The sequence below is a fragment of the Triticum urartu genome, chromosome 4A (genome assembly GCF_056163025.1).
Source record: "Triticum urartu cultivar PI428250 chromosome 4A, HENAU_Tu73, whole genome shotgun sequence".
NCBI classification, from domain to species: domain Eukaryota; kingdom Viridiplantae; phylum Streptophyta; class Magnoliopsida; order Poales; family Poaceae; genus Triticum; species Triticum urartu.
In genome coordinates this window covers 341,294,941-341,439,119 of record NC_141876.1, presented here as the reverse complement: position 1 = coordinate 341,439,119, position 144,179 = coordinate 341,294,941, and the positions used below count along the sequence as shown (strand labels likewise).

Genomic DNA, 144,179 nt, shown 5'->3' with positions numbered 1-144,179 from the left:
AATGCACATTCAGCTAGGCAAACAACCATATGAAAACATCATACACTGCACCAAACCACCTTTCTTATCTACGCAGGCATTTCTTTTCACAAATTGGGTACAATCACAACCTAATATCATGTTCATAATAAAGCAAAGGAAGTTATTTTATAGTGAAGTGAACAAAAAAATAACTTCTGGTGTGGAGACACCATGCAAAGCACATCATTTTTATATTATTTTTTATCAGACTGGTCAATGTGTACGTGCAATGCACGTTAATTTGGAAGTATATTAAATGCATGCGGATATTAAGTAGGATATTATCTGCGTGTTATTATGTGATGAGCACTATATTTGGCATGAAATTAACTACATGCTAAACGTGTTTAGCACTCGACATTGAAGCAGTCTAGGTCGTTGGATTGACATGATTTGATGGCCGGGATTAAATGGATCTGCCCCTTTGGGTCTTTTTATATTGGTATAGATGATGAACTTTAAATATAGTGAGTCGGGTGCGTGTTTTTCCAGTGCGGTCATGTTGGGTAATGCAGTAATTTCAAAAAAAAAATCCTACGCACACACAAGATCTATCATGGTGATGCATAGCAACGAGAGGGGAAGAGTGTTGTCCACGTACCCTCGTAGACCATAAGCAGAAGCGTTATGACAACGTGGTTGATGTAGTCGAACGTCTTCATGATCTGACTGATCCTAGCACCGAAGGTACGGCACCTCCGCGATCTGCACACGTTCAGCTCAGGGACGTCCCACGAACTCTAGATCCAGCTGAGTGTCGAGGGAGAGCTTCGTCAGCACGACGGCGTGATGACGGTGATGATAATGCTACCGGAACAGGGCTTCGCCTAAGCACCGCTACGATATGACCGAGGTGGATTATGGTGGAGGGGGGCACCGCACACGGCTAAGGGATCAATGATCAACTTGTGTGTCTATGGGGTGCCCCCCTCCCCCCGTATATAAAGGAGTGGAGGAGGGGGAGAGGGCCGGCCTCATAGGCGCGCCCAAGGGGGGAGTCCTACTCCCAGTGGGAGTAGGATTCCTCTTCCGTTGTTGGAGTAGGAGAGGGAAGGAAGGGGGGAAGGAGAGAAGAAAAGGGGGCCCCCTCCCAATTCAGATTGGGCTTGGGGGGCGCGCCCCCACCTTGGCCGCCTCCTCCTCCTTTCCACTATGGCCCATTAAGGCCCATTCACTCCCCGGGGGGGTTCCGGTAACCTCCCGGTACTCCGGAAAATGCCTGAACTCATCCGGAACCATCCTGATGTCCAAACATAAGCTTCCAATATATCGATATTTATGTCTCAGCCATTTAGAGACTCCTCGTCATGTCTGTGATCATATCCGGGACTCCGAACTACCTTCGGTACATCAAAACACATAAACTCATAATACCGATCATCACCGAACGTTAAGCGTGCGAACCCTACGGGTTCGAGAACTATGTAGACATGACCGAGACTCATCTCCGGTCAATAAACAATAGCGGAACCTAGATGCTCATATTGGTTCCTACATATTCTACGAAGATCTTCATCGGTCAAACCGCACAACAACACACGTTGTTCCCTTTGTCATCGGTATGTTACTTGCCCGATATTCAATCGTCGGTATCATCATATCTAGTTCAATCTTGTTACCGGCAAGTCTCTTTACTCATTCCATAATACTACATCCCGTAACTAACTCATTAGTTACATTGCTTGCAAGGCTTATAGTGATGTCGATTACCGAGAGGGCCCAGAGATACCTCTCCGATTCTCGGAGTGACAAATCCTAATCTTGATCTATGCCAACTCAACAAACACCATCGGAGACACCTGTAGAGCATCTTTATAGTCACCCAATTACGTTGTGATGTTTGATAGCACACTAAGTGTTCCTCCAGTATTCAGGAGTTGCATGATCTCATAGTCATAGGAACATGTATAAGTTATGGAGAAAGCAATAGCAGTAAACTAAATGATCATCGTGCTAAGCTAACGGATGGGTCAAGTCAATCACATCATTCTCTAATGATGTGATCCCGTTTATCAAATGACAACTCTTTGTCTATGGCTAGGAAACTTAACCATCTTTGATCAACAAGCTAGTCAAGTAGAGACATACTAGTGACACTTTGTTTGTCCATGTATTCACACATGCACTAAGTTTCCGGTTAATACAATTCTAGCATGAATAATAAACATTTATCATGATATAAGGAAATATAAATAACAACTTTATTATTGCCTCTAGGGCATATTTCCTTCAGGTAAGCTACTCTCCATGGCTGAGCTGGTGACGGCACGTCGGGCCTAGATGCTCGGAGCGAGCAGCCTGTATAAGCAAAGGGATAAGCGCACGACGTACCAGCGATCCAGCCAATTACATGTGGGCCCACTGCGTCCTCCAAAGCCCCAATGCCCCAGAAAGCATCCTTTCTACGAAGCTTGGAGTTTTAGCGGATACTGGTAATGTACACGTGCATTGCACACATGAGATTTGGCAACCAAATTATGAATAAATACCACAGTATAGCATGTAAGCTTTGAGTCATACCTGCATGATGTAGGTGTTCATTTAATTTTTATAGTTCATCTCATTCAAAATCAATTATTTTTAATAAAAAGTTAATCTATTTTAAGATTCATGGAATTGTGCGTTGTAAAGCATAAAGTAAAAAAACAAATAATGGAAATTCATGTAGAATGTTTTTGGGCAATTATGATACGGAAGATTCTAGAACAAAGGAGAAATGCTTGCGTTTTGAGGTTTGTGCATTGGACTGCTTAAGTTCAACCATGGAGTCTTCTAGATTGTACATGTGGCGGAAACTGGTGGAATGCAGATGATATCCAATCTCTACTTCTAAAGTCTCAGTACGTGCATCGTTTCGTTCGTTCGTAACCATCAACCAACAAGGACGTCTCCCCATCGATCCCCAATCCCACCGATTTTGTTCAGCCTAACCCCATCTCCCTACTGGTTTTTAATTGGTTTGGTTTTCCCTAGCATGCCCACATAAACCGATCTTCCATCTCCAATCCCTGTAAATCATAACTTTCTATGCCATACAGATTAAGAAATCACAAATCAAACTTTCCTAAAATACACAACTACACATCGGCCTTCTTCTTCCCATCCACCCATCCCACCCATGGAAGCCCTAGATGCTCACCGTCGTCATAGTTCTTGCTTCTTCCCTAAGCCCTCGTCATTGCCTGGTGCCGCCAAGTCATTTTCTCTCTCTGCACTCAACCCCTTGTTCGTCTAAGACCACGCCACAAGCCCTCTCCCTTTGAAGGTCAATACCGCCGATCTCTCCCATCCCACACCCACTTCGCCTCATTGAGCAGTGCCATCACTGCTCCAATATGTGGTACATTGTCTGCCTCATCACCGCCATCCGATGTCGCCATCCATGGTCACCATCGCCCGACTGCTGCGCCTACTACCTCTAGGAAGGTGTAGCCGCGGCGGTGGCTTCTCAGCAAGTAGCCGCCGTGATGGTTTGTATCTGAGACAATATTTATGTATATGCCTCTACTTTTGTGTCCACCAGATCATGGTTTGCTTCCAATATTTGATCATTTGTTCGTTTGTTGATTCTCTTGTGATTGTAGTTGTGATTTCTGACGATCGATGTCACCTTGGTAGAGGAAGATCGATGCCACGACGTTTGCACCGGCGGCCCAAGATTTTAATTGTGTATGTGATGAAAAAGAATAGTTGGAACCCCTGCGGCCACTACTGCTCGTGTTTTAGTTGGATCTTTATCCAGCAAAGGGAGCAGGCCTGCAGAATTTCGCGTGCATGCACCGGTGGTCTGGCCAACCAACATGGACCTGACACATCTATTAGTGTCTCCTACGGAGCTGGAGGGTCAAAAACGGCAAACAATTCCAACCTCCGCTGGCACGGTGGCGACGGCCATGTCAAAACAGGGTGACTCCCATGACTCACCTCACGCAGCACCAACATGTAGAAACCTGGTGTGGTGTGTGCGTGCATGCATACCCATCTACATACCTCTCAAAAAGGCAACACGGAGAGGGAGGACATGAGCTAAAGTAGAGCAGGAGAGATCGAGGGAAGCAGGGGCCTTGAAACCAAGAGTGTGCCCAGCTTCTGTCGGTCGGAGGGAGGTAAGGGATAATCTCTCTGTCTCCGAACTTCATCACCCCTTTATGTGCTCGATTATTTGCTTGCCTCTTGGTGTCTTAAGAATGGCCGGAGCTGCCACAGTGGCCTTTAATTCAGTAACTGCATCATAGGTAGATGGTCTTGTTGTACGCTAATACATAGTAGAATGGAATTCTTCCCTATTCGTCTCACTTTCCCTTTTATACAATCCATCTCATATCAAAGTTTCCCAAACTTTGGTTTCAGTTTCATCCACTTACTGAAACTAATTCCTTCACGGTAGTTTATTTGCCGGCGCAACACATCGCAATAATTAAGCACATGCGAGGTTGTATACCCATTGGCAAGGAATGAAGGAACTAGAAGTGCCCTTTTACAAAATTCAACGTGAGTTCTTGATTGGTATTGGAGATGTGTCAATACAATCCATTGATAGGTATCTCAGTACATAGCATTGTCTTTGACCAACAACTTTTATATTATGTACCTAATATACTGATGAACTCTCAAGACGGTTGATTTTGTATTAAGCTCATGTACCATGCCTAACCCTTGAGCTTATCAACAAAGAAGAATCTAGGTTGTTAGCTCAAATTGCTCACTGTTTCACATTTTATAGGAGATTCAGTCCATTAAATACAATGAAGAGGATTTTGAAGGGCTTCCATTTGACTTCCATGGTGGATTTACTGGATACACTTCAAAAAATATCACTTCTGTGATGATATGTGTTTGTCACAGTAGTTCACGTTTTCTGTCATGCATGTACATCCATGACGATTTTATGACGGAATCAAGATAGTCATACATGTGCTGTCGTAGAAGTGTTCCATGACATTACCAGAATTATCATCACAGAAGTGTCCACTTCCATGATGATAAATGGCGCGTCACAAAAGTGCTTTCGTCAAGGGTAACCAACACGTGGCATCCACCGTAACGGGTCACCATTAAGCTATCGGGTCTGGTTTTGGATCCGATAACCCGTTAACAGCCTGGACCAATGGGGATTTTCCACGTGTAAAATTCTCATTGGCCGGAGGAAACACGTGTTGGCTCACTGTAGGGACATATGTCATCCACTCATTGGACAGGAGGCGCCTATGATAGTTCGACATGTGGCACGGCCCAACAGTGGCCCATTTCGGTGAAAAAGGCCGGCCTAGTAAAAATTAGCAGGCTGGCACATATAAGGCCTACTTGTGTCAGGTACATTTAAGCCCACGGCCCATACGACATATGCCAATTCGGCCCGTCAACGGCCTGTTAATGATTTGACACCATTGCAGCCCATCGTTAGTTTGAACCCGTTAACAGCCCGCTATATATTTGGGCTCAATATGGGCCCGGTGTGGTTTTGGCTTGTTAACGGCCCATTCAAGGGATGGGCCAATTTTCAGGATGTACATCTTTCGGCCTTTTAGCAACCCATTTAAGTGGGGTCTTTTACATCTATATCCCTAACTCGAACCCACTACTCACATTTGCCCCTAATTTTGAAGTGTGCTCAAATTTGCCCCTATGCCGTTAGGTGCACATATAGAAATGCCCTTCCGTGCCATTTCCGTCCGGTCAAAGGGATTTGACCACTATCTGAACGTTTGTTGGACAATTTTCCCCTGACTCTATGTGTCACTTACAGGTGGGACCAACTCCTCTAAAAATAAATGGAAAACTCTTTCTCTCACTCACCCCTCTCTATCACTTACAAGTGGACCCAACCGACATAATAAAAATAGAAAAACTTTCTCCCTCACAACCCCCCTCTCTCTCTCCTTGAAATGTGGTCCATGGGACCCACTGCCAGGGTCAACACCGGCCCTTGCATGGTCATGGCAAGGCTTGGCGGCTCCGATGGCCGTCGCCGGCGAGGGCCGGGCGCGCCTGCGTGTGAGGCCTACAGGGCAGGCTCCAGGTGGTCTGGCGGGGCAGGGGGTGGAGGTCAAGGCGGACGACGGCGTATGGCGGCGCCATGGACGGAGACGGTTCCGACACAACTCTGCCGCCCGTAGCTATCATCGGAGCCGATGCTCCCGTGCCACTCCAACGAGCGTTTAGTGGTCTACGTGATCTGCAAATCCATTCGGCCCACTCCCCAAGCCTGCTCATCCCCTGTAACGAGTGCTCGAAGTACGCCTGAGAGCGTCCAGAGCTTCTGTCAAGGACGTCGTTGCTATCCACCATGGCCGGAGGCCAGATAGAGAGGTACGAGCATGTCTACGAGCTCCGTCTGGTGCCTCTCCCCCGGCCTGCACGTTCAATCGGGCCTGGGGCCGCCTGTACATGATGCACGGGACCTTGAGATCCACCACGGCCGTCACTCTTCCCCTCCTAAATTCGGCTACCCCGATCCACCCTTGACCTACCCGACCACCGTGCCGTCGTTGTGGAAAGCTTGCGCCCCTACATCCATCTTCCCGCACTCGATTCCGTGCCCGGAGCACCCTGCCCAAAGCAGACCGCCATGACCGACCTCGGCTAGCTCGGCCGTGCGGCCTCCTCCCGCGAACAGCGTGCCTGCCGCGCCCAGCATGCCAACCATGCATCACGCGGCTACACGGCATGCCTCGCACTCTCCTCTCGCGGCCATCCGCCCCCTACGCCGAGCCGCCGACGAGCTCAGCCTCTCACGCACGAGCACGCAAGGACCGGCGTTGACCCTGACAGTGGGTCCTGTGGCCCACATGTCAGGGAGAGTGAGAGTGATGGGAGAGGGAGAGAAAATTATTTTTATATGTAAGGAATGAGGGGCAAAAATGTCAAAGAAACGGCACGTTAGCGGTCAAACAGCTTTGACTGGACGGAAACGGCTTGGAGGGGCATTTCTATAAGGGCACATGACGGCGGAGGGGCATTTTTGAGCAGGCTTTTGAATTAGGGGTATATCTGATTAGGTGGTTCGAGTTAGGGACAGAAATGCAAATGGCCCATTTAAGTGTTGGGCCAATTTCCGTCCCGGTGTGTCTTTCCGCCTGTTGACGGCCCATAAATTAGTTGGGCCACTTGCAGTCGGGCGTGAGTTTTGGCCTTTTAACGGCCCATGCTCTTCATGGTCCAATACCAGCCTGGTTTCTCTTTCGGCTTGCTAAAGGCCCACAACACAGTTGGGCCATATACTGTACGAGCTGACTTTCGGCCTCTTAGCGGCCCATGCTCTTCATGGTCCAGTACAAGCCCGCTGTCTCTTTCGGCCTGCTAAAGGCCCACAGTATAGTTCGGCCATATGTAGCCCGACCTTAGTATCAGCCTGTTAACGGCCCGTGAAATCAAATGGGCCCACCTATTGCCCGCTTCGATTTCTGTCGGTTAACGACCCGGGAGGTAACAGGGCCGACCATTAACTTTCAGCCTGGTAATGGCCCATTAACTTAATGGGCCCACTAAAGTTCGAACATGTCTGTAGGCCCAATTAGATAATTTGATCCCATTATGACGAGCAATTATGCACAGGACCAAAACCGATCAATCAAAGGCCTATGAGAATTTTGGCCCCTGCGAGCCCATTAGGGAAGCTCATTAAGGCCAGTTCCTTCATATAGGGCCCACGACTGTTCCTGCTAACTAATAATTTCACTACTTTTTTAGCTTCCTAGCGACCATTTAGCTGGAATGTGAGGCGCTCTAAGCAAAGGTACGGCATACAGGGAAAAGCATTGCACATCCAGCATATATTACAGGAAATTACATCCACTAGGCAATCAGAGATTGATGCCAGTGCAAATAAATGAACAGAACGTAACGATCTACAACGTCACAATCTGCAACCTCAGCACGGATGACACCCATAAGCATGTGGGCAAGTGCTTGCTGCTTTGCTACATTGTCTCTGAAAACATTGATCAGTTGTTGTTGCGCACGAATGTGCACCTCTGATTCCTCCACCATTCCCATTATTGCTTCAGCCATTAATTGGTTCTCAAACATACATTTTTCTGTTGCATTCGAGATAGAGGAAACTGAACAGATTCAGATGGCGATTTTGGCAGGCTTATATTATTGATAGGGGAGAGTGTCTCGACCACTGCATCATAACATAAATTAGGAGGGGAACCGAACAGATTAATCAAGAGTTATTGCCATATTACCTGGCCTAGATTTATTGAAAAAAAACAATGGGGTTGCCTTGCTGTTTTCAGAGTTTGTCTTCTTATCTTCAGCAGCCTGCACCAAATTAACACACTAGCATTGCTATCATTGGCCAAGTCTGATAATAGAAAAGCAACATTGACACAACGAACGTTTGGGCAACCAGACCACACCAACCTACACCAAATTAACACAATATGGCAACCAGAGCAGCACTACAATGAATGAATGAATGGGCAACCAGAGCAGCACTACAATTCAGTAATGTGCATGATATGAGATAGTACGCTCATGCAGCTCAGTATGCAAAACTACCAGGCAGTTTTCCTTACAAAAATCACAATTTTGCTACAACTAAATTTAGATCAAATGATGGTTGGATTCACACCGATTAACAAAATACATGTTGATGTAAAAATATAGTGATATAAAACATGTACTTACATCAGCATTGGAGCATAGAGAATTCCCGCAAGATACTTTCCTTGAATACGATCCCAGTGCAGAAAGTCTTCTATCATTTAACCTTATTTTCTAAAAGAGAGATGGGTAAGAAACATGTAGAAAACATGATTAGAATGCTATAAAATTTCATGATGCGAGCATATGCACACGCTTCTTAGAATGGAGTTGACATATTTTTGCTGGACTGGAGCGGACTAGTTCTTTGGCCACTGGAATCTGCTTATTATCAGTAGGAGTTGGGTTTCTGTGTGCTGGAGCAATATCTATGAAAACTGGAGTTGGTTTACTATCTCCTGGCGTTTGGATCTTTTGCAAAGACCTGGTTTGTAACCCTTCAGATTCTAACATAGCTGTTTTCCCCTTGCATGCCTTATATAGAAGAATGGTGCTTCAATTATAAAACATGCTACAGCAAAGATGGAATAGGTACTGAAGAATAGAAAGGCATAACATATTGACATGTATTCCCTCCATCTGGAAATAAATGGATGGGTCTAGGTGTATTTCAGTTCTAGATACATCCATTTTTATCCATTTTTGTGGCATGTAATCCGGATAGAGGGAGTATGATGTAAGAGCTAGGGATATGACAGGACAACAGTGTAAAAAACACACTACTTGCATGTAAAACTGTATGCTAGCGGAATACATACAAAAAACACTAAGGCAACATATGCGTGTATGATTGGGAAACTAAGATGGCATTGCAACAGACCACTAGAACAACACTTCAATGGAAAAAAATAACATGGTATGGTAGATAGACGAAGTACATACTAATGAATAACAATGCATAAGATATTCAGAAGCATGATGTCCAAACTAAGCAGACGGCATTGCGATAGAGTAGAATGACAGTACTTGAATTCGAAACATGTTATCATGAATGTAATAGGTACTGAAAAACAGGAAGGCATGACATATTTACATGCATGATCAGCAGGCTAAGCACAAGGCATTGCAACAGAGTAGATGCACTCCAGGACATTATATGCATGTTGTACCCATATCACGGGCCAAGTTAGAGAAAGGACCTTGTGGGGTGAATAGGATTCATCATCTTTCTGCAAGTCTTTTGAAGAACTGCCTTTACATGTTCCATCATATTGGTTATCATTGACGTTAAGTTTGATTGACGTTAAGTTTGTTGGCCGTTACATTGCTCTGTGAGGTTCTTGTGGATAAATCAGTGTTTGCAATTATATCAGACATGCATGGAAGACAACTAGTAGTTATATTTATGTAATGAGTGCCTGTAGGAGACGACATAAATAGTAGGACTAGGTTAACTAGCAGTAACAAGTCTAAAAAACTAAAGGGAGAACACAGATGAAAGCTACATAATATGTATCGTTTATACTCGAGATTAACTAGATGGCACACAAAAGTATTAAAGAACAACATAGGTAATACTAGAAGTGGTATAATACTATAATCACCAGCCTGTGGGATAGCATTGGCTGATGGATGATAACTATGGAACAACCTTACCTAAAGAACAAGTATCTTAGCTAAACTATGGAACAACGTTAACTCCTGAACAAGACCAGTAAGAGATCAACATTAATATACAGTGAAATGTGATAATCTATTTTCCATGCTTAGATAAATAACAAAGCCATAAATGTTGCACACAAGATGAGGGTACAACCTATCTGGCCTCCATCCATAGGAGTGAGCATCATGTGCTGACTTGTCGATGGCCCTACAGTTATTGTGGGTGTCCATATCGGGCACGCGCATTCGATGCAGGGAACTGTTGAGTGGGGACTATAGCTTCCTTCTCATGTATGCTTCCCGTGTTGGAGCAGCTGCGGTGAGTCGGAAGACGGTGTGGCTGAAGATGCAGAAAATGCATAATGTTAAGAACGACACATCTATGATCTGAAGAAATAACCTAAGAGATCAACAGCAAGGTACAAGAGGGGTCACATGTCTTTTGACTAAAGACTAAATTGGGGTCACACGATTTTATTGTATTTTGGTACTGTCCGATCTACGCCGGATGGCTTGATGGCCGTCTTGTGCCTCCCGGCTGACACTGTTCGGAATCTTCCCCGAAGAGCCAACAACCACCGGCAGAGCAGCCTGCCTCCGCTGTCCGTGGCCGTGAGAGCTCTGACCAAAACCCCGCTCCCCGCCCCACCGCACTGTCGTGGTTGCATCGCCCCGGCCAATCTACAAAGACTCGCCGTCATTCAGATCCAGTGGTGGCAGTACCTTTAATCGATGCAACTCTAAGATAGCCATCTAAGCGCTGCTTCCGCGGTGAACTTGCGCGCCCGCACCCTTACGTTAGACACCGGACAACCGACAGCCTAGGATCTCTGCCACCTCGAGGGATGCTGCTTCCCATTGGGAATCGATTGGCCCAGAATAAAAATTCAGACAGCTGATGCCTAAATAAAGTGATTTGAGATGAGGGTACGACCTATCTTGCGGCCCGATGACGTAGGCAGCTCCAGCTGCCGAGTCGGTAAGGCCGACGTGGTTTTGTGGTGACTACCAGTGGCACAGAAGCAGAGATGTCACGACAGTCGACGGCTACGGGGAAGCAGCGCTGGGGCCCTAGACAGATCCGAAGTTGGAGCCGCTCCGGCGCCATGCACAACGGCGGGGGTGAATTGGCTCCGGTACGGTTCACGCGGCCGTTGTCAAGGCAGCTCCGGCAGCACGGAGTAAGAGGCGCACGACCCAGTGCACGATGGCAAACGGATAGCGTCTCCAGCATTGGGAGGAGGGCGGCTGTAAATTTGGTGCGGTGGGGGTGCCATGGAGGAGGGGCTGAGGTTTCGCGGTTGGGGAGAAGGGAGCTTCCGGGGAGAAGGTGCTTTGGCGCCCACGAGGTATGAATGGGCAATTGGGAGGAGGAACCATGTCTTACGGATGCATTTGTTTGTAGTGTGCGGGGGATTTATAGTTCTACCCCCGCATTTAGGCTTCTCGGCTTGGGTCTGTGTACTGAGGGTCGGGGATAGTAGAGTAACTTTGCTTCTCCCAAATAGTGGGCGCGAGCGATTTTGGGCGAGGAGGGCGTGTTTTGAAACAGTGGGCGCGAGCGATTTCGGGCGAGGAGGGCGTGTTTTGAAATAGTGGGCGCGAGCTATTTCGGGCGAGGGCGTGTTTTGAAATAGTCGGCGCGAGTGATTTCGGGCGAGGAGAGGGTGTTTTGCCGCCCATGGTTTATGAATTATTTGACACATGTCATTTCGGCTGAGGAGAAGGCACACTTGGATGAAGTTACAAACCTACCCTTGATGTACAACGGGCCAATTGATGCATGTCCCACATAGGCCGGTAATTTCACGTCTCCCGTTTATTTGCTCGGGCGAATTCCACCGAGCAGAGGGTGTTTAACGGTTTGTTCAAATTTTGGGAGAACGGGCATCCACGTATACCTTACAAAGTCAATTCGAATCAAATTTTGAAATATTAGCTTGCCACTTCTTTTCTAGATGGAGAGATGATGCTCGGGACTAATGTGTTTTTACATGCTCGTTGCTAACAATTTACTATATGACAAATAGTTGACCCACTAAAAAACAAGAATGAAACCCAAAATGAAATATCTTGATTCAATGAAATAGCTCGTTCACCAGGTCAAAATAGTGAACTAAATCCAAAATTTAATAGCTCAGCCGAGTAGCATGTTGTACAGTATTATAGTACTCCATGAACATGTTGAAAGTCAAATTAATGAACTTGTTTGATACGCATATCTCCGTTCATGTGTGGATTGCGGACAACATGTTCTCCAATTTAAATATTTGAATGCAAGTTTATATCGAAACATGGTTTATATCAATCTTTGATGCATAAAACGCGACATACCCCTCTCCCGAACTCCTGCTCTCCCTCTTTCTCGCCGACAATCTTCAATTCTATCGCACACATCCAACACACAAACCTTGTTGGTCCCTCTCTCTCTATGTAACGTCCAAGAAGCGATTCTATCCCAATCACGTGATGAACTCATGATCGGGGCACAATCGCATTTCGAGTTCATAGCAAGGTGGATATCATTACAACATACCATGTACTAAATAGATGAGAATACAAGATAAAGGCTTACACTCGCCACAAGTTACAACATTCATACAAGAATACATCAATACATAGCAACCATCATACAGAAGAGCAGGATCCGACTACGGATGAAATCAAGCGAAAAAGAAGAACGACATCCACCCTGCTAATCCCAGGCTCCCCGACCCGGAACCTATCCCTTGATTGAAGAAGCAGAAGAACTCCAAAACAAGCAAGCATTGCACTCGCGTCAGATCATCCCATTACCTGTACCCGCAACTGTTCTTGTGGTAATCTGTGAGCCACGAGGACTCAGCAATCCCATTACCATGGGTATCAAGACTAGAAAAGCTTAATGGGTATGGAATGGATAAGTGGTGAGGTTGTAGCAACACTAAGCATTATATGGTGGCTAACTTACGAGTACAAGAGTAAGATGAGAAACTACGCAACGGTCGCGAACTAGTAATGATCAAGAAGTGATCCTGAACTACTTACGTTCAAACATAACCCAACCGTGTTCTCTTCTCGAACTTCCCCGAAAAGAGACAGTCACTGTTACGCACGCGGTTGGTGTATTTTAAAAGAGTTTACTTCAAGTCCTCTACTGCCGGATATTAATAAATTCCCATCTGCCACATAACCGCGGGCACAGCTCTCGAAAGTTTAAACCCTGCAGGGGTGTCCCAACATAGCCCATGACAAGCTCATGATCCACGGAGACAATCCTCCATCGCGGGACCCTCCGATCAGTCTCGGAATCCGAGTGCACAAGACATTTCGACAGTGGTAAAACAAATCCAGCGAGACCTCCCGATACACTGACCTAGCCTGATAGGAGTCACACATATCTCGTTCTCAGGGTACACCGGATGGGCAATACGTCGGGTTGGCTGAGATCCTGGTTGCCCAGGGGGCGCCGGACATTGCCCAGTTTGGACCAACACTCATGCGGAGCATTGGCTCGGGGTTGATTAAGAGTCCTCGGGTGCTAGTCGGTCCCTATGCAAGATTTTAGTTGTTATCGGGCAAATGGTAAAACGAAAGTCGGGTCTTGCTGGAAGAGTTTTATTCAAAGCGAACTATCAAGAGGGCCCCATTACCCCTCACCATGTTAGGGACGCAAATTCAAGGAACATAACACCGGTATGACGGAAACTAGGGCGGCAAGAGTGGAACAAAACACCAGGCATAAGGCCAAGCCTTCCACCCTTTACCAAGTATATATGTGCATTAATTAGTAAGAGATATTGTGATATCCCATAATATCCATGATATCCATGTCCCAACATGGAACAACTTGCATCTGCAACTAGCAACGCTATAAGAGGGGCTGAGCAAAGTGGTAACATGGCCAAACAACGGTTTGCTAGGATGGTGAAAAGGTTAGAGGCTATCATGGCAATTTGGGAGGCTTAATTAAACAAGTGGTAGGTAGCGCGAGATAGCGATAGCATCGAGACAACTAGAATAGCAAAGATAGTAGTCAGATCCAAGGTGATCGTCATCTTTCCTGAAATCCCGCTAGGAAGAAGATCGAGTCTATGAAGAAGACAATCCCACGTAGTTGAACAAATCCTCACAATCGCAACGTGACCGGAACTATCAAGAAGAAGAACATCCGGAAAGAAGCAAACAACATAGTAAAGAACCATCGCATAAACATGACATGATGCACAACCAAGTATGATGCATGTTCGGTTTAATGAGGCATGGCATGCAAAGTGCAACAAACAATACTACAAATTAACTGGAGCTCAATATATAACGAGTTGCATATTGACGAAACACCATATTCAATTATTTAGTTCGCTCTCGTTTATGTACCCACAATATTAAATGTTGTTAAACATGGCAAGAGGTGAAGCATAAGTAAACTAACTATTTAGGCAAGCTTAAATGAGGCCGGAAATAACAAACAACAATTCCGAAAAATCCCCATATGCATATTTCGAACTTGGTACTGATCTGCCCTAAAACATATTTTAGAGTTGTTAAACATGCAAAGTAAGTGCATCAAGTTAATCTATGCATTTTTCTACCCCATTTTCATATAAAGTTTATTTAAAATGAAGCTACGGTTATTTAGTTATTACTAGCAAATGTGCCTGTGCTCCGAGTTCAAATCCGAGTTAGGAAATTAGACTCTGCGGGTAAATGTGGTACCTGGTCCAGTCAACTTGGAAGTAGAAACTGGCCACTAGTGGGTGTCAATTAAAAAGTCACTCTGTGGCTAACGCTTCTACTGCTAGTTGCAACAGGAAACAAAAGCATCATATGCCACAAACCAATATGCATGGATCAAGACCTCCTCTCCTGGGTAATATGCATGGATCAAGACCTCCTCTCTTGGGTCCATGTCCTATATTTCGACAGGGCGTCCTATAAAATCCTTCCTATGCATGTTGTTACTTATATATCTTTCTTTCCAGCCTTGTAAACGGTGGTTGCGATGGTAACCGAACATGATGATTTTCAAGGCGACGAGCACGTCTATCGCTGGACACACTTGTGAATGAATTTTGATAGCACAAGATAATGTTTAAACGTCAAATGATCTCGTCAAGTTGTACGAGCCATAGTGAGTAATGCTCAATTATTTTCTCATAATTCTGAAATCTACTTCATCCTTTCTGGTTTGTTGGGTCAAACTCATAAATCTCAACAATTAAGGTAGGATTGAATTTAGAGGCTAATATCAAGGTGATCAACACGTCCAAGGCACAACACACTTGTGACTGAATTGTGCTAGCACAAGAGAATGTTTAAAACATCAAATAATCTTGTCAGAGTTGTATGGACCATGATAGGGATGAAAATCCTATCTATACGATAGATGATTTTTGGACAAACAGCAACACCCATGGTAAGTAATACTTAATTATTATTCATAATTCGGAAATCTACTTCATTCCTTCTGGTTTGTTGGGTCAATCCCATAAATGTCAGACTCCCAACAATCAAGGTAGGAGTGAATTTAGGGAGCTCAGCGATAAAAAAAAATAGGGACTGAATTTCACAAGCCCAATGTACATGGTTGTTTCCAAAGGAAAACACGCATAATTTTTCTCTTGAAAATTAGTCACTGATGATCGAAATCCCATAATTTTTCACATGCCCACTTATTTAGCTTACTTTCTTAAAATTTGCTCTCTTCTAGTCTCCTTGCTGATCGAACTCTTTCCCAATCACTCAGTAATTCATTTCCTATTTTCGGAAGGTCCCTCTCTCGTCGCCCGTTAATTTTCCAGAATGTTTATTAAGGGGCCATATTAATTCTATTCTCTTGTTAGAGATTCCTTTCCTTCTTTAATTACTTGATTTACTTCCTCCCAGAGGCGTGGCTGTGTGCAGTGCATGAGCCAAAATCTTTCGTTAATTCCTTTTTACTTTGTTTTGAGGGTCCCTCTCGTTCACCCATTCATCAATGGATCCTTAGATTACGCACGATGCGTGCCTAGCCGTCCATTGAAACTAATCTAGAATTTATTCCTTCCACATTTTCTCTGTCACCTCCTCTATTTCATTCATTATTTCTTTATTAATAGGAGTATATGTACGGTTAGTGTAAAGGAAATGACAACAAAGTGGTCTCACGTGCCCGCATCTTGATGCGCACAATGGATGGCGGATTTCATGTTTGCAGGTAGCATTAACACTCAACTAACTTTGTGATCCAACTCCATCTGCCGTAAAGCTTTATCCTTTTATATATCTCATTTCTCTCGATCTCTGCTGATGCGAAGCACTCAATGCCGCCAGAACACCGACGCAACCTCGCCCCATGACGCCTTCAGCCGGCCCGCCATCTTCGGTCGACGACCCACCAGATCTCGCCGGACTGGCTGCACCCTGCTCGCCCCGCCTCAGATGCTCCCAGCCTGGCAGCCGTAACTCTGGGCGTGCTTTCTAGCCGCTGGCTGTCGCAGGCGTGCGAACAAGCAAGTCGTTGTTCACTGCGTGCTAGCTAGCTAGCTATCGCATGTGTGCGTGCGTGCTAGCTAGCGGGTTGCCACCGTGTGCGCACGCGCAACCGTGTGTTAGCCGACGTGCCATGCGTTGTGTTGGCCGTGGCGTGAATAGCCGCCCGCTGCCGCGCGTGCTGGCCACTGCTGTTGTGGGTGACTTCCATGAGCTGACCTCTGCTGTCGCTCGGCCCCGCGGGACAGTAGCTCCTGTGACCACGTATGCTGTCACTACATGCATGCATGCATTATTTGCTTGTGTGTGCTGCGTTTGTTGCTGACAGGTTCGGACGAGAGCCACGCGGTGAGCTGCGCTGACGGGCCGTGCGTGCAGCGCGTTGTCGGCGGCTGGGCTGCTTTGGCGTTAGCGCGTCATCCGTGCAGCCATCTCGGCGTCCTGCTTATCTAGGGACGCACTCCGCAGGGAGGGCGCCTGCTCCGGCTTTGGCGAGATGGGTCCGTGCGTGGTTGTTGTAGCCATGCAACTGCCAGTCTACGACTCCACCTTCGCCTTGGTGTGCTAGTCACGGCTAGCCGTCGTCTCCCACGTGTATGAAGTAATTTGTCTTTTACGCATAACAGCTCTTACTCTTAGGTATGTTTGCTAGCATGCCTTAATTTAATGTTGTCTATGTTTCAGACCACAATTGCATTATTTATTTTTAAATATTTTGGCTTGGTTGGTTGTTTGCCCGAGTCCCAGCAATGTACGTCTATTATGTGCGAGGAGTTCGTCATGTCCTTTTTCTAGTCCGAACTTTGTATATCTATTTTTAAATCTTAGCCATCAATTATAAGTAACATAAAATCAATGGATATGAAGGCATGACTTATGGAGAATCATGAAAGCTTCCGTCCTTTAATATTAGGTAAAGAAATAAATTATTTTAGCATGGCATTTGAGGAAATTTAAACAAACAACATTTTAAACATTTTAAACATGGACGAAAGTGGCATATTATGAAAGTACATGAAAAACTAAGCATTTCATATATATAAAACATTTTAATCTGATGCACGGTTTGCGAGTAATTATATGCATGAACAATGAGGGTTTTTCAGTAAAACTGCAGTTCCTGGAATAATTAGGCAAATTTGCAGACAAGAAAAAAATAGCTACGGGTCGAAACTGGAGGCTAGGGAGCTGCTCACATTGGGCCAAGCTCAGCTGGTGCAGATGTTGGGCCTTGGAGGGAAGCTGGGTCGGCCGTGGCTTGTGGCCCGCGAGGAAGCAAGTCGCGAGGCTGGGCTCGGTCAACTGGAGCGGGGCTAGAGCGGTTCGACGCGAAGCAGGGGAGGCAGCAGGCGCGGTCAATGCTCGTCGTCTTCCTCGCGTGTGGAGGCCAACCGAAGCAGGAGCAAGGCGGCCGAAGGCTTGAAGATGGCGCGGTGGGAGACTTGGCAGCAGGGTCTTGAGGCTCTGGTAGCGAGGTTCAGTGGGGGAAGAAGGTCAACGAGGCGGGCCGGGGCAGTCCACGCGAGCCAGGGGTGCGTTATCCTCCCCGTAGAATGAAGCAGAAGAGGAGCTGGGAACCTCCATCAGTGCATGCGGGGAACCCCCGACGAGGAGCGGGCAGCAGACAGCGGGAACGGGGCCAAGGGCTCCAGACCTGATCCAGGCGGGCACGGCGGCAAGGGCTCCAGACGGCGGCCGGAGATCCATGGCAGGGTTCCATGGCGGCGACCTGGTCAAACGGGAGAAAAGAGAGATGAGTCATGGGAGAGAAGGGAGGAAGAACGGGAGGAAGAGGGAGAACGGTGGTGCTCATCTGCTGTGGTCTGGGGACGAGCTCGCCTCGATCTGGATCGGGGGGTTACTGGCGATGGGTGGAACCGCGGGGCTGCGGGAGGCTCTCTGGGCCGTCGGATCTGAGATCTGGCAGTTCAGATCGGGTGGGGTTTGGCTACTGTATCTGGCCAAGTGGAGGCAGGGGACTGGGTGCGTGCGGATTGCGAGGAGAGTGGCGGCGGCTGCGGGATTGGAGGGAATTGACCTGACTAGGGTTTAGGTTAACTAGAAATGGAACTAGATCGGCGGCGCGCCTTGGCGTAAGGGTGCTGGTTCCGACGACTTGGCCAAGCGGTAGTAGAAAGGCAAGTTTAGCACATGTTGCAATCATATATGCAAAATATCAATAATATAATGCATTGCCCTATAAAATACAAGAGCCTTGATCCAACCCACCAAATCCAAAAGAAATAAACTCAGTACACATTTCGCCAAGAGCACAAAGTTGATTCAGAATTCAAGTTTACATCGCCTCAATCTCATAATAAGGATGCTAATTTTCAAGAGGCATCCTTGAGGTCACCGTGCTGAGCAAGGACCACTTGCAATAACATAATCAATAGCAGTTCAAACTACCAAAACTAAAACCACTATCTGCATCTCCATACATAACACAACAAAAGAAAAAGAATATAAATAAGTGGTTAAAATCACTATTTAACCACTATCTTCCAAACAGGATCAACAAATTATTCTCAGATCCTAGAGTGAATGCCTACATCATGGTCACACGCAATGGGCCTCCAATCACTACAATAATTGACACAAGGATCCGATTTGTTCTAGGTGAACTGAAGTTCCATGTTTGCACCTAAAGCCAATAAAGAGCTCAAACTCGAGCCCCCGTACCAGGCCGAGGTTGTCCATGATCCACAAGCGTGTCCTTTAACTTCTGGACCCGCAATCTGATGAGATGCAGCAAGCATGTCAGCATTTATCAATTTCATATGTGGAGAACATACTCTTGAAATTTTGTTTTATTTGGATTTGAAGGTTTAGGGGGACTTACTTAGTAGAAGCTGCTAAACATGTCTTGAGCTCATTTCTCCTTTGGTTGTTCTCACTAAACTCTCATGGTTGAATACCAGGATCACTACTGATTTCTGAAATGAGAAGTGCCAACTACAAACAACACCAAAATCACTTATAATCACAGAGATAGGTTGTACTTAGAAATCAAAGAGATCAACTAAGGACCACTAAAACAGAGTAGAAACCTGCATATATTTGTGAAACATAAGTCGTAATCAGAAACTAAAGAGATAAACAAATAAAAATGAGTGCAAGTCTCATTATTTTGGAAGTCCTATTTGATTAGGGAAAGGGAGCAAATGACACTCTTAATCCATCCTAGTGAGGCTGCAATATCCAAGAAAAAGAAAGCCAGGGGCAGAAATGAAGTAGTAATTCCTTGAACAACTATGTGAGGATGCCGGTCCCAACTATGTGGTCAAACAGGTAATGATCAGTTAGTAGTAAACATGGTTTAGGTTAGTAGGAAATTCTATTGATGCATTTCATATCATCTGTCTACTTAGCCGCCAACTCCTCCTAGACTCCCACCGCCCCCTCTCCTCTTCCTCCTACCTCGCCTCTTTCTCTCTCCCTCCAAAAACTAACCCACGCCCGCCTCCGTGCCCCGCCGCCGTCGTACACACAGATAGGTTTTGGTAGGTAAAAACTGTTCTAGCTTACGACACATACACACAGAATTTGGTCGTACACACAAATATGTTCTAGCTTACAACATATATACAGACTCTGGTCGTACATGAGAAATACAAAACAGAGCACAAGCCTGGATTCATGTGTGTTCTTTATCTATCTGGTTTGACCAAGATCTCTATGACCACCTCTAATTATCCCGTTGTCTAAATAACGTAGCTTACAAATATTGTGTGTATCTATATTTCATTTAAATTGGGGTTGTCGGTGCTGAGTTAAAAGAAATCTAATACTGGACCTGGTAGACATGACTATCTCATCACAGAACATCTACACAAAAAATTAAATCAAGCCATGTAAAAAAAATAAGTTACTTCTATATTCTTCATATTTTTCGAATTTCTTTGCTATTAGCAATCAACGATGATCACACCCAAAAGGAAGTGGAAATTAAGGGGCTCCTAACATCATGGTATCCCAAAGACATGTACAGATGAAAGACTAACTAAATGTAATTAAAATCGAACAGTCCAAAAAGTTTTGATTTGCTAGCTACAAGACCAAGGTAAAACCAGGGGCAGACCTCATGTATACTTGTTTGTGCATCGGACACCAACGATATGCATCCAACTCTTCAGAAACCAATTGGGTCCTTGGCGAGCACACACTTCTCTAAATGCTCGTATTTTAACATGGTGATCTGCTCAACATTGCGAGTCGATCTGCAATAACAAAAGCAAAGCGTCGGCATTAGAATAGGAGGAGGAAGTAAATGTTTGATCTTTCATAGAGGGCGAGCACACATTCTATATGGTCCGTAGGACGGGGGAAGATCACGTAGTGGAAGATATGCATGTAACTAAATCAGAGGAGACCCAACCTTTAAATCCTAATCCAGTCACACACACACACACACGTCCACACACATACACATCTTTGTCATTAACAGGATATGGAAAATTAAATCAGATATATTACTAAAGAGTGGCAAAGGATAACCATCTACATTTAACCGTTGCTTGTTAATTAGGCAATTTAAGAATCAGCATCCAGTAGGGCAATAAGTACCACTGAGCTATGAAAAGAACAATATTTTCCTTTTTATAAACCAGTGTAATAGTGGACCAGTTAGCTGGAGATGAAAAGGAGCACGCCAAACTTCTATGTTACAAAACTCAGCGCAGAATGCCGGCATTTATTTAATAAATAAAGAATCAAGGATACATTGGATTTGAGGCCACAAAGCAAACCTGAAATAAACATGAAACAAAGACATAATAAACCATAGCAAATCTCGACATGGGTATAACTCGCAAGACTTGGGGCATGAAATGAATGCCCAAAACTGGCCTGTCACATAAGAGGAAATTAAGCCTGCACTTGATCCTTTTTTCCTAGTAATTAGTGAGTCCTATTATTATCAAAATACGGAGTACCACAATTATCTTTGTTCTTGCAAATTGTGTTTAATATCACTGAACAACAGTACTATAGGATATCATGCAGTACAGCAACCATGTACAAGTGTATTTTCTTTTCATAGATAAACAAACTTAACTATCTCAGTACCAAAACATAAATGATCTCACTATCTTTATCTAGTCATAACAAATAAAAATCAATACCAAAACTAAATCACAATCAATAGATGTGGAGTATTCTCTCTGAAAAGGGCGTTCTACTGGACCATGAGACTTTCACAACAATAGAACAATAGCAACTACTGTCAACTGAGCAGTATTTTTATATACAGCCCAAAGAACAGTAAGATTCACTCACATAAACCCTAGATCAACACTACAGAAATATGGAATCTATAAGCTGCCGATAGCTCGTGTTTACCTTGCTCATTGGTGGCACCATGGAATGGATTTTCCTTGTTCCTGTCGCCGGCACGGTGGAGAAGAGCTCCCTCCATGTGCTCTTGGTCCAGTGCTCCAAATAGAAAAAATATTCCCAATAAGGAGCAAATAAGGGAGATTTGTTGCAAGCAGATCATGGTCTCACATTTTTGGAAGTTTTCTTTCCTCTTGACCGGAAAATCATTAGAACCCCTTCCATCACTAGAGAACACTGAGAAAGAAAATAATTCGGTAATTATTAGATGAGCATTGGAGAAGCACTGAGAAAGAGGGAGGCACAACACGCCATCAACGCATCCCGAGTGCAAGGAAGAAGGGACCAGCAAGGGGAACCCCTACCATCACTTTTATAGAATAAGAACTATAAGGAATAAGAAACCAACAATAAATATTATATAATTAGTTGGTAGTTGGAACCATGCAAAGCACCACAACAAAATCTTGACCAGTCTATTACTAAACGCCATCAACATGGATCATGCCAAACGCTAAAGCTAAAACGAAGCAATCAACACCTTCCAAATATAAAACATGGTATCTATTTTACCAAAAAGAAGAAGCACAGCTGGTTTTGGGGATTTATATCCTGATGGAACAAAAAATCCTAATAATATTATAAAAAACAGGGTGCAGTCTAGAACAAAAACAATTACAGAGCATATATTGTATTCCATTTTATCCTGAACACAACATAAGAAACAACATTCAAGTTTGAAATTTCTATATGCAGGAAGTGGATTAAGCTAATCATCAAGGAGTAGATATATCATCCTACCATTTGTTCTTTAGGACCAGCCAATTGAAGTTGACTATCCTGATCAGTAATTGACACTTGAATTGGCAAACAAATGAAAAACGAATTTAGTTAATGGTAGAAGTAATAGGAACTGGTGCCTTCATTTCATTTATGCATCCTATCACCACAGGAACAACTATTACCTGCAGGAAGCCATATAGGCTGTTGCTGACGCCCGCTTCGTTATGGCGGGTATCACATGAATCAGAGCTATAATATCAGAAATCCTTCTCTGAACTCCTCATGAAGAACCAATAGCATTGTCGAACCATCGCTTATCCCAGAATAACAAAGTGCAACTTACTCTTAACCAGATTAGATCAAGGACCAACAACAAACAATAAAAGATCAAGAACAACTTATATGCAATAAAGGTATGAGAGAGAAGAAATCTTTACATAAGATGGCTATAAACACTGGAGCATAAATAAACAACACCTTTAAACACAAATAAAAAGGGTTCAAGGTTCAATGCATAGTGGGCTCAGATTTGCCTTTTCTCGATCATATAATCTACCCCCATCATCTCTTATCACCAGATCAACCTGTTTATACAGTGGAGCTGCCCTGGTTATCACTCAATAAGAATGACCATCCAAGGACATAACAATAAGTATCACAGGATCAAAAAGGATTCTAGAGACAAGAGGGAGGATCCAACTTGATACCCACAGGTGCATTGGTTGCTCAAAGGCACACTTGTTTCAACCACAGCTAATCATCATCGCCCAAGCAAGAATGGCTTCCGACCGATGGGGCACGTGATTCAAACACGGTGGCATGAGATATCTCACCGTGGGAGTAACTATTCATTACTACAGGAGTTCGGGCTCGATCCAACGGCCAAGATCAATTCGGAGCGAGATCCGACGGCCAGGATCGCATCAGGAAATCAACCCGATGGCCGAAGGTGCCTGACCTCTGAGGAGGCTTGTAGGAACATCCTTCTCTTATTTCTGGATCAATATGTTCTTAGGAGGATGAAACTGCCCTGGTTATCACTCATCAGAAATGACCATCCAAGGACAGAGCCACTAAAATAAGAACGTGATCAAAATAGCTCAAAGAAATGAGGGAGGATCCAAATTAGTACCCACAAGTGCCTTGATTTCTCGAGAGCATGCCTATATCAGCCATAACTGATCATCATAGCCCTGGCCATGCCCCATATAGTAGCCGAAGCAGAGCAGGGGAAGATGGAGCTCACAGAGGGAGCTTGTAGCCGAGGCAGTAGTCAGTGGGCGCCGGGGTTACACCTGAACGCCGTACAACCGGCAAGGAACCACGTCAGAGTTGCGCCTTGCACCATCCCGTCGACGAGCACGAACGCCACCGGCACCGAAGCGGCCAAGGAGGCGAGGAGGCGATGTGTAGCACGTCTAGGAGCACCATCAGGGGTGGAGATGACTGGGGCCTAGTCAGTTCTCTTTTAGCTGCAATCAATTATAAGATTTGTTAGAACATTCTTGTGGTCAAAACTTATCATCATGCAAGAAAGCCACCGATTTAGTATCTTGTTGTGAAAACGTTGCTGATTAAATGGTTGCCTCTTTTGTTTGGCATGATTTAGTATCTTGTTTTTGCCTAATTAGCAAACCACCAATTAAAAAAACTAAAAGGAATCTCTAAGAAGACTTATATTTAGGAACGAAGGGAGTGCATGATAACAATGTCATCGTGATATTTCACCTGTGATGTACTTCTTTCACCCAGATTTAATATGTCTATCTCTAAAAACTTCATCTTACATCAGTATGTTTATGACTTCAAGAGCAACGCATCACAAAGAAAATAGCATAAAATATTTCTTTCTTTAGAACTGATTAATTTAAATGCATGCAGGTATTTACTTGTCTAGGATGTATGCAAGAATTTCTAGTAAGTTTCCGAGAGAGATCTCCATAAAATGGAACACACCAAACTGCTAGAAAGTTAACCTTGCAAATCAGTGTTCCTACAAAAGTTAACCTTACAAAGTAATGAACAATATGGGCTAGTATATTCAAAGTATTCAAAGGTGAAAGAAATAGATAATAGATAAATCACAAAATTGGCATAACTATTTGCCAACTAAAATATAAATATCCTAGGTATGCTTAAAGTTCACAACCCTACTGCTGCAATCAGCTTATGATCAACGGTGTTTTCCAAAGCAAAAAGGCAAGGAGATGCTATAACAGAATTATGACTCCAGAAAAAATATTGGCCAATTAATAGAAATCAGAGGATAACTGTAAGTGATGCATCTAAAGAAAATATGACATCAAATATTGGCCAATTAATAGAAATCAAAGCATGTCTCAACACAATAATAAAAATCCACTCGTAGAGTTTGATGCCAACCTAAAAGGATTAAGATGTCATACGGTCGAAAGAAAAGCGTACAGTTTTGCAATGCAGTTTTTTTGGTGACTCGCGACATAATGATACATGAAGCTCTAATGTAAGTTCAGAACATATTTGGATTAGGACTCCCCCCTTTCCCTAGTTGGATTAGGACTTGGGGAAGAAGGAAGAGAGGGAAGAAAGGAAAGGGCGGGTGGGGCGCGCGGCAGCCCCTAGGCCTCCTCTCCTCTTCCTCCACTAGGCCCACTAAGGCCCATTAAGTTACCAGGGGGTTCCGGTAACCTCCCGGTACTCCAGTAAAATGCCGATTTCACCCGGAACACTTCCGATGTCCAAACATAGGCTTCCAATATATCAATCTTTATGTCACGACCATTTCGAGACTCCTCGTCATGTCCGTGATCACATCTGGGACTCCGAACTAACTTTGGTACATCAAAATATATAAACTCATAATGAAGCTGTCATCGTAACGTTAAGCGTGCGGACCCTACGGGTTCGAGAACAATGTAGACATGACCGAGACATGTCTCCGGTCAATAACCAATAGCGGAACCTGGATGCTCATATTGGCTCCCACATATTCTATGAAGATCTTTTATCGGTCAGACCGCATAACAACATACTTTGTTCCCTTTGTCATCGGTATGTTACTTGCCCGAGATTCGATCATCGGTATCTCAATACCTAGTTCAATCTCGTTACCGGCAAGTCTCTTTACTCGTTTCGTAATACATCATCTCACAACTAACTCATTAGTTGCAATGCTTGCAAGGCTTATGTGATGTGCATTACCGAGAGGGCCCAGAGATACCTCTCTGACAATCGGATTGACAAATCCTAATCTTGAAATACACCAAACCAACATGTACCTTTGGAGACACCTGTAGAGCTCCTTTATAATCACCCAGTTATGTTGTGACATTTGGTAGCACACAAAGTGTTCCTCCGGCAAACGGGAGTTGCATAATCTCATAGTCATAGGAACATGTATAAGTCAGGAAGAAAGCAATAGCAACATACTAAATGATCGGGTGCCAAGCTAATGGAACGGGTCATGTCAATCACATCATTCTCCTAATAATGTGACCCCGTTAATCAAATGACAACACATGTCTATGGTTAGGAAACATAACCATCTTTGATTAACGAGCTAGTCAAGTAGAGGCTTACTAGTGACGTTTAGTTTGTCTATGTATTCACACAAGTATTATGTTTCCGGATAATACAATTCTAGCATGAACAATAAACATTTATCATGATATAAGGAAATAAAATAATAACTTCATTATTGCCTCTAGGGCATATTTCCTTCAGTCTCCCACTTGCACTAGAGTCAATAATCTAGATTACACAGTAATGATTCTAACACCCATGGCGCATTGGTGCTGATCATGTTTTGCTCGTGGAAGAGGCTTAGTCAATGGGTCTGCTACATTTAGATCCGTATGTATCTTGCAAATCTCTATGTCTCCCACTTGGACTAGATCCCGGATGGAATTGAAGCGTCTCTTGATGTGCTTGGTTCTCTTGTGAAATCTGGATTCCTTTGCCAACGCAATTGCACCAGTATTGTCACAAAAGATTTTCATTGAACCCGATGCACTAGGTATGACACCTAGATCGGATATGAACTCCTTCATCTAGACTCCTTCGTTTGCTGCTTTCGAAGCAGCTATGTACTCCGCTTCACATGTAGATCCCGCCACAACGCTTTGTTTAGAACTGCACCAACTGACAGCTCCACCGTCTAATGTAAACACGTATCCGGTTTGCGATTTAGAATCATCCGGATTAGTGTCAAAGCTTTCATCAACGTAACCATTTACGATGAGCTCTTTGTCACCTCCATATATGAGAAACATATCCTTAGTCCTTTTCAGGTATTTCAGGATGTTCTTGACCGCTGTCCAGTGATCCACTCCTGGATTACTTTGGTACCTCCCTGCTAGACTTATAGCAAGACACACATCAGGTCTGGTACACAGCATTGCATACATGATAGAGCCTATGGCTGAAGCATAGGGAACATCTTTCATTTTCTCTCTATCTTCTGCATTGGTCGGGCATTGAGTCTTACTCAATTTCACACCTTGTAACACAGGCAAGAATCCTTTCTTTGCTTGATCCATTTTGAACTTCTTCAAAACTTTGTCAAGGTATGTGCTTTGTGAAAGTCCAATTAAGCGTCTTGATCTATCTCTATAGATCTTAATGCCCAATATGTAAGCAGCTTCACCGATGTCTTTCATTGAAAAACTCTTATTCAAGTATCCCTTTATGCTATCCAGAAATTCTATATCATTTCCGATTAGTAATATGTCATCTACATATAATATCAGAAATGCTACAGAGCTCCCACTCACTTTCTTGTAAATACAGGCTTCTCCAAAAGTCTGTACAAAACCAAATGCTTTGATCACACTATCAAAGCATTTATTCCAGCTCCGAGAGGCTTGCACCAGTCCATAAATGGATCGCTGGAGCTTGCACACTTTGTTAGCTCCCTTTGGATCGACAAAACCTTCCGGCTGCATCATATACAACTCTTCTTCCAGAAATCCATTCAGGAATGCAGTTTTGACATCCATCTTCCAAATTTCATAATCATAAAATGCGGCAATTGCTAACATGATTCGGACAGACTTAAGCATCACTACGGGTGAGAAGGTCTCATCGTAGTCAATCCCTTGAACTTGTCGAAAACCTTTTGCGACAAGTCGAGCTTTGTAGACAGTAACATTACCATCAGCGTCAGTCTTCTTCTTGAAGGTCCATTTATTCTCAATTGCTTGCCGATCTTTTGGAAAGTCAACCAAAGTCCACACTTTGTTCTCATACATGGATCCCATCTCAGATTTCATGGCTTCAAGCCATTTTGCGGAATTTGGGCTCACCATTGCTTCTCCATAGTTCGTAGGTTCATCATGATCTAGTAGCATGACTTCCAGAACAGGATTAGCGTACCACTCTGGTGCGGATCTTACTCTGGTTGATCTACGAGGTTCAGTAGTATCTTGTTCTGAAGTTTCATGATCATCATCATTAGCTTCCTCACTAATTGGTGTAGGTGTCACAGAAACCGGTTTCTGTGATGTACTACTTTCCAATAAGGGAGCAGGTACAGTTACCTCATCAAGTTCTACTTTCCTCCCACTCACTTCTTTTGAGAGAAACTCCTTCTCTAGAAAGTTTCCGAATTTAGCAACAAAAGTCTTGCCTTCGGATCTGTGATAGAAGGTGTATCCAATAGTTTCCTTTGGATATCCTATGAAGACACATTTCTCCGATTCGGGTTCGAGCTTATCAAGTTGAAGTTTTTTCACATAAGCATCGCAGCCCCAAACTTTCAGAGATGACAACTTTGGTTTCTTGCCAAACCACAGTTCATAAGGCGTCGTCTCAAAGGATTTTGATGGTGCCCTATTTAACGTGAATGCGGCCGTCTCTAAAGCATAACCCCAAAACGATAGCGGTAAATCAGTAAGAGACATCATAGATCGCACCATATCAAGTAAAGTACGATTACGACGTTCGGACACACCATTACGCTATGGTGTTCCGGGTGGCGTGAGTTGCGAAACTATTCCGCATTGTTTCAAATGTACACCAAACTCGTAACTCAAATATTCTCCTCCACGATCAGATCATAGGAATTTTATTTTCTTGTTACGATGATTTTCAACTTCACTCTGAAATTCTTTGAACTTTTCAAATGTTTCAGACTTATGTTTCATTAAGTAGATATACCCATATCTGCTTAAGTCATCTGTGAAGGTGAGAAAATAACGATATCCGCCACGAGCCTCAACATTCATCGGACCACATACATCTGTATGTATGATTTCCAACAAATCTGTTGCTCTCTCCATAGTACCGGAGAACGGTGTTTTTTTTCATCTTACCCATAAGGCACGGTTCGCAAGTACCAAGTGATTCATAATCAAGTGGTTCCAAAAGTCCATCATTATGGAGTTTCTTCATGCGCTTTACACCGATATGACCTAAACGATAGTGCCACAAATAAGTTGCACTATCATTATCAACTCTGCATCTTTTGGCTTCAACATTATGAATGTGTGTGTCACTACTATCGAGATTTAATAAGAATAGACCATTCTTCATGGGTGCATGACCATAAAAGATTTTACTCATATAAATAGAACAACCATTATTCTCTGATTTAAATGAATAACCGTCTCGCATCAAACAAGATCCAGATATAATGTTCATGCTCAACGCTGGCACCAAATAACAATTATTTAGGTCTAATACTAATCCCGAAGGTAGATGTAGAGGTAGCGTGCCGACCGTGATCACATCGACTTTGGAACCATTTCCCATGCGCATCGTCACCTCGTTCTTAGCCAATCTTCGCTTAATCTGTAGTCCCTGTTTCGAGTTGCAAATGTTAGCAACAAAACCAGTATCAAATACCCAAGTGCTACTGCGAGCATTAGTAAGGTACACATCAATAACATGTATATCGCATATACCTTTGTTCACCTTGCCATCCTTCTTATCCGCCAAATACTTGGGGCAGTTCCGCTTCTAGTGACCAGTCTGCTTGCAGTAGAAGCACTCAGTTTCAGGCTTAGGTCCAGATTTGGGTTTCTTCTCTTGAGCAGCAACTTGCTTGCTGTTCTTTTTGAAGTTTCCCTTCTTCTTCCCTTTGCCCTTTTTCTTGAAACTAGTGGTCTTGTTGACCATCAACACTTGATGCTCCTTCTTGATTTCTACCTCCGCGGCTTTCAGCATTGCGAAGAGCTCGGGAATAGTCTTATTCATCCCTTGCATATTATAGTTCATCACGAAGCTCTTGTAGCTAGGTGGCAGTGATTGGAGAATTCTGTCAATGACGCAATCATCTGGAAGATTAACTCCCAATTGAATCAAGTGATTATTATACCCAGACATTTTGAGTATATGCTCACTGACAGAACTGTTCTCCTCCATCTTGCAACTATAGAACTTATTGGAGACTTCATATCTCTCAATCCGGGCATTTGCTTGAAATATTAACTTCAACTCCTGGAACATTTTATATGCTCCATGACGTTCAAAACGTCGTTGAAGTCCCGATTCTAAGCCGTAAAGCATGGCACACTGAACTATCGAGTAGTCATCAGCTTTGCTCTGCCAGACGTTCATGACATCTTGTGTTGCTCTAGCAGCAGGCCTGGCACCCAGCGGTGCTTCCAGGACGTAATTCTTCTGTGCAGCAATGAGGATAATCCTCAAGTTACGGACCCAGTCCGTGTAATTGCTACCATCATCTTTCAACTTTGCTTTCTCAAGGAACGCATTAAAATTCAACGGAACAACAGCACGAGCCATCTATCTACAATCAAACATAAACAAGCAAGATACTATCAGGTACTAAGTTCATGGTAAATTTAAGTTCAATTAATCATATTACTAAAGAACTCCCACTTAGATAGACATCCCTCTAATCCTCTAAGTGATCACGTGATCCAAATCAACTAAACCATATCCGATCATCACGTGAGATGGAGTAGTTTCATTGGTGAACATCACTATGTTGATCATATCTACCATATGATTCACGCTCGACCTTTCGGTCTCTGTGTTCCGAGGCCATATCTGTATATGCTTGGCTCATCAAGTATAACCTGAGTATTCCGTGTGTGCAACTGTTTTGCACCTGTTGTATTTGAACGTAGAGCCTATCACACCCGGTCATCACGTGGTGTCTCAGCACGAAGAACTTTCGCAACGGTGCATACTCAGGGAGAACACTTCTTGATAATTAGTGAGAGATCATCTTAAAATGCTACCATCAATCAAAGCAAGATAAGATGTATAAAAGATAAACATCACATGAAATCAATATAAGTGATATGATATGGCCATCATCATCTTGTGCTTGTGATCTCCATCTTCGAAGCATCGTCATGATCACCATCTCACCGGCACGACACCATGATCATCATCGTAGCATCGTTGTCGTCTTGCCAATCTTATGCTTCCACGACTATCACTACCGCTTAGTGATAAAGTAAAGCATTACAGCGCAATTGCATTGCATACAATAAAGCGACAACCATATGGCTCCTGCCAGTTGCCGATAACTCAGTTACAAAACATGATCATCTCATACAATAAAATTTAGCATCATGTCTTGACCATATCACATCACAACATACCCTGCAAAAACAAGTTAGACGTCCTCTACTTTGTTGTTGCAAGTTTTACGTGGCTGCTACGGGCTTAGCCACACTACGGGCTTAGCCACCGTTCTTACCTATGCATCAAAACCACAACGATAGTTTGTCAAGTTGGTGCTGTTTTAACCTTCGCAAGGACTGGGCGTAGCCACACTTGGTTCAACTAAAGTTGGAGAAACTGACACCCGCTAGCCACCTTTGTGCAAAGCACGTCAGGAGAACCGGTCTCGCGTAAGCGTACGCGTAATGTCGGTCCGGGCCGCTTCGTCCAACAATACCGCCGAACCAAAGTATGACATGCTGGTAAGCAGTATGACTTATATCGCCCACAACTCACTTGTGTTCTACTCGTGCATATAACATCAACGCATAAAACCTAGGCTCTGATACCATTGTTGGGTAACGTAGCAATTTCAAAATTTTCCTACGCACATGCAAGATCATGGTGATGCATAGCAACGAGAGGGGAGAGTGTGATCTACGTACCCTCGTAGACCGACAGCGGAAGCTTTATGACAACGCGGTTGATGTAGTCATACGTCTTCAAGGCCCGACCGATCAAGCACCGAAACTACAGCACCTCCGAGTTCTAGCACACGTTCAGCTCGATGACGATCCCCGGACTCCGATCCAGCAAAGTGTCGGGGAATAGTTCCGTCAGCACGACGGCGTGGTCACGATCTTGATGTTCTACTGTCGCAGGGCTTCGCCTAAGCACCACTACAATATTATCGATGACTATGGTGGAAGGGGGCACCGCACACGGCTAAGAGAACGATCTTAGAGATCAACTTGTGTGTCTAGGGGCGCCCCCTGCCCCCGTATATAAAGGAGCCAAGGGGGGTGCGGTCGGCCCTAGGAGGAGGCGCGCAGGAGGAGTCCTACTCCTACCGGGAGTAGGACTCCCCCTTTCCCTAGTTGGATTAGGACTTGGGGAAGAAGGAAGAGAGGGAAGAAAGGAAAGGGGGGCGCCGCCCCCCCTCCTTGTACAATTCGGACTTGGGGGGGAGGGGTGCGCGGTAGCCCCTAGGCCTCCTCTCCTCTTCCTCCACTAGGCCCATTAAGGCCCATTAGGTTACCGGGGGGTTCCGGTAACCTCCCGGTACTCCAGTAAAATGCCGATTTCACCCGGAACACTTCTGATGTCCAAACATAGGCTTCCAATATATCAATCTTTATGTCTCGACCATTTCGAGACTCCTCGTCATGTCCGTGATCACATCCGGGACTCCAAACTAACTTCGGTACATCAAAATATATAAACTCATAATGAAACTGTCATCGTAACGTTAAGCGTGTGGACCCTACGGGTTCGAGAACAATGTAGACATGACCGAGACATGTCTCCGGTCAATAACCAATAGCGGAACCTGGATGCTCATATTGGCTCCCACATATTCTACGAAGATCTTTTATCAGTCAGACCACATAACAACATACTTTTTCCCTTTGTGATCGGTATGTTACTTGCCCGAGATTCGATCATCGGTATCTCAATACCTAGTTCAATCTCGTTACTGGCAAGTCTCATTACTCGTTTCGTAATACATCATCTCACAACTAACTCATTAGTTGCAATGCTTGCAAGTCTTATGTGATGTGCATTACCGAGAGGGCCCAGAGATACCTCTCCGACAATCGGAGTGACAAATACTAATCTCGAAATACGCCAACCCAACATGTACCTTTGGAGACACCTGTAGAGCTCCTTTATAATCACCCAGTTACGTTGTGACGTTTGGTAGCACACAAAGTGTTCCTCCGGCAAACGGGAGTTGCATAATCTCATAGTCATAGGAACATGTATAAGTCATGAAGAAAGCAATAGCAACATACTAAACGATCGGTTGCTAAGCTAATGGAATGGCTCATGTTAATCACATCATTCTCCTAATAATGTGATCCCGTTAATCAAATGACAACACATGTCTATGGTTAGGAACCATAACCATCTTTGATTAACGAGCTAGTCAAGTAGAGGCATACTAGTGACGTTTAGTTTGTCTATGTATTCACACAAGTATTATGTTTCCAGATAATACAATTCTAGCATGAACAATAAAAATTTATCATGATATAAGGAAATAAAATAATAACTTTATTATTGCCTCTAGGGCATATTTCCTTCACTTGCTTCACAGGCACCGGGCCTTGGTTCATGCGTAGAACCTTCGGAGGTGCTGGATCTTCCATGCGTTCTGGATGGGGATCTCGTCCTGCGTCTCCAGGCGCGCGGTGCCAGGCCTGGAGACGTGGGCGACCCGAAACGGGCCCTCCCACATGGGTGAGATCTTGTGCAGCCCTTCCCTGGCGAGCACCCGCCTCAGGACAAGATCACCCACCTCGAGCATCCTGGAGCGGACGCTGCGACAGTGGTACCGCCGCAGCGCCTGTTGGTACCTTGTAGCTCGGAGCGAGGCTTCACGGTGGCGTTCCTTCCCCAGCACGAGGTCCATCCCCCTCATGGCATCCTGCTGTGTTTCATCAAACGCTAGGACCCATGTAGAGCGATGCCTGACCTCGTGTGGGAGAATCCCTTCTGCTCCGTAGACGAGGAAGAATGGGGTCTCGCCTGTCGGCCTGGTGGCCGTGGTGCGGATGGACCACAACACGGACTTGAGCTCGTCATGCCAGCCCCTACCACAGGCCTCGAGCTTCTTCTTGGTCCTTGTCTTGAGACCCCTCAGGACCTCCACGTTGGCGTGTTCGGCCTGGCCGTTGCTCCTGGGGTGCGCCACGGAGGCGTAGCAGATCTGCGTTCCAAGGTTAGCACAATATGTTTTGAAGAGATTGCTAGTGAACTATGAGCCATTGTTGGTGATGATGCAATTAGGGACCCCAAACCAGCTTACGAGGCCCTTGATGAACTTGACTGCTAACCCAGCTGGGATGGTGCGGACTGCTTCCACTTCCGCCCACTTGGTGAATTTGTCGATGGCGACGTAGAGGTAGCGGTAACCTCCAGGCGCTCGAGGGAATGGGCCCAGGGTATCCAGCCCCCAGACCGCGAATGGCCATGAAAGCGGGATAGTCTGGAGGCCCTGAGTCGGCTGGTGGATCTGCTTGGCGTGGAATTGGCAGGCCTCGCAGGATTTCACCAGCTCGGTCGCGTCGTTGAGTGTTGTGGGCCAGTAGAACCCATTGCAGAAATCCATGCCAACCAGGGTGCGTGACGACGAGTGGTGCCCGCAATCCCCGCCATGTATGTCGGCCAGCAACTCTTTCCCCTGTTCCCTGGAAATGCATCACAGAGAAACATCGTTTGGCCGCTTCCTTTATAGCTCATCGTCCTGGATGCAGTACGCAGTAGCCTGCCGGGCCACACGTTCCGTGTCTTCCTCCTTCTCCGGCAATATGCCTTGCATCAGGTATGCCCTGAACTCTTCAATCCAGCACCCCACCTGAGGCTCGAGTGCTAAGAGGAGGCGCGCTCCTGAGGTCGGGCCGCAGGCGGGGGCTCCCAAGGCTGGTGGCTGGGGAAGCTCCTCCTGAGGTGGCGCCGGCTCCGCAGGCGGAGATGCTGCTAAAGGCTTGAAGAGCCGCTCCTCGAAGACGCCAGGCTCTTGGGGTAGCCGCTTGGATGCTCTTTTGGCGATGTCGTCTGCCTCTTTGTTGGTGCCACGGGGCACATGTTGTAGCTCAAGGCCCAGGAACCGCTTCTCCATCTTGCGTACCTCCACGAGGTATGCCTCCATGTGCTCATCCTTTGGCTCGTACACCTTGTTGGAGAAGTTGACGAGGAGCTGCGAGTCTCCCTTGATGGTGATGCGTTTCACCCCCAGGGCCACCACAGCCTTGAGGCCAGCGATGAGACCCTCGTACTCTACGATGTTGTTGGAGACCTTCTCGCACCGCTCGAAGCAGAGATGTACGACGTAGTAAAGTTTGTCCTGAGTGGGCGAGATGAGCACGGCTCCAGCCCCTACGCCCTGGCGTGAAAACGTGCCATCGAAGTACATGACCCAGCCATCTGGCGCTTCACTCCCTGGCGAGAGGGATCGGTTCTCGCCTGCTTCGAGCTCCGGGGTGTCGGTCCATTCTGCCACAAAGTCGGCGAGTGTGGCCCCCTTGATGAATCTGGTTTTGCTAAACTCCAGGTCAAACGCTTGCAGTTTGATGTTCCATTCAGCGACACTTCCCGCAGCATTGGGGCTCCTGAGCACACTCTCCAATGGGTAAGCTGAGATGACCTTGATGGGGTGTCCTTGGAAGTAGTGGCGCAGCTTACGCGAGGCCACCAGGAGCGCGAGCAAGAGCTTCTGAGGCATGGGGTATCGTGCTCTCTCATCGTGTAGCACTGTGCTGACGAAGTACACTGGGTGCTCGATGAGGGCGGGAGAGCTGATGGAGTTTTTGGCTCCTGAGGGCTGAGGTGTTCCTTGCGGGTCCCCAGCTTCTGGGGCTTGATGACTAGCCGGGGCAGCCGCTGTCTCGGGAGCATCGCCTCGGTGCTGAGATGCCTCATCCGGCTTGGCGACTCCACTTGACGTGTCCTTGACCTGGGGCTCCTCCCTGAGGGCCACCAGCACTGCGTTGGCGGAGAGGGGTGTGGCAGACAGGTAGAGTACCAAGGGATCGCGAGGACGTGGCACCACCATCACCAGCGGGCTGGTCAAGTATCTATTGAGGTCTTGAAATGCCAGGTCGGCCTCGGGGGTCCACTCGAATGGGCCCTTCCTCTTCATCAGCTTGAAGAATGGCAAGGCGCGCACCCCCAACTTGGAGATGAAGCGCCCCAGTGAAGTCACGTAGCCCGCAAGCTTCTGCATCTCCTTGAGTTTTTGTGGTGGGCTCATGTCTTCCATTGCTTTGACCTTCTCCGGATTGGCCTCGATCCCCCTGTGGGACACGAGGAAGCCCAGCAGCTTGCTGGAAGGAACACCAAACACACACTTCTCTGGGTTGAGCCGCAGGTCCACCTCGCACAGGCTCGTGAAAGTTTCCTCCAGGTCCTGAATCAAAGTTCTTGCCCCCCGAGACTTCACCACAATGTCGTCGACGTAGGCCTCAGCATTTCTTCCGAGTTGTCGCCCCAAGGCGATGTGCATTAGCCGCTGGAAGGTCGCTCCTGTGTTGCGCAGTCCGAATGGCATGCAAGTGTAGCAGTATACCCCGCATGGGGTCAGGAAAGTTGTTTTCTCCTCATCTTCCACCGCCATCTTGATCTGGTGGTAGCCTGAGAACGCATCCAGGAAACATAGCAGATCACACTCGGCGGTGGAGTCGACAATCTGGTCGATGCGCGGTGATACGTCTCCAACGTATCAATAATTTTTGATTGTTCCATGCTATATTATATTCTGTTTTGGACTGATAGAGGCAAAGGTGTCCTGATGTTTCGATGAGATGGTGGCTATCGTTTTCTGTGGGAGTCGACCTTGACGATCCGACTACGAACGTGCGAGACGTCGCGCCTTAGCAATCGCTAAACCAACTTCCGAGGGGTTATTGACCACGCCGGAGCACGATCAACCTGACCACGAGGGCCTGTTTCCTACGAGCAAACGAAGAACAAGCAAGAAACTGAGATTGCAATCTGGATATTGCGAATATAAGATGAAAGCTTTATTGATCAAGGTGGGGTTCTGTGACGTCTTGGTCTGGTCGTTGGACACAAACGAAGTACGAGAAGTTGCAGCTATGGCGAACTTTTAATCTAAACAAAACCCAAAGTCTAAACGACGCCCTAAGGGCTGTATATATGGAGGAAGAGAGGGGAATTTCGTGGCCCTTGAGGGTGGGGTCCGAAACCAACCCTAACTCTTGTTTCCCCACACATACGGACTCTAAAAATAGCCTATACTTAAGTATTTCGAAATTACATGGGCCTGGCCCATTAATAAGGTGACGCAGCACCTAGAATAGCCTATGGACGAATATTATGAAGTGGCATCTTGTATATTTCGTCCATGGCTTCATGCACTCCTTATGGCGGCTTCAAAGTCCTGAAATCATCACTTGTAACTCCGTTCTTGATCCCCTTGCGCATGCCATCAACTTCATGCGTGTTCTTGCTCCAATGTTCATCCTTCTCCAAGCTAGGCCCTTCATTTGAAAGCAAAACAAATGTATCCAATTTAGGCAGCATCATAATCTCATGAACATTAGAATCATTACCAAGAAACGAAAGTACCTGGTAATTTAATTGGCGTGTGCGAGCTCTAGTAATTGGTCCAGTATATGTAACCATAGGGGCTGTGGGTGTAACAATGGTATTGATGTCCTCATCATCCTCCCCTTCTTGAAATGAAGTCGTCCTCGACGGAAGCTCATCTTCCTCACCCAAATAAGGCTTCAAATCTGCAATATTAAAAGTGGGACTAACCCCAAAATCTGCAGGTAGCTCAAGTTTATATGCATTATCATTTATTTTCTCTAAAACCTTAAAAGGACCATCAGCACGTGGCATTAGCTTTGATTTGCGCAGATTAGGAAATCTATCTTTACGCAAATGTAACCAAACAAGATCTCCAGGTGCAAACACAACATGTTTTCTACCCTTATCTCCAGCAAGTTTATATTTAGCATTCATACGCTCAATGTTTTCCTTAGTTAACTCATGCATTTTTAAAATCAATTCAGAACGTTCTTTAGCATCAAAATTAACCTTCTCCGAAGATGGAAGAGGCAACAAATCAATAGGTGCACGAGGTAGGAAACCATACACAATTTCAAAAGGGCACATCTTAGTAGTAGAATGCAATGAACGATTATAAGCAAATTCAATATGAGGCAAGCATTCTTCCCACATTTTCTTGTTATTCTTCAAAACAGCCCTAAGCATAGTAGACAATGTTCTATTGACTACTTCAGTTTGTCCATCAGTTTGGGGGTGACAAGTAGTACTAAAAAGCAGCTTAGTCCCCAACTTAGCCCATAAACATCTCCAAAAGTGGCTAAGAAATTTAGTATCACGATCTGAAACAATAGTATTTGGCACACCATGTAAGCGAATAATTTCACGAAAGAACAAATCAGCAACATTAACAGCATCATCGCTTTTATGACATGGTATAAAGTGTGCCATTTTCGAGAACCTATCCACGACAACAAATATGCTATCCCTCCCCTTCTTTGTTCGAGGTAAACCTAAAACAAAGTCCATAGATATATCCTCCCAAGGAACACTAGGTACTGGCAAAGGCATATATAAACCATGAGGATTGAGTCGTGACTTAGCTCTTTGACATGTAGTGCAGCGAGCAACAAAACGCTCAACATCCCGTCTCATCTTTGGCCAAAAGAAATGTGTAGCAAGTATATTCTCCGTCTTCTTGACGCCAAAGTGTCCCATTAATCCTCCTCCATGTGCCTCCTGCAACAACAAAAGACGAACGGAGCTAGCTGGAATGCATAGCTTGTTAGCACGAAACACAAATCCATTGTTAAGAACGAACTTGTTCCAAGTTCTCCCTTCCTTACAATTCTGCAATACATCTTTAAATTCAGCATCATTAACATATTGATCCTTGATGGTCTCCAAACCAAATATTTTAAAGTCAAGTTGTGAAAGCATAGTATAACGACGAGACAAGGCATCAGCAATAACATTTTCTTTACCCTTCTTGTGTTTAATCACATAAGGGAAAGTCTCAATGAATTCAACCCATTTAGCATGTCGACGGTTCAGTTTTGCTTGACTTTTAATGTGTTTCAAAGATTCATGATCAGAATGTATAACAAATTCCTTGGGCCATAAATAATGTTGCCATGTTTCTAAGGTCCGAACAAGAGCATATAATTCTTTATCATAAGTAGAATAGTTCAGACTAGGCCCACTCAATTTTTCAGAAAAGTATGCAACAGGTTTTCCATCTTGTAGTAACACACCTCCTAATCCAATTCCACTAGCATCACATTCAAGCTCAAAAGTCTTATTGAAATTAGGAAGTTGGAGTAAAGGAGCATGTGTCAACTTATCTTTCAATACCGTGAAGGCTTCTTCCTGTGCGGTACCCCAAACAAAAGGTACATCCTTCTTTGTAAGCTCGTTGAGAGGTGCAGCAATGGTGCTGAAATCTCTCACAAAACGCCTATAGAAACCAGCGAGGCCAAGGAAACTCCTCACTTGTGTGACCGTTTTGGGCTGAGGCCAACTCTCAATAGCTTCAATCTTGGCTTTATCAACTTCAATTCCCTGTGGAGTAACAACATAGCCAAGAAAAGATACTCGGTCGGTGCAAAAGGTGCACTTTCCAAGGTTACCAAACAAACGTGCATCACGTAGAGCAATAAAAACGGCACGTAAATGTTCCAAATGTTCCTCCAAAGATTTGCTATAAATCAAAATGTCATCAAAGTAAACTACCACAAATCGTCCAATGAAAGCACGTAAAACTTCGTTCATTAACCTCATGAAAGTACTAGGTGCATTAGTTAACCCAAAAGGCATGACTAACCACTCATATAATCCAAACTTAGTTTTAAATGCTGTTTTCCATTCATCTCCCAATTTCATACGAATTTGATGGTAACCACTACGCAAATCAACTTTGGAGAATATTGTAGAGCCACTCAATTCATCAAGCATATCATCTAGCCTAGGAATAGGATGACGATAACGAATAGTAATATTATTAATGCCTCTACAATCAACGCACATACGCGACGTACCATCCTTTTTCGGCACTAAAATGATAGGAACAGCACAAGGACTAAGGGATTCGCGTATATAACCTTTGTCGAGCAGTTCTTGTACTTGACGCATAATCTCCTTCGTCTCATCTGGATTGGTACGGTATGGTGCCCGGTTGGGTAATGATGCACCGGGAATTAAGTCAATTTGATGCTCAATCCCGCGAATAGGTGGTAATCCCGGTGGCACGTCTTGTGGAAAGACGTCGGCGAACTCCTGCAAAATGTTAGTGACAGCAGGAGGCAAAGAGGAAGGCACGTCCTCGAATGAAAATAATGCCTCTTTGCACACAAAAGCATAGCAAACAGATTTGCTAAAATCTAGATCATCAATATCAGATTTGGTGGCAAGTAAACATGCACTTTTCAATTTAATTTCAGAAACAACACTAGATTGTTTATTATTATTAGGCTGCATTTGTTGCTCAAATTCTTTTGCCACAATCTGATTTTCACTCTTAGTTTTCTCCTGTTTTGCTTTATTAGCTCTATTAATATCATCTTTCAAAATGGAATCAGGAGTCATAGGAAGCAAAGTAATATTTTTATCCTTATGAACAAGAGTATACTGATTGTTTCTACCATGGTGAATAGAATTTTTATCAAATTGCCATGGTCTACCAAGTAATAAGGAACATGCTTGCATCGGTACCACATCACAATCAACATAATCAGCATATGTAGAGATACTAAAATGCACACGAACAGTACGTGTTACCTTAACCTTGCCGCTGTTGTTGAACCATTGGATGTAGTAAGGATGTGGATGTGGTCTTGTGGTGAGAGATAGCTTCTCCACCATCTCGATGCTAGCCAAGTTGTTGCAACTCCCTCCATCTATGATCACGCGAACAGAACGTTCCTTCACAACTCCCTTTGTATGGAACAAATTATGCCTCTGATTTTGATCAGCTTGTGTAACCTGCACACTCAAAACACATTGAGCAACTAAACATTCATACCTGTCAGCATCTTCAGGAGCCATGTATTGCGTCTCATGATCAGAATCGTCTCCACCGTGTTCGTCACGTGTAATAAGAGCCAAAGTCTCCTCATCATAGTCACTAGCGGACTCATACCCACCATCCTCAGTAACAATCATCACACGCTTAGATGGGCATTCTCTCGCATAATGACCTCCACCCTTGCAACGTCGACAAATAATATCATGTGTTTGCCCTGTTGATGCCATGGATGAAGAAGAGCTCTTTGCAGGCCCAGAAGGTGTGCTCTTGGCAGATAGTGGTGATTGTGCCTGCTTTATTGTATCACGGTTGGAGGTGGCAGCCGATGGAGGCACCGGTGAAGCAGAACGTGTGGAAGTAGATGATGCACGTGGTGTCCATGAAGAAGGTCGACCTGCAGAAAAGTTAGTCCGCGCCAATGCCTGTCGATCCTGCACTTCACGTTCAGCTTTACAAGCAAGATGGAATAAACGAGTGATATTAGTATACTCCTTATACTCTAGAATCGTCTGAATCTCTCTATTTAATCCACCCATAAAACGTGCAAGCATAGCTTCATTCTCCTCAACAATACCACATCTAATCATGCCAATTTGTAATTCCTGATAATATTCTTCTATAGAATTTTTTCCCTGTCTTAAGCGCTGCAATTTTTGAAGTAATTCACGTTGATAATATGGTGGAACCCAACGAGTACGCATAGCAGTTTTCAAAGCAGCCCAAGTAGCAGGAATGGGATATAATCTACAATGCTCAGACCACCAAACACATGCAAAACTAGTGAATGCACAAACAGCAGCAGGAACACGTCTCTCCTCGGGATATTGTAAACATGTAAATCGTTGTTCAGTTTCTAACTCCCAAGTAAGATATATATCAGGAACATATCTACCCTCAAATGGTGGAATATTCAATTTTAGTTTAGGGAGATGGTCATGATCTCGTACCTGGGGGTGAGCCCTACCATTGCCATTATTTGCATGTGGACAACCTGATGGTTGCTGTGCTGGTGGTGGCACGTAGTTCTGATTTTGGTCAACCTCATCCTCGTAATCGCCAGCAAAATCATCCTCCTCCGCATCAGCAGCAGGAGCCACAGAAGTAGCAACAGCAGCACCAACAGTTTGGCCAGGTGCAAGAGGGAGACGGCTCGCTCGGCGGAGGGCTGTTTCACGATGTGTAGGTAGTCGTCGTTGTTGTTGTTGTAGAGGTGCATTAGGTGCAGCCGGTGGTGGTGGTGGAAGACGCGCGAGCAATTCATTAAACCTATTATCGAGCTTTGTTTCGAACGTCTTCTCCATGTCATCTATCTTCTCCATGGCCTCTTCAAATCTGTTTAGCACATCATGCACCTGTCCATTCATCATTTGCTGAAATTTATCATGCAACTCCTGATTCGTCATGTTCTCCCAGTCAGTCTCATCGACTTGTGATCCTGCCATGGTTAGCAACAATAGAAAACACACAAGAATATGATCCTACAGAATACTAACAAGAGGTGGTGGTGGCGGGTGTCACAAATCCGTCAAGCAAATCTCAAATTCTTACCAGTTCTTACCCAGCAGCAGGCGGTGATCGGCAACCGTTGTAGTCAAAACTCTCAAAAGCTTGGATAGAGCGATTGCCAGGGAGAGTCAAACGCACGACGTAGAGGTATGTGGAGCTGGGAAGGCTTATAGTATGGTAGCAAAAAGGGTCAGCAATAATCAATTCAGAGATGCAAAGTTGAATAAACGCTCAACGACGGTACTGTGCTGGTCCTAGGCTAGACCGTGCTAGAGACGCGAGCCTAGAACACTAACAAAATCACGGCGCTGCACGTAAATAAGGGAAAAGCACACTCTGGAACTTTTTTTTTTCGCTTTTTTTGCGCTCTTTTTTTTTGCGAAAAATTACTATAATGGCGAGTGTCTCAAAACTCTTCCCTCGTCAAACTGATAGGATGGGCACGAAATTTTTTTTTCACTTTTTTTTCGGAAATCAGGGCAGTGACGACGAAAAAGTGCGACAAAAAATCACTATGATGGCACGTGGCTCAAAAGACTCAGAAAAGCCTAAAAATAGGATAGGGAAAAAATATTTTTGCCCGTGAAAATTTTGGCCTAAAAACTGCCCGGGGGTCTCCAGACTTTTTTTTTTCCGAGACCTACGCAGGCAAGGAAACACGAATCGGAATTGAGATTGATCTCAAGAACAAACCTAATATGAGAAGAACTCGGATTGGTGGTGGATATATGGTTGTGGTATATGGCAGCGGTGGTGGTATATGGTAGCGGTGGTGGTATATGGATAGAGATTGATGGTGGTATATGGATACGGATTGGTAGTGGTATATGGATAAGGATTCAGAGCGGTGGCGGATAAGCAAAAGTGGTAGATGGGCGATGATGATGGTGCGGCGGCGGCGTGACAACTTATGACCAGAACTCGAAACTCTAAAAGACTAGACTCTAAGACCAGCAACTTGACACGACGATGCAACCGCAAATTCAACAAAGCAAAAACCCTAAAAAGATTATGCAAAGGCTCAGATTGGTTCGGATATGATGAACTAACCCTAATTTTTTTTGTGTGGCTTTTTCGTGGACTGTAGGTATGAAGAACAGACTCGATCTAATCTACGAAAAACTGTAAAATCTCACCGAGCAACCTGGAAATCTGATACCACTTGATAGAGGCAAAGGTGTCCCGATGTTTCGATGAGATGGTGGCTATCGTTTTCTGTGGGAGTCGACCTTGACGATCCGACTACGAACGTGCGAGACGTCGCGCCTTAGCAATCGCTAAACCAACTTCCGAGGGGTTATTGACCACGCCGAAGCACGATCAACCTGACCACGAGGGCCTGTTTCCTGCGAGCAAACGAAGAACAAGCAAGAAACTGAGATTGCAATCTGGATATTGCGAATATAAGATGAAAGCTTTATTGATCAAGGTGGGGTTCTGTGACGTCTTGGTCTGGTCGTTGGACACAAACGAAGTACGAGAAGTTGCAGCTATGGCGAACTTTTAATCTAAACAAAACCCAAAGTCTAAACGACGCCCTAAGGGCTGTATATATGGAGGAAGAGAGGGGAATTTCGTGGCCCTTGAGGGTGGGGTCCGAAACCAACCCTAACTCTTGTTTCCCCACACATACGGACTCTAAAAATAGCCTATACTTAAGTATTTCGAAATTACATGGGCCTGGCCCATTAATAAGGTGACGCAGCACCTAGAATAGCCTATGGACGAATATTATGAAGTGGCATCTTGTATATTTCGTCCATGGCTTCATGCACTCCTTATGGCGGCTTCAAAGTCCTGAAATCATCACTTGTAACTCCGTTCTTGATCCCCTTGAGCATGCCATCAACTTCATGCGTGTTCTTGCTCCAATGTTCATCCTTCTCCAAGCTAGGCCCTTCATTTGAAAGCAAAACAAATGTATCCAATTTAGGCAGCATCATAATCTCATGAACATTAGAATCATTACCAAGAAACGAAAGTACCTGGTAATTTAATTGGCGTGCGCGAGCTCTAGTAATTGGTCCAGTATATGTAACCGTAGGGGCTGTGGGTGTAACAATGGTATTGATGTCCTCATCATGGACATTATTGGGCTTTATTATACACTTTTATATTATTTCTGGGACTAACCTATTAACCGGAGGCCCAACCCAGAATTGTTGTTTTTTTTGCCTATTTTAGGGTTTCACAGAAAAAGAATATCAAATGGAGTCCAAACGGAATGAAACCTTCGGGAACGTGATTTCCGGAACGAACATGATCCAGAGGACTTGGACCCTAAGTCAAGACATCAACCAGGAGGCCACGAGGTAGGGGACGCGCCTACCCCCCCCCCCCCCCAGGCGCGCCCTCCACCCTCGTGGCCCCCCTATTGCTCCACCGGCGTACTCCTTCCTCCTATATATAGCTACGTACCCCCAAACTACCAGATACGGAGCCAAAACCCTAATTCCACCGCCGTAACTTTCTGTAGCCACGAGATCCCATCTTGGGGCCTATTCCGGAGCTTCGCCGGAGGGGGCATCGATCACGGAGGGCTGCTACATCAACACCATAGCCTCTCCGATGAAGTGTGAGTAGTTTATCTCAGATCTATGGGTCCATAGTTATTAGCTAGATGGCTTCTTCTCTCTTTTTGGATCTCAATACAAAGTTCTCCCCTCTCTTGTAGAGATCTATTCGATGTAAACTTCTTTTGCGGTGTGTTTGTTGAGATCGATGAATTGTGGGTTTATGATCAAGTTTATCTATGAACAATATTTGAATCTTCTCTGAATTGTTTTATGTATGATTGGTTATCTTTGCAAGTCTCTTCGAATTATTAGTTTGGTTTGGCCTACTAGATTGATCTTTCTTGCAATGGGAGAAGTGCTTAGCTTTGGGTTCAATCTTGCGGTGTCCTTTCCCAGTGACAGTAGGGGCAGCAAGGCACGTATTGTATTGTTGCCATCGAGGATAACAAGATGGGGTTTTCATCATATTGCATGAGTTTATCACTCTACATCATGTCATCTTGCTTAAAGTGTTACTCTGTTCTTATGAACTTAATACTCTAGATGCATGCTGGATAGCGGTCGATGTGTGGAGTAATAGTAGTAGATGCAGGCAGGAGTCGGTCTACTTGTCTCGGACGTGATGCCTATATACATGATCATACCTAGATATTCTCATAAATATGCTCAATTCTGTCAATTGCTCAACAGTAATTTGTTTACCCACCATGAATACTTATGCTCTTGAGAGAAGCCACTAGTGAAACCTATGGCCCCAGGGTCTATCTTCCATCATATTAATCTTCCAACACTTAGTTATTTTTATTGCTTTTTTATTTTACTTTGCATCTTTATCATAAAAATACCAAAAATATTATCTTATCATATCTGCTAGATCTCACTCTCGTAAGTGACCGTGTAGGGATTGACAACCCCTTATCGCATTGGTTGCAAGGATTTATTTGTTTGTGTAGGTGCGACGGACTCGTGCGTGGCCTCCTACTAGATTGATACCTTGATTCTCAAAAACAGAGAGAAATACTTATGCTACTCTGCTGCATCACCCTTTCCTCTTCAAGGGAAAACCAACGCAAGTGCTCAAGAGGTAGCAAGAAGGATTTCTGGCACCGTTGCCGGGGAGTCTACGCAAAAGTCAACATACCAAATACCCATCACAAAACCTTATCTCCCGCATTACATTATTTGCCATTTTCCTCTCGTTTTCCTCTCCCCCACTTCACCCTTGCCGTTTTATTCGCCCTCTCTCTCCATCCCCCCCTCTTTCTCCGTTTGCCTCTTTCTGCACGTCTCCCGTTTGCCTGTGTGTCGGATTGCTTGCTTGTCATTATGGCTAGTCCCCTATCTTCTCTGTTGTCTCCCGAAAATGAAGTTCTTAGTTTTAAGCAAAGGGAAGGAGAAAACCTAAAAGACGCTTGGTATAGAATTTGCAATGCTCAAAATACGTCTACCAGGAAGCAATCTACTTATATTCTTCTTCGCATTTTTTATGTAGGTGCTATTCCTTGGCACAGATATGTCCTTGATACCATTACCGAAGGGAACTTCTTGGGTAGCCACACTTTTGATTCCTATAATGCTATGATAGATTTATTTGGCTCACCTCCTCTTTTGGTTAATGGGACTACGTTAACTTTGGAGCATGTAATGCAAAAACTTGAAATTATTGAAAATAAAGTTGCTACCATTGAGTTAATTGAAAATTTCGATAAAAAGATCCACAACCAAATTACCCAATATGGATTTAAATTAGGAGTAACTTTGAAAAATATCAAAGAGAAGGAACCTACAGTTAATGAAAGAATAAATCATGATTCCACTAGAATCGATAAACTTGAGGGTATCATTACCAACTTGGGAACCGCTTTTTCTTCCGTAAATAATACTCCAAGTCCTCCAACTAAAATTACCAAGCTTATGTATGTTCCTAAAAATAAGGGTGAATCCTCTAGCAAAGAAACTGCGGATCTCAAGTCTATAAGTATTCATCCTAATCTTTTTGCTATCATTAAGGAACCATTTGCTACTAATGATTTTTTCGATCTTGTGCCTAGAAGTTTGATTATTGATAAAGGGAAAGAAACTCCTAAAGGTGATAGATGTCTCATTAAAGAACTACTAACTAAAGATGGAAATACTTAGATCTATCCTTGCTTTTATTCCTAGCTAAGGGCGTTAAACGATAGCGCTTGTTGGGAGGCAACCCAATTTTATTTTTATTCCTTGCTTTTTGCTCCTGTTTAGTAATAAATAAATTATCTAGACTATGTTTTGGTTGTGTTTTTTGTGTTTAATTAGTGTTTGTGCCAAGTAGAACCGTTGGGAAGACTTGGGGAAAGTCTTTTTAATCTTTCTGTAAAAAACAAAAACTTTAGCGCTCACGAGAATTGCTGCCATTATTATTTGGAAAGTGCTATTTAGTTAATTCTTTTTGAAGATGATTAATAGATAAATTAATCATGTCCATCAATTTATTTTAGAATTTTTGGGGTTCCAGATCTTGCGTTAGCTACAGATTACTACAGACTGTTCTGTTTTTGACAGATTCTGTTTTTCGTGTGGTGTTTGCTTATTTTAATGAATCTATGGCTAGTAAAATAGTTTATAAACCATAGAGAAGTTGGAATACAGTAGGTTTAACACCAATATAAAGAAAGAATGAGTTCATTACAGTACCTTGAAGTGGTGTTTTGTTTTCTTTCGCTAACAGAGCTCACGAGATTTTCTACTTTAAGTTTTGTGTTGTGAAGTTTTCAAGTTTTGGGTAAAGATTTGATGGATTATGGAACAAGGAGTGGCAAGAGCCTAAGCTTGGGGATGGCCATGGCACCCCCAAGATAATTTTTTTTTCGAGAGCACGCAAAGCGCGTGCCTTACTTTTATAGAAGAGAGCATGCAAAGCGCATGTCCAAGATAATCTAAGGACACCTAAAAGCCAAAGCTTGGGGATGCCCCGGAAGGCATCCCTCTTTCATCTACTTCTATCGGTAACTTTACTTGGAGCTATATTTTTATTTACCACATGATATGTGTTTTGCTTGGAGCGTCTTGTATGATTTGAGTCTTTGCTTTTTAGTTTACCACAATCATCCTTGCTGCACACACCTTTTTGAAAGAGGCACACATGATTCGGAAATTATTAGAATACTCTATGTGCTTCACTTATATCTTTTCAGTTATATAGTTTTTGCTCTAGTGCTTCACTTATATATTTTAGAGCACGGTGGGAGATTTGTTTTATAGAAACCATTGTTCTCTCATGCTTCACTTAGATTATTTTGAGAGTCCTACAAAACAGCATGGTAATTTGCTTTCATTGTTTTAGGCATTTAAGATTAATAATAAAATTTTCTTATGAGTGTGTTGAATACTATGAGAAGTTTGAAACTTGATAATTGTTTTGAGATATGGAGATGGTGATATTAGAGTTGTGCTAGTTGAGTAGTTGTGAATTTGAGAAATGCTTGTGTTGAAGTTTGTGATTCTCGTAGCATGCATGTATGGTGAACCGTTATGTTAAGAAGTCGGATCATGATGTATTTATTGATTGTCTTCCTTATGAGTGGTGGTCGGGGACGAGTGATGGTCTTTTCCTACCAATCTATCCCCCTAGGAGCATGCGTGTAGTACTTTTCTTCGATGACTAATAGATTTTTGCAATAAGTATGTGAGTTCTTTATGACTAATGTTGATTCCATGGATTATACGCACTCTCACCCTTCCACCATTGCTAGCCTCTCTAAAACCGCGTACCTTTTGCCGGTATCATACACCCACCATATACCATCCTCAAAACAGCCACCATACCTACCTATCATGGCATTTCCATAGCCATTCCGAGATATATTGCCATGCAACTTTCCACCGTTCGGTTTACTATGACACGCTCCATCATTGCATATTGCTTTGCATGATCATGTAGTTGAAATTTTAGTTGTGGCAAAGCCACCGTTCATAATTCTTTCATATAAGTCACTCATGCATCATTGCTATCCCGATACACCACCGGAGGCATTCATATAGAGTCATACTTTGTTCTAGTATCGAGTTGTAATCATTGAGTTGTAAATAAATAGAAGTGTGATGATCATCATTCATAGAGTATTGTCCCAAATAAAAAAAGAAGAGAAAGGCCAAATAAAAAAAGGAAGGCCCCAAAAAAAGGGGGCAATACTACTATCCTTTTCCACACTTGTGCTTCAAAGTAGCACCATGATCTTCATAATAGAGAGTCTCCTATGTTATCACTTTCATATACTAGTGGGAATTTTTCATTATAGAACTTGGCTTGTATATTCCAACGATGGGCTTCCTCAAAATGCCCTAGGTCTTCGTGAGCAAGCAAGTTGGATGAACACCCACTTAGTTTCTTTTTGTTGAGCTTTCATATACTTATAGCTCTAAGTGCATCTGTTGCATGGCAATCCCTACTCACTGACATTGATATCTATTGAAGGGCATCTCCATATCCCGTTGATACGCCTAGTTGATGTGAGACTATCTTCTCCTTTTTTGTCTTCTCCACAACCACCATTCTATTCCACCTATAGTGCTATGTCCATGCACTAGTAGAAAATGGAGCTTTAAAACCGGTTTGTAAGGGCCTTTCGTGCCGGTTATGGAACCGGCACTAAAGTTTCGGCACTAAAGGCCCCCCCTTTAGTACCGGTTCGGCACGAACCGGCGCTAAAGTGCCACCACGTGGCGTGAGCTCGCGCCCTGGTACGTTTTTTTTTATTTTTTTTTGAAAATTTGGAAATTTTTTTTGATTTTTTTTATTTTTTATTTTTCTGAATTATTTGATGATTTAGTCTCTAATCACCTCTCTTAACTGCTCAAGTGTGGATCACTCATTCCAAATCATCTAACTTCCCGACCGGTCACCCATCCCTCTCACTACTCCAGCACGAGCACGCTGAACTTTCAGGTTCTATTCTCCTTCGTTTCCGAGTCTGCACTTGTTGTTTTCCTGACAATAGTAAGATGTCAATCCTATTAACCCTCAGGAGTTTAGCTTGAGCATGAAGTCACACATTTCACCGTTTGAGTTTGAAACTATTATTCTAAAAAAACAGAAATTATTTAGTAACGCTAATATTTCTTGAATAAGTTTGACCATAGTTTGACCACAGTTTGACCATAGTTTGACCAGATTTGACCAAAATTCAAAAAATCGAAATAATTATTTAGTAACACTAATATTCTTGAATAATTATGTAGTAACACTAATATTTCTTGAATAAGTAGTTTGACCATAGTTTGACCACAGTTTGACCACAGTTTGACCAGATTTGAACAAAATTCAAAAAAACTGAGATACTTATTTAGTAACACTAATATTATTGCGTAATTATTTAGTAACACTCTATATTTCTTGAATCAGTTGTTTGACCGGTTTGACAAGATTTAACCAAAATTCAAAAAAACATAAGTTAGAGCATATCTTTTTTTCCTTTTACAATTTGTCATTTCAAAAATTGTCCTAAACCCTAAACCCGGGACTTAAAACGTCGGAAACTCTATGCTAAACAGTAAAAACTAAGGGTTTAGACCATAAAACCTAACCCTAAACGCTGAAATCTAAACCCTAGCACTAAACGCTAAAAACGTCCAAAAAACGTCTAAAACGCCCAAAAACTCTATTTTCCCTTTGGAATTTTGTAATTTTAAAAAATTGTCGAAACGGAAAACTGGTTTTTGTTCTGCAAATTTTGATATATTATATGTATTTTTCTGAATTAGGATGATTTAGTTATGATTTTTTCAAGTTTGAAAATTGCCCTATAGTCCCGGTTTGTGTCTCCAACCGGTACTATAGGTCAGACCCCTTTAGTACCGGTTCATGGCACGAACCGGTACTAAAGGTTAGACCTTTAGTACCGGTTCGTGCCATGAACCGGTACTAAAGGTGATCGTGGGGCCCCGGCCTGACGCCAGCCTGCCACCACCCCTTTAGTACCGGTTCGTGCCACGAACCGGTACTAAAGGTTCAACACGAACCGGCATTAATGCAAATCCGTGCGAACCGGCACTAATGGTACCATTAGTACCGGGCCAAAATCAAACCGACACTAATGTGCTTCACGTTTGACCCTTTTTCTACTAGTGATGGCTCACGCTCATGTATTGCGTGAAGATTGAAAAGGTTTGAGAACATTAAAACTTTGAAACAATTGCTTGGCTTGTCATCGGGGTTGTGCATGATTTGAATACTTTGTGTGGTGAAGATGGAGCATAGCCAGACTATATGATTTTGTAGGGATAACCTTCTTTGGCCATGTTATTTTGAAGAGACATAATTGCTTAGTTAGTATGCTTGAAGTATTATTATTACTATGTCAATATTAAACTTTTGTCTTGAATCTTTCGGATCTGAATATTCATACCACAATTAAGAGAATTACATTGAAATTATGCCAAGTAGCATTCCACATCAAAAATTCTGTTTTTATCATTTACGTACTCGAGGACGAGCAGGAATTAAGCTTGGGGATGCTTGATACGTCTCCAACGTATCTATAATTTTTGATTGTTCCATGCTATATTATATTCTGTTTTGGACATTATTGGGCTTTATTATACACTTTTATATTATTTTTGGGACTAACCTATTAACCGGAGGCCCATCCCAGAATTGTTGTTTTTGCCTATTTTAGGGTTTCGCAGAAAAAGAATATCAAACAGAGTCCAAATGGAATGAAACCTTCGGGAATGTGATTTTCGGAACGAACATGATCCACAGGACTTGGACCCTACGTCAAGACATCAACCAGGAGGCCACGAGGTAGGGGGCACGCCTACCCCCCCAGGCGTGCCCTCCACCCTCGCGGGCCCCCTGTTGCTCCACCGACATACTCCTTCCTCCTATATATACCTACGTACCCCCAAACTACCAGATACGGAGCCAAAACCCTAATTCCACCGCCGTAACTTTCTGTATCCATGAGATCCCATCTTGGGGCCTGTTTCAGAGCTTCGCCGGAGGGGGCATCGATCACGGAGGGCTTCTACATCAACACCATAGCCTCTCCGATGAAGTGTGAGTAGTTTACCTCAGACCTACGGGTCCATAGTTATTATCTGGATGGCTTCTTCTCTCTTTTTGGATCTCAATACAAAGTTCTCCCCCTCTCTTGTGGAGATCTATTCGATGTAAACTTCTTTTGCGGTGTGTTTGTTGAGATCAATGAATTGTGGGTTTATGATCAAGTTTATCTATGAACAATATTTGAATCTTCTCTGAATTATTTTATGTATGATTGGTTATCTTTTCAAGTCTCTTAGAATTATCAGTTTGGTTTGGCCTACTAGATTGATCTTTCTTGCAATGGGAGAAGTGCTTAGCTTTGGGTTCAATCTTGCGGTGTCCTTTCCCAATGACAGTAGGGGCAACAAGGCACGTATTGTATTGCTGCCATCGAGGATAACAAGATGGGGTTTTCATCATATTGCATGAGTTTATCCCTCTACATCATGTCATCTTGCTTAAAGCGTTGCTCTGTTCTTATGAACTTAATATTCTAGATGCATGCTGGATAGCAGTCGATGTGTGGAGTAATAGTATCCATGTTCCAACATGGAACAAACTTCAACTTCACCTGCGACTAGCAACGCTATAAGAGGGGCTGAGCAAAAGCGGTAACATAGCCAAACAACGGTTTGCTAGGAAGGTGGGTTAGAGGCTTGACATGGCAATATGGGAGGCATGATATAGCAAGTGGTAGGTAGTGCGACATAGCGATTGTACGAACAACTAGCAAAACAAAGATAAAAGTGATTTCGAGGGTATGGTCATCTTGCTTGCAAAGTTCTTAGAGTTGTCGAAAGCTTGATCCTCGTTAGCGTACTCAACAGGTTCCTTGGTCACGTACTTGTCTCCCGGCTTTACCCAAGGCAAGAACACAAGCAATGGAACAACAATCAATCACGGTGCAATGCACAAGCAACATGATGCAATACATGGCATGATATGCAAGACATGATATGCAATGCATATGCGTGCTTAGGAAGGGAAAGAAAGATCAAGGCATCAACTTGGCAAACCAAGTATTCCGCTGGAAAGATGAGATGATTTCGGTTGAAACCGATATAAAGATCACCAGAAACGGATGCACGATTTGCAAATGGCAAGCATCACAAGAATGACGCATATCTGCGATTAACAGCATGATGCCACTTAGAATGCAACAAGAACTAAGCTACTGCACTCCAACATAACAACAAAGCATATGGTAGTGATGTAAAAGAGATTCTTGACAAAACATAAACACTGAGCTACGGCAAAATCACACAAGAGCAGGTTCAAACAAGCATGGCAAAAGTGCAAAAGATATCAGCTTCACAGACTTGGTGAAAATACTAACATGTCAAAAATAACATCAGGAAGCAAAGTTTAGAGCAAGCAGACAACATGCTACAGCAAAAGTAGAGCAAGAAAATGACATGCTAGAGCACTCCATAATTGCAAACAGGGGCATGAATGGATAGAGCATAACCAAATGTTCAATACATCCTTACTGAAGTATCCCAAAATAAGCATGGATCTCAATGTAGCATCAAGTTTACATGGCATCAAAATAACGGCAGGGAAAAGACTTAGCAAAATCCTAAGTCCTTGATAACAGCAACATCACGAAGCCTAGTTTGCATGCTTGTTTTAGTCACCACATAGATCACAAAAATACAAGGCTTGCCCACTATAAAGATGGCATGTTGTAGTTCAAAAAACATGTAGACCTCATGCTCATATGATGCACACATCAAATGCAACAAAAATGACAAATCATCATGATTTGATAAGTACCAGCAGCTAACATTTTATAGCACTCCTGCATCAATGAAAATGACATCACAATAGACAGTAACATGCATGGAAATGCTTCTAACATGAAAAGCTCAATGAGACGAACAATTTGACATATCATATGCATGATTTGGAGCCACGGTCACCGAGATATAGCATGTTGAACAGAGCATCATAATGTTAGAGTTCAAGGACATAGAAAATATTTTGACCTCGAGGGAAAGTGGACGGGACGGTGCGGGATGGAGCGGATCCGAATGTTGTTTGGATGGCTTCTTGGTGGATCTCTTCCCGATCCGGGGGCGGCGGATCCGGCGATGTTCCGGTGACGGGCGAGGCGGCGGCGCCGGCGGGGTGCGTCCGGTGATGGAGGGGTGTGGCGCCGGTGAAGGGGAGGGCTAATGGCGTGGTCGGGCGGCGGAGATGCCTGGCAGTGGCCGGCTAGGCGTTCTTGCGGTGGCGGCGCCCGGACGGAGGCGAGGCGACGGCAGGCGAGGTGCGCGGGGGCGCGGGCGGCGAAGCGGTGGCGGCGGCGCGCGGGCTGGGAGGGCCGGATCTGGGCCTGCGGGCTGGCGGCGGAGGTGGGCGGCGCGCGAGACACGTGGCGGCTCGTGGTTCGCTGGGGGCGGAGGCGGATGCATCCGGTCGGAGCAGACACGTCCGGCGGCGCGGTGGAGGGTGGAGCTAGGGTTTGGACTGCGGATTTGGACGGGGGAGGCATATTTATAGGTAGATGGAGATAGGAGTGTCCAAATGAGGTGCGGTTTTCACCCACACGATCGTGATCCGACGACGGAGGACATGGAGGTGGTTTAGATGGGTTATTGGGCTGTTGTGAAGGGTTGTTGGGCTGCAACACACAAGGGGCTTTTGCGATCACCCGGTTAACCGTCGGAGCATCAAACGGCCTCCAAATGGAACGAAATTTGACGGGAAGTATACCGGTGGTGTACCAAGGCTACGTGACAAATCTCGGCCCACTCTGAGAACATTTTACTCTCGCTCACGAAAAGAGACAAGAGGGGTGCGCCGGGTGCATGTGGGAGTGTCGGATTGCGAAACGGACAACGGGGAAAGTGCTCGCATGCATGAGACGAACATGAATGCAAATGCGATGCACATGATGAAATGATATGAAATGCATGACATGAACAAAAAGCCAAACAAAAGACAAAACCCAACCACGAAGGGAAATATCATAACTTAAAGCCGAAAATGGCAAGAGTTGGAGTTACAAATATGGCAAGTTACATCCAGGGTGTTACAACACTCCACCACTACAAAAGGATCTCGCCCCGAGATCTAGGACTGAAAGAACTCCAGATATTCGGAACGGTGGTGATCCTCACGCTCCCAGGTGGCTTCTCGGTCGGAATGGTGTGACCACTTCACTTTTAGGAATGTGATTGACTTGTTGCGAGTCTTGCGCTCGGTTTCTTCAAGAATAGCAACGGGATGCTCATGATAAGACAGATCTTCTTGGAGATCAATCTCTTCGAAGTTGATAGTGTGCTCAAGAGTCTTGAAGCACTTGCGAAGCTGTGACACATGAAACACATCATGCACATTTGCGAAGTTGGACGGAAGCTCAGGTTGATAGGCGAGGTCGCCTCTTTTCCCAATGATCTTGAAAGGACCCACGTATCTAGGAGCAAGCTTCCCTTTGGTACCGAAGTGACGAGTACCTTTCATTGGAGAGATGCGGAGGTAGACATGGTCTCCGATCTCAAAAGCCAAGTCACGGTGCTTGCTATCATAGTAACTCTTCTGGCGCGATTGTGCGGCTTTGAGATTTTCACAGATAACTTTACAAATTTCTTCAGCTTCTATGATTAAGTCATTACCGAGAAGTTGGCGTTCACGAGTCTCTGGCCAATTGAGAGGAGTACGACACTTTCTGCCACAGAGAGTTTCGAATGGGGCCTTTCCCGAACTCGCTTGGAAGCTGTTGTTGTAGGAGAATTCGGCATAAGGAAGACAATCCTCCCACTTCATACCGAAGGAAATGATACAAGACATGAGCATATCTTCAAGTATTTGATTGACTCGCTCGACTTGGCCACTAGTTTGAGGATGGCATGCTGTGCTGAAGCGAATGTTGGTGCCCATAGCCTTCTGGAAGGAGTCCAGAACTTGGAGGTGAAAATGCTTCCACGATCTGAAGATATAAATTGTGGAATACCGTGCAAGGAGACAATCATAGAGGTGTATAGCTCTGCCAACTGAGCTGCTGTGATAGATTCTTTGATTGGAAGGAAATGAGCCACTTTTGTAAGCTTGTCAATGACAACGAAGATAGCATCATTTCCACACTTGGACTTGGGAAATCCAGTAACGAAGTCCATATCGATATGGCCAAACTTCCATTCTAGAATAGCAAGAGGTTGGAGGAGACTAGCTGGTCGTTGGTGTTCTGCTTTCACCCTTCTGCAGACATCACATTCATTCACGAATTGAGCAATTTCTTGCTTCATTCGAGTCCACCAATACGACTGCTTGAGGTCATGGTACATCTTCGTACTTCTAGGATGAATGGATAAAAGGGAATTGTGCGCCTCGTTCATAATGACTTTCCTTAGATCACCTTTAGGAACCACAGTCCGGTCCTTGAAGAATAGAGTGTCTTTGTCATCAATGTGATAGCACTTGTATTTGGGTTGGCTCTTGGCAATCCCATGTTTCACCTTCTTCACCATGGTATCCAGGAGTTGTGCCTCACGAATTTGATCTTCGAAAGCCTGGAGGAACAACTTGGAGGTTCAGTTTGCGGAAAGCTTCACAAAGGTCCGATTGGAAGGGCTTGAGAATTAAGCTGTTGCAATAAGCCTGCCTGCTCAAGGCATCTACAATCACATTGGCCTTGCCCGGAGTATATTCAATACTCATATTGTATTCTTGAATCATTTCGACCCATCGAGTCTGTCTGAGGTTGAGGTTGGGTTGAGTGAAGATGTACTTGAGGCTCTTATGATCTGTGAAAATTTCCACTTTCCTTCCCAACAAGAGATGTCTCCACGTTAATAATGCATGGACAACTGCCGCCAACTCAAGATCGTGAGTGGGGTAGTTCCTTTCATTGGGCTTCAACTGGCGAGAGGTATAAGCCACAACTTTCTTCTCTTGCATTAACATAGCGCCGAGACCTTGCAAGGAAGCATCACAGAAAACTTTGAATGGCTTGGATTCGTCAGGAGGAGTCAAGACAGGAGCTGTAACCAGCTTCTCTTTGAGGGTGTTGAAAGAAACGTCACATTCAGGCATCCAAACATAGTTGACATGCTTCTAGAGGATGTTCGAAAGAGGCTTTGCAATGTTAGAGAAATTCTCAACGAATCTTCGACAATAGCTTGCAAGCCCAAGAAAACTGCGGAGCTGCTTGACATTTTGAGGAGGTACTTGATACATCTCCAACGTATCTATAATTTTTGATTGCTCCATGCTATTATATTTTCTGTTTTGGATGTTTATGGGCTTTATTATACACTTTTATATTATTTTTGGGACTAACCTATTAACCCAAAGCCAAGTGCCAGTTTCTGTTTTTCCTTGTTTTAGAGTATCGCAGAAAAGGAAAATCAAACGGAGTCCAATTGACCTGAAACTTCACGGAACTTATTTTTGGAAGGAAAGCAACCCGGGAGACTTGGAGTACACGTCAAGGAAGCCTCGAGGAAGCCATGAGGTAGGGGGCGCGCCCACCCCCCGGGCGCGCCCTCCACCCTCGTGGGCCGCTCGTGGCTCCCCTGACGTACTTCTTCTGCCTATATATCTCCATATACCCTAAAACGATCGGGGAACACAATAGATCGGGAGTTCCGCCGCCAGAAGCCTCCGTAGCCACCGAAAACCAATCTAGACCCGTTCCAGCACCCTGCCGGAGGGGGGGAATCCCTCTCCGGTGGCCATCTTCATCATCCCGGCGCTCTCCATGATGAGGAGGGAGTAGTTCTCCCTCGGGGCTGAGGGTATGTACCAGTAGGTATGTGTTTGATCTCTCTCTCTCTCTCTCGTGTTCTTGATTTGGCACGATCTTGATGTATCGCAAGCTTTGCTATTATAGTTGGATCTTATGTTTCTTCTCCCCCTCTACTCTCTTGTAATGGATTGAGTTTTCCCTTTGAAGTTATCCTATCGGATTGAGTCTTTAAAGATTTGATAACACTTGATGTATGTCTTGCCGTGCGTATCTGTGGTGACAATGAGATATCACGTGATTCACTTGATGTATGTTTCGGTGATCAACTTGCGGGTTCCGCCCATGAACCTATGCATAGGGGTTGGCACTCGTTTTCGTCGTGATTCTCCAGTAGAAACTTTGGGGCACTCTTTGAGGTTCTATGTGTTGGTTGAATAAATGAATCTGAGATTGTGTGATGCATATCGTATAATCATACCCACGGATACTTGAGGTGACATTGGAGTATCTAGGTGACATTAGGGTTTTGGTTGATTTGTGTCTTAAGGTGTTATTCTAGTACGAACTCTAGGGCTGTTTGTGACACTTATAGGAATAGCCCAACGGATTGATTGGAAAGAATAACTTTGAGGTGGTTTCGTACCCTACCATAATCTCTTCATTTGTACTCCGCTATTAGTGACTTTGGAGTGACTCTTTGTTGCATGTTGAGGGATAGTTATATGATCCAATTATGTTGTTATTGTTGAGGGAACTTGCACTAGTGAAAGTATGAACCCTAGGCCTTGTTTCAACGCATTGCAATACCGTTTGAGCTCATTTTTATCATTAGTTACCTTGCTGTTTTTATATTTTCAGATTACAAAAACCTTTATCTACCATCCATATACCACTTGTATCACCATCTCTTCGCCGAACTAGTGCACCTATACAATTTACCATTGTATTGGGTGTGTTGGGGACACAAGAGACTCTCCGTTATTTGGTTGCAGGGTTGCTTGAGAGAGACCATCTTCATCCTACGCCTCCTACAGATTGATAAACCTTAGGTCATCCACTTGAGGGAAATTTTCTACTGTCCTACAAACCTCTGCACTTGGAGGCCCAACAACGTCTACAAGAAGAAGGTTGTGTAGTAGACATCAAGTTATTTTCTGGCGCCATTGCCGGGGAGGTTAGTGCTTGAAGGTATATCTTTAGATCTTGCAATCGAGTCTTTTAGTTTCTTGTTTTATCACTATTTTAGTTTATAGAAAGAAAATTACAAAAAAAATGAATTAAGTTTGCCTCATACGCTTCATCTTTTTAATATCTTTCGTGAGTATGATGGAAAAGAAAATTGTGCCAAAGTGTTAGAAAAACAATGCATTAAAATGTTTGGCACTAAATCTTTGAATGATGAGCAAGATTGCAATGATGTTAGTATGAACTCCTTGAATATCCATGGTACTAATGATGATTGCACTAGTTATGATGAAAATGTCTCCTATAAACATGTCAATTTTTGTGGAGTGCATTGGGTTTGTAAGTACACACCAAATAGGGAAGATAGATATTGCAAGAGGCATAAGTACTTAGAAACTAAATTGTTGCAAGAAAGGCTAGATGATTGTGCTGAAAATTTAAATTTTCTTGGCCATACTTGTGAGCTTTTGTAACACCCCGGATGTAATTTACCTTATCTGTACTCCAACTCTTGCCGTTTCTAGCACTAAGTTATTTTCTTCCTCGTTGTCGGGTTTTTGTCTCCGTGTGTTGTTGTATTTTTCATGTATTTCATATCATGTCATCATGTGCATTGCATTTGCATACGTGTTCATCTCATGCATCCGAGCATTTTCCCCGTTGTCCGTTTTGCATTCCAGCGCTCCTATGTCCTCCGGTGGTCCTTTCTACCTCTTTTCGTGTGCGGGTGTTAAACATTTCCAGTTTGGACCGAGTATTGTCATGGGGCCTTGGTTTACTACCAGTAGACCGCCTGTCAAGTTTCGTGCCATTTGGACTTCGTTTGATACTCCAACGGTTAACCGACGGACCGAAAAGGCCTCGTGTGTGTTGCAGCCAAACACCTTTCCAAACTAGACCAAAACCCACCAAAACCCCTTCTATCATCTAGAGCGTTCGATCACGATCGCATGGCCGCAAACCGCACCTCATTTGGAGCTTCCTAGCTCCTCCTACCTATAAATGTAGACACTCCCCCGAAATTTTGGGTCATTTCCAACCCTAACCTAGCTCTATCTCCCTCTGCGCGGCCGGACATTGTCCGATCCTGCCGGACACCGCCGCCACCCACTCCCGTGACGCCATGTGGCGCCCGCGCGCCCACATCGCCGCCACTCCACCGCGCGGCCCGGCGAGCCCGCGGGAGGCCCGCCCGAGCCGCCCACCGGGCCAGAGGCACCGCGACCCCGCCGCCTTTCTCCTCCCAAGGTGCGCCGCCTTCTCCTCCATCGCCGGCCACCTACGCCGCCCGCGCCCGTCAGATCCCTCCGCCACCTTGCGCCTGCACGTCGCCGCCGGCGAGTGCCTCGCCGCCCCGCGGGAGCCCCGTCGTCGTCGCTGTGCCTCCGGCGACGCGCCGCGGGTCGCCTCCGCCGCCGCCCATCACGGATCCGGCGACCCCGAGCCCGGCCGCCGCCTTCCCCGCTGCTCCGGCCGGTTCCCCGGCGAGCTCGCGCCGGCACCTCGATCCGCGTGCCCCAAAACCCTAGATCCAGTTTCGGAGGTGATTTTCGTCTAAGTCTTTTTTCCTGATAAATTTTATGCCATCTTCATCATGTTGTAACTCTGCATCCGTAGCTCTGATTCATGCATGTAGCATATCAAAATGTTCGTCTCGACGAGTAGATCATTTCATCTCATTGCATAATTTTCATTTGAGCTCATCTTGATGCCCGAAATGCTGTTGGAAGAGGGCTATGTGAGGAAAGTTGCAGATCTGTTTCAGCAAATGGCCTTTTGTCATTTTTGCCATGATTAATGTGTGCATTCTATGATCCTGAGCTCTACATGTGTTTTGTTAAATGTCATGCCATATTTACAGGGGTGTATTCCATGTATTTTTTTTGATATTTGTGGTGACTAGCACAAACATGCAATGTAGTGTAATCATTGATGCTGATTTCAGGGACTTAGTATTTCACTAAGTCCTTGTCCTGTTTTTGCTTTTATGTCATATGTTCATGTTGTTTACTAGTGATCCGTGCCTCTTTTGAGGATGATTAGTAAGGATGTTTTGTTAACATTGTGGTGCTATATCCATAAATGTCTTTGTTTACAATTATGGAGCACCCTAGCTTGAGTCAATCGAGCTCTACTTTTGCTATAAAATGATCCTGGCAGATTGTTGACATGTTTAGCAATTTTGCCGAGGATGTTGCTATTGATCCGTGCATGCTATATTGTTGTTCTTGCCATGTCTAGCTTCTATGCTATGTCTTCTTGACGGGTGTATGCTTAGTTTGTCATGCCATGCTCTGTAGTGAGTGCATCGAGCTCATAAACATGTCTACTCGTTAACTGTTTTGCATGCTCCCGTTTTTCACTAAGTCTGAATCTGTTTATGTTTTTTTGCCATGTTCACATGCTTGCAAATGTATTTTCCGATCCTTTTTGGCTCAAGGTCACTAAGGGATTTTTATTAAGTGCTTAGAGTAGTTTCACTCCATGCCTTGCTTTGCCATGTTAAGTTCCTGTAGCATGTAGTTTTCATGTTCTAAAGATTGCATCCTGATTATAAATTCCAGACTTGTGTTAATTTCACTAAGTCTGAAACCTGTTATCATTTGCATTTTTGCCATGCTTGTTTGAACCTGTTAATGGATGAATTAGCCGTAGCTCAGTGTTCATCTTTTGTCAAGCATCATGAGTGGATCCCTGCCATGTATTTTGTTGTCATATGTGAGTGCTCTAGTATATTTATCTTGATGCATTTAGTTGGCTACTTGCTGATTATCGCAGACCGGTGCCATATTTGTTTTGCTTGCCATTTCCAAACCATGCATCCGATTCCGGTGATCTTTATATCGATTTCAACCGAAATCACCTCACCTTTCCAGTGGAACTCTTGGATTTCCAAGTTGAGGCCAGGTTCAATCATTCCTTTCCAAACCATGCCTATGCATCACATATCGCATCCCGCATATCATACCATGTTTGCATCATGTTGCTTGAGCATTGCACGTGGTTGATTGTGCTCCTTTTGCTTGTTGTTCTTGTTTGGGTAGAGCCGGGAGACGAGTTCGTGAACGAGGAGCCCGTTGAGTTCGCTTACGAGGATCAAGGCAACTCTGAGTACCTTGCAGGCAAGATGACCATACCCTCGAAATCACTTCCATCTTTGCTTGCTAGATGCTCGCTCTTTTGCTATGCCTATGCTACGATGCCTACCACATGCTTATCATGCCTCCCATATTGCCATGTCAAACCTCTAACCCACCTTGTCCTAGCAAATCATTGTTTGGCTATGTTACCGCTTTGCTCAGCCCCTCTTATAGCGTTGCTAGTTGCAGGTGAAGATTGGAGATCGTTCCTTGTTGGAACATTGTTTATTGTTAGGACATCACCATATTATCTTGTTTATCTTAATGCACCTATATACTTGGTAAAGGGTGGAAGGCTCGCCCTTATGCCTAGTGTTTTGTTGCACTCTTGCCGCCCTAGTTTCCGTCATATCGGTGTTATGTTCCCGGATTTTGCGTTCCTTACACGGTTGGGTTATAATGGGAACCCCTTGACAGTTCGCCTTGAATAAAACTCCTCCAGCAAGGCCCGACCTTGGTTTTACCATTCGCCACCTAGCCTTTTCCCTTGGGTTTTGCAGACTCAAGGGTCATCTTTATTTTAAACCCCCGGGCCAGTGCTTCTCTAAGTGTTGGTCCAACCCAGAGCACCGTGCGGGGCCGTCCCTTGGCAACTTGGGTTATGTTGGCTCCCGTACGCTTAGCTTATCCGGTGTGCCCTGAGAACGAGATATGTGCAGCTCCTATCGGGATTTGTCGGCACAACGGGTGGTCTTGCTGGACTTGTTTTACCATTGTCGAGGATGTCTTGTAACCGGGATGCCGAGTTTGATCGGATTGTCTTGGGAGAAGGAATATCCTTCGTTGACCGTGAGAGCTTGTGATGGGCTAAGTTGGGACTCCTCTGCAGGGTTTTGAACTTTCGAAAGCCGTGCCCACGGTTATGGGCAGATGGGAAATTGTTAATGTCCGGTTGTAGAAACCTGAAACTTAACTTAATTAAAGTGCACCAACCGTGTGTGTAGCCGTGATGGTCTCTTCTCAGCGGAGTCCGGGAAGTGAACACGGTGTTGGACTAATGTTTGACGTAGGTTGTTCTAGGATCACTTCTTGATCATAGTTGTTCGACCGTGCTTTTTCCTTCTCTTCTCGCTCTCTTTTGCTTATGTTAGCCACCAAATATGCTAGTCGCTTGCTGCAGCTCCACCTCATACCTTTGCCTTACCTATAAGCTTAAATAGTCTTGATCGCGAGGGTGCGAGATTGCTGAGTCCCCGTGACTCACAGATTTCCTTCCAAACCAGATGCAGGGATCGATGATACCGCTCCAGACGATGCGCTTGAGCTCAAGTGGGAGTTCGATGAAGACTCTCGCCGTTACTATGTGTCTTTCCCAGATGATCAGTAGTGGTGCCCAGTTGGGGCGATCGGGGACCGTGTCGCATTTGGGGGTTGATCTTTATTTTGGTACCGTAGTCGGACCATGAGTGTATTGGATGAATGTAATGACTTATTTATGTATTTGTGTGACGTGGCGATTATAAGCCAACTATGTATCTTTTCCCTTTAATTATGTACATGGGTTGTTTGCGAAGATTCTCACTTGCGACATTGATTTCAATGCGGTTATGCCTCAAAGTTGTGCTTCAACACGTAGGAGATATAGCCGCATCGAGGGCGTTACAAGTTGGTTATCAGAGCCTTCCCCGACCTTAGGAGCCCCCTGCTTGATCGAATCGTTGGCGTTGTTGAGTCTAGAAAAATGTTTTGAGTCATTTAGGAATTAAATATCAGAGAGTTAGGAATTCTTTTTACTCCCCAGTCCCTTCATCGCTCTGGTGAGGCATCCTGACGTAGAGTTTTGACTCTTCTCTTCTCAAATTTCACTAAAAAAATTTCTAGGATCACGCGGGTATCTTGGAATCGTTCCGATGGTTTTGTGACGAGAACATTGTTCTCGGTGCCTCCTATCATTTAGGGGTTGTGGCAGTGTCCTGGGGAGTTGAGCTCCGAGGTGTTGTCATCACAATTTTATCGTTGAGATTCTGGAGTACCTGAGTTTCGCCGACATCGAAAATCTCTTTTATGCAGTTGTTGGTGAGATAACCTCGACGCCACCCAGTACTGGGGCGGGAGTTCGGGAGTATTGCCATAACTTGTATAATGGATGCTTTTCAAAGGTTGAGGTAAATGATTTCCGAGGTTTTTCTCGGTTATGTGTTGAAGGATGGATACAGCTGGATGTACGATTTGCTAGCTTTGGTTGAGATATTATGCTTCCCCTGTATCCCCAACACCTGATTGCATAACCGGAAAGGTTCAGGAGTTTCATAGGTGGGAATTCTTGTATCTCTAGTTCTTCTTCTGCGGATATTTGGTTTGGGATTGGGTAATCCTCACCAAGTATTTGCTCTTGTCCGTACCTTGTTGTTTTATTCTTCTACCTCTTTCTAGTGGCTTCTCAATTTATGGAAATGTGACCATTTCAATTGGAATGCATTCGTTCATTTTCTTCGGATGTGAAGACTATATGTTGCAATTTCAACCCGTTTGATTCAGCTTCAATATTTGTCTGTGAATATGCTAACGGATGTCACCCTCTTCAGGATGGCTCCTGCTAAGGGCAACATTCAGAATCAGAATCAGGATCCACCACTACCACCTCCACCTCCGGGGCATGGCAAGCTATGATGGCCGCTACCAATGCAAACACGCAGCTGATCATGCAAATTCTGCAAGAGCGCAACCAGGGCCATGGCAACAATCAGAATTAGTTTGCTACACTCAACCAGTTCCTCGCTAATCAGGCAAAGACCTTCAGCAATTGTGTTGAGGCAACAAACGCTGATGATTGGCTCGTGGACATATGCAAGCATTTCGAGTGCAGTAGCGTCAGGCCTGAGGACTTTGTCAAGTTTGCCTCCTTCCAACTCAAAGACCAAGCTGCAGAATGGTTTCAGCAGTACAAAGATTCCAGAGGAGGCCGTGTGATTACCTGGGATGAATTCCGTCAAGACTTCAAAGCTCATCACATTCCTTAGAGTGTGGTTGAGAGCAAGCGTGAGGAATTCCGCAACTTGAAGCAAGGCACTATGTCTATTTACCAGTACAACATCATGTTTCAGAAGCTCGCCCGTTTTGCTAAGCAAGACGTCCCTGACGAGAAGAGCATGATATATCAGTTCAGGGGTGGTCTCAGAGAAGAACTCCAGCTAGCTCTTGTCCTCTTTGAGCCCAAGAAGTACGATGAGTTCTACAATATGGCAATGAAGCAAGAGGCTGCCCAACTGAAGTGCGATGCTTCCAAGAAGCGAGTCAGAGATGCAACTCCTTCTTCCTCAACTCAAGTGGCTAAGCAGCAAAAGTATTCGCTACCTCCTCCTCTGTTCCGTCAGCCTTATCAGCAGAAGAGCAAAGGTGGCAGTGGATCTTCCCACCCACCCAACCCTGGCTTTCAGAACAAGACTTCGTCTCAAGATCCAAGATCAAGTGCTCCGTATCACCGTCCTCTTTCAGAGGTCACGTGCAACAAGTGCCAACAGAAGGGTCACTATGCCAACAAATGCTTCAATCAAAGGCGTCTTCCTCCTCCTCCTCCCCCTGTGAGATATGCAAGTACCGCAGTGGTCAAGCATAACCCCAAGAACGCCAAGGTCAACTTGTTGAACGCAGCTCAGGCAGAGGACTCGTCAGATGTGATTATGGGTAACTTTCCAGTTAACTCTACTCCTGCAAAAGTTCTTGTTGACACTGGTGCATCGCATTGTTTCATGTCAAGATCATTTGTTTCCAAGCATGACTTCGTTTCGCAAATGTTGGTTAAACCAATGGGAGTTGTTTCTCCGGCTATGTCTATGAGGGCTACTTCAATAGTCTCGGATGTTTCTATCATGATGGGCGATTTCAAGTTTTTGGCTTCTCCAATGGTCCTTGGTAACTCGGATATTGATCTTATTCTTGGAATGGACTGGCTTTCTAAGCACAAGGCTCAGCTTGATTGTGTTGCCAGGCAGATTCAATTGACTCATTCGTTTGAGGATGTAATTGTCTTTGCCGCTAATGACGATACCATCCGTCTATTTTCTCTCAATGAGAAGGGTGAACTGGATGCCATCTCTCAAATTCCGGTCGTTTGCGAATATCAAGATGTCTTTCCAGAAGAGCTTCCAGGAATGCCTCCGCACCGGCCAGTTGAATTTGTCATCGAGCTTGAGCCTGGCACGGAACCTGTTTGCAAACGTCCTTACAAGCTTGGACCTGAAGAGTTGAAGGAGCTGAAGAAACAACTCGATATTCAAGAGCGAATGGGTCTCATCCGACCTAGTTCTTCTCCGTGGGGTTGTGGAGTTCTTTTTGTGAAGAAGAAGGATGGAACGGACTGACTTTGTGTCGTCTACCGTCCATTGGACAAGAAGACTAATAAGACCAAGTACCCACTTGCCAACATCAACGAGCTGTTTGAACAACTCAAAGGTGCTCAAGTATTCTCCAAGCTTGATCTCCGTATGGGCTATCACCAGATTTGAATTCGTGAGCAAGATATCCCCAAGACATCATTCAGAACAAGCTATGGTTCATATGAATACACTGTCATGTCTTTTGGCCTCGTCAACGCTCCTCGGACTTTCTCTCGCATGATGAACTTCATCTTCAACCCCTACACAGATGACTTCGTCTTAGTCTACCTCGATGACATTTTGGTCTTTTCCAAGAACAAGGAGGATCATGCCAAGCACTTGCGTTTGGTGCTGGATAAGCTCAGAGAACATCAGTTCTATGCCAAGTTTTCAAAGTGCGAGTTTTGGCTCGATGAGGTTCTCTACCTTGGGCATATCATTTCTGCCAAGGGCATTGCTGTGAATCCTGAGAAGGTGTCTGCAATTGTGAATTGGGAACCACCTCAGAACGTGAAGCAACTTCACAGCTTCCTTGGTCTCCGCAAGCTATTGTCGAAGGTTCGTTGAGAACTTTTCAAAGATCGCGAAGCCTCTTTCCAACCTTCTCCAGAAGCACGTCAAGTATGTTTGGTCTCCTGAATGTGACATCGCTTTCAACACCCTAAAAGAGAAATTAGTCACTGCTTCAGTTCTGTCTCCTCCTGATGAATCCAAACCGTTCGAGGTCTTCTGTGATGCCTCTCTTCAAGGTCTTGGTGCAGTGTTGATGCAAGAGAAGAAAGTTGTGGCCTATACCTCTCGCCAGTTGAAGCCCAATGAAAAGAACTACCCCACTCATGACCTCGAATTGGAGACAGTTGTGCATGCTCTTTTGACTTGGAGACATCTCTTATTGGGAAGAAAAGCGGACATCTTCACTGACCACAAGACTCTCAAGTACATCTTCACTCAGCCTAATCTCAACTTCAGGCAGACTCGTTGGGTCGAAATGATTCAAGAGTATAATCCGAGCATCGAATATACTCCAGGCAAGGCCAATGTAATTGTTGACGCATTGAGCAGGAAGGCTTACTGCAATAGTTTGATTCTCAAGCCTTACCAACCTGAGCTTTGTGAAGCTTTCCGCAAACTCAGTCTGCAAGTTGTTCCTCAAGGTTTTCTCACCAACCTCCAAGTCTCTCCTACTTTGGAAGATCAGATTCACGAGGCTCAACTTCTTGATGCTATGGTGAAGAAGGTGAAGATTGGGATTGCCAAGAGTCAACCCAAGTACAAGTGCTATCGTCTTGATGATAAGGATTGTCGGTGTCAAAACCGGCGGATCTCGGGTAGGGGGTCCCGAACTGTGTGTCTAGGCCGGATGGTAACAGGAGGCAGGGGACACGATGTTTTACCCAGGTTCGGGCCCTCTCGATGGAGGTAAAACCCTATGTCCTGCATGATTAATATTGATGGTATGGGTATTACAAGAGTAGATCTACCACGAGATCAGAGAGGCTAAACCCTAGAAGCTAGCCTATAGTATGATTGTTGACGTGTATGTTGTCCTACGGGCTAAAACCCTCCGGTTTATATAGACACCGGATAGGGTTAGGGTTACATAGAGTCGGTTACAATGGTAGGAGATCTGAATATCCGTATCACCAAGCTTGCCTTCCACGCCAAGGAAAGTCCCTTCTGGACACGGGACGAAGTCTTCAATCTTGTATCTTCATAGTCCTGGAGTCCAGCTGAAGGTATAGTCCGGCCATCCGGACACCCCCTAATCCAGGACTCCCTCAGTAGCCCCTGAACCAGGCTTCAATGACGACGAGTTTGGCGCGCAAATTGTCTTCGGCATTGCAAGGCGGGTTCCTCCTCCAAGTACTTCATAGAAGATTTTGAACACAAAGGTAGTGTCCGGCTCTGCAAAATAAGTTTCCACATATCGCCATAGAGAGAATAATATTTACACAAATCTAATCTGCTGACGCACTCCGTAGTGTGACATCACACCACGGCCAAGCTTTTATTTGAACCGTTTTACTGTCCCATCTCAGCGCGTTATGCGAGGCGGTTTCCTTGGCATGTCTTGTTAAAGCAGAGATCGTGTCCCCTTATTCTGGGATTCTCATCAATACGGGCGTGGGTAACCCAACCGCTCCTTTGATTACGGCGCTTGGGAGATAAGCGAGTTTTACCAGGCTGGTGGGGACATGTAGTTGCGTCCACCCATATAAGGGGATAAGGATCCACCTTTTCACCTACGCCCTCTTCCTCCTTCGCCTATCCATTCTTGAGCACTCGAGATCCAGCGCCCAAGTCTACACTCCTCACCTCAACCTTCTCCAGCCATGTCCGGAGCGGGAGGCAAGTGGATGGTCTCCTCCGTCACGGAGGGACATATCAAAAAGCTGAGGAAGGCCGGATACCTGTCTAACGACATCGCGTACCGGTTCCCCGAAAAGGGGCAGCTCATCCCCACCCCTAGGCCCCATGAGCGGGTGGTGTTCCTCCCCCATTTCCTCCGTGGACTGGGCTTCCCTCTCCACCCATTTGTCCGGGGGCTCATGTTCTACTACGGCCTGGATTTCCACGATCTGGCCCCGAATTTTGTCCTCAACATCTCGGCGTTTATCGTCGTGTGCGAGGCTTTCCTCTGCATCCGCCCCCATTTCGGCCTATGGCTCAAGACCTTCAACGTCAAGCCAAAGGTGGTGCGCGGCAACCAGGCGGAGTGTGGAGGTGCCATGGTTGGCAAGATGGCCAACGTCCTATGGCTCGAGGGCTCCTTTGTGGAGACCCTGAAGGGGTGGCAATCGGGGTGGTTCTACATCACCGAGCCGCGCGACACCGAATGGGTCGCGCCCCCTAAGTTTCGGTCCAGACCCCCAACGCGGCTCACGTCCTGGAAAGAGACGGGCCTGTCGTGGGGTAGCAAAAAGGAGGTGACCGGACTACAAACATGCATCCAATCCCTGGGGAACAAGCAGCTCAGGCTTGTTAATGTAATCCAGGTTATGCTCATCCGCTTGATCCTCCCGTGCCAACAACGGGCTTTTAACCTGTTGGAGTTTGATCCGGCGCGGCACCAAACTTTGAGCAGGCTCTTCGACACGACATATGAAGATGCCTGGAAGGTGCTCTTCAAAGGCGCCGAGGCTCTCGCATCTGCCGCCGAGGATCGCGGATATGGCGCGTAGTGTCACGCTAGCGCGGTAAGTTTTTTTGTACCTTTTACAGGGCACTAGTTTTTCATAGTTCAATTCTGTGCGGGATCTAAGCTCCCTTACCTTTGACAGGATTGGCATGCAAAGTCCGGGCAGATCAACTGTCCGGCTCCTCTGCCCGAAGGCCCAGCGGACGCTCAATTGGCGAAGCTGCTGGTTCCGGCACCATATGTGGTGCCGGAGAAGAAGGCCGCGAAAAAGGCTGCGGGGACTCGAAAGAGTGCCCGGTGTCAGGAGGCGTCGGATCCATCATCCGACGGTTCCGAGGCGCACTCCTCCCACGAAGATGAGGAGGAGGAAGAAGAGACCCCTCCCCCTCCAGCGGGGGAAGGGAAGAAAAGGAAGGCCGCCCCAACTGGGGAGGCCGAAGGGTCCAAGAAGGGGAGAATCCCTCCTCCGGACTACTCCACAAATGCTGACGACGGTGAAGAGGAGTGGCCACCCAGGGCCAAGCCCCTGGCGAAATTTTAAGTGTCCGGATACCGGAGTGATTTCATAGTATCCGTTTATTGCACAGCTTTCCCTTATGTCGAATATGTTTATGCAGCCCACCCAAAGACCGACTCGGCGCATCGTCGAGCGGCTCACTAGACTCATCGGACGTGAACTCGCTGCCGACGGCTTCCTCCCCCCACCCTACGGACGACACCGAAGTGTTGTCCCAACAGGGTCCAATCCGGGAGGAGGTGGTCCTGGAGGCGACGCAAGGTGACCACCCGGACCCCAGGAGTAAAGGGGACGAAATCCCCTAGGGCTCCAAGTCTGGTCCTAGGCCGGACACCGCTCCGGAACCTTCAAAGGTTCCAGAGTCCGGCGGGGAACCTCCTTCCAAGAGGAGCAAGCCCACTGCGGCGGCGACCTCCGTCCAACCGGAGGTGCCGGACAATATGTTGGAGGCGCTCCAAAGCGCCTCCATCGACGAGGGGCACCGCACTATTATGAGTGCGATGATCCAGAAGGTTCAGTCCGCCAAGAGCGGACTGACTGAAGCTTTTACAAGCCTTTTAACAGGCTTTGAGGTAAGTAAAGAATGTGTAAATAACATTACCACATAGACAGTAGCCCCTGATGCTTTGTTTGGCGTTCGGAAAGAAAAGCCGAATAGAGGATCAAATAAAAAATCACAGGAGTCTAAAAAGAGTTAATATGCGTGTGCAGGCTTCCCTGCTGGCGTCCGCCGCACTGACTGCGGAAGTGGACGTGCTAAAGCAGAACCTCGAGCGGTGCGAGCAAGAGCTCGGACGTGCCAAGAAGCAGCTCGAGGACAATGAAGGTAAGAAATACCTTATTTAAATAAAATATATGTATATATAGAAAGGTGCAATTGCAAAAAATGACAGGATTATCATGGCTATTGTAGGGGCCACATCTGAGGTGGCGACCCTGAAGCAAGCGCTGCTCGAGGCCGAGAAGAGATCGGCCGTGGAGCGCACTGAGCGAGAAAAGTATGAGGCCGAGGTTGGCAAGGTGCGGCAAGAGCTCCAAGCTCTCATGGAAAACATGAGAGTTTGGAGCGTGACTCAAGGGCGCGAGCGTCCGAGCTCGCGGCGGCTACTGAAAGTGCCAAGTCTGCCAAGGCCGAATCCCAGAAGACCCTCCAGGAGTTGGATGAGGTGAAGAAGATAGCGGCGGGTAAGGCATTATTTATGCAAAGTAAACACATAAGCGTGAGTTACTTGTTACTTACCCAAATCCGGAGTTCTCCAGGCGCGTTCGCAGATCTTCCCCGGAGTGTATCTGATGCCGCCGCATTCTATCGAGCCGAGGAGGGCAGCTCGACGGAGAAGGTGTTCTGGTCTCAGTACGCTGAGGCCGGACATCCCGTGCCCCTGAGCGACCAGTTGAAGCAACTGTTCGAGCTCCACAAGGCGGCCGAACAGGCCATGAAGGGCCTCATAGTTCGGCTGTGGCCTGGAGAGGCTCAGCCTGGGAGCTATTTCGGGCTGGTGCGGTGGCTGGTGGAGGCCTGTCCGAGGCTCGAAGTCATCAAGCGCTCCGTCTGCATTGAAGGTGCCCGTAGGGCCCTTGCCCGTGCGAAGGTTCACTGGGGCAAGCTGGATGCTAAGAAGCTTGTGAAGGATGGGCCACCGCCGAGGAAAGAGCATCGCAAGCCCGAAAATTATTACAAGGATGTTCTGAAGGGTGCCCGCCTTGTGGCGGAGGAATGTTCTATGGATGTAATTTTTGAGTAAAACTCGCTCATTTTATCCTGTGCGCTAAAAACTTGTTCATATGCGCTTAAGCAATGCTGTTAGAATTTAAAATATTACCTTCTGTGCGGCTGTTTATCAATTCTGAGAGATGACGAGTCGTCGGCTTCTGCCCCCGTGCCGCTAGTGCTGGGGTGTTCGGGGATAAACCTGAGGGCTCTTTTCCCATGTTTGGGTCCTTCGAGGGAGGCGCTCAGCCCAACGAACAAGGCAATCGGACTATAATGCATGAACACTCTCACTTAGCCATAGAATTCTATAATTTTAAATTTCGGCGAAGCCCCTGGTATTCGGAAGACCGAGTTCGGGGCGCTATCCACGCCTTGGCCGGACAGAGTCGGCTCCTCGCCCTAAACGGCATAAGTCTTTAAGGACTCAAAAAGACCTCTCGAACAGCGACCAGCTCTCGCCTCATCATGACGGTCAGTTTTAGCTTTCTCCACTGAGGTGCTCGACCCAGCTTAACCGGGGCACAATCGCAGTGGTTCTCCTAGTGCTATATAGCGGAACGTAAGGCACCAAAACATAGGAGCCGGGCAAACCCAACTATTGACCCAAGACATGATTCGGAGCCGATGCATATAATGCTATAAGTTCGGGGTGCCGCACTTGTTGAAGTGTTCGGACTTCTCACACCATGTTGAGGGGTACTGAATCCCCTGGCGTATTTTGGCCGTACCAAAGTGTACGGGTGCGACATGTCGTTAAGGAACATATATAAATATAAAAAAAGGTAATGCAAAAATAGACAAAAGCTATGAATTGTTTATTAAAAAGAGATGCGATCAAAGCAGAACGATACAAATAATGCGATAAGCAAAAGGTTGGACTATGTAGCGTGTCCGCTCCAGGGGCAAGCTGTGGAATAATATGTGAAACAGGTATACTGCTCGTGATAGAGACCACCTGGGAGTTCCGTAATGCGGCGCAGCTTGTCTGCTTCCCTGGTTCTTGCATCGTTTGTGCGACAATTGAACTGCCGAACAGGCCTTCCAAAGAGTGGAGTCCTGAAAGTAAGAGAAAATTAAAAAATCGGCAGCCCCTGGTACGGTTGAAGCCGTGTTTTGGGCGTGCCGTGATGGTGCCCCTCCCCCTGTGCCCATGGTATCTCTAGAGCGTAGTTATGTACGCGAAGTATTGGCGTCTCCTTTTTCCGAGGGTTGGGGTTGGGGCCGCATTGCTACGCCTGCTCGGATCGTGCCAGGCGGTCTTGTTGTAGGTTACTCCGGGCGCGCTTGATGGTGTCCGGTCGTTTAGTGGCCGGACTGGGGAACTGCCTAAAGAGGCTGCTTTGAACTTCGGCCGCAAGGGCCGCCGTGTGCTCCTCCGTTCGGAGGGAGCGTTCGGTGTTTCCATTGACCGTAATTACTCCTCGAGGGCCTGGCATCTTGAGCTTAAGGTATGTGTAATGCGGTATCGCATTGAACTTAGCGAATGCGGTTCGCCCAAGCAGTGCGTGGTAACCACTGCGAAACGGGACTATGTCGAAGATTAACTCCTCGCTTCAGAAATTATCCGGAGATCCGAAGACCACTTCAAGTGTGACTGAGCCTGTACAGTTGGCCTCTACACCTGGTATTACGCCTTTAAAGGTCGTTTTGGTGGGCTTAATCCTCGAGGGATTTATGCCCATTTTCCGCACTGTATCCTGGTAAAGCAGGTTCAGGCTGCTGCCGCCGTCCATAAGGACTCTAGTGAGATGAAATCCGTCAATAATTGGGTCTAGAACCAATGCGGCGAAGCCGTCGTGACGGGTGCTAGTGGGGTGGTCCCTTCGATCAAAGGTGATCGGGCAGGAGGACCATGGGTTGAACTTTGGGGCGACTGGCTCTATCGCGTATATGTCCCTTAACGCACACTTCTACTCCCGCTTGGGGATGTGGGTTGCATATATCATGTTCACCGTCCGCACTTGTGGGGGAAAACCCTTCTGTCCCCTGTTGTTCGACGGCCGGGGCTCCTCGTCGTCATCGCTATGCAGCCCCTTGTCTTCGTTTTCGGAGTTTAGCTTGCCTGCCTGCTTGAACACCCAACAATCCCTGTTGGTGTGATTGGCCGGATTTTCAGGGGTGCCATGTATCTGGCATAAGCGGTCGAGTATTCGGTCCAAACTAGACGGGCCCCTAGGATTCCTTTTGAATGGCTTCTTCCGCTGACCGGATTTAGAACCTCTGAATCCGGCATTAACTGCCGTATCCTCAGCATTGTCGCCGTTAATGCGGCGCTTCTGCTTGGTTTGACGCGACCTGCCACCACTGTCCCTGGTGTCCGAATTACCAGGGTTTTTGGTTATATTGTTGCTACGAGCAAGCCAGCTGTCTTCTCCCGCGCAAAAGTGGGTCATGAGTGTCGTGAGTGCTGCCATAGATTTCGGCTTTTCCTGTCCAAGGTGCCGGGCTAGCCACTCGTCACGGATATTGTGCTTGAAGGCTGCTAGGGCCTCAGCGTCCGGACAGTCGACTATTTGATTTTTCTTTGTTAAGAACCGTGTCCAGAATTGCCTGGCCGATTCATCTGGCTGCTGAATTACGTGGCTTAGGTCATCGGCGTCTGGGGGTCGCACATAAGTGCCCTGGAAATTGTCGAGGAATGCGGCTTCCAGGTCCTCCCAACAACTGATTGATCCTATTGGCAAGCTATTAAGCCAATGCCGAGCTGGTCCTTTAAGCTTGAGTGGGAGGTATTTGATGGCGTGGAAATCGTCGATGCGGGCCATATGGATATGAAGGAGATAATCCTCAATCCATACCGCAGGATCTGTTGTGCCATCATATGATTCGATGTTTACGGGTTTGAAACCCTCGGGGATTTGATGATCCATTATTTCGTCTGTGAAGCAGAGTGGGTGTGCGGCGCCTCTGTACTGGGCTATATCATGACGTAGCTCCAGTTAGCCTTGTCTACTGTGTTCGGCCCTGCCGAATTTGTGGCCGGCGTGACGGATGCCGTCTCGAGCCGTGGGGCGCCCACGCGATCCGTAGATCGATCTTGTTTGTTTAGCCTTGTCCTCCAACATATCTCGTAAGTCCGGCGCATAGTCCCGTGCCTTGGTACATGGTGCGGCTTGAGTGGAGGGCCGAGAGGCCTCTCTGTCGCGGCCACGAGGTGGCCGGTCGGCCGCATCGAGTGCTTCCTCCTCTAATTGGGGTAGCAACCTGCGCTTTGGGTAGCTCTTGGAGGGGCGTTCGATTTTATGCTCTTCGGCCGCAAGGACTTCAGTCCATCTGTCAACTAGCAAATCTTGATCAGCTCTGAGCTGTTGCTGTTTTTTCTTGAGGCTTCTTGCCATGGCCATAAGCCCGCGTTGAAAACGCTCTTGCTCGACGGGATCCTCTGGCATGACGAATTCGTCGTCGTCGAGGCTTGCCTCGTCTTCGGAGGGAGGCATATAATTATCGTCCTCGACCTCTCTGTCTGCCGCTCTCTCATGAGGGCTGGTTTCTCCATCCTCCTGTGCTAAATTTTGCTGGAGGGGGTTTTCTTTGGCACTTTCCGGAGTATTATTATATCCCGTGCTGGAATCACCGTGTTTATTTTGGCGGGATTTTGAGCGGCGCCGCTGACGTTGGCGCTTAGGCTGTTTCTTGGAGGGGTCATCCTCCGCTGTTCCATCGCCATCTCCCTCTTTTGGGGTGTCCACCATGTATATGTCATACGACGAGGTGGCTTTCCAGGGCCTAGTAGGAGCTGGTTCTTCATTATCTCCTTCATCGGCATCCATACCGTCGATGTCTTCGTAGTCGAAGTCGAGCATGTCGGTTAAGTCGTCGACGGTGGCTACAAAGTGGGTGGTGGGTGGGCTTTGAATTTCTTCATCGTCCGAATCCCGACCTCGCTGGCCGCAGTCCGGCCAGGGCTCTCCTGATAAAGAGAGAGACTTCAGTGACTTTAGAATATCGCCAAAAGGCGAGTGCTGAAAGATGTCCGCGGCAGTGAACTCCATGATCTGTGCCCAATCAGATTCGATAGGCTGGGGCGCGGAGGGTTCAGAGTCCGGAAAGGAGTCCGGCTCCTTGGAGTCATGAGTCTCGCGTAGTGCGGGGCTGGTGTTCGGCTCAATCGCCGTTGGGATCGCAGCCCCCGAGGTGGCGTCCAACCGCCCATCCTCGATCGGCGCAGTTGGCTCCGAATTAGGGACCGGAGCCGATGTGGGTGCGGCCTCCAGGGCACTGTTCGGCGGTAGAGCTAGATCATGCTCGTCGGGAGAGTGCGGCGCGCTCGGCACTGGCTCGAATCCGTCGAAGATCAAGTCCCCGCGGATGTCAGCCGTGTAGTTAAAACTTCCGAATCTGACCTGACGGCCAGGGGCGTAGCTTTCGATCTGCTCCAGATGGCCAAGTGAATTGGCCCGCAGTGCGAAGCCGCCAAAGACGAAGATCTGTCCAGGGAGGAAGGTCTCACCCTGGACTGCATCGCTGTTGAAGATCGTAGGAGCCATCGGGCCTGATGGCGACGGCACAGAGGAACTCTCAATGAAAGCACCAATGTCGGTGTCAAAACCGGCGGATCTCGGGTAGGGGGTCCCAAACTGTGCGTCTAGGCCGGATGGTAACAGGAGGCAGGGGACACGATGTTTTACCCAGGTTCGGGCCCTCTCGATGGAGGTAAAACCCTATGTCCTGCTTGATTAATATTGATGGTATGGGTATTACAAGAGTTGATCTACCACGAGATCAGAGAGGCTAAACCCTAGAAGCTAGCCTATAGTATGATTGTTGACGTGTATGTTGTCCTACGGACTAAAACCCTCCGATTTATATAGACACCGGATAGGGTTAGGGTTACATAGAGTCGGTTACAATGGTAGGAGATCTGAATATCCGTATCGCCAAGCTTGCCTTCCACGCCAAGGAAAGTCCCTTCCGGACACGGGACGAAGTCTTCAATCTTGTATCTTCATAGTCCTGGAGTCCGGATGAAGGTATAGTCCGGCCATCCGGACACCCCCTAATCTAGGACTCCCTCAAGGATACTCTATTCTTCGAGGATCACATTGTTGTGCCTAAAGGTGACCTTCGTAAAGTCATTATGAACGAGGCTCACAATTCACTCCTCTCCATCCACCCTGGAAGTACAAAGATGTACCAGGACCTCAAGCAGTCGTATTGGTGGACTCGAATGAAGCGTGAGATTGCTCAGTTCGTGAATGAATGTGATGTCTGCAGAAGAGTGAAGGCAGAACACCAACGAACAGCTGGTCTCCTCCAACCACTTGCCATTCCAGAATGGAAGTTTGACCACATTGAGATGGACTTCGTGACTGGGTTTCCAAAGTCCAAGCGTGGCAATGATGCTATATTCGTTGTCATCGACAAACTCATTAAAGTGGCTCATTTCCTTCCTATCAAAGAATCCATCACAGCAGCTCAATTGGCAGAGCTATATACCTCTCGAATTGTCTCTCTGCACGGCATTCCACAGTTGATTTCTTCAGATCGTGGCAGCATCTTCACCTCCAAGTTTTGGGATTCTTTTTAGAAGGCCATGGGCACCAACATCCGTTTCAGCACGGCTTTTCATCCCCAAACTAGTGGCCAAGTCGAACATGTCAATCAGATCCTTGAAGATATGCTCAGGTCTTGCGTTATCTCTTTCGGTATGAAGTGGGAAGATTGTCTTCCATATGCCGAGTTCTCCTACAACAACAACTTTCAAGTGAGTTCGGGCAAGGCCCCATTTGAAATTCTCTATGGCAGGAAGTGCCGTACTCCTCTTAACTGGTCAGAGACTGGTGAACGTCAACTTCTTGGCAATGACTTGATCACAGAGGCAGAAGAGATGTGCAAAGTCATTCGTGATAACCTCAAAGCAGCGCAATCGCGCCAGAAGAGCTACTATGATAGTAAGCATCGTGATTTGGCTTTCGAGATCGGAGACCATGTTTACCTCCGCGTCTCTCCAATGAAAGGTACTCGTCGCTTCGGTATCAAAGGGAAGCTTGCCCGTAGATATGTGGGTCCTTTCAAGATTGTCAGCAAGAGAGGCGATCTCGCCTATCAACTTGAGCTTCCCTCCAACTTTGCAAACATGCACGACGTGTTTCACGTGTCTCAACTCCGCAAGTGCTTCAAGGCTCCTCATCGCACCGTCAACTTCGAAGACATTGATCTCCAAGAAGACCTTTCTTATCGTGAGCACCCCATTGCTATCCTTGAAGAGACTGAGCGCAAGACTCGCAACAAGTCAATCAAATTCCTCAAAGTCAAGTGGTCACATCATTCCGACCGTGAAGCCACCTAGGAACGCGAGGATCACCTCCGTTCTGAGTACACAGAGTTTTTCCAGTCCTAGATCTCAGGACGAGATCCTTTTGTAGTGGTGGAGTGTTGTAACACCCCGGATGTAATTTACCTTATTTGTACTCCAACTCTTGCCGTTTCCGGCACTAAGTTATTTTATTTCTCGTTGTCGGGTTTTTGTCTCCGTGTGTTGTTATCTTTGTCATGCATCTCATATCATGTCATCATGTGCATTGCATTTGCATACGTGTTCGTCTCATGCATCCGAGCATTTTCCCCGTTGTCCGTTTTGCATTCCGGCGCTCCTATGTCCTCCGGTGATACTCGATAAAAGATCCAAGTCCACCTCCTTTAAACCGGCGGACGAAATAGTCAAATTCCTAGTCCATCCAACGGACCCTACAAAAACAGCTTCCATCGGGGCACAATTAAACCATGACGTTGACGCCGCACTGCGAGAGTTCCTACACGAGAACTGGGACATTTTTGCCTGGCACCCTTCAAACATGCCAGGAATCCCACGCAGGCTGGCTGAACATAGCCTAAATATCCTAAAAGGATTCAAGCCAGTTAAGCAGGCTCTTCGACGTTTCTCCGAGCCTAAAAGACAAGCCATGGGAGAGGAACTAGCCAATCTATTAGAGGCCGGATTCATCAGAGACATAAAACATCCGGACTGGCTAGCAAACCTGGTGATGGTGCCAAAGAAGGACAAATCCCGGCGCTTGTGCGTCGATTTTAAGGACCTTAATAAGGCCTGCCCAAAGGATCCCTTCCCCCTCCCCCGCATCGATCAAATCATCGATGCTACCGCAGGACACGATTCATTGTGTTTCCTTGACGCATACTCCGGCTACCATCAAATCAAAATGGCAGAGCTAGACCAAGCCGCAACGGCATTCATCACACCATACGGCCCATTCTGCTTCAACACAATGCCCTTCGGGCTAAAAAACGCCGGTGCAACATATCAGCACATGATTCAGACATGCTTGGCAAACCAGATCGGCAAAAGAGTGGAGGCATACATGGATGACGTGGTCGTTAAAACCAAGCATGTCGAAACCCTAGTAGACGACTTGAGGGTCACATTCAACAACCTCTGAACATATGAAATCAAGCTCAATCCGGAAAAACGCGTTTTCGGCGTACCAGCAGGAAAGCTCCTGGGATTCATCGTTTCCAGTAGAGGTATTGAAGCTAATCCGGCCAAAATCCAAGCATTGTCATAGTTGGCTACCCCAACTGACCTCAAACAAATACAAAAATTAACTGGATGCATGGAGGCTCCAAGCCGCTTTATCTCCCGCTTGGGAGAAATGGCATTACCCCTTTATCGCCTCCTACGGCGCACCGAACACTTCGAGTGGACGGACGCCGCCACGGCCGGACTGAACGAAATAAAAGCCATATTGGCAACAAACCCAGTCCTGGCCGTGCCAAACACCGGCGAACCAATGCTATTATACATTGCGGCAACTCATCAAGTAGTAAGCGCAGTGTTTGTCGTCGAGCGAGAAGCGAACGGACACAAATTTCCCCTTCAAAAGCCGGTTTACTACATGTCCATAGTCCTTACCCCATGCAAATCACAGTACCCACATTATCAAAAGATAGCGTACGTGGTATTTATGGCATCCCAGAAGCTGCGGCACTACTTTCAAGAGTGTTCGATAACGGTAGCCTCGGAAGTACCACTCAACGATATTATAAACAACCGCGACGCGACGGGCCGGATTGCCAAATGGGCCATTGAGCTCCTCCCGTTCGACATAACTCACAAACCACGGCGAGCTATTAAATCGCAAGTTTTGGCTGACTTCGTCGCTGAATGGACGGAAGCCGAACTCCCTAAAGAGTACGACACATATTCAAACTGGATCATGCACTTTGACGGCTCCAAAATGTTGGCTAGTCTGGGGGCTGGCGTCGTTTTGACGTCCCCAATAGGAGACACCATTCAATACGTACTGCAGATAATGTATGCAGACTCCAACAACGCAGCTGAATATGAGGCCCTTCTCCATGGTCTCCGGATGGCAGTATCCATGGGCATTCAACGCCTAGAGATGCGCGGGTATTCAAACCTCGCGATATCCCAAATAAATGGAGACTTTGATGCCAAGGATCCAAAAATGGCCGCTTATCGCAATGCCGTCCTAAAAATGTCAGCTCGGTTCAAAGGGTTCGAATTTCACCATGTGGCTCGGGAAAACAATCAGGCGGCAGATATCCTCGCCCGCATTGGCGCCAAACGTGATGCGGTCCCTCCCAACATTTTTCTGGAAAGGATTTTCAAGCCATCCGTAGCATGGGAAGGGGACACCGGTAACAACAGCCCGGACCCGGCCAAAATACCCGATACCGAACTCCCTGACACAATCGGAGGCTCCGCCACCGAAATAACACAATCAGCCCACGAAATAATGGCCATTATTTCCCTGTGGACAGAACCATTCCTGGCCTACTTAACTAGAAAGGAACTCCTGGAGGACCAAAATGAGGCACGCTGCATAGTGCGGCGATCAAAGGCCTACAGGTCCATGAGGGATAATTGTACAAAAAAAGCACTACCGGAGTCCTTCAACGGTGCATCTCCGAAGAGGAAGGACGGAACCTTTTGGCAGAAATTCATGCCGGACTCGGCGGTCATCACGCCACAGCCCGGGCTCTTGTGAGCAAGGCCTTCCGTACATGATTCTATTGGCCAACGGCCCGGGCAAACGCACAGGACTTAGTCCAGCGTTGCGCCGGTTGCCAGCTCTTTGCAAATCAAAGCCATATGCCACCCACCGCCCTCTGAACAATCCCCATTACATGGCCCTTTGCGGTCTGGGGGCTTGACATGGTTGGACCCCTTAAAGGTGGAACCCACAAGAAAAAATACTTATTGGTCATGGTGGATAAATTCACCAAATGGATAGAGGCCAAACCGGTTAAAGCAGCCGAATCCGGACAGGTGATAGATTTCATATCCGGGGTTGTACATCGCTACGGCGTCCCCCGCAACATCATCACTGATAACGGCACGAACTTCACGGACGACGAGGTAAAACTCTGGTGCAGCAAAATGGGCATCAAGCTCGATTATGCTTCAGTCTACCACCCACAAACCAACGGTCAAGTCGAACGAGCAAATAGTCTTATAATGAGCGGCATTAAACCCAGACTAGTGCGCTCCTTAACAGAGTCTGACACGCACTGGGTAGAGGAGCTCGACTCCGTACTATGGGGGCTGCGGACCACGCCGAATCGTAGTACCGGATACACACCATTTTTATGGTGTACGGCACAGAGGCAGTCCTGCCCTGTGACATAATTCATGACTCACCTCGAGTGCGCATGTACGAAGAAAGAGAAGCCGAGCTCGATCAGCAGGACAGTCTGGACACCTTGGAGGAAGAATGCGACGTAGCCAAAGCTTGTTCCGCATTTTACCAGCAACAGGCTCGCAGATACCAAAGCAGAGAAGTACGAGCCAAAACTTATAACGTTGGCGAACTAGTTCTCCGGCTGCCGGATAAGAAAAAGAACAAGCTAGAGCCCAAATGGGAAGGTCCCTTCATCATCGACCATGTTCTGACCGGCGAAGCGTACCGACTGCGGGATGTATCGACTAGTCGACTCGAGCCGAACCCATGGAACGCAGCCAGGCTCCGAAGATTCTACGCCTAGCACAGGACTTTATGTTAGTCCCCTCCCTTTGTCCATTTTCTGCATATGCGTCGTCTGTCTTGTTTCCCTTTCTTTATTTTATTCCTCTAGGCCTTCAAGGGTCACCTTGTGCCTCACTTGTACATTACAGAGGTGCTATCCGCACTATCTACACCTGGGGGCTCCTTTCACAGAAGCTTAAATTATTTACCTGGGCATCACGCCCAACACATGCGTTATACTTCCGCATGTACCTTTTTTCACCATTATATGCATCGATATGACTTAAGTTTTGGCCAAGCTGGGTTGCCTGGCTCTTGTATTTATGCCCTATGTTCCCGTTAATTCGGCTAGGGCATAAGGGGAGCACCTCTGCGATTGTTACCGCGGGGTCAGCCGGACGTGTACCTCAGACTGGGTGAAGCTGAAAGCTAGCGTTCTTAAGAGAATATTCGATCGGTGAACAAAAGATGACTTTTATTTATTAACCATATCTGCCCCCAAACGTTTTTAATGCGCTTCTTGTCGCAGTCCGGACATGCACTTTAGGGCATGCCTACCCAGGGAAAGGAACCCTTAATGGAACTATTCTCTCTGGAAGATGTTTCTTACTACCCATGTAATATAACATAACTTGTTGGGCACTTGTCTGATAAAGCACTAATGACCCCTACGCCTGGTCTCCACGCATGCCCCGGTTCTTATATAACCGAGAGGGTATTCGGATACACTCCGGACTATTGGGTCCCGAGGTTGAAGCGAAAAGGTCCGCCACGACAAATGATCTACAATCCGGCTAGAAGACATCATATATGTCACTTTACAATTACATAGTCAATTTGACTGGTTGAATTCCTCTTCAATGCCCTCCAATAGGCTGTCTAGTCTACAGTCCTATTGGGAATACTTTGCGGCCAATTCTACTTGCCCGTACACTAAATTCACAGGGATCTCCTTGCCGCCAGGCCCCACAGGTCCGACTTCGGTCATGTGGTTCGGGTCAGCCTTCATGTACCGTGTCTTCAACATTGCCCAAGCCTCCCTGGCGCCCTGACGGCAGGCCGGTATCTTCCATAATCGGAAACGCCGCCATGATCCCTTCAGCTTTTCTGCAAGCTCTCCAAGGCCTTCGGGTATGGAGATGGACGGCCACAAGGCCTAGGCAACGCCTTGCATCACCTGCCGAACTCGTTCGTGCAACTATGCGAGCTAGGGAAGAAGATCACCCATTGAACTCGGCATCTCCTCGGCAGGACGTCCTATTAGCATACCTACAGACATAACTCTGTCAGCCAGCTTCCTCGCCGAACTCTTTTTCAAATTTCGTTCAAGCACTTACTAAATATGCCGCGTCGAAGCCGCCGATTCTCCTTAACAAAATCCGACAGTTGGGCACGAACATATTTTAGTTCCACGCCCAGCTTGGTGTTGGCGTCTTGGAGATCATTCTTCTCCTGTCTCACCCGCGTTAGCACACTCTCACCAGCCTTTAGCTGGCGCATGAGTTGCTGCTTATCCGGATTCACTCCAGCGTCATCTGCAATTTTATCGTCAGATTTGCATAAAAAGCCGCACTCTAATATGATACTTATCATTTGACAGATATGTTACCAACGGGGGTCTCTTTGGGCTCCCCTGCGGCGGACAGTGCGGCCTGAAGTTGGGCTTTGCACTCTTCCAGCTCCTGGGAGAGTTGAGTATTCTTTTCTGTAAGAACCTACATAAAAAATGATCCTTAAATCAGTTATCCTAACTGTTTCAAGTCTCAGGGGCTACTGATATATATAATCATCAAATTATCTCACCCTATCTCTTTTACATACTGCTCCGTGGCTCTGGCTAGACCATTTTGAGCGGCACGGAGGTGCGCATCTCCCGAGTTGAAGGCATCCAAAGCCTCTTGGGAGAAACAAGCGTCACGAAGAACAGTCCGGCGATGCCTATGGTTCATGGCACTTTCCACCTCGGAATGGGTGGCGGACAGTCTATCCGTGTCCTTTGTCGGAGGAGCACCCGGTGCACGCCTTGTACTCGTTCCCACACCTGAGTCCGGCCTTGGAGCCTGTCTTGTGGAGGCGCGGTTGGTAGCCTCTCCGGGTATAGTCCGGTGAGCGCTCTTTCTCCTGAAAAGAAGGCATGGGCGTTAATATGCCTCTGTAAATAATGTCTTGCAATAAAGACGGTGCGCTATACCACTGCGCCGGTGCCTCAATCCGGACTGCGGATCTTTTCAGGCTGCCTGGCCTAGCGGCCCCTTGTTGGGTGGTTGCCACAGGCTCGGCCTTCTGCCCCGAGGACCTCCCCTGCAAAACACGGCTGTTATACGGCAATAAAAAAGAGCACAAGGACGGATCCCTTTTTAAGTGCTGGGACTTTGGTCTCAGTCACCTGTGAGGCTGGAACTAGCCTAGGGTAATCGGCCGTAATGGCCACCAAGGTATTGTCATTACTCCCTTGGTAAAATACCCCGTCGATCAGCTCCACGGATATGTCCGGATCCTCCTGGGAGGCCGGGTCAAGGGACCGTCCAGGGTCCTCGGGCTGTGGAGGAGGGCTGTTTATCTCCTTTACTGCCTGGCGCAGCTCCTGCGATGGAATCGCTAGAATGAATACTTAAACTACGGGAATACGAAACGGATGGGCGAGAAAAAATCTCCGCTTACCCAGCTCGGAGGATTGTACATGGAGAATCCGCCCTGCGGGTTGACACGGGGGGAATTCCTCCTCTTCTCCCTTGTACAAAGTGGACAAGATCTTTATTAGATCAGCAGCCGATCCCGGCCCTTTGCGGCCGTGGCGGGTGGCGTCATCATCCCCATTGAAGTCCCACATGGGGTGGCCTCTATACTGGAGCAGCTGCACCCCCCGCATAATGCATATAGCCATGACCTCGATCATGGTCAATCCATATCGAGCTAAAGAACTTATCCGGCTCATCAGATAAAGAATGTCCCGGTCGTCTTCCTCCAGGGGGCTCCGTGGACGCCAGCTCTGGCGCTTCTTCAAAGGGGAGTTGTCAAACTCGGGAAGGCCAATCCGAATAGGGTCCGGAAGGGGGACATCTTCTATATAAAACCATTCTGAAGGCCAGTCTTCGGACGTCTTCTTCGGGGTCCCGGATAGGTATCCGGTCCCAGCGATACGCCACACTTCGGCTCCGCCCACTTGATATATTGATCCCTTCTTAGAACGGGGCACAAGGCAGAACAACTTCTTCCAAAGAGCAAAATGAGCCTCACAGCCCAAAAATAACTCGCAAAGGACTACGAATCCCGCGATATGCAGCAGGGAGGCAGGCGTAAGGTTGTGCAGCTGGAGGCCATAGAACTCCAGAAGCCCTCGGAGAAATGGATGAATTGGGAATCTGAGCCCTCTTACCAGATAAGGTACAAGGCATACCCGCTCTCCCTTGGAGGGATTGGGACGGCTCTCCGCTTGCTCTCCGCCAATATAAGTGGCAAGCCCGGCTCGAACCGGGACCAGGTACGCTGGGGGAAGAAATCCCTTGGACAGAAGCATCACCAATTTGCTGTGCGGGATGGCACATCTCTCCCAATCTCCAGGCTTGGAACTAGGGGTGCGAGAGGAGGAGCTGCGTCGACCGGCCATGATGGAATGGATCTCTGTCAGGTACGCTCTGATGAAGACTCGGCAAGGGAGGATGATGTGATTTGGATCTGAATCCTCGTCTTTTTAAATAGGCGGCTCATTTACATAGCTAGGGGGGTAAATGTGAAAACACCCTGGCTCTTCACATTCGCTCGACACGTGGAAAGTGGCCATTATTGGGCGTAGAAGCCAAGAAGTACAAACCATCACAAGGAACCGGACATTATTTCGACAGGTACATAGAATTTGAGGAGGAACCCGCCTTGCAATGCCGAAGATAATACTGCGTGCCGGACTCGTCGTCATTGAAGCCTGGTTCAGGGGCTACTGTGGGAGTCCTGGATTAGGGGGTCTCCAGACAGCCGGACTATCTCCATTGGCCGGACTGTTAGACTATGAAGATGCAAGATTGAAGACTTCGTCTTGTATCCGGATGGGACTCTACTTGGCGTGGAAGGCAAGCTAGGCAATACGTATATGGATATCTCCTCCTTTGTAACCGACCTTGTGTAACCCTAACCCTCTCCGGTGTCTATATAAACTGAAGGGTTTTAGTCCGTAGGACAACAATCACAACATACAATCATACCATAGGCTAGCTTCTAGGGTTTAGCCTCTCTGATCTCGTGGTAGACCTACTCTTGTAACACTCATATCTTCAATATTAATCAAGCAGGACGTAGGGTTTTACCTCCATCAAGAGGGCCCGAACCTGGGTAAAACTTCGTGTCCCTTGCCTCCTATTACCATCCGGCCTAGACACACAGTTCGGGACCCCCTACCCGAGATCCGCCGGTTTTGACACCGACATCGCCGCTGTGCCTCCGCCGACGCGCCGCGGGTCGCCTCCGCCGCCGCCGCCCATCACGGATCCGACGACCCCGAGTCCAGCCGCCGCCTTCCCCGCTACTCCGGCCGGTTCTCCGGCGAGCTGGCGCCGCCACCTTGATCCGCATGCCCCGAAACCCTAGATCCAGTTTTGGAGGTGATTTTCGTCTAAGTCTTTTTTCCTGATAAATTTTATGCCATCTTCATCATATCGTAACTCTGCATCCGTTGCTCCGATTCGTGCGTGTAGCATACCAAAATGTTCGTCTCGACGAGTACATCATTTCATCTCATTGAATCATTTTCATTTGAGCTCATCTTGATGCCCGAAATTCTGTTGGAAGAGGGCTATGTGAGGAAAGTTGCAGATCTGTTTCAGCAAATGGCCTTTTGTCATTTTTGCCATGATTAATGTGTGCATTCTATGATCCTGAGCTCTACATGTGTTTTGTTAAATGTCATGCCATCTTTACAGGGGTGTATGCCATGTATTTTTGTGATATTTGTGGTGACTAGCACAAGCATGCAAAGTAGTGTAATCGTTGATGCTGATTTCAGGGACTTAGTATTTCACTAAGTCCTTGTCCTGTTTTTGCTTTTATGCCATATGTTCATGTTGTTTCCTAGTGATCCGTGTCTCTTTTGAGGATGATCAGTAAGGATGTTTTGTTAACATTGTGGTGCTCTATCCATCCATTGCTTTGTTTGCAATTTTATGGAGCACACTAGCTTGAGTCAATCGAGCTCTGCTTTTGCTATAAAATGATCCTGGCAGATTGTTAACATGTTTAGCGATTTTGCCGAGGATGTTGCTATTGATCCGTGCATGCTATGTTGTTGTTCTTGCCATGTATAGCTTCTATGCTATGTCTTCTTGATGGGTGTATGCTTAGTTTGTCATGCCATGCTCTGTAGTGAGTGCACCGAGCTCGTAAACATGCCTACTCGTTAACTGTTTTGCATGCTCCAGTTTTTCACTAAGTCTGAATCTGTTTATGTTTTTTGCCTTGTTCACATGCTTGCAAATGTATTTTCTGATCCCTTTTGGCTCAAGGTCACTAAAGGACTTTTGTTAAGTTCTTAGAATAGCTTCATGCCATGCCTTGCTTTGCCATGTTAAGTTCCTGTAGCTTGTAGTTTTCATGTTCTAAAGATTGCTTCCTGATGATAAATTCCAGACTTGTGTTAATTTCACCAAGTCTGAAACCTATTATCATTTGCACTTTTGCCATGCTGGTTTGAACCTGTTAATGGATGACTTAGCCGTAGCTCAGTGTTCATGTTTTGTCAAGCATCATGAGTGGATCCCTGCCATGTATTTTGTTGTCATGTTTGAGTGATGCAACATATTTATCTTGATGCATTTAGTTGGCTACTTGCTGATTATCGCAGACCGGTGCCATATTTGTTTTGCTTGCCATTTCCAAACCGTGCCTCCGATTCCGGTGATCTTTATATCGATTTCAACCGAAATCACCTCAACTTTCCAGTGGCACTCTTGGATTTCCAATTTGAGGCCAGGTTCAATCATTCCTTTCCAAATCATGCATATGCATCACATATCGCATCCCGCATATCATACCATGTTTGCATCATGTTGCTTGAGCATTGCACGTGGTTGATCGTGCTCCTTTTGCTTGTTGTTCTTGTTTGGGTAGAGCCAGGAGACGAGTTCGTGAATGAGGAGCCCGTTGAGTTCGCTTACGAGGATCAAGGCAACTCTGAGTACTTTGCAGGCAAGATGACCATACCCTCGAAATCACTTCTATATTTGCTTGCTAGATGCTCGCTCTTTTGCTATGCCTTTTCTACGATGCCTACCACATGCTTATCATGCCTCCCATATTGCCATGTCAAACCTCTAACCCACCTTGTCCTAGCAAACCGTTGTTTGGCTATGTTACCGCTTTGCTCAGCCCCTCTTATAGCGTTGCTAGTTGCAGGTGAAGATTGGAGATCGTTCCTTGTTGGAACATTGTTTATTGTTGGGATATCACCATATTATCTTATTTATCTTAATGCACCTATATACTTGGTAAAGGGTGGAAGGCTCGGCCTTATGCCTAGTGTTTTGTTCCACTCTTGCCGCCCTAGTTTCCGTCATATCGGTGTTATGTTCCTGGATTTTGCGTTCCTTACATGGTTGGGTTATAATGGGAACCCCTTGACAGTTCGCCTTGAATAAAACTCCTCCAGCAAGGCCCGACCTTGGTTTTACCATTCGCCACCTAGCCTTTTTCCCTTGGGTTTCGTGGACTCAAGGGTCATCTTTATTTTAACCCCCCGGGACAGTGCTTCTCTAAGTGTTGGTCCAACCCAGAGCACCGTGCGGGGCCGTCCCTTGGCAACTTGGGTTACGTTGGCTCCCGTACGCTTAGCTTATCCGGTGTGCCCTGAGAACGAGATATGTGCAGCTCCTATCGAGATTTGTCGGCACAGCGGGTGGTCTTGCTGGACTTGTTTTACCATTGCCGAGGATGTCTTGTGACCGGGATGCCGAGTCCGATCGGATTGTCTTGGGAGAAGGAATATCCTTCGTTGACCGTGAGAGCTTGTGATGGGCTAAGTTGGGACTCCCCTGCAGGGTTTTGAACTTTCGAAAGTCGTGCCCGCAGTTATGGGCAGATGGGAATTTGTTAATGTCCGGTTGTAGATAACCTGAAACTTAGCTTAATTAAAATGCACCAACCGCGTGTGTAGCCGTGATGGTCTCTTCTCGGCGGAGTCCGGGAAGTGAACACGGTGTTGGAGTAATGTTTGACGTAGGTTGTTCTAGGATCACTTCTTGATCATAGTTGTTCGACCGTGCTTTTGCCTTCTCTTCTCGCTCTCTTTTGCGTACGTTAGCCACCAAATATGCTAGTCGCTTGCTGCAGCTCCACCTCATACCTTTGCCTTACCTATAAGCTTAAATAGTCTTGATCGCCAGGATGCGAGATTGCTGAGTCCCCGTGACTCATAGATTTCCTTCCAAACCAGATGCAGGGACCGATGATACCGCTCCAGACGATGCGCTTGAGCTCAAGTGGGAGTTCGATGAAGACCCTCGCCGCTACTATGTGTCTTTCCCAAATGATTAGTAGTGGTGCCCAGTTGGGGCGATCGGGGACCGTGTCGCATTTTGGGGTTGATCTTTATTTTGGTACTGTAGTCGGACCATGAGTGTATTGGATGAATGTAATGACTTATTTATGTATTTGTGTGACGTGGCGAGTGTAAGCCAACTATGTATCTTTTCCTTTAATTATGTACATGGGTTGTTTGCGAAGATTACCTCACTTGCGACATTGCTTTCAATGCGGTTATGCCTCTAAGTCGTGCTTCGACATGTAGGAGATATAGCTGCATCGAGGGCGTTACAGCTTTGTAATGAACATGGTCATATAACCACCCGATGCAAATTGTTTCATGATCTAATCGTTTCCAAAAATTGTGATGACTTGATTTCTCTTGCACATCATAATGAACTTAGTTTGCTTATGGGTTACGAAGAAATGAAACGTATAACTAACTATCTTCCAGAATTTGCCTGTTATAAACTCCTTGGTTTTGATCTAGAGGAAATTTATATGTATTGTGCGGTGAATTGCATTGAAAATCCTTATATTGCCAACTACATAAAGAAAAGAAAACAAATAGAAGATGAAGAGAATACTAATGAAAGGGAAGAGACTTCCCAATACCCTCCTATTATTTCTTATGATGAATCATGTAACAAGGAGGAGCCTCCTATTCAACCAATCTCATTAATAAGGAGCTCCAAAAAGAGGATTGAACCCACACATGATGTGGTGAATAAGAAGAAAAGAAAAAGGAAGAGAGGTAAGAAGATATCTCCCCCAAATAATGCTGCTCCCATTACTATTGTGCCTCATGAAAATATAATTGTGGAAGATAATGATACTTCTTATGATCTTGAAAATCTTTTTGGCACTTGCTTGGAAGAATATGATAATTGCTATACTATTGGTGCTATCCATACCATTAATGATGAGAGTGATTATGCTTATGACATGAAAAGGCCCAAGCTTGGGGATGCTATGTTTGATAAAGATGATGTTTTTGAGAATATATTTGCTGCAATTAATGTTTGTCCCAAGATTGGGGATGCTACGTTTAATGAAGACGATATTTTTAGTCTCCCAAGTTTTGATATGCAAATTTAGAATGATGATAGCATGCCTCCTACCTATGATGATTATTGTGATGATACTTATGCTATAAAAAGTAGTGATTATATTTATAAAACGTGTCATGATTATGGTTACCCCTTTTCTGAACATTACTCTTTTAATGTGGAAACAATTTATAGTATTCGAGTTTCTTATGATACTCCCACTATTCCGAATGAGAAGAATTTTGCTTATGTGGAGAGTAATAAAATTTCTATGCTTGTAGATCATGAAAAGAATGATTTAGGTGCTGGTTATATTGTTGAATTCATTCATGATGCTACTGAAAATTATTATGAGGGAGGAATATATGCTTGTAGGAATTGCAATAATATCAAGTTTCCTCTCTATGTGCTTAAAGTTTTGAAATTATGCTTGTTTTACCTTCCTATGCAAGTTGATTCTTGTTCCCACAAGTTGTTTACTCACAAAATCCCTATGCATAGGAAGTGGGTTAGACTTACATGTGCTAGTCATATTCTTCATGATGCTCTCTTTATGTTACAATTCTTATCTTTTATGTGAGCATCATTGAAATCATCATGCCTAGCTAGGGGCGTTAAACGATAGCGCTTGTTGGGAGGCAACCCAATTTCATTTTAGTTCCTTGCTTTTTGATCCTGTTTAGTAATAAATAATTCATCTAGACTCTGTTTAGATGTGGTTTTATGTTTTAATTAGTGTTTGTGCCAAGTAGAACCTTTGGGAAGACTTGGGTGAAGTCTTTATGATCATGCTGTAAAAAACAGAAACTTAAGCGCTCATGAGAATTGCTGCCATTTTTATTGTAGAGTGCTACTTAGTTAATTATTTTTGCAGATGATTAATAGATAAATTTCTCAGGTCTACCAATTTATTTTAGAATTTTATGAGTTCCAGAAGTATACGTTTGATCCAGATTACTACAGACTGTTCTGTTTTTGACAGATTATGTTTTTGATGTGTTGTTTGCTTATTTTGATGAATCTATGAGTAGTATCAGAGGGTATGAACCATAGATAAGTTGGAATAAAGTGTATATTACACCAATATGAATTTAGAATGAGTTCACAACAGTACTGTGATTTATTTTCTTATAATAACGGAGCTTACGAGTTTTCTATTAAGTTTTGTGTTGTGAAGTTTTCAAGTTTTGGGTAAAGATTCGATGGACTATGGAATAAGGAGTGGCAAGAGCCTAAGATTGGGGATGCCCAAGGCACCCCAAGGTAATATTCAAGGACAACCAAAAGCCTAAGCTTGGGGATGCCCCGGAAGGCATCCCCTCTTTCGTCTTCGTTCATCGGTAACTTTACTTGGAGCTATATTTTTATTCGCCATATGATATGTGTTTTGCTTGGAGCGTCATTTTATTTTCTTTTGTTTTGATTTCTGTTTGAATAAAATACCAAGATCTGAAATTAATAAATGTTAGAGAGTCTTCACATAGTTGCATAATTATTCGACTACTCATTAATCTTCACTTATGTCTTTCGGAGTAGTTTGTCATTTGCTCTAGTGCTTCACTTATATCTTTTTAGAGCACGGTGGTGGTTTAATTTTAAGAAATAGATGAACTCTCATGCTTCACTTACATTATTTTGAGAGTCCTAAACCGCATGGTAATTTGCTTTGGTTATGAATTTAGTCCTAATATGATGGGCATCCAAGAGGGATATAATAAAAACTTTCATATAGAGTGCATTGAATACTAAGAGAAGTTTGATACTTGATAATTGTTTTGAGATATGGAGATAGTGTTATAAAAGTTGTGCTAGTTGAGTAGTTGTGAATTTGAGGAATACTTGTGTTGAAGTTTGCAAGTCCCGTAGCATGCACATATGGTAAACGTTGTGTAACAAATTTGAAACATGAGGTGTTATTTGATTGTCTTCCTTATGAGTGGCGGTCGGGGACGAGCGATGGTCTTTTCCTACCAATCTATCCCCCTAGGAGCATGCGCGTAATGCTTGGTTTTTGATGACTTGTAGATTTCTGCAATAAGTATGTGAGTTCTTTATGACTAATGTTGAGTCCATGGATTATACGCACTCTTACCCTTCCATCATTGCTAGCCTCTTCGGTACCATGCATTGCCCTTTCTCACATGAGAGTTGGTGAAAACTTCGCCGGTGCATCCAAACCCCGTGATACGATACGCTCTGTCACACATAAACCTCCTTATATCTTCCTCAAAACAGCCACCATACCTACCTATTATGGCATTTCCATAGCCATTCCGAGATATGTTGCCATGCAACTTTCCACCGTTCCGTTTATTATGACACACATCATCATTGTCATATTGCTTTGCATGATCATGTAGTTCACATCGTATTTGTGGCAAAGCCACCGTTCATAATTTTTCATAGATGTCACTCTTGATTCATCGCAATCCTGGTACACCGCCGGAGGCATTCATATAGATTCATACTTTGTTCTAGTATCGAGTTGTAATCATTAAGTTGTAAATAAATAGAAGTGTGATGATCATCATTTTCTAGAGCATTGTCCCAAGTGAGGTATAAAAAAAGAGAAAGGCCATAAAAAAGAGAAGGCCCCCAAAAAATGATAGAAAAAGAGAGAAGGGACAATGCTACTATCCTTTGCCACACTTGTGCTTCAAAGTAGCACCATAATCCTCATGATAGAGAGTCTCTTGTTTTGTCACTTTCATATACTAGTGGAATTTTTCATTATAGAACTTGGCTTGTATATTCCAACAATGGGCCTCCTCAAGTGCCCTAGGTCTTCATGAGCAAGCAAGTTGGATGCACACCCACTTAGTTTCTTTTGTTGAGCTTTCATACATTTATAGCTCTAGTACAGCCGTTGCATGGCAATCCCTACTCCTTGCATTAACATCAATCGAAGGCATCTCCATAGCTCATTGATTAGCCTCGTTGATGTGAGACTTTCTCCTTTTTGTCTTCTCCACATAACCCCCATCATCATATTCTATTCCACCCATAGTGCTATGTCCATGGCTCGCGCTCATATATTGCGTGAAAGTTTATAGGTTTGGGATTACTAAAGTATGAAACAATTTCTTGGCTTGTCATTGGGGTTGTGCATGATGAGAGCATTCTTGTGTGACGAAAATGGAGCATGACTAAACTATATGATTTTGTAGGGATGAACCTTCTTTGGCCATGTTATTTTGAGAGGACATAATTGCTTAGCTAGTATGCTTGAAGTATTATTATTTTTATGTCAATATGAACTTTTATCTTGAATCTTTCGTATCTGAATATTCATACCACAATTAAGAAGAATTACATTGAAATCATGCCAAGTAGCACTCCGCATCAAAAATTCTATTTTTATCATTTACCTACTCAAGGACGAGCAGGAATTAAGCTTGGGGATGCTGATACATCTCCAACATATCTATAATTTTTGATTGTTCCATGCTATTATATTATCTGTTCTGGAAGTTTATGGGCTTTATTATATACTTTTATATTATTTTTGGGACTAACCTATTAACCCAGAGCCCAGTGCCAGTTTCTGTTTTTTCCTTGTTTGAGAGTATCGCAAAAAAGGAAAATCAAACGGAGTCCAATTGACCTGAAACTTCACGGAACTTATTTTTGGAAGGAAGCCTCGAGGAAGCCACGAGGTAGGGGGCGCGCCCACCCCCCTGGGCGCGCCCTCCACCCTCGTGGGGCCCTCGTGGCTCCCCTGACGTACTTCTTCTGCCTATATATCTCCATATACCCTAAAACGATCGGGGAACACAATAGATCGGGAGTTCCGCTACCAGAAGCCTCCGTAGCCACCAAAAACCAATCTAGACCCGTTCCGGCACCCTGTCGGAGGGGGGGAATCCCTCTCCGGTGGCCATCTTCATCATCCCGGCGCTCTCCATGACGAGGAGGGAGTAGTTCTCCCTCAGGGCTGAGGGTATGTACCAGTAGCTATGTGTTTGATCTCTCTCTCTCATGTTCTTGATTTGGCATGATCTTGATGTATCGCAAGCTTTGCTATTATAGTTGGATCTTATGTTTCTTCTCCCCCTCTACTCTCTTGTAATGGATTGAGTTTTCCCTTTGAAGTTATGCTATCGGATTGAGTCTTTAAAGATTTGAGAACACTTGATGTATGTCTTGTCGTGTGTATCTATGGTGACAATGGGATATCACGTGATTCACTTGATGTATGTTTTGGTGATCAACTTGCGGGTTACGCCCATGAACCTATGCATAGGGGTTGGCACACGTTTTCGTCGTGATTCTTCGGTAGAAACTTTGGGGCACTCTTTGAGGTTTTATGTGTTGGTTGAATAAATGAATCTGAGATTGTGTGGTGCATATCATATAATCATACCCACGGATACTTGAGGTGACATTGGAGTATCTAGATGACACTAGGGTTTTGGTTGATTTGTGTCTTAAGGTGTTATTCTAGTACAAACTCTAGGGCTGTTTGTGACACTTGTAGGAATAACCCAACGGATTGATTGGAAAGAATAACTTTGAGGTGGTTTCGTACACTGCCATAATCGTTTGTACTCCGCTATTAGTGACTTTGGAGTGACTCTTCGTTGCATGTTGAGGGATAGTTATATGATCCAATTATGTTATTATTGTTGAGGGAACTTGCACTAGTGAAAGTATGAACCCTAGGCCTTGTTTCAACGCATTGCAATACCGTTTGTGCTCACTTTTATCATTAGTTACCTTGCTGTCTTTATATTTTCAGATTACAAAAACCTTTATCTACCATCCATATACCACTTGTATCACCATCTCTTCGCCGAACTAGTGCACCTATACAATTTTACCATTGTATTGGGTGTGTTGGGGACACACGAGACTCTCTGTTATTTGGTTGCAGGGTTGCTTGAGAGACACCATCTTCATCCTACGCCTCCTATAGATTGATAAACCTTAGGTCATCCACTTGAGGGAAATTTGCTACTGTCCTACAAACCTCTGCACTTGGAGGCCCAACAACGTCTACAAGAAGAAGGTTGTGTAGTAGACATCAGTTCCCAATTCACAATTTCATACACCTTCTCGGGATTAACACCGATGCCCTTGGCGGAGATGACATGACTAAGGTAAAGAAGTTCGTCAAGCCAGAACTCACACTTGGAAAACTTCGCATAGAATTGATGCTCTCTGAGTTTGTTGAGCACCAATCTCAAATGCTTGGCATGATCCTCCTTATTCTTGGAAAAGACCAAGATATCATCGAGATACACCAGGATGAAATCATTTGTGTAAGGGTTGAAGATGAGGTTCATCATGCGCGAGAACGTTGGAGGAGCATTGACAAGGCCGAAAGACATGACAGTATATTCATAAGAAGCATAGCTTGTTCTGAGTGCTGTCTTGGGGATATCTTGTTCACAAATGTGAATCTGATGATAACCCATACGGAGGTCAAGCTTGGAGAATACTTTAGCACGTTTAAGTTGCCCGAATAGCTCATTGATGTTGGGAAGTGGATACTTGTTCTTTATTGTCTTCTTGTTCAATGGACGGTAGTCGACGCAGAGTCGTTCCATTCCATCCTTCTTCTTGACAAAAAGGACACCACAACCCCATGGAGATGAACTCGGTCTGATCAGACCCATACGCTCTTGTTCATCGAGTTGTTTCTTCAACTCCTCTGGTCCAAGCTTGCAAGGACGCTTGCAAACAGGTTCCGTGCCAGGCTCAAGATCAATAACGAATTCAATTGGCCGGTGAGGAGCCATTCCCGGAAGCTCTTCTGGAAAGACGTCTTGGTATTCACAAACGACTGGAATCTGAGAGATGGCATTCAACTCGCCCTTCTCATTGAGGGAATACAGTCGTATGGTTTCGTCCGAGCGGCATAGATTATCACCTCCTCAGAAGAGTGTGCCAATTGAATTTCCCTGGCAGCACAATCAAGTTGAGCCTTGTGCTTAGAAAGCCAGTCCATGCCAAGAATTAGATCAATATCTGAGTCACCAAGAACAATTGGAGAAGACAAAAATTTATAGTTGTCCATCTCGATAGACACATCAGGAGCTATTAAAGTAGAGCTCAAGCGTTTACCCGAAGAAATGACAGCCATGGGTTTACCCAAAAGTGAAGTAATGAAATCATGCTTGGCAAAAAACGGTCTTGACATGAAACAATGCGATGCACCAGTGTCAAAAAGAACTTTTGCGGGATAGAGTTAACTGGAAGCTTACCCATGATCACTTACGAAGAATCCTCTGCCTGAGCTGCGTTCATCATGTTCACCTTAGCATGCTTGGGATTATTCTTGACCGCTGCATTGCTAGAAGATCTCACAGGAGGAGGAGGCGGAAGGCGCCTTTGGTTGAAGCACTTATTTGCATGGTGCCCTTTCTGCTAACACTTGTTGCAAGTAACCTGTGAGAGCGGACAATGATAAGGAGCACTTGACCTTGGAGTTTGAGACTGAGCTTTGTTCCGATGGCCTGGGTTGGGTGGGTGGGAAGATCCATTGCCACATTTGCTCTTCTGCTGGTAGGGCTGGCGAAACGGAGGAGGAGGCAACCAGAACTTCTGTTGCTTAGCTACCACTTGTGAGGAAGAAGAAGACTGAACTACATACCTGACTCTCTTCTTAGAAGGCTCAAGAAGCATGAGAGCTAACTGCAGATCCTCTCTGAGGCCACCTCTGAATTGACAGATCATACTCTTTTCGTCAGGAACGTCTTGTTTAGCGAAGCGAGCAAGTTTCTGAAACTGGATATTGTATTGATACACAGACATGGTGCCTTGCTTGAGATTGCGGAACTCCTCACACTTGCTCTCAGCCACACTTGGTAGAATGTGATGAGCTTTGAAGTCTCGGCGGAAATCATCCCAGGTAATCACACGACCTCCTCTGGAATCTTTGTATTGTTGATACCACTCAGCAGCTTGGTCCTTGAGTTGAAACGAAGAAAAATTGACAAAGTCCTCAGGTCTGACATTGCTACATTAAAAATGCTTGCAAATGTCCATGAGCCAATCGTCGGCGTCTGTGGCCTCGACACAGTTGCTGAAGGACTTCGGCTGCTTTGCAAGGAACTAGCAAACTGAGGCTGATTGTTGCCTTGGCCTTGATTTCCTTGGTTGTCTTGACCTTGGTTGCGCTCTTGCAAGAGTTGCAAAAGCATCTGAGTGTTGGCGTTGGTGGCTGCCATGACAGCTTGCCATGCCTCCGGAGGTGGAGGTGGTGGCGGAGGGTTCGACTGTTCCCATCATTGCGGTCCGGATTCTGACGCTTTGGAGGAGCCATCCTGAAGAGGGTGGCATCCGTTAGAATTTTTGAAAGACAAATAGACAAGCTGAATCAATGGATCAAAATTGCAACATGTAGTCTTCACAATAAACATTCGAACAAGGATGAATGAATGAATTCCAAAGTAAATCATCACACGTCCATTAAGTTGAGAAGCCACTTTGATAAAGGTAGATGAATAAAGCAACAAGGTACGAATATGAACAAATAAGTGGTAAGGATTGCCCAATCACAAACCAAATATATACGGGAAGAAATACTAGAGCTACTTGAATTCACACCTATAAAACTCCCGAAACATTCTGGTTATGCAATCAGATGTTGGGGATACAGGGGAAGCATAGTATCTCACCCAAACTAACAATTCCTACATCCAGCTGTATCCATCCTTCAACACATAACCAAGAAACCTTCGGAAATCATGTACCTCAACCTTCGAAAAGCATCCATTATACGAGTTATGGAAATACTCCCGAACTTCCGCCCCAGTACTGGGTGGCGTCGAGGTTATCTCACCAACAATTGCATAAAAGAGATTTTTGATGTCAGTGAACTCATGTATTCCAGAACTGCAACGATAAAATTGCGATGACAACACCTCGGAGCTCAACTCCCCGGGACACTGCCACAACCCCTAAATGTCATGAGGCACCAAGAACAATGTTCTCGTCACGAGACTATCGGAACGATTACAAGATACCCGCGTGATCCTAAAAAAATCATGAAATTTGAGGGGAGGAGAGTCAAAACTTCTACGTCGGGAGGCCTCACCAGAGCAACGAAGGGACTGGGGAGTAAAAAGAATCCAACTCTCCGTTATATATAATCCTAAGACTCAAAACATTTTGTTCTAGACTCAACAACGTCAGCGATTTGATCAAGCAGGGGGCTCCTAAGTCGGGGATGGCTCTGATTACCAACTTGTAACACCCACAATGTGGCTATATCTCCCACGTGTCGGGGCATGACTTAGAGGCATAGCCGCATCGTAGTTTTGTCGCAAGAGGGGTAATCTTCACACAATCCCATGTACTGAATAAGAAAGGGATAAAGAGTTGGCTTACAATAGCCACTTCACACAATACATAAATAATTCATACATCATCCAAATACACTCAATGATCGACTACGGTCAAATCCGAATTAAAAGGAAGATAAACCCCAAATTCTAGATCCCCGATCGTCCCAACTAGGCTCCACTACTGATCATCAGGAAAAGAAACATAGTAACGGCCCGAATCCTCGTCGAACTCCCACTTGAGTTCAGTAGCATCACCTGCACTAGTATCCTCAGCACCTGCAACTGTTTGGAAATATCCATGAGTAACAAGGACTCAGCAATATCACACCCGCGAGATCAAGACTATTTAAGCTTATGGGTAGGAGAAGGTAGTGAGGTGGAGCTGCAGCAAGCACTAAGCATATATGGTGGCTACCATATGCAAATGAGAGCAAGAAGAGAAGCAACGCAACAGTCAAGAAGCTAGAAGTGATCAAGAAGTGATCATGAAACTACTTATGTTCAAGCATAACACAAGACCATTTTCTCTTCCCGGACTCTGACGACAAGAGAGCATCACGGCTACACACGTAGTTGATTCTTTTCAATTAAGTTAAGTGTCAAGTTCTCTACAACCGGATATTAACAAATTCCCATCTGCCACACAACCGTGGGCACGGCTCTCGAAAGTTTATACCCTGCAGCGGTGTCCCAACTTAGCCCATCACAAGCTCTCACGGTCAACGAAGGATATTCCTTCTCCCGGGAAGACCCAATCAGTCTCGGAATCCCGGTTACGAGACATTTCGACAATGGTAAAACAAGACCAGCAAAGCCGCCCGATGTGCCGACAAATCCCGATAGGAGTCGCACATATCTCGTTCTCAGGGCACATCGGATAGGTCAAGCTACGAGTAAAACCAGCCCTCAAGTTGCCCCGAGGTGGCCCCGCAGGTTGCCCGGTTCGGACCAACATTCAGAGGAGCACTGGCCTGGGGGGTTTAAAATAAATATGGCCACTGAGTCTGCAGAACCCAAGGGAAAGGTATATGGTGGTAGGTAGGCAAATGGTAAAACCAAGGTTGGGCCTTGCTGGAGGAGTTTTGTTCAAGGCGAGCTGTCAAGGGGTTCCAATAACACCCAACCGCGTAAGGAACGCAAAATCAAGGAACATAACACCAGTATGACGAAAACTAGGGCGGCAAGAGTGGAACAAAACACCAGGCAAAAGGTTGAGCCTTCCACCCTTTACCAAGTATATAGATGCATTAAAGTAAATAAGATATAATAATGATATCCCAACAGTATCCATGTTCCAACATTTAACAAACTTCAACTTCACCTGCGACTAGCAATGCTATAAGAGGGGCTGAGCAAAAGCGGTAACAGAGCCAAACAACGGTTTGCTAGGAAGGTGGGTTAGAGGCTTGACATGGCAATATGGGAGGAATGATATAGCAAGTGGTAGGTAGCGTGACATAGTGATAGAACGAACAACTAGCAAAGCAAAGATAGAAGTGATTTCGAGGGTATGGTCATCTTGCCTGCAAAGTTCTCAGAGTTGTCGAAAGCTTGATCCTCGTTAGCGTACTCAACAGGTTCCTCGGTCACGTACTCGTCTCCTGGCTCTACCCAAGGCAAGAACACAAGCAATGGAACAACAATCAATCACGGTGCAATGCACAAGCAACATGATGCAATACATGGTATGATATGCAAGACATGATATGCAATGCATATGTGTGCTCAGGAAGGGAAAGAAAGATCAAGGCATAAACTTGCCAAACCAAGTATGCCACTGGAAAGATGAGATGATTTCAGTTGAAATCGATATAAAGATAACCGGAAATGGATGCATGGTTTGCAAATGGCAAGCATCACAAGAATGACGCAAATCTGCGATTAACAGCATGATGCCACTTAGAATGCAACAAGAAACTAAGCTACTGCACTCAAAAATGACATCAGGAAGCAAAGTTTAGAGCAAGCAAACAACATGCTACAGGAACATATCATAGCAAACAAAGGCATGGCATGATTTTAATAAATGCACAGAACAAAAGTCCCTTACTGAACATGAGCCAAAAGGGCACAGAAGATATGATGGCACCCATGTAAACATAGAAAGTTTTATTAACAGTTTCAGACTTAGCAGAAAAACACAGTATGGCATAAACAGATTTATGATGGCAACTTTGCGAGCTCATGCCACTTACCACAAAGCATTGAATGATGACATAAGAATACCAAGAGCAAGATGACATGTTCATCAAGCTAACCATGGCAAGAGCAAATTAATAGGATGCATGGATCACTATCAACAACCATGGAAATATTGATTAACATGTTAACAATCTGCCAGGGACATTTTATATCAAAAGTAGAGCAAGAAAACGACATGGTAGAGCACTACATAATTGCAAACAGGGGCATGAATGGATAGATCATAACCACATGTTCAAAACACCCTTACTGAAGTATCCCAAAATAAGCATGAATCTCAATGTAGCATCAAGTTTACATGGCATCAAAATAACAGCAGGGAAAAGACTGAGCAAAATCCTAAAGTCCCTGAAAACAGCAACATCACGGAGCCTAGTTTGCATGCTTGTTCTAGTCACCACATAGATCACAAAAATATACGGCTTGCACCTCTGTAAAGGCGGCATGTTGTAGTTCAAAGCACATGTAGACCTCATGCTCATATGATGCACACATCAAATGCAACAAAAATGACAAATCATCATGATCTGATTAGTACCAGCAGCTAAAATTTTATAGCACTCTTGCATCAATGAATATGGCATCATAATAGACAGTAACATGCATGGAAATACTTCTAACAAGAATAGCTCAACGAGACGAACAATTTGACATATCATATGCATGATTTGGAGCCACGGTCACCGAGATATAGCATGTTGAACAGAGCATCATAATGTTAGGGTTCAAGGACTTAGAAAATATTTCGACCTCGAGGGAAAGTGGACGGGACGGTGCGGGATGGAGCGTATCCGAATGCTGTTTGGATGGCTTCTTGGTGGATCTCGTCCCGATCCGGGGGCAGCGGATCCGGCGATGCTTCGGCGACGGGCGAGGCAGCAGCGCCAGCGGGGTGCGTCCGGCGATGGAGGGGTGCGGCGCCGGTGAAGGGGAGGGCCAATGGCGCGGTCGGGCGGCGGAGATGCCGGGCGGTGGCCGGCTAGGCGTTCTTGCGGCGGCGGCGGTCGTGCAGGAGGCGGCGCCGGCGAGCTCGCTGCCAGGCGGCGATGGCGCCCGAACGGAGGCGAGGCGACGACAGGCGAGGTGCGTGGGGGCGCGGGCGGCGAAGCGGTGGCGGCGGTGCCGGAGACCAGGAGGCGGCGGCCCATGGGCGGGGAGGACCGGATCTGGGCCTGCGGGCCGGTGGCGGAGGTGGGCGATGCGCGGGACACGTGGCGGCTCGTGGTTCGCTAGCGCGGAGGCAGACGCGTCCAGCCGGAGTGGACAGGTCAGGCGGGGCGGTGGAGGGTGGAGCTAGGGTTTGGACTGCGGATTTGGACGGGGGAGGCATATTTATAGGTAGATGGAGATAGGAGTGTCCAAATAAGGTGCGGTTTTCGCCAACACGATCGTGATCCGACCACGGAGGACATGGAGATGGGTTATTGGGATGTTTTGGAGGGGGCTGCAACACACAAGGGGCTTTTGCGGTCACCCGGTTAACCGTTGGAGCATCAAACGGCCTCCAAATGGAACGAAATTTGATAGGCGGTCTACCGGTGGTGTACCAAGGCCACATGACAAATCTCGAACAACTCCGAGAACATTTTACTTCCGCTCATGAAAAGAGACAAGAGGGGTGCGACGGGTGCATGTGGAGTGTCGGATTGCGAAATGGATAACGGGGAAAGTGCTCGGATGCATGAGACGAACACGAATGCAAATGCGATGCACATGATGACATGATATGAAATGCATGACATGAACAAAATGCAAAACGAAAGACAAAAACCCAACCACGAAGGGAAATCTCATAACTTAAAGCCGAAAATGGCAAGAGTCGGAGTTACAAATATGGCAAGTTACATCCCGAGTGTTACATCGGCGCAGCGCCCTTGGTCCTGGGCACGGCCTTGTCGGCCGGGCAAGCTGCCGCCGTGGTCCTGAAGGTGAGTTTGAGGGCCGCCAAGGATTCCTTGGTGTCTCCGGACACGGTGAGGATGTCTTTGCTTCCTGGCATCTTCATGAGGTTGTAGGCAGGATGGGTAGCTGCCATGAACTGGGCCAGCCGGGTACCTGAGGATGGCATTGTACAGTAAGCCGATGCGTGCGATGTCGAAGTCGATTAGCTTGGTGCGGTAGTTGTCGCGCGTGCCGAAGGTCACGGGGAGACGGATCTGCCCCAGGGGGTTGGAGGAGCCGCTGCCGACTCCAGAGAAGGGATTGCTGGGGCGGAGCTGCTCCAGGGGTACGTGAAGGAGACTAAAAGCCTCCACGGAGAGTACGTTGAGGTCGGCGCCGCCGTCGATGAGGGTCTTAGTGACGGCTACGCTGCAGATGGTGGGCTTTGGGAGCACGCATGAACCGACGATGGTGACTGGGTGATCCCCCGAGTCGAAGGTCAGGTCGGCCTTGGGCGCCGCCCAACCCGGGGGAGCCCCCTGCCACGTGGAGACGGCGCTGATCTGGTTAAAGAACGGCTTGGTGTGACGGTCTGAGGGCGGCGCCTGCAAGCCACCGAGGAGAGCCGTGGCGACGGGGGGTGCTGGTCCCCCGAAGCACGCGATGAAGAGGTCACGCAGCTCCTCCCAGGAGGCCACAAAAGATTCCGGCAGATGGAGGAGCCAGGCGCGCGGCAGCCAGCGAGGGCCATCGGGAGCCAGTTGGCCATGACTTTACCGTCGCCCCATGCCTCCAGGACTGCCTCCTCGTACACCAACAGGAAGGCTGCCAGATCCGCCGCACCATCTTAACGGGGCGGCATCTTCGGCTTGAACTTGTGCAGCCACTGTACCCGTCGCAAGGCGGGGGGTGAAGGCCTGAAGCCCCACGGCGCTGTGGATGGCGCCTGTCGATCTAGTCGGAGAAGCGGCGGCGTCCATGAGAGTCGGTCGAAGCGGCGAGGCCGTCGGGGGGCAGAGCTTCGGCGCACCCCTACCTAGCGTGCCAAATGTCGGATTTCGAGTTCCAGCAAAACCCTTGAGGTTTGAACACTGGGGTGCGCACGAAGATCTCCCCCTCTCTAGATCGCACACATCATGATCTCATGGCCTAGCTTGACGAACCCAAGGAACATGAGACGCAAGAGTTGATACTGGTTCAGGCCACCGATGTGGTGTAATACCCTACTCTAGTGTGGTGTGGATGGATTGCCTCTCGGGTTGAGGATGAACAGTTACAAGGGAAGAACAGCCTCCTGAGGGGAGGTGTTTTGTGCTTGGGGAGTTGATGCGGTCCAGGATCATCTCAGAATATGCCTCCCTACAGTGGTGGCTAGACCTATTTATAGAGGCCCGGGTCCTCTTCCCAAATATTAGGCGGGAAGGGATCCCACAACGGCCAATTTGAAGGGGGGCAGCTAGTACAAGCTATCCCGACAAAAGTAGTCTTCGCCTGCCAAAGGCTCTAGCGGTGACACCGCCTTGGGCTCCACGCTGACCTCCGTCTTGCTGTCCTACTGGTCTTGGTCTTGTTGCACCGATATGGAAACCTTTACCTGATGCCTCAGGAGTCCTCTCCTGCGCTTTCCCGTTTAGCACCAAAGAGGAAACGAGGACACTGCGCGCGCTAGCGCCCGCCTGGCGCCCGCCTGGTTCCAGTCGTCATGGCTTGCGTCACACAAACCTCACGAGGTGTCCCTTTCCTCGATCTCTCCGCCCTTCACGAGCCAGCCTGGTGAGGCCGCCCCTGAAGAGGTCTTGCGTTGTCTGCCTCGCGAGGGTCTTGAGTGTTTGTTGGTGAAGATGGGTCGTACAGGGCCACTGATGGAGCCACGATGTGGGCCGCAGGCAAGCAAGTCTGGGGACCCCCGTTCCCAGGATGCCAACAACCACAAATAGCAACATTCCTTAGGGCAGGCTTTAGGTGAAATATTTACCAAGATAACTCCAACGAAGAGATTGATGGATTTAAAATACCTCATTCTTGACAACATGAATCATGAAACATGAACTCAAATTGTCAAGAATGACATAACACCACCTCAAATGATAAGGTAGAAAGAATTGCACTTCGAAATGCAAGATGAAGAATGCTTGAGTACATCCAAAAAGAATCTTGAAGAACTCGTGAAGAATGAATGAAATCCTTCACAAACCACCATGTTGTGCCTTCATGAGAACACCGGTAAGAAAAGAATGATCAAATGAAAGGAAAGAGAAGTTGAAGACACAAGGTGAAGCCTTGCAATGATTAAGATGGAGCTTCATGACTAGATAACCGAGAAAACTTGGAACTTCAGAAGAGAAATACGAACAACTTGAAATTGAGAATTTCCTCATCGTGGACAAACTCCGAAGGAAGGGATTAATCACTTGGGTGAAAGAAGAATAAGAATTATGTTATGCTTATCCTTCATCAACTTAAATTTATGGAAAGCAATGTATTTGGCATACTACTTATTCTCGTTGAAAGGAATAAGAGAGATATAGCGCAAACTTGAGGAAGGTCTTCAATGAACCACCGGCAGGATTTTAGAAAGATTGAATGAATTGATATGATAACGAAGGAAGAGAAATCTTGAACGAACCACCGTAAGAATTGGAAATGAAAGTAGCGAAGGCACAATTCACCGGGAAGATTGAAAAATGAATAAAGATACTTGATAGAATTTAGATACATGAGAACGAATAGATCACGAGCTGACTAGAGCATACTTGAACGATGCACCGGAACAATTGGGGAATGAGAGCTGAACGTTGAGAACGAAAAAATCCGAAATGATGGCCTTTGTAGGAATAAAATGGAAAGAACTCATGAAATGCTTTGGATGGGTATGAAAAGAATTATCTCGATTGGAAATGATTTGAGAGGATGGCATGAAGCTAGAACCATGAATCTTTGAGAGAACGGATAAGATTTGCAGGAAATCTCTTCCTCGGTCTTCTGTGTTGAGAATGACGATTAGAAACACCACCATGAATTGTTGAGGCACTTCGGAACAATAAAGAATATAAATGTTGAACCAACGATGAAAAGAGTTTGAAAGCGATCTTGGAGAAGTCATCTGACTGATGATGATTCATTCTTACGTCAAACTTTGAAAAGATTTGAGAATAACTCCGGAAAATTAAAAGAGTCAGCTAAGATCCTGGGAACAACCTGTGGGTTAGGGCCCACTCAAAAGAAACACCATTGGAAAACATTGCTTAGGAAGCGATAATGCACCGGAAGAATGTCTTGTATGAGATAACAACCTCAAAATACCTTGAACGGATTAAGAATGGAATCATGAATCTTCCGAGATATCTTCAACACTCCAGATATGAACTGGGAGAGGTGAATAAATAAGAGAGCCTTGGATAATAAATTCACATGGGAAAATATGTGAAACAAAAAGTAAGAGATATGATCAACACTGAAGCTTGAAATTAATCCACTCGAAAAGAAAACGAGTGAAGAATGACGAACTTGAAGCTCCCTTAGCATCTTCATAAGAAACACTAAGTAAAAACATTAAAGGAAAAGAATGAAGAGACTTCACTCAATAAAATGGATACTTGATTAAGGAATGCGGCTCCATGAAGAAAAAGGGTGGGAGGGCGGGAAAACAAAGGCAACTTGGGACGGATGAAAGAAACATTGTTGCGAAGAACTGATAATTGATCTAGCAGAAATTGATAGGATATGATTAACTTGAAGAGAAGCACAACGGTTGGAAAAGAATTGACATGACAACCTTGATGATCAAGAAGGATTAGTATTCACATAGAAATATGAGAACACCACTTGGGAAAAAGGTATGGAATCAACACTTGACATTGAAGAAACTCGAATACCACAACTCAAAACAAAACAACGGATAGGCTTGCAGAATAAGCCAGAACAAACATATGATAGAGATTTCATCCGAAATTTTCGTGTTGGGGCCCGCATGGGCTCGATCGTACGGCACCATCATGTACAAGGCAGTGCACATGACATACGAAGCATCCCCGAGTCAGCATAGCCAAGGACTCTTTAAGACACAACGAGACCAATGTAAAACCAACCGTGGGTAGGCGGACCACTAGACGTCGAACCCCAATCTCATATCATGCATCAGTCGGAAAGATATCCTAGGTAACTACTTGAATTCCCACCTATTAACTCCCGAAACTTTCTTGTTATGCAATCTGGTGTTGGGGATACAGAGAGGCACAAATATCTCACACAACTAACAAGCCCTACGCTCCAACTATATCCATCCTTCAACACATAACCAAGAAACCTTCGGAAATTGTGTACCTCGGACCTTCGAAAACATCCGATATACTAGATGTGGCAATACATCTGATCACTCTCCCTAGTACTGGGTGTCGTCAAACTACTCTCACCACAAAGAGTATAGAAGCATTTTCGATGTCGGCGAACTCTGGTATTCCGGAACTGAAACGATAAGCACTGTGACAAAAACACCTTGGAGCTCAACTCCCTGGGACACTGCTACAACCCCTAAATGTCAGGAGGAACCAAGACAGAATCTCCATCACAATGATATCGCAACGACCCAACAATACCCGCGTGATCCTAAAAAAATTGAGTGAAAAAGATGAGAGTGAAGTCAAAAATCTATGTCAGGATTCCTCACCAGAGCGTCGAAGGGGCTGAGAAGTAAAAAAGAATTCCTACTCTCCGATATAACTAAGACTCAAAATAGTTTTATTCTAGACTCAACAACGACAGTGCTTCAATCAATCAAGGGCGCTCCTGAGTCGGTAAGGCTCTAGTACCAAATTGTAACACCCAAGATGCGATTATATCTCAATCACGTGATGAACTCATGATCGGGGCACAATCGCATTTTGAGCACATAGCAAGGTGGATATCATTACAACATACCATGTACTGAATAGATGAGAATACAAGATAAAGGCTTACACTCGCCACAAGTTACAACATTCATACAATAATACATCAATACATCGCAACCATCATACAGAAGAGCAGGATCCGACTACGGATGAAATCAAACAAAAAAGAAGAATGACATCCACCATGCTAATCCCGGGCTCCCTGACCCGGAACCTATCCCTTGATTGAAGAAGCAGAAGAACTCCAAAACAAGAAAGCATCACACTCGTGTTAGATCATCGCATTAGCTGTACCCGCAACTGTTGTTGTAGTAATCTATGAGAGCCACGAGGACTCAGCAATCAAATTACCATGGGTATCAAGACTAGCAAATCTTAATGGGTATGGAATGGATAAGTGGTGAGGTTGCAGCAACACTAAGCATTATATGCTGGCTAACTTACGAGTACAAGAGTAAGATGAGAAACTACGCAACGGTCGCGAACTAGTAATGATCAAGGAGTGATCCTGAACTACTTACGTTCAAACATAACCCAACCGTGTTCTCTTCTCGAACTTCCTCGAAAAGAGACAGTCACGGTTATGCAAGCGGTTGGTGTATTTTAAAAAAGTTTACTTCAAGTCCTCTACTACCAGATATTAACAAATTGCCATCTGCCACATAACCGCAGGCACGACTCTTGAAAGTTTAAATCCTGACGGGGTGTCCCAACTTAGACCATGACAAGCTCACGATCCATGGAGACAATCCTCCATCGCGGGACCCTCCGATCAGTCTCGGAATCCCGGTGCACAAGACATTTCAACAATGGTAAAACAAATCCAGCAAGACCTCCCGATGCACCAACCTAGCCTGATAGGAGTCGCACGTATCTCGTTCTCAGGGTACATTGGATGGGAAAGACGTCAGGTTGGCTAAGACCCTGGTTGCCCTAGGGGCGCCGGACATCGCCCAGTTTGGACCAACACTCATGTGGAGCATTGGCCCGGGGATTGACTAAGAGTCCTCGGGTGCTAGCCCGTCCCTATGCAAGATTTTAGTTATTATTAGGAAAATGGTAAAACCAAAGTTGGGTCTTGCTGGAAGAGTTTTATTCAAAGCGAACTGTCAAGAGGGCCCCATACCCCTCACCGTGTTAGGGACGCAAAATCAAGGAACATAACACCGATATGACAGAAACTATGGCGGCAAGAATGGAACAAAACACCAGGCATAAAGTCGAGCCTTCCACTCTTTATCAAGTATATATGTGCATTAATTAGTAAGAGATATTGTGATATCCCTTAATATCCATGATATCCATGTCCCAACATGGAATAATCTGCACCTGCAACTAGCAACGCTATAAGAGGGGCTGAGCAAAGCGGTAACATAGCCAAACAACGGTTTGCTACGATGGTGAAAAGGTTAGAGGCTATCATGGCAATTTGGGAGGCTTGATAAACAAGTGGTAGGTAGCGCGACATAGCGATAGCATCGAGACAACTAGCATAGCAAAGATAGTAGTGAGATCCAAGGTGACGGTCATCTTGCCTGAAATCCCACTAGGAAGAAGATCGAGTCAATGAAGAAGACGAACTCACGTAGTCGAACGAATCCTCATAATCGCAACATGACCGGAACTATCGAGAAGAAGAACATCCGGAAAGAAGCAAACAACATAGTAAACAACCATCACATAAACATGACATGATGCACAACCAAGTACAATGCATGTACGGTTTAATGAGGCATGGCATGGCAAAGTGCAACAAACAATATTACAAAGTAAGTGGAGCTCAATATGCAACGAGTTGCATATTGACGAAACACCACATTCAATTATTTAGTTCGCTCTCGTTTATGTAGCCAACAATATTAAATGTTGTTAAACATGGCAAGAGGTGAAGCATAAGTAAACTGACTATTTAGGCAAGCTTAAATGGGGCCGGAAATAACAAACAACAATTCCGGAAAATCCCCATATGCATAATTCGAATTTGGTACTGATCTGCCCTAAACCATATTTTAGAGTTGTTAAACATGCAAAGTAAGTGCATCAAGTTAATCTATGCATTTTTCTACCCCATTTTCATATAAAGTTTATTTAAAATGGAGCTACAGTTATTTACTTATTAAATAAATCATTTTAGCATGGCATTTGAGCAAATTTAAACAAACAGAATTTTACACATTTTTAACATGGATGAAAGTGGCATACTATGAAAGTACATGAAAAACTAAGCATTTTACATATATAAAACATTTTAATCCAATGCACGGTTTGCGAGTTATTATATGCATGAACAATGAGGGTTTTTCTGTAAAGCTGCAGTTCCTGGAATAATTAGGCAAATTCGCAGACAGGAAAAAAATAGCTACGGGCCGAAACTGGAGGCTAGGGACCTGCTCACATTGGGCCAAACCCAGTTGGTGCAGATGCTGGGCCTTCGAGGGAACCTGGGCCGGCCGTGGCTTGTGGCCCACGAGGAAGCAAGTCGCAAGGCTGGGCTCGGTCAACTGGAGCGGGGCTGGAGCAGTTCAACGCGAAGCAGGGGAGGCAGCAGGCGCGGTCGACGCTTGTCGTCTCCCTCGCGTGTGGAGGCCAACCGAAGCAGTAGCAAGGTGGCCGAAGGCTTGAAGATGGCGCGGCGGGGGACTTGGCAGTAGGATCTTGAGGCTCCAACGGCGAGGTTCGGTGGGGAAGCAGGTCAACGAGGCAGGGCCGAGGTGGTCCACGCGAGGCAGGGGTGCGTCATCCTCCCTGTAGAACGAAGCAGAAGAGGGGCTGGGAACCTCCATCGAAGCATACGGGGAACCCCCGACGAGGAGCGGGCAGCAGACAGCGGGAACGGGGCGGAGTCTGGCCGCCGGCGATGGATCCAGGCCCGATCCAGGCGGGCGCGGCGGCAAGGGCTCCAGACGGCGGTCGGAGATCCATGGCGGGGTTCCATGGCGGCGACCTGGTCAAACGGGAGAAAAGAGAGATGAGGCATGAGAGAGAAGGGAGGAAGAGGGGGAACGGTGGTGCTCATCTGTTGTGGTCCGGGGACGAGCTCGCCTCGATCTGGATCGGGGGTTGCTGGCGATGGGTGGAACCGCGGGGCTGCGGGAGGCTCTCTGGGTCGTCGGATCTGAGATCTGGCGGTCCAGATCGGGTGGGGTTTGGCTGGTGGATCTGGCCAGGTGGAGGAAGGGGACTGGGTGCGTGCAGATTGCGAGGAGAGCGGTGGCGGCTGTGGGATTGGAGGGAGTTGGCCTTCCTAGGATTTAGGTTAACTAGAAATGGAATAGGGGAGGCCCCTATGTATAGCAGGTGGATGAGAAGAGGGAGTATGAGGGTTATCTGGACCCTCCGGTTATAATCGGACGTCCCGGGACAATTAGGTTAGGGTAGATCAAATAAGAAACTGAAAATATTTAGGGGATGATCCAAATCCAACGGTGATGACTGAGTGGGTCGGGATCGGGTAAGTTTTCGGACGTGCACGATGGGGTCTGTGCACTGTGCAGAGAGGTAAAGCGGTCAGACAAGAGGGACTTGAAAAACCCGGTTGGTCTCGAAACGATCAACGAAGGCAAGGGGGACGCAGCAACTACGAACGGATGCAAGCTTTTATGAAAACAATGTGAATGCAATGTAGATGATGACGTGATGAATGCAACAAACAAATAAAACACACGCAACAACAAAATAACTGGAAGGCGTCTGGAGCGTCGGTCTCGGGTCGTCACTCTCTCTCTCTCTCTTTGTGTGTGTGGGGGGGTCTTTCTAGTTCGCATGCATATATACTCCATGTATAGAGCTCTCTCGCACACTATGTATGATTCTCTAGTGCAAGCTAAATATCTTGGGTGCACTCATCATACGCACACAAATTCCCTGACTCGTTGCCCGTAACTCTCTCATGCACCACTCTGCCGTCTCTAAGCTCTTCCCTCTCTCTCTCTCAAACTCTCCATCTCCCTGGGTCACACATACACATACATATCTCACTCGCACTCGATAGACCCATCTAAAACTCTATCTCTCCCTCGTTCTCTCTCCATCTCACATGCACACACGCACAATCTCATGCCTAGCCAAGTATGATGGTCTCTCACTTAATTGTAGGCACACACAGTCGCCCCTATATGTATATGACTAGCTAATTCTTAGTCTCCATCACAAACATGTGCATGGTCTATCTCGATTTCTCTCGGGGCATCTTTCTATCGCACACGCACCTCGTCCCTCGATCTTCCACCCATAAAGTCCCCTCACGATCTCGAGGGGATCTCTCTATCACAAACACACCCTCTCTCCCTCCCCGTGCGTCCATCTTCTCCATGCGTCCCTCTCAACCTTTGTTCCTTGTTGGCCAAACCTCTATTGGACATGTGCTATAGGGGTGTGTCTCTCCGTTGCAAACAATCATGCACTAGTTATCTTTGTGTATCTCCTCACCTCGCTTTTCTATCTCGGAGATGCATGTGTGATACGTTTGCATAAGAAATGAACACACACACTCTCCCTCTCTAATTTATTGTTTGTTGTCCCTTTCTCTTTCACACACATACTCTTTTTGCACACTCACTCATTCTCCTTCACACGCACTTGATCTCTTTCAACTTAAGCACTCTCTTTGGTCCATAGCATATAGATTTACTGAAAAGTCAAACATCACAAAGTTTGACCATGTACATGAAGAAAAGCATTTACATCTAGAACGGCAAACATATACCATTAGATTCATCATGAGATGTAGTTTCGTATGATGTATCTTTGGTATTGTAGATATAAATAATATTTGCGTAAACCTGGTCAATGTTTCCAAAGTTTGGCTTCTAAAAAATTTATATGCACTGCATTATCGAGCGGATGGAATATCTCTTTCCCCCTCCCAGCTATCTGACACACCACTCACCCTTATCAGGGCTCCTCTATCTCTCTCAAACTTTATATCTCCCTGGTTCACACATACACATGTCTCGCTCGCACAACATGGACCCGCCTAATACTCTCCGCCCTTGTTCTCTCTCTATGTGACACGCACCCCCTAAGTACCATAATCCCTCACCCCATCATAGGCGCGTGCACTCCCCCCCTAAGTATGACTATCTCTCACTAGCCATCAGGAACGCATGTTTCCATATGTTTATCTCGATATCTCTCGGGGTATCTTCTATCGCGCGCACACCTTGTCACTCGATCTCCCATCCATGTAGTCCCATCACGATCTCTAGGGGATCTCTCTATGACAAACATACACACTCTCCTCCACATGTCTGCATTTTCTCCGTACGTCTCTCTCGACCTCTCTCCCTTGTTTGTCAGACCCCTCTTGGCCATGTGCTAGGGGTCTTTATCTCTCGGTTGCAAACAACCACACAGTATCTCCTCACCTTGCTTCCTTTGTCGAAGATCCATGCGTGATATTGCATAAGACACACACGCTTTTTCTCTACTTTTATCATGTGTTGTCCATGTCTCTTTCACACACGAACTGACACTTTTTTAGTCACTCTTTCTATTTCACTCTCTCTCTAGTTAGGTACTCTCTCACGTCCATAAGCATATGGATGTTTTGAAAAGTCAAACCTCAGAAAAGTTTGACCAGGTATATGTGGAGAAAAACATTTACATCTGGAACGATCGTTAGATTCATCACAACATGTACTTACTTCATGCTATCATTTATCTTTGGTATTGTAGATATAAGTAATTTCTTTATAAACTTGGTCAAAGTTTCAAAAGATTGACTTTAAAAAAATGTAGGCACTACATTATCGAACGGAGGGAGTAACTCTTTCTCTCTCTCTCCGCTATCTCTCATGGGCCTCCCCTCTCACTCGAACTCTCTATACAGAGGGATTATACGGTCACTGTGTCAGCGTATAGCTCTGTATATTGTTTAGTTGACCGGTCAACCAGTCCACATGCTGCCTTGTCAGCTCGTGTTCTCTATCTTCGTGTGTTGGACCATGTGGCAGTGGGTGAAAATAAGTAAACTAGAGGCTCATCTGACACGCGGTGAAGTAAACAAAGTTGAAACCACTCGGGGTAGCACTCCGCACGCTAGTAAATTGAGGGCACACTTCTTCTGCGTGAAGGACACACTCGCGCACACTTCACCACTGCGCGGCGGCAAGCACAGAAGGACGCACTCGCGCACACCGAGCACACAACACACACACACACGTGTACACCAGCGTCGCCGCCGGCTGAGATGGACGGCGAGGCAGCCAACAAGCAGAAGCGGCTTGAGCCAAAACCGCATCCGGCGAGCCTGGACTGCATCAACAGCCTCTCCGATGACATGATGCACATCATCATCGGCCTCCGCCCCGCCAAATCTGTAGTGCGGACCACCTTGCTCTCCTGGCGGTGGCGCCCCCTCTGGTGCCGCGTGAAGGAAATATGCCCTAGAGGCAATAATAAAGTTATTATTTATTTCCTTATTTCATGATAAATGTTTATTATTCATGCTAGAATTGTATTAACTAGAAACATAATACTTGTGTGAATACATAAACAAACAGAGTGTCACTAGTATGCCTCTACTTGACTAGCTCGTTGATCAAAGATGGTTATGTTTCCTAGCCATTTACATGAGTTGTCACTTGATTAACGGGATCACATCATTAGGAGAATGATGTGATTGACTTGACCCATTCTGTTAGCTTAGCACACGATTGTTTAGTATTCTGCTATTGCTTTCTTCATGACTTATACATGTTCCTATGACTATGAGATTATGCAACTCCCGTTTACCATAGGAACACTTTGTGTGCTACCAAACGTCACAACATAACTGGGCGATTATAAAGGTGCTCTATAGGTGTCTCCAAAGGTACTTGTTGGGTTGGCGTATTTCGAGATTAGGATTTGTCACTCCGATTGTCGGAGAGGTATCTCTGGGCCCACTCAGTAATACACATCACTATAAGCCTTGCAAGCATTGCAACTAATGAGTTAGTTGCGGGATGATGTATTACAGAAAGAGTAAAGAGACATGCCGGTAACGAGAATGAACTAGGTATTAAGATATCGATGATCGAATCTCGGGCAAGTAACATACCGATGACAAAGGGAACAACGTATGTTGTTATGCGGTTTGACCGATGAAGATCTTCGTAGAATATGTAGGAGCCAATATGAGCATCCAGGTTCCGCTATTGGTTATTGACCGGAGACATGTCTCGGTCATGTCTACATAGTTCTCGAACCCGTAGGGTTCGCACACTTAAAGTTCGATGATGGATATATTATGAGTTTATGTGTTTTGATGTACCGAAGTAAGTTCGGAGTCTCGGATGTGATCACGGACATGACGAGGAGTCTCGAAATGGTCGAGACATTAAGATTGATATATTGGAAGCCTATATTTGGATATCAGAAATGTTCTGGGTGAAATCAGGATTTTACCGGAGTACTGGGGGTTACCGGAACCCCCCCCCCCCCCCGGGGGGGGGGAGGGTTAATGGGCCAAGATGGACCTTAGTGGAGAAGAGGAGGGGCGGCCAGGGCAGGCCGCGCGCCCCCTCTCCCTCTAGTCCGAATTGGACAAGGAGGGGGCGACACCCCCTTTCCTTCCTCTCTCCCTCCTCCTTCCCCCTTCTCCTACTCCAACTAGGAAAGGAGGGAGTCCTACTCCCGGTGGGAGTAGGACTCCTCCCTGGTGCGCCTCCTCCTGGCCGGCCACCTCTCCCTCCTTGCTCCTTTATATACAGGGGCAGGGGGCACCTCTAGACACAACAATTGATCTCTTGGATCTCTTAGCCGTGTGTGGTGCCCCCCTCCACCATAGTCCACCTCAATAATATCGTAGCGGTGCTTAGGCGAAGCCCTGCATCGGTAGAACATCATCATCATCACCACGCCGTCATGTTGACGGAACTCTCCCTCAAAGCTCGGCTGGATCAGAGTTCGAGGGACGTCATCGAGCTGAACGTGTGCTGAACTCGGAGGTGCCGTACGTTCGGTACTTGATCGGTCGGATCGTGAAGATGTACGACTACATCAACCGCGTTGTGCAAACGCTTCCGCTTTCGGTCTACGAGGGTACGTGGACAACACTCTCCCCTCTCGTTACTATGCATCACCATGATCCTGTGTGTGCGTAGGAATTTTTTTTGAAATTACTACGTTCCCCAACAGTGGCATCCGAGCCTGGTTTTATGAGTAGATGTTATATGCACGAGTAGAACACAAGTGAGTAGTGGACGATATAAGTCATACTACTTACCAGCATGTCATACTTTGGTTCAGCGGTATTGTTGGATGAAGCGGCCCGAACCAACATTACGTGTACGCTTACGCGAGACTGGTTCTACCGACGTGCTTTGCACATAGGTGGCTGGCGGGTGTCAGTTTCTCCAACTTTAGTTGAACCAAGTGTGGCTACGCCCGGTCCTTGAGAATGTTAAAACAACACTAACTTGACAAACTATCGTTGTGGTTTTGGTGCGTAGCTAAGAACGGTTCTTGCTCAGCCCATAGCAGCCACGTAAAACTTGCAACAACAAAGTAGAGGACATCTAACTTGTTTTTGCAGGGCATGTTGTCGTGTGATATGGTCAAGGCATGATGCTATATTTTATTGTAGGAGATGATCATGTTTTGTAACCGAGTTATCGGCAACTGGCAGGAGCCATATTGTTGTCGCTTTATTGTATGCAATGCAATCACCCTGTAATGCTTTAATTTATCACTAAGCGGTAGTGATAGTCGTAGAAGCATAAGTTGGCGAGACGACAACGATGCTATGATGGAGATCAAAGTGTCGCGCCGGTGACAATGGTTATCATGACGGTGTTTCGGAGATGAAGATCACAAGCACAAGATGATGATGGCCATATCATATCACTTATATTGATTGCATGTGATGTTTATCTTTTATGCATCTTATCTCGCTTTGATTGATGGTAGCATTATAAGATGATCTCTCACTAAATTATCAAGGTATAAGTGTTCTCCCTGAGTATGCACCATTGCGAAAGTTCTTCGTGCTGAGACACCACGTGATGATCGGGTGTGATAGGCTCTACGTTCAAATACAATGGATGCAAAATAGTTGCACACGCGGAATACTCAGGTTAAACGTGACGAGCCTAGCATATGCAGATATGGCCTCGGAACACTGAGACCAAAAGGTCGAGCGTGAATCATATAGTAGATATGATCAACATAGTGATGTTCACCATTGAAACTACTCCATCTCACATGATGATCGGACATGGTTTGGTTGATTTGGATCGTGTGATCACTTAGAGGATTAGAGAGATGTCTATCTAAGTGGGAGTTCTTAAGTAATATGATTAATTGAACTTAAATTTATCATGAACTTAGTACATGATCGTATTTTGCTTGTCTATGTTGATTGTAGATAGATGGCCCGTGCTGTTGTTCCATAAATTTTAATGCGTTCCTTGAGAAAGCAAAGTTGAAAGATGATGGTAGCAATTACATGGACTGGGTCCGTAACTTGAGGATTATCGTCATTTCTACACAGAAGAATTACGTCCTGGAAGCACTGCTGGGTGCCAGGCCTACTACAAATGCTGCTGATAACGTTAAGAACGTCTGGCAGAGTAAAGCTGATGACTACTCGATAGTTCAATGTGCCATGCTTTACGGCTTAGAACCAGGACTTTAACGATGTTTTGAACGCCATGGAGCATATGAGATGTTCCAGGAGTTGAAGTTAATATTTCAAGCAAATGCCCGGATTGAGAGATATGAAGTCTCCAATAAGTTCTATAGCTCCAAGATGGAGGAGAATAGTTCTGTCAGTGAACATATACTCAAAATGTCTGGGTATCATAATCACTTGACTCAACTGGGAGTTAATCTTCCTGTTGATAGTGTCATTGACAGAGTTCTTCAATCACTGCCACCAAGCTACAAAAGCTTCATGATGAACTATAATATGCAAGGGATGAATAAGACAATTCCCGAGCTCTTGAAAGTGCGTTATATCGACTAGAGGGGGGGTGAATAGGCGATTTTTATGAAAGTCTTCAGAACTTGGGAGTTTTGAAGACAAACGATAAAATTAAACCTATTACCATGCAGCGGAAGGTAGACTACACTAGGCAAACCATAGTCAAGTATTCAATGAAGTGAAAGCACAAAGACTAATAGCAGCTAGGTAGTAAGGATCAGGTAGGAAGATATTGTGAAGCCAAAAAGAACACGCAGTCACTCAGTGAAGACAAATGATAGAGCAAACATACAATGACTTCACAAGGAGGAACAGTAAGTAAAGTGAAGTGAAGATGAAACCAGTGACTCGTTGAAGACAATGATTTGTTGAACCAGTTCCAGTTGCTGTGACAACTGTATGTCTGGTTGAAGCGGCTAGGTATTTAAACCTTGGGACACACAGTCCCGGACACCCAGTCCTGAACACGCAGCTCAGGACACCCAGTCCTCACCGTATTCTCCTTGAGCTAAGGTCACATAGACCTCGCCCAATCACTCTAGTAAGTCTTCAAGGTAGACTCCCAAACCTTCACAGCCTTCGTTCACCGGCAATCCACAATGTCTCTTGGATGCTCAGAACGCGACGCCTAACCGGCTGGAGGATGCACAGTCCTCAAGTGTAATAAGTCTTCAGATCACACAGACAAGAAGACTTAAGTGATGCCCAATTCTCTCTGGCTCTGGGTGGTTAGGGCTTTATCCTCACAAGGAATTCTCTCTCAAAGGCTTCGAGGTGGGTTGCTCTCAAACGACAAAAGCCATACTTTCAATCTGAGCAGCCAACCGTTTATGGTTGTAGGGGGTGGGCTATTTATAGCCACTTGGCAACCCAACCTGATTTGTCCGGAATGACCCTGGGTCACTAAGGAACTGACACATGTTCCAACGGTCAGATTTCAAACTCACACGGCAACTTTACTTGGGCTACAAGCAAAGCTGACTTGTCCGACTCTGGACAAGATTCGCTCTCATAGTCTTCACTCGAAGACATAGGTTTTTTGGTTTAGGCATCACTTCAGTCATTCTGACTGGTTCTCTTGGACCCCACTTAACAGTACGGTGGTTCCTATGACTCAACATAAAAGAAAAAGAACTACGAAAGATCTAGGTCTTCGAGCTCCACAGGCTTCATATCGTGTCTTCTCTTGTCATAGTCTTCAATGTGAATATCTTCATATACCACCTTTGACTTCAATGTCTTCATAAAGTTTTAGGGGTCATCTCTGGTAGTAAAACCGAATCAATGAGGGACTTCTACCTGTGTTATCCTGCAATTCTCACAGACACATTAGTCCCTCAACTAGGTTTGTCGTCAATACTCCAAAACCAACTAGGGGTGGCACTAGATGCACTTACAATCTCCCCCTTTTTGGTGATTGATGACAAACTAGTTGAAGTTTTCAACGGGGAATATATTCTGTGAAATTGTAAAGAATAAGGAATTGTCTTCATAAGTTGCAAGGGCTCCCCCTGAAGATGTGCATATGAGTTAATTTGCTTTTGGAATGCAAATGCACATGGAAGGTTGTACTTGTGGATATCCACTTCAACTTATGATGACAATCCACTATGCATGTGAAGGTATATGAAGATAATGACATGCATAATGGAAAATGGACGTCTGCAGAATGAGCTAAGTGCGGAATTTATCGTCGCACATGCGGAATTTATCTTCGCAAAACAAGGGGGCAAATAAGTAGCAGACAACCATCTAGTTTAAGTGTTACAACTCATAAGAACCAAATGTAGCAAAAAAACGAGAGTTGTAAGCACGAAGCAAAATATAAGGCACCCGCCCATATGGACCCGCTTGAAGACTATCAATCTCATATGCTTCTCCCCCTTTTGTCAGTAATGACCAAAAAGGTTTGAAGACATAGAGCCTCTACTCGTTCCCATGAGGAGTAGGTGAAGTAGCAGGGTTTTTGGTGTTGTTTGGCGGTGCAGAAGAGCTTGGAGGTGCTGAAGGAGGTGGCGGTGAAGTAGCATCATCTTCTTCCTCAATAATCCTGGCAGTGACTGTGGCAGCAGAGGAAGAGAACTCAGAGTCTTCAAGGGATGGAGTTCCTAGCAGCACAGCCCTTCGAGGAGGTGTGGAGTCAAACTTGAATCTCTCAGTGAAGCCATCCTCTTGAAGATCAGCTTCAGAAAGCATCATCATTAGCCCTTTCCATGTGCGGCGACATGTTTCATGGGCAACGAAAGCATTCTTGGTGGCAAGATTTCGAGTGCGATTAACATCCACCAAGAGGCTTTTCATCTGACGCTTCAGCCAGTCATGATGCCTATCTTGTTTCTAATGTAGGGCCACAAGAAGCTCTCGGTTGTTGAGAACACGAGTGCGCTTCTTGGGTCTTGAAGCAGTGGCACTGTCAGTGGCTTCAGTGGAAGCAGGGTGTGGTGCACGTGTAGTGCCAGCCAAAGGATACACCCGAGAAACTGCTTCAACGCCTTCAACGTTCTGTGTAAAACTCTGATGTTCTGCATTCTGAAGACTTTGAGGTTGCTTGGCAGGCTCAGAATATATGGCTTCAGTAGACATGTCCACGTCAGGCAAGAAGATCCGATGGTTGCGGGCTGAGGGCTGATACGAGATGGCGGAGTGTAGCTTGATTAGCCGCATGACCCAAGGGGCGTAGAACTTCAAACCAAACAGATCAATGCCTGATGCAGCAAGTTGGCGTATGAAGAAGTCCTGTTCATTGAAGCATTTGCCATGAAGTATATAGAAGACCAAAGTCTTCATTGCACCCTGAAGCTTGGCATTTGGAGAGTGCCCTTTGATAGGCCAGAGAGTTCGCCTGATGATGTGATAGATGGTTCTGGGCAGGTACTCAAGGTCTTCAACGAAGAACTCTGTGGGATACGCAACATCTTGAGGCAATGGCTTCATCATGCTGAGCATTTGACTCATATTAGGTTCTGGCCGCTGAAAGATGCTCTCATTAGCTTCAGCATGCAGCTGACAGCCTTGCTCGAAGAGATCGCCAGGAGTGGGCAAGCCAGTGAGCTCAATGATGTCAAATGCATTGGCTTCGTGATGAACGTTGCCAGTCATCCACTCTAGGACCCAAGTCTTTGGATCTCTGCTGTATCCTTTGATGTGGAGTGTGGCATAGAATTGTAGCAGCAGCTCTTCATTCCAATGCTCTTCAGCAGTAACAAATTGCAGCAGACCCACTTGCTTGAAGCAATCCAACGCTTCTTCTAGACAGGGCAGACCAGCTATAGCTTCAACGTCAAGGCGCTTGTGTGGGAAGATGCGACTTTGGTTGTAAAGAATGCAAGAGTAATAGCTTCGCTGAGGATAGCTCCAGAACCGATCAGATGATATCCTTTCCCTTGAGTAGGGGTTCCTGGAGCTATCGAAGAACGTGTTGTCTGCCCTGAAGCCATTGATGTTGAAGGAGCTAGGTGCTGATGCAGGACCTGGAAACCTTGGCAGTCTTGGGATTGGCTTCTGGACCTGAGGCCTGTGCTCAACATGATAGTTGAATTGGGGACCGGCAGCAGACTCAGGAACAGAAGTGGCGGGATCAGTGGCTTCGCTGTCTTCTGAAGCTTTTGCTGGGGAGGGCTCCACATTAGCTTCGTTGTTGGTTGTGGCAGCCTCAGGATTTGCATCCTCCGCTTGACTTGCTAGAGGGTCTGTCACAGGCACGTTCTCCTGGAGAACTGCTTCTTGGTGGAGCAGGGGAGTGGGATCTTGTGGTACTTCTTCTTCTGCGGCTGATGTAGCCGGAATGTCTTCAGCAGAGACTTGAGGCCTTGGACCTTTGCGAAGGCTGCGGAACGCAGACGACGCCTGTGGAGGTGGAGTGGGTTGGGCCTCATAGTCTTCTTCCTCTTGTGGGCGATCCGCCCATGAAGCATCCTGTGCAATTGGCGTCAGTGGACGACCAATGCTGATGAGTTTGCTGTTTTCTAACTGAGGAAGGACTGCATTATCTTCTACATTGTCATGATGACCAATGTCTTCAGCAGCGATGGGATCAGCTGCTGGAATGTCTTCAGCTTCAGGAGCCTCTGTGGAAGCAGGCTCATGAACTGTCAGTTGACGTTCTGCGTCAGGATGAACCATAGAAATGGGTTCAACTATCAAGGGCTCTGTGGGAGCAGCCCGAGCTTTCTTGGTTTTTCGCTTTTTCTTGGTGGGGGCAGTAGGAGAGTCTTCAGAGTGTTTCCTCTTCCTGGCTTCAGCCTCAGCAGTTCTTGTCTTCTTGAGCTCTGAAGCTATTGATCGGCTCTTTGGCTTCGAGCCAGTCATTCTTGTTGGGAAGACAATTGGAACTGCTTCTTGCCTTGGTGCATCAGTTTCAGCCGTAGCAGGCTTCTTCTTCTTCTTTGCGGCCATCCTGGGTCGATGCCAGGACGCCCAATTGCTTTGCGCTTCTCAGCCTCATTATAGGCTTGCACACATCTGTCAACCAGAGTCTTCATGCGCTCACGCGAACCCTGAGCTTCTGCACGCTTCTTCACAAAGGCTTCCTTGAGCTAGTGCATCATTGTCTTGAAGTTCTTCACTTCTTTCACGCTGAGCTTGGCCATATGCTTCTTGAACTGAGCCTTTTCATAGTCAATTTTCTGCTTCAGTTCAACAATGCGCTGGGCAATAGCAAGTTCTGAAGCAATGGCGCCTTGGAAGGCGACACTGAGGCCAATAGGTAGCTGCAGATCTTCAAAGCTGATGTTTGGCGTGTCAAACCACTCGTCAATGAAGTTGTGGATAATGGTGACATCAAAGAGAGGCAGATCATTGAAGATTTCTGCTTCTTCTTTGCTCTTGATGAGTTGCTCAAGAGCGTCATCTGCGAGATCTTCATCACTTGACAGATCAATGTCGTCATTGCGCAGGATGGCAGCAGCTGTTAGCTCTTTGCCAGTGTGAGACAGAGGCATCTTGGCCTTTGGGGGCTTGGAGACGCGTGATAAATCTTCAGACTGCACACTGTCTTCAGGAGGTGCAGTTGCCAATGGCTTCGCCCTTGAGATTTTTGGTGAAGGGGCTGGCTTTGAAGCTTTTGGCTTCTTCAACTGCTTTGGCTTCGGCACTACAGGCGCGTCATCAGACTCAGTGTCAGCCGCAGGCTCATTCACTGCAGTCCCTTGAACCAAGATGTGGGTGATGAGGCCTTCAAGGTTGGCGAAAGGACCGATGACATTGGGTTCTGCATGTCGTGTGCCATTTGCCCTTGGTGCTGAGGGACCAGGGTTGAAGTCTAACCCAAATTTCTTCTTGTTCCGCTTCGCTGAGTTTTGGGCAAATTGGAAGTTGCACTTGAACAGATTGTCGTCACGACACCAGAGTAGTGACGACGGATGTGCATCATCAGGCTGTGGCCCACGGACCATGCATGGATAGAAGCTTTGGGCAATAGCTTCATCTCTGGACCTGGGTAGAAGGTTCTTGTATAAGATGTCTCCCCATGGTCTTTTGATGGCACTTTTCTCATAATACTCTTGGGTTGTGAAGCGGTATTTGAACCATTGTTCTGCCCAATAGCGTCGAATCCATTGGATTCGGGTCTTGCGCTGACTATAATCCTCTTCAGGATCAGTCTTATACATTTCTGCGAGTTCATCAGGCAGATCTCTGGATGTTCCGCCACGACGTTGTCTGCCCCCCTTCCTTGCTGCTTTCTTTGAAGCCATAAACTTTAACTAGAAAGGCTTCAAGACGTTCAAAGGCTTCAAAGGCTTTCTCTTGCTGGACCAACAGGAACTGGCTTTAGGAGAATTTATGTGATGCTGTAAGAATTCTGCAAATGAATGCAGACTATGAGAACCAAAGGATTCTCCCACGGACATGTACCTGTGACAGCATTAAGGTGCGAGGGAAGGGGAAGAGGTCATATGCATTCTCAGAAGATTTTGAAGATAAATCAGTTTAGAAGACATTGACCTCATCATGCGAAGACATTCACTCATAGATAAGAAGTTGGTTCCAGATTTGTACGAACCCACAGATCAGTACAAGTGAGGAATCTAACTACTTTGTGAAGCATAAGTGAATATACTAGGCATGTTATGAGATGCAGTATGAGAGAGATCTAGCTTGTGTGAACAGAAACTGCTTGTGGTAGAAAGTGACAGATCAATAGGATCAATGGTGCTGTAAAAAGGGAGTTTTGTTTACCACAATAAGAACTGCTAGACGGAGTGGGAGATGAGGCCGAGCAGTTCACTCTTCCGTGCCCTAACTTGGCGACGGAGGACACCTACGGCGACGGCGGAGAGGACGATGTCCACGGTCGGCGTGAAGACGGCGTCGGAGAGGTTGCGGCAGCGAAGTGCTTCGTCGCCGGCGTCGTCAAGAGCTAGCGGTGGTGCTAGGGTTCGTGCGAGGGTGGAAGAAGAGATAATGACCGCTGTGAGTGTGTATTTATAGGCACAGGGGCGGCACTGTGCTATTACATAGGTGCCCCTGGCGATTCGCATCTGAGGAACCCGTGGCCATTATGCGGAATTTTGGGGTTTGTTCCACGTCCCACGCACGCCTGGATTGTCGGGTGGTCGTTCCTACTTCTCCGGATTTCATGTGGAGGAATGAGCATTGAAAACGGACTTAATGGTTGTCTATGTATCTTCTGCTGACAAGGACGCAGAGAAGACATTCGACAGTTTCAATAGAATGCATATGACGTGGAGAGATAGAGTTTGAGATAGAAAGCATAGATAAGTTGGGGTCCGATCACATTCACTTAGTTCAAAAGATTCAACACGAAGACATAGCTATAAGTGAATGCTGTAGAGGACAGAACACTAGCATATATATATATATACATCTATAATCAACATAGTGAAGATAATCATGAAAATATGTTGAGTTCGAAGCCAAACCAAATGTGAAGACATTGCAAGGTAACGCCATGAGTGAAACACTTCAAAACATATGAACGTTTGGTGGTGGCGTTACCCACCGTATAGGAAGTATTAGACCCAGACACGGCGCACAATTATCGTGGCGCTCCGAAGTCAAATTCCACATTAATGTATTCACACTTAGAATGTATGTCTTCATTGATTGAAGATATACTTCACTTCGTGTGTTGCACATCTAAGTCATCAATATGCATATGGGTTAGGATGTGTGCCTGATCACAGGACATTTGAGGATTCCAGGATATTTAGCTCACACCGTAACTTGCAAAACCTCTTCTCATCCAAGGGCTTGGTGAAGATATCTGCCAATTGCTCTTCAGTGTTGACGTGTATGATATCAATGTCTTCCTTCACAACATGATCTCTGAGAAAGTGATGACGAATTTCAATGTGCTTTGTCTTCGAGTGCTGAACTGGGTTGTTGGCAATCTTGACGGTGCTTTCGTTGTCGCAGTAAAGTGGCACTTGCTTCAGATGAATGCCATAGTCCTTGAGTGTTTGCTTCATCCACAGAAGCTGAGCGCAGCAAGATCCAGCAGCAATGTATTCAGATTCAGCAGTGGAGAGAGATACACAGTTCTGCTTCTTTGAAGACCAACATACAAGTGATCGTCCCAGAAAGTGACATGTGCCTGATGTAGACTTGCGATCAACTTTGTCACCAGCATAATCAGCATCCGAGAATCCAACCAGATCAAACTCTGAGCCCTTTGGATACCATAATCCTAGAGTTGGGGTGTGAGCCAAATATCGAAGAATTCGCTTCACAGCTAAGTGATGCGACTCCTTTGGTGCCGCTTGAAATCGAGCACACATGCAAACACTAAACATAATATCTGGCCTAGATGCACATAGATAAAGTAAAGAACCAATCATGGAGCGGTATACCTTTTGATCGAACTCTTTACCATTGTCGTCAGGACCCAGATGATGTTTGGCTGGCATTGGTGTTGTGAAGCCTTTGCAGTCTTGCATACCAAACTTCTTCAGGCAATCTTTGAGATACTTCTCTTGAGATATGAAGATGCCGTTTCGTTGTTGTCGTATTTGAAGACCAAGGAAGAACTTTAGCTCCCCCATCATGGACATCTGATATTTCTCTTGCATCATATATCCAAACTCTTCACTGTACTTCTGATTGGTGCAGCCGAAGATAATGTCATCCACATATATGTGGCACACAAACAGTTCACCATCATATGTCTTCGTGAAAAGAGTGGGATCTAGGGAACCAGGTATGAAGCCTTTGCTCTTCAGGAAGTATTTGAGTGTGTCATACCAGGCCCTAGGGGCTTGTTTGAGGCCATACAGTGCCTTGTTGAGCTTGTATACCATGTCAGGATGTTTTGGATTTTCAAAGCAAGGCGGTTGTGCAACATACACTTCTTCTTCAATCTTGCCATTGAGAAAGGCACTCTTCACATCCATTTGATATAGAAGTATGTTATGATGATTTGCATAGGCCAGCAGTATGCGTATGGCTTCAAGTCTAGCCACAGGAGCAAATGTTTCATCGAAGTCAATGCCTTCCACTTGAGTATATCCTTGAGCAACGAGACGAGCTTTGTTTCTGACAACTTGACCATGCTCATCTTGCTTGTTGCGGTATATCCATTTGGTGCCTATTATATTGTGCTTCCGTGGATCAGGACGCTTAACCAGTTCCCATACATTATTCAGCTCAAACTGTTGAAGCTCTTCTTGCATAGCTTGAATCCATTCAGGTTCCATGAAGGCTTCTTCAACTTTCTTGGGTTCTGATATTGAGACGAATGCGAAGTGCCCACAGAAATTTGCTAGCTGAGTTGCCCTTGAACGAGTGAGTGGACCAGGTGCATTGATGCTATCAATTATTCTTTCAATCTGCACTTCATTGGCAACGCGAGGATGTACAGGGCGAAGACTTTGCTGTTGCTGTTCATTGTCGTTGTTGGAAGAAATGTCTTCAGGCTGAGCATTGTATTCATGTTGATCAGGTGCTGAAATGATAAGTTCTTCTTCAGGATGAGCTTCAGAAGGTATAATTTCTCCAGTTCCCATTAGCTTGATTGATTCACTGGATGGAACTTCATCTAGCACATTTGGCAGCTGCTCTCTTTGTGAACCGTTGGTCTCATCGAACCGCACATCCACTGTTTCAACCAATTTGTAATGAAAGAGATTGAAGACTCTGTAGGAGTGCGAATCCTTTCCATATCCAAGCATAAAACCCTCATGTGCTTTTGGTGCAAATTTTGAGGTGTGATGTGGGTATTTGATCCAGCACCTTGCGCCAAATACTCTGAAGTAACTGACATTTGGCTTCTTGCCAGTAAGAAGCTCATAAGATGTCTTGTTCAGTAGCTTGTGAAGATAAACACGATTGATTGTATGGCATGCAGTATCAATGGCTTTGGGCCAGAATTTTCTTGGGGTCTTGTATTCATCTAGCATCGTTCTGGCCATCTCAATTAGTGTTCTGTTCTTGCGTTCGATGACGCCATTCTGCTGTGGCGTGTACGGGGCTGAGAATTCATGTGTGATGCCCAAGGTATCAAGATATGTATCAAGGCCAGTGTTCTTGAATTCAGTGCCATTGTCACTTCTGATGTGCTTTATCTTGGCGCCAAAATTGTTCATAGCTCGATTGGCGAAGCGTCTGAAGACATCCTGCACTTCAGTCTTGTAAAGAATTATGTGCACCCAAGTATATCTAGAATAATCATCAACAATAACGAAGCCATAGAGGCAAGCAGTAGTAGTTAGAGTTCAGTAATGAGTGGGACCGAAAAGATCCATGTGAAGTAGTTCGAAGGGTTGAGTAGTAGTCATGATTGTCTTCGAGGGATGTTTGGCCCTCGTCATCGTCCCTGCTTCACAGGCACCGCATAAGTGGTCTTTCTTGAACTTGACGCCCTCGATGCCTATGACATGCTTCTTCTTCGCAAGGGTGTGGATGTTCCTCAGGCCAGCATGTCCAAGCCTCCGATGCCAGAGCTAGCATTCTGAAGCCTTTGCTAGAAGACATACTGCAAGCTGTGGCCCTGCTGAGAAATCTACCACGTACAAATCATCTTTTCGATACCCTTTAAACACTAGAGACTTGTCAGATTCCATTAGTACAAGGCAACGATATTTTCCAAACATTATGATCATGTTCAAATCGCAAAGCATTGAGACTGACATTAAGTTGAAGCCAAGGGATTCAACAAGCATGACTTTATCCATGTGTTGATCCCTTGAGATTGCAACTCTACCTAGACCCAATACCTTACTTTTACCAGTGTCAGCAAATGTGATGTGGCTCTTGTCGGATGGACGTAAGGTTGAGTCCATAAGAAGACTTCTTTTGCCAGTCATGTGATTTGTACACCCACTGTCAATAATCCATTCTGAAGATGCTGGTGTCATACCCTACAGTGTAGTTAGGGGGATAGGCTTCACCAAGAGCATTGTGAAGCAAAAACATTTGACGAACTAGTGGGTTATGAAAGCTTAGATCCAGGTTAGGACTAATAGGGAGAGTAGCAAGCGATTCAGGTACGAAGTACATAGTAAGACCATTTGGGCATTTGATCTTGCGCCCTACAAGATGTTTAAGGTCCCCAGCAATAGCGTCAGACGATTTTGGTTTTCTGCTAGAGACCTTTCCCTGCAAAAGAGAGTTAAGCCTTCTTAACCACCCACATCTTCAAGGGTGGCTTAGAAGCAATAATTCTAAGTGCAGCATCTGAGAATTTTGGCTTTGAAGCCTTAGCAAACAGTCTTGCACGCGGACAATAGTACTCATAAGAATAAGCAGAATAGTTCTTGGTCTTATGAATATGGCGGTTTGATGAACCGCTCTCATATTCATATGCCTGAGTATGATTTTCCTGCAAAACATTTGCGTTAGTGCGACTCAGGTGAGTCCTCTGTCTGTATGAAGCCTTTGGACCGTATGAAGCCTTTGGTCTGAGGTTTGTCTTCTTCACGTGAGGTGTCATGATGACATTCATAGGAAGACTCTCCAGACACCTTTTCGGAACCCAGATCTTCTTCATAGGCGGTCCATTCTTGCATTTAGTACCAATGTACCTGGCAAACACTTCACCATTCTGATTCTTAAACAATATATAGTTTGCATCAAAGGATTCATCAATGATAATGGGGTTAGCATAAGTGAAGCCAGATAGATTGGATGGATCTGCTGAAGGTTCCTTTGCAGCAACCCACATGGTTTTGGGGTACTGCTCAGGTTTCCAGTAAGAGCCATCTGCATTCATTTTCCTTACGAACCCTACACCCTCTTTCCTAGGGTTTTGGTTCAGAATCTGCTTTTTGAGGACATCACATAGCGTCTGATGCCCTTTAAGACTTTTGTACATCCCTGTTTCAAGCAATGTCTTCAACCTAGCATTCTCATCAGTAATAGCGGTGGTATCCTCAGCAGAGGGGTTAGTTACCGCATCAACAGTTGAAGATATTGCAACAGCGGTAGCAGTAGAACATTCAGCAACAGAAGTAGCATTATCACGCTCAATGCATTTAAGACATGGTGGTTCAAATCCTTCCTGAGCGGTACTGATCTGTTTGGCGCGAAGTGACTCGTTTTCCGTTTGAAGATCTTCATGAACCGCTCTCAATTTCTCAAGATCTTGCTTCCTTTGAAGATAATCATAGGAAAGCTTTTCATGAGTTGTTGAGAGAGTTTCATGATGACTTTCAAGTTCCTGATACTTAACGTGAAGATTTTTTTATGTCTTCAATTAAGGATTCAGATCAAGTCATTTCAGCACCTAACAGATCATCGCTTCTGTCTAACAGTTTTTGAATATGTTCCATAGCTTTCTGTTGTTCAGTTGCAATTTTAGCAAGTGTTTTGTAGCTAGGTTTTGAACCACAATCAGAGTCATCGTCACTAGATGTTTGATAGTGAGTAGCGCGTGTGTTTACATTGGCACCGCGTGCCATGAAGCAGTAGGTAGAAGCGGAGTAGTCCTTGTCATTTGCATCGGTGTCGGTGATGAAGTCATTGTCTTCAGTGTTGAAGATGGACTTGGCAACGTATGCTGTAGCCAGACTTGCGACGCCTGAGTCGGATTCCTCCTCAGACTCCACCTCTGCCTCCTCAGAAGCAGACTCCTCCTCTGAGTCCATTTCCTTGCCAACAAACGCACGTGCCTTGCCAGATGAGCTCTTCTTGTGTGATGAAGACTTTGAGGAAGACTTGGAAGAAGACTTTGAGTATTTCTTCTTCTTCTTCTTATCATCAGAGTCATATTCCTTGCTCTTCTTCTTCTTTTTGTTCTCATTGTCCCATTGTGGACACTCAGAGATGAAGTGGCCAAGTTTCTTGCACTTGTGACATGTTTTCTTCTTGTAGTCATGAGCAGGAGCTTCATCATTCCTTGAACTTGATCGGGAAGACTTTCTGAAGCCTTTCTTCTTGGTGAATTTTTGGAACTTCTTGACAAGCATAGCAAGTTCCCTTCCAATGTCTTTAGGGTCATCAGAACTGCTGTCAGATTCTTCTTCAGATGAGGAGACAGCTTTTGCCTTCAAGGCACGAGTTCGCCCATAGTTTAGACCGTAGATCTCTCTTTTATCCGAAAGCTGAAACTCATGTGTGTTGAGCCTCTCAAGTATGTCAGACGGATCGAGTGTCTTGAAATCAGGATGTTCTTGAATCATCAGGGCCAGGATGTCAAACGAACTATCAAGTGATCTCAGCAGCGTCTTGACGACTTCGTGTTTGGTAATCTCAGTGGCGCCGAGGGCTTGAAGCTCATTTGTGATGTCAGTGAGTCGGTCAAATGTGTGCTGGACATTCTCATTGTCATTTCGCTTGAAGCGGTTGAAGAGGTTGCGAAGGACACTGATTCTCTGATCTCTCTGGGTTGAGATGCCTTCATTGACCTTGGAGAGCCAGTCCCAGACTAGCTTGGATGTCTTCAAAGCACTCACACGGCCATACTGTCCTTTGGTCAGATGACCACAGATGATATTCTTGGCAGTAGAGTCCAGTTGAACGAATTTCTTGACATCAGCAGCAGTGACACCTTCTTCAGCCTTGGGAACGCCGTTCTCGACGACATACCATAGGTCGACGTCAATGGCTTCAAGATGCATACGCATCTTATTCTTCTAGTAGGGATATTCAGTTCCATCGAAGACGGGGCACGCAGCGGAGACTTTAATTATCCCTGCAGTCGACATAGCTAAAACTCCAGGTGGTTAAACCGAATCACACAGAACAAGGGAGCACCTTGCTCTGATACCAATTGAAAGTGCGTTATATCGACTAGAGGGGGGTGAATAGGCAATTTTTATGAAAGTCTTCAGAACTTGGGAGTTTTGAAGACAAACGATAAAATTAAACCTATTACCATGCAGCGGAAGGTAGACTACACTAGGCAAACCATAGTCAAGTATTCAATGAAGTGAAAGCACAAAGACTAATAGCAGCTAGGTAGTAAGGATCAGGTAGGAAGATATTGTGAAGCCAAACAGAACACGTAGTCACTCAGTAAAGACAAATGATAGAGCAAACATACAATGACTTCACAAGGAGGAACAGTAAGTAAAGTGAAGTGAAGATGAAACCAGTGACTCGTTGAAGACAATGATTTGTTGAACCAGTTCCAGTTGCTGTGACAACTGTACGTCTGGTTGGAGCGGCTAGGTATTTAAACCTTAGGACACACAGTCCCGGACACCCAGTCCTGAACACGCAGCTCAGGACACCCAGTCCTCACCGTATTCTCCTTGAGCTAAGGTCACATAGACCTTGCCCAATCACTCTAGTAAGTCTTCAAGGTAGACTCCCAAACCTTCACAGACTTCGTTCACCGGCAATCCACAATGTCTCTTGGATGCTCAGAACACGACGCCTAACCGGCTAGAGGATGCACAATCCTCAAGTGTAATAAGTCTTCAGATCACACAGACAAGAAGACTTAAGTGATGCCCAATTCTCTCTAGCTCTGGGTGGTTAGGGCTTTATCCTCACAAGGAATTCTCTCTCAAAGGCTTCGAGGTGGGTTGCTCTCAAACGACAAAAGCCGTACTTTCAATCTGAGCAGCCAACCGTTTATGGTTGTAGGGGGTGGGCTATTTATAGCCACTTGGCAACCCGACCTGATTTGTCCGGAATGACCCTGGGTCACTAAGGAACTGACATGTGTTCCAACGGTCAGATTTCAAACTCACACGGCAACTTTACTTGGGCTACAAGCAAAGCTGACTTGTCCGACTCTGGACAAGATTCGCTCTCATAGTCTTCACTCGAAGACATAGGTTTTTTGGTTTAGGCATCACTTTAGTCATTCTGACTGGTTCTCTTGGACCCCACTTAACAGTACGGTGGTTCCTATGACTCAACATAAAAGAAAAAGAACTACGAAAGATCTAGGTCTTCGAGCTCCATAGGCTTCATATCGTGTCTTCTCTTGTCATAGTCTTCAATGTGAATATCTTCATATACCACCTTTGACTTCAATGTCTTCATAAAGTTTTAGGGGTCATCTCTGGTAGTAAAACCGAATCAATGAGGGACTTCTACCTGTGTTATCCTGCAATTCTCACAGACACATTAGTCCCTCAACTAGGTTTGTCGTCAATACTCCAAAACCAACTAGGGGTGGCACTAGATGCACTTACAGCTCTTCGCGATGCTAAAGGCTGCGGAGGTAGAAATCAAGAAGGAGCATCAAGTGTTGATGGTCAACAAGACCACTGGTTTCAAGAAAAAGGGCAAAGGGAAGAAGAAGGGGAACTTCAAGAAGAACGGCAAACAAGTTGCTGCTCAAGAGAAGAAACCCAAGTCTGGACCTAACCTTAAACTGAGTGGTTCTACTGCAAATAGACTGGTCACTGGAAGCGGAACTGCCCCAAGTATTTGGCGGATAAGAAGGATGGCAAGGTGAACAAAGGTATATGTGATATACATGTTATTGATGTGTACCTTACTAATGCTCGCAGTAGCACCTGGGTATTTGATACTGGTTTTGTTGCTAATATTTGCAACTCGAAACAGGGACTGTGGATTAAGAGAAGATTGGCTAAGGACGAGGTGATGATGCGCGTGGGAAATGGTTCCAAAGTTGATGTGATCGCGGTCGGCACGCTACCTCTACATCTACCTTCGTGATTAGTGTTGGACCTGAATAATTGTTATTTGATGCCAACGTTGAGCGTGAACATTATATCTGGATCTTGTTTGATGCGAGAGGGTTATTCATTTAAAACAGAGAATAATGGTTGTTCTATTTATATGAGTAATATCTTTTATTGTCATGCACCCTTGAAGAGTGGTCTATTCTTATTGAATCTCGATAGTAGTGATACACATATTAATTATATTGAAGCCAAAAGATGCAGAGTTGATAATGATAGTGCAACTTATTTGTGGCACTGTCGTTTAGGTCATATTGGTGTAAAGCACATGAAGAAACTCCATACTGATGGACTTTTGGAACCACTTGATTATGAATCACTTGGTACTTGCGAACCGTGCATCATGGGAAAGATGACTAAAACGCCATTCTCCGAAACTATGGAGCGAGCAACAGATTTGTTGGAAATCATACATACAAATGTATGTGGTCCGATGAATGTTGAGGCCCGCGGCGGGAATTGTTATTTTCTCACCTTCACAGATGATTTAAGCAGATATGGGTATATCTACTTAATGAAACATAAGTCTGAAACATTTGAAAAGTTCAAAGAATTTCAGAGTGAAGTTGAAAATCATCGTAACAAGACAATAAAGTTTCTACGATCTAATCATGGAGGAGAATATTTGAGTTACGAGTTTGGTCTTCATTTGAAACAATGCGGAATAGTTTTGCAACTCACGCCACCCAGAACACCACAGCGTAATGGTGTGTCCGAACGTCGTAATCGTACTTTACTAGATATGGTGCGATCTATGATGTTTCTTACTGATTTACCGCTATCATTTTGGGGTTATGCTTTAGAGACGGCTGCATTCACGTTAAATAGGGCACCATCGAAATCCATTGAGACGACGCCTTATGAACTATGGTTTGGCAAGAAACCAAAGTTGTCGTTTCTTAAAGTTTGGGGCTGCGATGCTTATGTGAAAAAACTTCTACCTGATAAGCTCGAACTCAAATCGGAGAACTGTGTCTTCATAGGATACCCAAAGGAAACTGTTGGGTACACCTTCTATCACAGATCTGAAGGCAAAACTTTTGTTGCTAAATTTGGATCCTTTCTAGAGAAGGAGTTTCTCTCAAAATAAGTGAGTGGGAGGAAAGTAGAACTTGATGAGGTAACTGTACCTGCTCCCTTATTGGAAAGTAGTTCATCACAGAAACCGGTTCCTGTGACACCTACACCAATTAGTGAGGAAGTTAACGATGATGATCATGAAACTTTAGATCAAGTTGTTACTGAACCTCGTAGATCAACCAGAGTGAGATCCGCACCAGAGTGGTACGGTAATCCTGTTCTGGAGCATATGTTGCTAGACCATGACGAACCTACGAACTATGAAGAAGCGATGGTGAGCCCAGATTCTGTAAAATGGTTTGAGGCCATGAAATCTGAGATGGGATCCATGTATGAAAACAAAGTGTGGACTTTGGTTGACTTTCCCGATGATCAGCAAGCCATTGAAAATAAATGGATCTTCAAGAAGAAGACTGATGTTGATGGTAATGTTACTGTCTATAAAGCTCGACTTGTTGCAAAAGGTTTTCGACAAGTTCAAGGGATTGACTACGATGACACTTTCTCACCCGTAGCGATGCTTAAGTCTGTCCGAATCATGTTAGCAATTGCTGCATTTTATGATTATGAAATTTGGCAAATGGATGTCAAAACTGCATTCCTGAATGGATTTCTGGAAGAAGAGTTGTATATGATGCAACCGCAAGGTTTTGTCGATCCAAAGGGAGCTAAAAAAAGTGTGCAAGCTCCAGCGATCCATTTATGGACTGGTGCAAGCCTCTCGGAGTTGGAATAAACATTTTTGATAGTGAGATCAAAGCATATGGTTTTATACAGACTTTTGGAGAAGTCTGTATTTACAAGAAAGTGAGTGGGAGCTCTATAGCATTTCTGATATTATATGTGGATGACATATTGCTGATTGGAAATGATATAGAATTTCTGGATAGCATAAAGGGATACTTGAATAAGAGTTTTTCAATGAAGGACCTCGGTGAAGCTGCTTATATATTGGGCATCAAGATCTATAGAGATAGATCAAGATGCTTAATTGGACTTTCACAAAGCACATACCTTGACAAAGTTTTGAAGAAGTTTAAAATGGATCAAGCAAAGAAAGGGTTCTTGCCTGTGTTACAAGGTGTGAAGTTGAGTAAGACTCAATGCCCGACCACTTCAGAAGATAGAGAGAAAATGAAAGATGTTCCCATGCTTCAGCCATAGGCTCTATCATGTATGCAATGCTGTGTACCAGACCTGATGTGTGCCTTGCTATAAGTTTAGCAGGGAGGTACCAAAGTAATCCAGGAGTGGATCACTGGACAGTGGTCAAGAACATCCTGAAATACCTGAAAAGGACAAAGGATATGTTTCTCGTTTATGGAGGTGACAAAGAGCTAGTTGTAAATGATTACGTCGATGCAAGCTTTGACACTGATCCGGACAATTCTAAATCGCAAACCGGATACGTGTTTACATTAAACGGTGGAGCTGTCAGTTGGTGCAGTTCTAAACAAAGCGTTGTGGCGGGATCTACGTGTGAAGTGGAGTACATAGCTGCTTCGGAAGCAGCAAATGAAGGAGTCTGGATGAAGGAGTTCATATCCGACCTAGGTGTCATACCTAGTGCATCAGGTCCAATGAAAATCTTTTGTGACAATACTGGTGCAATTGCCTTGGCAAAGGAATCCAGATTTCACAAAAGAACCAAGCACATCAAGAGACGCTTCAACTCCATCCGGGATCAAGTCCAGGTGGGAGACATGGAAATTTGCAAGATACATACGGATCGTAATGTTGCAGACCCGTTGACTAAGCATCTTCCACGAGCAAAACATGATCAGCACCAATACTCCATGGGTGTAAGAATCATTTCTGTGTAATCTAGATTATTGACTCTAGTGCAAGTGGGAAACTGAAGGAAATATGCCCTAGAGGCAATAATAAAGTTATTATTTATTTCCTTATATCATGATAAGTGTTTATTATTCATGCTAGAATTGTATTAACCGGAAATATAATACTTGTGTGAATACATAAACAAATCGAGCGTCACTAGTATGCCTCTACTTAACTAGCTCGTTGATCAAAGATGGTTATGTTTCCTAGCCATTGACATGAGTTGTCATTTTATTAACGGGATCACATCATTAGGACAATGATGTGATTGACTTGACCCATTCCGTTAGCTTAGCACACGATCGTTTAGTATTCTGCTATTGCTTTCTTCATGACTTATACATGTTCCTATGACTATGAGATTATGCAACTCCTGTTTACCAGATGAACACTTTGTGTGCTACCAAACGTCACAAGGTAACTCGCTAATTATAAAGGTGCTCTATAGGTGTCTCCGAAGGTACTTGTTGGGTTGGCGTATTTTGAGATTAGGATTTGTCACTCCAATTGTCGGAGAGGTATCTCTGGGCTCACTCGATAATACACATCACTATGAGCCTTACAAGCATTGCAACTAATGAGTTAGTTGCGGGATGATGTATTACAGAATGGTCGCGAGAATGAACTAGGTATTAAGATACCGACGATCGAATCTCGGGCAAGTAACATACCGATGACAACACTACTAGGAAAAGGCCTACTAATGGCGCACCAGTTTTGCCTACTAATGGCGCATCACTGGTGCGCCATTAGTAGCACGACACTAGTAATTTTTACTAATGGCGCACCACTAGTGCGCCATTAGTATCTGGTATACTAATGGCGCACCATCCAGTGTGCCATTAGTATATAACACCATGCGCCATTAGTGTGCCTCCCAGGGGCCATATTTAACCATGTGCTTTGGCACACTAATGGCGCACTGCGGATAGATGCGCCATTAGTATACTTGGCATACTAATGGCGCACTCTGTAGTGATGCGCCATTAGTATGAATATTAGGTTTTATTTTTATTTTTACTTTTCTGATTTTTGCACATGTTACAAAATATATTATTTGACATAATATAGACAGTAGCACACAGCAACAGCAGATTCATCGAATACAATAGAAGATTAGTCTCCTAATACAATTCATCATATTAGTCTCCGAATTCAAAAGACCGAACAAAGATAAAACATTACAAGTCTCGAGACCGCGAGTATCGAGTTTGTCGGAAGTTATACTAATCCTAACAAGTCCTACTAATCATCATCATACAATTTCTACTCGTTATTCATAACAAGTCATACGATCATCATCTTGATAGTCATCAAACCAACCCTACTTAATTGTTCTTAGCACATGATCATCAGTATTAGGTAGGACCTAAATACCCTATTTAAGCTAAAATATAATAAAACAATATAGACCCTGACTCTCCATTATGGAGAATGGAGAACATCCTGCCTCCAATTCTTGCGCTTCGCTTCCTTTTGCTTCCAAGAAGCTCCTTACGACTGTCCATACATTTTTTCCATCCTTTGATTTTCATGTCTCCACTTCTTTTAGAAATATCGTATGGACAGTTGAGATTCGTAGGACGACCTGGCTGTATGTTCAAAACATTAACACTACCTTTCTGATACATCATATGAGGCACACAATTCTCTGGGTTTATCTGTTGAAAAACATAGTAATAACTTCATAGTTAGCAATGATATACTAGTTTTAGAAGTATGCAAAAGATGCGCGGATGTCGTAATAGTAAAACTCTTACCAGGGTATCTCCATGGTAGTTACCGTAGTTGAACACATGCACTAGTGGCATGTATTTACCATAATGTTGAGGAGTTTGTTTGTGGATAATGTAATTCTCAATGTCAATACAAAATCTGACCAGATGATTTTTCTCCTTGTAAGTTGTTAATTCGGAGCCATCGGTGTAGTGGGTTTTGTCTACCATCTCCCGCACATTCTTTGAACAATAAAAATAAGCTGTCAATGGAAATAAGCTGTCAACTATTTTGAAATAAACAATATAAATTAGCTAATAACTATGTTTGAGAAACTCACATAGCGGTAGAACTGGAGGCGTATCAACAAGGACCCAAATGTCCATATTGTCTTGGTTGATGTCAGGATTACCAAGATCCATGGTGATAAGCATACCCTCATCAAAACCATACATCTTGCAAAATGCTTCCCAATTTTTGCAACCAAAATGGGTTACGCTCTCAGAATTATATAGATTTACTTCAAAGTCCACATCGTGATGAGTCCTTAGGTGAATTTTCTTTGTTTCAGAAATTTCATGGTCTTCAAAATCCATCCTCTCCAAGACATAGCGTCTTGCATGGCATGGGATAAGCTATACTCGAATTGTAAAAGATGAAAATTACACGTTGAAATAGTTGAAGTCATGCTTAATTATGAAAATAACACTTGTCGTCGTTGTGTACCGTTTCAACTTCGAAGGTCTCCTCGAGCTTAATGCTGAAGCGCCGATCATCGTCCAGGTGAGGCATGTCACACAGACCTCGATCGTCGTGGCACCAGTCGCACTCCGGTGGGAGACTTTCGTCGTCCGATGATGATGACGACATATCCTACATTCATAATTCAAAACTACATCATTTAGGGTTTGTCGACACCGAGGCATCCTAAAAGCTAAGCTTTTATCATTTAGGGTTTGTCGACGCTGAGGCACCCTAAAAGCCTAAGCTTTCATCATTTAGGTTCTTATTGACACCGAGGCACCCTAAAAGCCAAGGTTTTATCATTTAGGGTGTGTCGACGTCGAGGCACCCTAAAATCCTAAGCTTTCATCATTTAGGTTTTGTCGACACCGAGGCACCCTAAAAGCCTAAGCGTACATCATTTAGGTTCTCATCGACACCGAGGCACCCTATAGAAGCGAAGTTAAGTTTTCATCATTTAGGGTTTATCGATGCCGAGGCACCCTAGGTTGGGCCTAATCACTTGGCACTAATCACTTGGCTCTATTGCCACCTATGTTGGGTTTATCATCTAGGGTTTATCGATGCTAACGAGAATTCTAAGTTGGGCCTAATCACTTGGCTCTATTGCCACCTATGGTTTAATGCAGCAAGAATGGCGGGGTAGTTGATCCTACTTAACTAAGTACTAAGATACCCCAGCCCATGCATTAGTCGCAAGTACCCCATATGTCCTATTTTTAGCAAAGTCATGCTAAAATTCACAGAAAATTTCAGCATGACCTTTGCTGAAAATAGGACATATGGAGTACCCGAATTTGCCAGAACGGAAGTTAATCGACATTCTGGCAAACTCAAGGGCCTCTCGGGGTACCTGCAAATTCATTACCCCACCCCCACCCAGCTGCAACCCCACAACACCCCACAATATCATCACGACACGATGGTCGGAGACAAAACCCCCCAATATCATCAAAATACTCCAGTTATGAAGTAAAATTCCTGAAGTGTTCCAGGAGTAGAACCTGAAGTGTAGTCAGTGGCTTCACCTATGTGCATAAAAATCATAAAAATTCAAAATCATTTGAAACCTGATCACTAGTCATAAAAATTCAAAATCATTCAAAATCAAAATCTACTAATTAGTTCTTGTGCTCATCCAGTAGCAACATCTTTCATACATGATCAGTAGTCATGTACCAAATTTTTATTTAAACTGAATTTGCAAATCAACAAGAGCTCTACTAGTTTCAGACTAGATTTACACTAAATACACTAGAGTATTTGACCAGTAGTCATGTGAACTCTTTGAATTTGTATACACTTCCAGACTTGAGCATTGAGAGTTCACAATTGCAAAAAATGTCCCTTGTTCCTGAACTTGTATTGTACTCCATTCATTCAAGCAGAAAGAAACAATTATTGTTGATACTCATGTGCTTCTTTCCAAATAATTTTATTTATTCAGAGTTTGAGAAATTTTGAACAAAAAAAGAACGCAAGATACAGACTGAATTTGATGTTCAAAAATAATTGATAGTAGCATGCTATGGTACAGATAAAGTTGGGTCATAGTAACACACAGTAACATTTCTGGAATCCAAATTGAAACAATAAATCACAGCTAGCTAGCAACTGAAAATCAAATTGGCACTTGCTCCAAACTCATACATGTCTTCTCTTTTTGTAGCATCAGTGCTCACCTCGATGGATTAACTGAATTTTCTACAAACACCAAGTACTAGGGCACACAAAGTTCTGAAATTTGTGTGCCTAACTGAATTAACTGAATTTTCAGTAACCGAATAAACTGAATTTTCAAAACTGACAAATATTAATAGGTTGACTATAGCAAATCCAATTTGCATGCTTCATTACATATAATTTACAATAATCCGAGGGGACAAACCTCCCACCTCCCCATGAAGGATAACCTCCCTGTATCCACCTCAGTCCAAATATCACGCAACCAACACGCAGCCAAGCAGGAAAAAAGAACCCAATCTCTTATCTCCCCACCACCTCTCTCCCCGATTCACATCTCCCACACGAGCTCCACCACAACGCCGTTGCCGCCGCCGCCTCTGATTCGAGGAAACTCCGGTGCTCCCCTTCACCACGCCTCACCAGCTCGTCCCCCCTCTTGTTCTCCTCTGGCCCCGCCCCCAACCCCCACCGCCACGACGTCCTCCACGCCTCTGCACGGCGCGACGGTTCATTGTTGTAGCTCATGTGCTCGGCCCAGCAATCCCACTTCCACACGCGATCGGCTACCGGCTAGGCTCGATGGCGTTGTTCCACCTTGGCTACCTCGACTCCGATGTGACGGTTCAGTAAGGCACCTCTCCCCTCTGCTCTTTCCCTGCCGCTGCTTTGTGGCATGGCATCTTGCCATGGATAATTCTTTGCCGGCCATTACGACAATGATTAATGCTGCCTTATCACTTGCCTGATCCGCCTTTGTGGGCGCTGGCTTGCACCGACAGCCACACCACTCCATGGTTTGTATTCCTCACTATTCTCATATGTGCACAGAAATACTGCTACCTAGGGGTAATTCACTCATCTGGGTGTATGCATACAAGTGATTCACCACATGGCTGTATGTGTTGATTCAGGAAAATGTGTGTGTTCTCTTTTTCTAAATAGTTCTATCTTGTGATACATTAGATTTTAATTTTTCATGTAGCTATGTGTGTGGATAATTAATTAATATATCCATGAATATGATTAGACTGTCAATTGAATAAGTTGATAGTATCTCTGGATATCCTAGCTGTTAGTTTCTGACTATTTATCAAAACCATTCCTTCTAGTATCATTTAATAGGTGACCACTATTATGTACAACATCATGATTTTTTTCGAGAAAGAAAACAAATATCTTCTTATCAGTGTTATGAAACCTTACCGATTTTCTTGTAATAATCTATGAATAAGCCCCACATGCATCTCTACGTCCTATTATTTCTCTCTATCTTTATTTTATAATCCTTAATTTCATCTCTCCTTGCTAGTTCTGAAATTGACTTCGCATCAGCCAACATTTGTCTGTTTATTCTTTCTCTTAACACGTAAATCCTTAGGTTCAGAATGATGATACTAGCTAGTGCTTATGGTATGACTTATGATCCACTGATTTAGATATGTAAAACTTAAATGTTCTTGCCAGTACTTATGAAGCGAATCCATCATTCTTTGCAGTGCCAAAATTTCTTACATATTCATCTTTGGGAGAAAGATCAAGGCATATAGTGGGCTACTTCTGCAAAAGGAGGTACGACTGCATGATTCCAGCTGGCTAGTAAATGTGTAGGTGATTTACATGACATTATCTGCAAAGTAATTTAAAAACCGAGGTTGAAAAAGTTTGTGTATTCATAATTCAGATTTGTCTTATTCCCAAGCATCTATATAAATTAAAATCATGTGAAAACATACTTGTTATCATTTAATAGAACCACCTGATTTAGCTTTGTGGGAATTATGTTCTCTCAACCTAAAAAGCACCGACACGGGGACGGAAAGACGGGGATACGCATACAAGGACACGGGATACATCATTTTTCAAAAATAGTCGTTCAGGGATACAGTGAGTATATATAAAATAAATAAGAAATATACAGAGTCAAAACAGAAAAAACAATGAGAAACTGCTGGGTCTGGATCCCACAGAGGATAGTTCGTATCTACGAACACCAGGGACCAGGCTGTCCTTTGATCTCACCCACGGACGGGTGGCCCCGGGGGTGGCGCTCCTGGATGCCATGCTCCCTAGAAACAAGTAGAAATCATTCAAGCGAGCACAACACGGGGAAGCAATTAGCAGCCTCTCAATTGAAGGAAATCATGTCACAAAGATGAAGAGGTTGAGGAGAGGCTACTGGCCTTGGGGTTACCTGCTCGAGTGTGGTTGCCTCCGGGAGGAGAAGCTGCTGGGGGAGGTGGTCGAGTCCAAGTGGCGGCGGCGCGTTCGCTGCTTGTTAGCAGCAGGTCGTTCGTTATGTGGCGTCCGTGCGTACGAGAGTTTGTATTGTGCCGTGGCTATTATTGGGCCTCCCGAGTCCCTCAACGTATCCCAGCCGTATCGATGCTTTTTTCTATTTTTTTAATTCAGGAATCATGGGATGCTGCGGGATACGTGTATCCCAGCTTATCCAGGCGTGTCGCCGTATCCCGCTGTACTAGGACATCAAATCGGCAGATTTTGCCGTATCCATGCTTTGTAGCTCTCAACTTCAAGTACTTCTGGAAATTTGAAAATCTCTACATTTATATGTATTGTTTTGAGAACTGCAGATCTTTGTTTGCAATCAAGGATGCTATATTTGTCGATGTACATAGTTTTTGGCATGTACCTCACTGTATCTTCATTATATTCTTTGTAAGGTGTTTAAGTCGTTTAACATAAGGACGCTCTTTTCAAAAGGCCCTCTTTTCTCCATCTATATAGCATAGTGCTATGGCTGGGACTGTAAAAAGTGATCAAATTATGATATTTCATAGCTCTTTAGAGGTGATGATATATGTTGGATGACGAAACAAGGATATTGTTCTGGTGCTTGCTTCGACTTGGGTGTTCAAAGAAGTGAAACTTTAACTAATCTGTTCAGGGAAGCAACATATTGCATTTAAAGTGAAGCTTCCTCTATGATATGGAGATGCAATCATCCATCTAAAGACAAGGTATGCTCATTTCTCTATTGTGTGAATTCAACATGGCTGAGCAACAATTTATTTGCTCATACTTTTTTCAATATTAATGCTTATTGCAGTTCCTGCTTAGCTTGGGAAATCCAAAGAAGAATGTTGCCCTTGCTACACTCCAGAGTACTGACCTATAATATAAAACAAAAAACTATGGGTGTTGACTTGGTACTCCCTCCGGGAGTAACTGTTTCTTGGTTGACATAACCACTAAAACAAAATTATTAGTCATATAGTAAGATTAACTATCACATGTCCTCCAACCTTTATATGTTGCTCTTTTGTTTAAATTTTACTTCCCTGTTAATTGATTTTCTTTGATGGTACCTTGCTATTCTCATTTCTTTATTGTTGTAGATTGCCAAGATAAATCGATGATGCATGGCTCAGAAGTTGATTACAAGATCGAGAAGGTGGCTACTATTAGATAGTTTTAGATTATGTTTTGGAATGTAATTTTTAGGGTCAATGTTTCAAACACTATGTGTTTAGATGGCTGAGTCGTTCAGTGCAAGGTTGAGAATCAGACTATTACTAGATAGTTTCACATATTGTAATCTGTGTATCATGTTCTTTGTAAAGCAATCAAGTTGATTTAATATATGTGACCTTTCTCATTGTTATGTTTGTGTCTCCTATGCATTATCAACATTAATGCAATAAGTTCTGGATGCTAATATACAAAATACCATTAATTGTCCAAGCAATACGATAATTCTTCTAGGCATTACAATGGTCATTTTCTAGGCTAGCCACCAACGCATATGAAGTGTTGTTGTGCTCTAGCTCTATATGTTGCTATCTTACAACACTTATTTATGCCATTTACCAACGCATGTATATATGTTGGTGTAGACCTTTGCAACGCCACCAACGGCAACGCATTTTAATCCGTTGGTGTAGACCTTAGCAACGCTTATATGGTCATACGACAACACATTGATGCGTTGCCAAAGGGGGGTTCTTGTTGTAGTGTTAGTAGTTTTGCAAAAAAAAAGAATAAAAAAAATTCAGTACTGGCGCACTCCATGTCTGGTGCGCCATTACTAGTTAGAACTAGTAACGGCGCACTTCGGTAGGATGCGCCATTAGTATGTATGTAAAAAATTATCACTAGTGGCGCACCTATTTTCTGGTGCGCCATTAGTGTCTTCCACACTAATGGCGCATCACTAACTGGTGCGCCATTAGTATATAGTAGTGGCGCACTACTTCCCTGGTGCGCCATTAGTGTCAATCCTATCTATAGCCCTTTTCCTAGAAGTGCAAAGGGAACAACGTATGTTGTTATGTGGTTTGACCGATAAAGATCTTCGTAGAATATGTAGGGGCCAATATGAGCACCCAGGTTCCGCTATTGGTTATTGACTGGAGACATGTCTCAGTCATGTCTACGTAGTTCTCGAACCTGTAGGGTCCGCACGCTTAAAGTTCGATGATGGATATATTATGAGTTTATGTGTTTTGATGTACCAAAGGAAGTTCGGAGTCTTGGATGTGATCACGGACATGATGAGGAGTCTCTAAATGGTTGAGACATAAAGATTGATATATTGGAAGCCTATATTTGGATATGGGAAATGTTCCGGGTGAAATCGGGATTTTACCGGAGTATCGGGGGTTACCGGAACCCCCCCGGGGGGTTTAATGGGCCAAGATGGGCCTTCGTGGAGAAGAGGAGGGGCGGCCAGTGCAGGCCATGCGCCCCCTCTCCCTCTAGTCCGAATTG

General features: G+C 45.3%; 1 long non-coding RNA gene across 1 annotated transcript; it reads left to right on the top strand.

Moving 5' to 3' along the window:
- Positions 1-140,980: 140,980 nt before the first annotated feature.
- LOC125553785 (uncharacterized) lies at positions 140,981-142,869 on the top strand. Its single transcript, XR_007304204.2, has 3 exons — positions 140,981-141,020; positions 142,357-142,429; positions 142,808-142,869. It is a non-coding gene; the product is annotated as an uncharacterized LOC125553785 (long non-coding RNA).
- Positions 142,870-144,179: the final 1,310 nt, after the last annotated feature.